Below are 142,165 nucleotides of genomic sequence, written 5' to 3'. Positions count from 1 at the left end.
ACACATACTAGGAATGTGTTTTGGTGAAGAAGGTGCAGACACATCTATTAAAAGTGAAAAAACAAAATATACTGTATAAATATATATACACAGTCTGTTTTTGTTTGTTATACCGGAAGCACAGATTATTATTCCAAAAGAGTCCAAACTAATGGAACGCATAGAGAGAGTATGTCAATGTTCATTTGGAACATTCCAGAAAACCCTGAAAAGTTGCAACACGTTTAAAAAGTTGACGTGTGTAATGTGATGTTGCAACAAGCTCATGCTCGCTGCATAGCCGTGTTACCCGTCAGCACTCTGCAGAGGCGTCTGCACATAAGTACAAACGGGTCTGGACCCGCCTGAGTTGTTGTCGACCTTTCATTGCTGCTTGACGTCAGGGCAGAGTGTTGCAAAGAAGAAGTGAAAGAGCAACTTAAAGTGTTGAGAAATTCATCTCATTTATCAGCAGCGCATCACTTCCTTTCTGACGCTCACGCTTTACGGGAAGAAGCAACCATCCTCTTGCAATATTAATTTTCTCCTCACAGGGTGACAGTGAGTCAGTAAGGTGTTAAACCCAACTGAAAGTAACACTAGCACATTTAAGTGTAATTCAACACAGTACAAATACAACACAGAGTACAATAGAAATAAAAGATCATTTTGTGTTTAGATGAGCTGTTTAAGTCTCAGTGAACCTCTGAGCAATCGCCATGGTAATCTGATTACATAGCTGTTTACAGTAAAGGGCACGGACAGAAGGGGTCATACGGTCAGTGGGTGGGGGTATGGGTTGTTCAATTGCTGTCTCTTGGGGACATCGAGCAGCTATCTGGAAAAGGCACTCTTGTGTCTCTAATGAGCACATGTCACGTCTGGTGTTAACTTCAAGCATGTGAGCGCGAGCGGGTCAGAACATGTTGGTGTGACCAGTGACCAGGTGAACAAACGCAGAGAACGATGAATCTTTCTAAACCTGGAAATGTGCAATCGTGTGGCTTTTACCTCGTAGATTTTTCATAGGTGTTTTTATTCTATCATTATTATTCTACCTAATCCATCCTCTGTGTTCTGTCCTGCTATATGTATTGTTGTCTTGTATGCTGCATATCGTGTTGCTTCTACTGGAACTTTAATTACCCTGGGGGCACACAACCAAGGGATAAATAAATCTAATCTAATCTCATCAACTCTTTAGTGGCATTTTGTCTTGATTAAATGACAACAGAAAATAAGTAAGAAAGTATAAATGGTAGAGAAGAAAGTAAGTAAGAATGAAAAGTAGGAAGGTATGTAAGAAAGGAAGTAAATAAGAGAGTATGGGAGAAGGTAGGTTGAAGTTAAAAAGGCAAGTAAGAAAGTACTTAAGAAAGTAAGTAAATAAAAAAGTGACAATAATGTGTATAAGACAGGAAAAAATAAGTAATAAAGTAAATAAGTCAGTAGAAAAGTAAATCAATAAGAAAATATGGACAGAGGTAACTAAGAAAGTAAAAAGTAAGTAAGTAGGAAAGTAGTAAAGTAGGTAAATACAAATCAAGCAATAATGTAGGTGTGACAGTAAAAATAAAGTAAGGAGAGTAAGTAAGTAACTAGAAAAGTAAGTAATTAATAAGGTAGGTAAGACAGCAAAAACTAATCACGTAAGAAAGTAAATAATTAAGTAGAAAAGTAAGGAAAAAAGTAAGTTAGTCAGAAGGTTTGTCAGAAAGCCAGTAAGTAAGAAAGTAAGTAAGTAGGAAAGTACGTAAAATGAAGGCAAGAAGTAAGAAATGCAGTAAGTATGAAAGTAAGAAGTAAAATAAGCAAAGTAAGTAAAATAAGTAAGTAAAGTATGTAAATAAAAAACTAAGCAAGAAGGTAAATAAGAAAGTGAAAATGTACCTAAGAAAGTAAGTAAATACAAACGTAAGCAAGATGGTAGGTAAGACAGTAATAACTAAGCAAGTAAGAAAGTAAATAAGTAAGTGGAAAAGTAAGTAAAAAAGTAAGTTAGTAAGAATGTTGGTAAGAAGGTCAGTAAGTAAGAAAATAAACAAGTAGGAATGTAAGTAGAAAAAAAGAAAGAAAGTAAGTAAAATGAAGGCAAGAAAGTAAGTAAGAAATACAGTAAGTATGAAAGCAAGAAGTAAAATAAGTAAAAAAAATAAAATAAGTAAAGTATGAAAGTTAGAAGTAAAATAAGTAAAATAAAACGCAAGCAAGCAAGCAAGCAAGCAAGCAAGTAAGGTAGTAAGGTAGTAGTAGTAGTAGTAATTAGGAAAGCAAGTATATTTTAAATAGGATTCTTTGGGGCGGCAGAGAATGTTTGTCATAATTTGCTGAGCACGAAGAAAAACACTTCTGCCAGCATACTGCAAATAGCAGCCACACTGTTCCAAGTGTCTCCATGGTAACCAAGAAGACTGTAGTGAAGCCTCCAGGCAGAGATTTCTCCTTTCAGTTGTACTAGTTGTACTAGAGTTGTCAACTGTGGTGGCAGCAGGGGATGGGGGGGGTGGGGGTGGGGGGTAGTTTGGTGTTTGTTTGATGGCTTAGGGGTAACAAACACAGCAGGAGTTCCTCTTTTTATCACCGCTATACGCTCACTAAATGTAACCGCCATCCCCCATTAGCACAACAAAAGCTGTTGTTTTTCTCCGGCTTTCCATTAACTCGCCTTTTGTTTGCTTTACATCAGCGACATTTGAAGTGTTGAAGTTGTTCCATGAACAGGAAGTCATTCCAGGTTATCTTCGCTGATGAAAGCCAACATTGCTGCCGAGACAAAGGTGGACGTCTGTCTGAGGACTCATCATTTTTAATGAATGAATGAAGCAGTGAATGGTTGTTTTTTTTGCTATGCTTGGATGTTTTACATTTTCTAAGAATTGACTTTACAGAAAAATTCTATGGTGGTTAAGACATTCTTGAAAATGTACAGGGTCAGAAAAGAGTGTAATGTGCCAGGCCACTATTACAACTCATATGTGATGAATGGAAGTCATGTGACCATGTCATAATAAAAGTACAAATACTACAACACTGTCATGCACCATTGTTTGTTTTGACTGTAAACTGAAAGTGAAACTTTCAGAAATAAAATTTAGGCCTCTTTGGACAGAAAGTAGAAAGGAAAATCTGTATTTTTTTTAAGTCTAATCTCCATCTGTGAACCACCTTTACTCCATCAAATGTGAAATGAAATGTGTTTACATTACTTTTCTTCTATTGTTGTTAATAGTCCCAATCTGTCCCAAATGCAATACTTCCATTAGTATTAGTATTAGTATTAGTGTTAGTATTAGTATTAGTATACTTTCCTTAAGTATGTTGTGTACACTGTGTCATTATTTCCCAAGTGCACTAACCAGAATTGATGATCGGAATATTGGCCTTCTCTCCTTTTTGCAACCACTCGATGGAGACTTGTTGCCAACATTTGTATCACCCAGAAAATATTTGCCAACTTTATTACCCACATTTCAATTGTACAATAATTAAAAAGGAATTTGATATGGGCGGCATGGCGGTCAAGTGGTTAGCGCGCAGACCTCACAGCTAGGATAGCTGGGATAGGCTCCAGCACCCCCGCGACCCTCGTGAGGAAAAAGCGGTAGAAAATGAATGAATGAATGAATGAATTTGATATGACACTTTCTCGTTTGTGTGTAACCCCTGTTTCAGAAGATTATGTTGTTTGTGTTGTTTGGTAGTCCCTCCCCTTCCGCTATGTAGCCAAGATGGCGACCCCTGAAGGTGATCCATCAGTGTGCACTCACCATTTTGACCATTTTTATTACTTATGTATGTTTATATCATCATTTTTATCATTCCTTTATTTCATTATTAAAAAATATTATGGGCGGCACGGCGGTCAAGTGGTTAGCACGCAGACCTCACAGCTAGGAGACCAGGGTTCAATTCCACCCTCGGCCATCTCTGTGTGGAGTTTGCATGTTCTCCCCGTGCATGCGAGGGTTTTCTCCGGGTACTCCGGTTTCCTCCCACATTCCAAAAACATGCTAGATTAATTGGCGATTCCAAATTGTCCATAGGTATGAATGTGAGTGTGAATGGTTGTTTGTCTATATGTGCCCTGTGATTGGCTGGCGACCAGTCCAGGGTGTACCCCGCCTCACGCCCGAAGATTGCTGGGATAGGCTCCAGCACCCCCGCGACCCTCGTGAGGAACAGCGGTAGAAAATGAATGAATGAATGAAAAAATATTATGAATTTTGACCGTTGTCCAACGTACAGATACTGAGTGCATTTTTCCATTCATCTGAGTCTGAATACACTTGTGTGTGTCTTCTCCACAAATGACTTTTTTTAGGCTTCTGATTGGCTAAGACGCTCTTACAGTTAGGTGCTACACCGGTACCTGCTTCTCCAGCATGCACTTCAAAGCCTGTCAGTTTGATTTGATATGATTCTGAATAGATAGAGAATAAAACATGACCATAAAACGTTCTTGCACATGCAGACATGAAGATGAAGCTGTGAGACGTAGTCACAGCGACATGTTGATACACTGCTAATCCTCTAGTGTTCTTCATGACAAGCTGTCCTCTGATCTGCAGCCAAAGTGGACTGAGGATTCCCTGTCTCTTCTCGCTCTCCCTCTGCGTCGAGCTCGCTCGCTCGCTCACGTGCAGACGGCGTTGCCAGGCAACCATGTCTGGTCCCTCAACATTGCACTAATCCTGCACAAGATGCACATTTGTGCACGTTGAGGGGGAGCAGACATGAGCATTAATCTCTTAGCAGTGTGTTTATGTGCTGGTCTCTTTTTGTGTCCTGGCAGAATTCCCAGTGCAGTCTATTTGAAGGAGTGGGAATGTTGAATGGAGATATTTACACCTCTAAAAAGACAGCTGAGCCTCAAGCAATGTGGGTTTCTCTTCCTATTGTAACTCTAAGAGTCCAATATCTTGTCAGTGCTTGTTCTGCTTTTATAGGAATATACATCACATGTACCTTTTCGACACTTATTCTTTGCATTTTGAGTGCAAAAGTGTATTCACACTGTGGCTTATGGCAAAATACGGTGCACTAGAACCTGGCTGTTGAGTATGCAGCGATGAACACTTTAGTTTTGGCTATGTTTTGGCTATGTAGCAGAGGGGAAGGACTATATGAAATAATGGTGCCTGCAGTGCAATCCATAGGTGTGGAAAGTAGTGAACAGGAGAAGAAGAAACAGGTAAATATTGCGATTGTCATTTCCGGTAAATACTGGTAAAAAGGGCAGTCATAGATTTGGGACAGCACTAAGTACGCAGTGCACACAGTATACTTACTGAAGTGCACTTATGGAATTATTCCATTTGAGACACAGTTGCTTTGAGTGATCCATCAGTGTGGACTGGACCTTGAGGGACACCTAGAACCTGTAGGATGGGTTGAGACTCGTGGCAAGTGACAAGAACCAGTTCACAGTGGAGCAAAGTCAATTAAACAGTTAGTAGTCTCAAGAATCAGGAGGACTGTACCGCTGGTTGGACCACACCACTTTTGCAGATCTGTTTAGTCTAAACCAGGGGTCTCAAACTCAATTTACCTGGGGGCCACTGGAGCTAGGGTCTGGGCGAGGCTGGGCCGCATCAGGTTTTCCAAAAAAAACAAACAAAAAAACGCATTTATTAAAAACAGAAAAATGAATAAACTTTGCTTTAGTTCCGATTTTCTACAATAAAAGCTCTGATAAAACATTCCACTGTTCTCAAATATCTTAATTTTTATTTTTCTACACAAAATAAGATCAAGAATAAAGAAAATCAATCAATCAGTAATAAATAAATATAATAATAATAAAATGGCAAATAATAAAAAATAAAAAAAGAAACCACATATAGTTGGTGGGTAGACAAATTATTTTTTTCAGATGAACAAAGCATTATTAGAGCCCTGTAGACATGACAAAACATGACTATAGTCACATTTACACTTTTTTTATTTACAACATATTGTGCAACTGCAGGGTCTTGAGACACATGCTAACTCGCAAACTAGAGAGCTAGCGACCTAGCAAAAACTTACCACTTCCACACGGATAGGGAGGATAACTATTAACAGTTATTTAACCTTTAACATGAACATTAATCAAACGTAATAATTTTTTCTGGGTACATGATACCATACAGCATCCATATCAAACTTGCGGGGACCGCACTAACATTCATATCAAGGCGGGGGCCTCAAACTAGTGTCCGCGTGTTTGAGACCCCTGGTCTAAACAAAGGTCTGGATCATCTGGTCCAAAGATTGACAGGATGTCTCACAAACTATTTGTTTAGTGACGTGATTATGTTACATGTACATGTACATGGCAAGCATCTGGAGAGGCCAAAGTGATATTCACCATGCTGGGACGTTTCCTGTAACCAGAGAGTCCACAGGGACTCACTAATCGATAATGATGAGTGAAAGTGGAAGTGATGTCACTTTTGCTCATGTTGCATTACTTCCACAATGTCCTGCTAGCACACTTTAAACATGTACACACATTTTGATTTAAACATGACACACATGTTCTTGCAACAACATAATTAGTTCAAAGAAATGTTCCATTGTTATTATTATCTTATCTTCACTAGTGCTAATTATAACTTGCAAAGCCAATGTTGTCTTTTTTTATTGGTCCTGTGCATATTCTTACAAAAAAAAATTAATAAATAATGCTATAACATCTGGAGAAACACATTACACATCTCCTTTTTAGAATAACTCCAAGCTGATTGGTCATGGTGATAACCTGACATCTCCTCTTGGTTCCACACATGGCGTGACCTTGTAGCGTCCAACAATCATGCAGAGTTACTACTTTTTAAGGTCAGCCATCACACACTCACCCCTGAGGCTTTTTGACTTTGGACTGTATGCACTGCATGTTTTCGTTTTGGTCCACTGGGCATGACTGACTAGTGCAGCTAAGTGGTCCACATCTACATCAAGGTCTGCTTCTCTGAGATCAACACACATGTTCCAATAGAAACCAGAACGCAAATAGATATTCACAGATATTAATCAGCGAGGAACGTGCCGTAGAACTAAGATTTAATCTTGGGATACTTAGTGTGATACAAGATGGCTACGTAAAACAAACCAAACACAAATACAAATACAACAGTTTGTTACGCGCTCCATATTGCATACTAACCAGATGGGCGGATGCAAATCAAGGTGAAATTTCAGCATACATTTTGGATGTTAACCAAAATATGTGCAAACCGGGGCGGACGTTCCACTGGATGTCCTTTCCATTTTACTGTTAAACAAATGGTCAGAATGTTGTAGAAGTTAATGGTGTTGCTCCACATATAGCAGATAAAACACCAATAATCCATCCATTTTCTTTGCTCCTCACTAGGGTCGCGGGTATGCTGGAGCCTATCCCAGCTGTCTTCGGTACACCCTGGACTGGTCGCCAGCCGATCACAGGGCACATATAGACAAACAACCATTCACACTCACATTCATACCTATGGACAATTTGGAATCGCCAATTAACCTAGCATGTTTTTGGAATGTGGGAGGAAACCGGAATACCCGGAGAAAACCCACGCATGCACAGGGAGAACATGCAAACTCCACACATCCACATGACTATTATTTGTGATGTATAAGTTAAAAATGTCATTTCTAGCTCGCTCTTATAGACGTCTCTAATAGATGTCGTTTGGATAATTTATTCCTGGATTGTTAGAAGGATGTCCATGTGTTAAAGACCAGTGGGATTAGATGGATCTTGATGTGGTTCTTCTTTTGCTGGATGCTGAAGTTCAGAAGCAGATGTTGCTGTGATGAAACGACGCACAAACGTTGACTGCTTTTGACACATCAGAGAACACAAACATCAGAGCAGGAAACCTCTAGTCCTTCTCCTGCGGCTGGTGCAGCAGACGGGGTTAACGGGAGGTTAAACATGGCGTGCTGATCAGCACTAAGCCGGGTTGACATGAAGACAATCTGCTTCGTTTTTCTGCTTTGATTGCTTTCATCAGCCGTCCATGCAGTCAATGAGATGGAGCCCAAGATCTGATGCAGGTCACAAATGCTGTCATCATAACAGAAAAATACATACGTACATTCAATCATTTCTTTCCTACCGCTTCTCCTCACAAGGGTCACATGGGAAGAACATGCAAACTCCACACAGAGATGGCTGAGGGTGGAATTGAACTCAGATCTCCTAGCTGCGAGGCCTGCGTGCTAACCACTCTTTTACCGTGCAGCCCTTCTTCTTTTCAAATTTTATAAAAAACAATGTCCTTAAAATAGGAGAATGATGGAACAAACAAAATTAATTCATTCATTCATTCATTTTCTACTGCTTATCCTCACAAGGGTCGCGGGGGTTCTGTCTTTGGGCGAGAGGCGGGGTACACCCTGGACTGGTCGCCAGCCAATCACAGGGCACATATAGACAAACAACCATTCACACTCACATTCATACCTATGGACAATTTGGAGTCACCAATTAACCTAGCATGTTTTTGGAATGTGGGAGGAAACCGGAGTACCCAGAGAAAACCCTCGCATGCACGGGGAGAACATGCAAACTCCACACAGAGATGGCCGAGGGTGGATTTGAACCCTGGTCTCCTAGCTGTGAGGTCTGTGCGCGAACCACTCGATCGCCGTGCTGCCCACATACGTACATAAAATTCATAAAATGTACATACTCTGTATTTGGACCGGTCAATAGGACTTGGTCCATGTTTTTGGACATGATCCACATTCAACTAATTGTGGGGGGGGGGGGGGGGGTTCTTTAAAGACAAAGTGTGAACATTCAAAATGTCAGAGGCGACTGAGAAGAAATTTGTGCAAACGTGATTGTGGATGATGGACTTGTTGACCACTTGATTACCAGGCTTGTTTGTGGACGTCAACCAACTGAGAATGTGAAGACATTTGAATGGTAAGGAATCCATCCACAAAAGCAGGGACCTTTTAGTAATAAGAAGAACATGGTGGTGGAGCCCAGACTTCCCTTGTATACCGTCTACTTTGTCCTGCTCCTACTGGCGGATACCAAGGCGTTCCCAGACCAGTTGAGAGACATGGTCTCTCCAACGTATCCCGGGTCTTCCCCGCGATCTCCTACTGGTTGGACATGCCCAAAACACCTCCCCAGGGAAGCATCTGAGAAGCATCCTGACCAGATGTCCAAGCCACCTCATCTGGTTCCACTCAATGTAGAAAGTGTATTGTTATTGTACTGGTATTCTTACATATTCTGCAAATAATAAAGAAACAACTTTTTTTCACACATTGTATACAGTTGGGGGTGGCACGGCGGCCCAGTGGTTAGTGCACAGACCTCACAGCTAGGAGGACCAGGGTTCAATTCCACCCTCGGCCATCTCTGTGTGGAGTTTGCATGTTCTCCCCGTGCATGCGAGGGTTTTCTCCGGGTATTCCGGTTTCCTCCCACACTCCTCCAAAATCATGCTAGGTTTGGTGACTCCAAATTGTCCATAGGTATGAATGTGAGTGTGAATGGTTGTTTGTCTATATGTGCCCTGTGATTGGCTGGCCACCAGTCCAGGGTGTACCCCGCCTCTTGCCCGAAGACAGATGGGATAGGCTCCAGCACCCCCGCGACCTTCGTGAGGATAAGCGGTAGAAAATGAATGAATGAATGTATACAGTTGTTTTTTGTTGTTGTGATTTGTTGGTGTTTTTTGTAGAAAAGTCATGGATAACAATAATTAACAAAATATATTTTAGCATTACAAAGATAAAAGAGCTTCTACATCCTGGTGTAAACTAGGGATGGTATGATGATGAAATGTAAATGCTGACATTAACATGCCATAGTGAGAGACGCAACAACAGCAACGCAGCTAGCTAAAGACTGGATTATGCTCTCATCTTTGTGAACGCCTTCTCCTTTGATTTTGGATATATTTGCAATAAAAGTGACTGTTGTAACACGTTGGTTCATTCCAGCTCTAATAACAGTCTCCGTTTCATTTAAATTACCATTGTTCACTTACAACAAAGGAAGCTAGCAAGCTAATAAATAGCTAATACCTAGAACACGTTGGAGGGATTATGTCTCACAGCTGGCCTGGGAACGCCTTGGTGTCCTCCTGGTGGAGTTGGAGGAGGTGGCCGGGGACCAGGAAGTCTGGGCTTCCCGACTGAGACTGCTGCCCCCGTGACCCGGACCCAGATAAGCGGAGGAAAATGGATGGATGGATGGTGTCATGGTTGCTCACTCTCTGGCAAACATTTGCCCCTAGCGTTTCACCTGCTCAACCCAGATGAAGAATTATCAAAGCATCAAGACGGTGTTGAGGGTAGTACGGTACTACTAGGGCAGTGTTTTTTTTACATTGGAAAACATCACTAAGTCTATAGGAGGAACGAGCTAGGTGTTGCCACACGGACCAATATTACATTGCTCTGCCAGTCTTTACACCACAGACACTCGACAGTAGCCACATTTTTACATGACGAGTTTTTCTCTTTCGGAATGACTTTTCCGGAAACAATGGTATCCATGGAAAGGAATATTCCAATCTCTTGTCTACATGCGCCGCTATAATCAACCAGAATAGTCAATGGGGCATGCCCAGTAAAACGTAAACACCAACATCACGTGATACCGGCTTCCCCAAGTCGTTCTTTCACTTGTTGGAATAACTCCGTATTGTCAGTTTTTCGTTTGTCCAGTCTTGAAATTTAGTTTGGTCCAAAAACAAACTTTCCGTATCAGTCCAGTGCCGATTGCTGGCGTCCATTTTTAAAACTGAAGAACGTCTGGAGCTGCGTGTTACGTCATATCTGAGCATGCGATATGATAAATTTAACCAGGAAAGGATCAAATTCAAGCTTGCTAATATTTTATAATTCAATACATAGATATATATTTTCTTTTAACTTATGGACTTGTGAACAAAGTATAGAAGTGTTTAGATTCTGTTCCACAGATGGCGCTAATGCACATGACAGCTGCTTGCCAACCGCCAATAAACAACAGAAGAAGAAAAACGCACCCAACTTTCCGTTTGAGCGGCTACCCCTGTTAATCCGATTATATATTCATTCGGATTGGCACTATTCTTTTGGAATGAGGCGTATACTAAGGTTACATTCTTTCCGTTTGAGCAAATAAACCAAATGCAATTGGAATATTTGAGTCCACATATAAGTGGATATTGACATAATATTTGCAAATGATGATTAATAAATGTTAATTATAAAAAGTCATATTGGATAATTCCTCACGGCACACCTGACAGTTTCTCAAGGTACACTAGTGTGCCGCGGCACAGTGGTTGAAAATCACTGTACTAGGGTACTACGCAGAAACATAATCCAGACTCAAACATTGCTCAAGTGGTTACAAAACACAGCAGCTTGCCAGAACACGAGCCAGCTAGCCTAGCGCCGTTGTCATGTCAATTGCATGAAGCTACTTTCTGTGAAAAGACGACAAAGCATAACAGCCAAGTGCAATTTGTGCGATCCAAGTGCCACAAATGGAATCAAACATTTGCAATAATCACATTAGTAAGCATAACGACTTGTGCTAAGAAGAAAATTGAGTTCTTTGTGTTGAGTCTACTTGCGTTCAGACAATCCACTGACTGGTAACTTCTACTAAAGTAAGATATTTCCACAGTAAACTACTGCAACATAAAAAGGGTGAAGGCCTTAAATGCAGAGTTCTAATGAGGTCTAAGATCCTGGTTCAGAGAGGTCACTGAGGGATAACCCAGCAGGGAAAATGTCCTAATTGGACCGTGACGGATTTTCATGTCCTGGCTGCTGTTTTTTCACTTTGAAGACTTAACGCTCTGAGTAGTCACATGACTGACTCCCACGTTCAAGCCTTTATTGTCTTCATGTGTTCTCATGAAACTCTTCCAGCCTTCTTTTTGCGTCGCCCTTCCACATAAAACACCACACCAACAAAGAGACGTTCACGTGTCCGTTCCAACGAATACTTTTGATCTTTACATCAACATGTTCCAGTTAAGGAGCCCAAACCCTAAAGGAGTGGTCCTAATGATAAACATCCGATGTGATGTGGCTGCTGCCTGAAGGCGTGGCTTGATTTGCTACGTGGAAACTTTGTGGTCAAGAGATAAAAAGTGTTGCACTTCCTGAAGAAGCTCGTTAAAAATCTACTGTTTGTAAAAAAGAATGTGCTGCAGCAGCTCCAGACATGTCGCACACGTTGACAACTCTTAGTAAAGCGTTGTTGGTTTGATGACGGCTTGGAAACAGCTTGTACACAAGTAAATCCTAGCTTTTATTTAAAGAAAGAACATGTATGGGATGTTTCTTTGTCTTCATTTTGTTCATCAGTGAGATCACACACACTTTCCTTTTGTGTTTAATGGAGGTCAGTGTTTTTGTGGTGGAATTTTCAGAACTCCAATGTGTCTTTCAGTTCAAAGATTGTGGGCTTGAACCTAAGACGCAGTGTTCTTCCGGCTTGTTCAGACTAGAAGCTGTTGCTGTGCAAAGAGAGGATGCCATGAAGCAGCAGACAAGACAGGACAAGAAATGGCCAATGTGGTTTGTAGTGTGTACAGAGGGCGCCCTCTAGTGGCAGACACAATTAATAATAATATAGGAAAACAAAAAACATAAAAGTCTTTAGTTCCCTCTGCTGGAAAAAGAGTGAAATGACCAAAATGAGAATTGAAAGCAAAATATACCAGTGGGCTGCTCGGTGTTCGAGTGGTTAGCGCGCAGGCCTCACAGCTAGGAGACCTGAGTTCAATTCCACCCTCGCCATCTCTGTGTGGAGTTTGCATGTTCTCCCCGTGCATCCGTGGGTTTTTTCCGGGTACTCGGGTTTCCTCCCACATTCCAAAAACATGCTAGGTTAATTGGTGACTCCAAATTGTCCATAGGTATGAATGTGAGTGTGAATGGTTGTTTGTCTATATGTGCCCTGTGATTGGCTGGCGACCAGTCCAGGGTGAACCTGGCCTCTCGCCCGAAGTCAGCCGGGATAGGCTCCAGCACCTCCCTGCCACCCCCCATGAATGAATGAATGAATATACCAGTGCACATATCAATGAAAAAAAATCCCAATATTTTCAGGAAGCAATTATGAAATATGAATTGAATATAGTTACAAAGTGGAGAGATTTGATTTGCTTTATTTCAGGGGTGTCAAAACTGCGACCCATTTGCGGCCTGTGGCACATTATAGAAATAAAACTCAAGAAAACCCCCCAGCAAAAATGCTCAGATCAGGGCTTTATGCTGGTGATGCCAAAAGAGATAATCCAAATCACATCACCCTGCTATATATATTATACATTTTTCATGTTATTTATGATGAGTGCTATTGGTCAGGGCTGCCATATAAAGGGGAAAGTCAGTCATTTGACTGCCAGGGGACACAGAAAATAGGTACTTACAAATAAAAGTAATTAATAAAGAGGGGGGTGGGGCAATATCCATCCATTTTCTATACCGCTTATCCTCACCAGGGTCGCGGGGGTATGCTGGTATCTTGGGCGAGTGGTACACCCTGGACTGTTCGCCATCTTAAGTTGGACAAAAATATATTTGACTTACTTTTTGAAGAGACCATATATCACTTTTGATACTCATCTACTGAAACTTATAGAGGATTTTGGATGTAAAAGTACATTGGTGGTAATACTTTCAGTTAAATGAAAGAACCCTAGTCCTCCACCTCTGAGAAAGGCTGATCATCATGTCTGATGAATTCAGTTTTTTTTTTATTTGCTTTGCCTTATGACTGTCACATACGGCGAGTGTTATATAGTCCACATAGCTGTGGTATAGCTGCCGTTTGATGATTACACTGATAACTCACCAAACATCGTTAAGTGTTTGTACTTCAAATGCCGTATTAAATTAAAGCTTTTAACTTGTTTCCCTTGTAAGTTCTCTCTGCATGTCAAGTTCCACATAGCCGCTATTGAACAACAGCGCATTTTCATATATATGTATGCAGTATGACATTTCTACTCACCTTTGTGACATCGTGTAAAGAAGAACAAATAGGAAGTTTTACAGTTTGGCGGTGATGACAAAGACAGGCAGACAGAAACAGGTTCAGGCAAGACTTGAAAGAATGTTCTTGTAATAAAGTATGTGGTGGCAAGAGCCCAAATAGCAAGCATGAAGAATAACAACCTGTATGACAGCGGAGCATAATTAACACATTGGAGGATAATAACACAGGAGGACATCACTGTGACGTCAAAGCAGAAGAACCAAACCAGGACTGAACACCGCAGTCACGCTAACCACAATGTTAATTCATATCCATATTAATATCAACTATTAATAATTAAATAATTATGATTATAAAAGTATAATTAAGCAATTCTTGCTTGGTCACATTCCATAAAGTTGCTTTGAACCTCAGTCACATTCTTCTTTGACATCTTTCAGCCTCCAGTTTTTTCCTCTTCATAAGGCACGGCTCTGCTCTCATACAATTTCAACTCTTTGCAATGACTACTATACCACCAATACTAATACTGTACACTACTATTGTAACCAAAGGACACATCCAAAGATGGAATAATGCAAGAATACACCAAAATGGTTGTGTATAATGCTGTCACACAGATTGTGCTGAACAGAATCAATATTTAATGGTGTTGGTCAGGAGTGTCCCAAGTATATAATATTACAGTAGTAATAATAATGTCTGTCTCACACCAACTACCCTCATGTCCTCCTTCACTACATCCATAAACCTCCAAACCATCTAAGTATGGCCTTTCTGACTTTATTTCCAAGGCCTCTAGCATGCAATGTCCCTATAATATACACGTTCCTGATCCTATCCATCCTGGTCACTCTCAATGAGAACCTCAGCATCCACATCTCTGATACCTCCAGTTCTGTTTCCTGTCTGGCGCTGACCAAACAACATGACTGATTTTTGTGTGCTTAATAGATTCAAAGATGAGGAATATCCAAGTGGCTAGAATATAGAAATACTGTATATTATCACATACTATAGTATTAATTGGCCCTGTACCCTAGAAACCGCCCATGAATGATACGGGAAAAGGCCCAAATGATACTGGGTCAAAGCCCAGAGCAGTGATACTGAGTTTAACCATGTCCAGTATCAGCCCCCGTAGCTGTCCACTCAGAGCGCACTCCTCTGGTATCGTGCCTGTGAAACAACCAATCAGAGAACAGCGCACGAGTGCTTAGTGCCTAGTGCTTCTCCAGTCACCAAAAAACCCAAACTTGATTAATGGAATTTTAATTGTCAGACATTGATAAAATAAGACTGTTGATAAAATATTATTGTTGAAATATTTTTGCAATTATTGTGTTTACACTGTTTAGATATAATACATGTAATAAACTGAACATTTTCTGGAAACAAAATGGTCTTTTGATGAAATAGTCCGTGATAATAAGCTAAGCTAAGCTATTAAATAGTATGTGATAATAAGATCATCACATGGTCTGATACCAGACAAACCATGTGATAACCTATAATTGTATACTGTATATGAATATGGAATAAGTTCAGACACCACTGCTAGAGGCCAAGAATGAAACACACGTCATCATATCCACCCACCCAAAATAGTTTTATTGTCATGGCTTGCTTCTGAAGTGCATCTCCCAACAATTAAGAATTAAATAAGCATGTGGTGTAAAAGCTGATGCCCAGTGTCGTCATGCTCTCTGTGAATTCTTACTGACCCAAAAGAAGATGCCGGACATCTCAGTTATGTCAGGAATTCTCTAGTTTGTCCCACCATCTAGCTAACATGACGTTCTACTGTCATTTTTTGGAGCATGTTGAAATAATTACCTTCTGATGACGTTGTCAGTCAAATGTCAGCGGAATGTTTTGGGGTGAAACTAGTTTGGGAAGTTCAAGTACACCAAACGTGCGTCAGAAGATCTTATAGGCAGCTTGTCAGGAGAGACTTCATTGTTACTGAGGAGCCACCAGAAGGTCAGTCAGCATCTCTGCACCGCTTCTGCTGGTGAGTTCACTTCCACTTCTTAACTTTTATCACTTTGTATGAATTAATGCAACATTTGGATGATTGTAACCTCCACAGATGATGTTATGTTGTCATCAGTGTCCATTTTTTATTTTAAGTGTCAGTTCACTCATTAATAAACTTCTGGGGTCTGGTGTAGGATTTTCAACTTTTGCTTCCTTATTTCATTTTGACATAATTCCTAAAATCTTTTAAATGTAAAAATGTATATCAAACCATCCTTATGACTTGGAATGCAAAAATAGAATGTATAATTTAAAATATATAAATGTCAATATGTTCAAACAACAAAGTTAATGACGTCAGAGAAATCCCAATTGGTTAAAAAGGGCGACAAATTAAAGCAACTGTATTATCGTCACTAATTATTTATCCAAATTATACAATTTATCAACACTGACATTGATACTTTCAAGATTATCAAATAATTTCGCGATTTTTGCCTTTCATTTGTTGATTATGATTATAATGAGAATTAAACAGGGGACAAATAATTTTTCAACAATTGAAAAGTAAATAAATACAACAATATAAGGCAATGTAACAATATGAAAAAAAAACAATACAATGATTTCCGTTTATTATATCCAGTTATTTGACCAAATTAAAGCAGATGCAAATAAAAGTAAACAACTTGGCTCTCATTAAAATTGTTTTGCCTTTTTGTCCCCAAAGCCCTTCCATCTCCAAGAATGTATTCCTCATGAGAACAGAAAAATAATCACAAAACTGATGCTCCCATCGGTATTGATACGATCATTATTTGGATCAATCTGCCCTCCCCAATAGAGAACCTTGGGCCTGTTCTGGATTTCTGTCCAAAAAACATACTGTACTGTCCCATGGCTCAGTAAAAATATCTTTAGAAGACGTAAGAACTTGTCCTTCAGGACCATCAAGACATCTTCCCAGTGTCTCTGCTCTGTATTTCAAGTTCAGTGGCATTCCACAAAGCAGATTTGAAAATGATGACATTCTCTTTTGAAGTATGTCAGCCTCAAGGGTTTTCTTCTTTGTAATCACTGCTGCCTTTCTTCTTTATTGGAATTCAAGTTGACTTTAAAGACAATTCAAACGTAACGCCAGGAGAGTGGATTGAAAAGACGACTCCTGGTGGTCCAGAAAGTGTCTTTGTCTGAGGTCTTAATTTGTGCTCACCTTGAAAAGGAATCAACCTGAGGTTTTATGAGTGGTCCTTCTTCATGCTGCTGAGATGTCAGACATGATAGATGCCAGCTGTCACATGGTGGCTGACTGCTCCTTGCCCGACAAATATTTAGGATTCTTTTTAATGCTGTTAAATGTCAAACACGCCTGGAATATTGGCTGGTTAAACCCGTTCAATGCGGTCCCACATCATGAGTTTGCAACAATGTGAGCCGCATTAGAAAGGGTTTTTAGTATTAAAAAAAAAAAAAAAATAATAATAATAATTAAATCAGTTCTGGTGCTGCGAGGTCGGCCAGTCGATTTTGGTTTCAATGCAGATCCAGTAGCTCTGAAGTTGGTAACCCATAACAAGATGGTGTTTCCAGCTGGTACGGGATCATGTCTACCAAGACTGAAGTACAAATGGAGCGCTCGTTGTGTTGCAGTTACAGATTCGTTTGAACGGAAGATTTGATTCAGAAACTGAAAAAGAAACGAAAAACGATGGCATTATAAAGAAACAAAGCAAAATTGCATTATATGAAAAAATGGCATTATATTTACTTCGAAAATAAAAATACTTTTTTGTTTAAAAAGAAAAAAAAAGAAAAAAAAAAGGGTATTTAGGTGGCCAATTGCAAGTTGCATCTTCTCTGAAGAGTAGAAATATGGTAACTCAAAACAACTGTCAAATGACCTGAAAGTAAAGATTGTTCAACATCATGCTCTAGGGGAAGGACACACAAAAATAGCTCAGAGATTTCAGCTGTCAGGTTCCACTCTGAGGAACATAGTGAGGAAATGGAAGACCACAGGCACAGTTCTAGTTAAGACCAGGAGTATCAGGCCAAGAAAAATCTCAGATAAGCAGGGGTGAAGGACGGGGACCAAAGTCCAAAGACCTACAACATGATCTTGGGGCAGATTATGTCACTGTGCATCGTTCAGCTATTCAAGGGGATGCTGTACGGGAAAGTCATGCGGAAGAAGCCTTTTCTGTACACATGCAACAAACAGAATAGTTTTAGATATGCTAAAGCACATTTGGACAAGCCGGCTCCAGTTTGGAATAAGGTGCTGTGGACTAATGAAACTAAAATGGAGTTATTTTGACTTAATAAGGGGGGGTATGCATGGGGGATGACAAAAACAAACACTTGCTACCCACAGTAACATTTGGTGGTGGTTCCATAATGCTATGGGGCTGTGTGGCCAGTGCAGGTACTGGATAGGTACTGGACATCATTACAGAGCTCATCAAGGAGGATTGTGAGAAACTTCCAACCCTATACTGAACCAAAAGTTGTGAACTCAAACATGTCCCATCTTTCCTCCAGTTCTCTGTCTGCTGATTGGTCACCTCCAGCATGATCCGCCTCCTGGCCATCATAGCTGCGCTCAGCCAGCTGCCAGGTATGATGATCTGTCACTTCCTGGATGTTGCTACTGATGGTGGCTATTGATGGCTTAACTGTGTGTCTGCTCATACTGTACAGGTTCAGCAGCTGTGATGCACAACATCAGCCTTTGCCCCTTCAAATTCTTTGGCGAGAGTCAGAACACATTATATGTGAGTTGGGCCATTCTTATTAAAAATGCTGAAATCAAATCAGAGTAGCTCAATATATGCTCAGCTTCATGTTGCAGGTGACAAAGTAGATTAATGTCATAGCTCAAAACATTCATTCATTCATTCATTTTCTAGCGCTTTTTCCTCACGAGGGTCGCGGTACTGGGTACTGGAGCCTATCCCAGCTGTCTATGGGCGAGAGGCAGGGTACACCCTGGACTGGTCACCAGCCAATCACAGGGCACATATAGACAAACAACCATTCACACTCACATTCATACCTATGGACAATTTGGAGTCTATCTCAAAACACGTCATTAATTTAAAAAAAAAGTAATTAATAATGAATTTATTTTAGTTTATGCTGAGCGTCAATAAAAATTGAGCTGCAGGCCGCACTTTGGACAACCCTGTGCTTGGGGCTTGTACGGAAAGTTTATTCTTTCATTCATTTTCTACTGCTTTTTCCTCACGAGGGTCGCGGGGGTGCTGGAGCCTATCCCAACTGTCTTCAGGCGAGAGGCGGGGTACACCCTGGACTGGTGGCCAGCCAATCACAGGGCACATATAGACAAACAACCATTCACACTCACATTCATACCTATGGACAATTTGGAGTCACCAATTAACCTAGCATGTTTTTGGAATGTGGGAGGAAACCGAAGTACCCGGAGAAAACCCACGCATGCACGGGGAGGACATGCAAACTCCACACAGAGATGGCCGAGGGTGGAATCGAACACTGGTCCTTCTAGCTGTGAGGTCTGCGCGCTAACCACTCGATCACCGTGCCGCCCTGTACGGAAAGTTAAAGACTAAAAATAATGATTAGAGACAGGGGCACCCTTTAGCCCAGTACTATAAGAGTCTAAAAGTCTATTTTGGAGTTGTTGTTTTTTTTCCCCTCCCCTCTCCTAGTGTTGCCCCCCCCCATGCAAATTTCCCCACTGAGGGACGAATAAAGGCATATCATTCATACATATTTCCCCACTGTCCCTCTTTTATATATGATATACATGTCTTTTCATTGACAGACGGACATCAGCAACGGTGTGATCCACCTTTGTTTTGATGGCAGTATGGGAGATAAATGCATCAGCATTGTCAACGACACATCATCAACGGTGAGCGTGGAGGTCAGTCAAGAGCTGGCCGACACAAACTCACCGTTCCACCAAGCCATACTGGTCCTCACGGACACGTCCCCTTGCAAAATAATGATTTTCCTGAATGACACAAATGACCTGTCAACTGTGAGTGCCCGTCGTCATCACTCAAAACATGTCAGAAAGCTCGCTCCAGGTTTAAAAAAAATGTTCTGTCCTCAGATGAACGTCACTCTCCGTACGTTTGGTCGACAAGCGGTTGTTCGGTTTGAAACCAATGGACGAATGCTTGTGAGTGACAATGCTCCCACTGTGTGTGTGTATATATGTGTATGTGTGTGATGCAATCTTTATTCCTCGGCAGAAATCCAGCGCTCACATTGATGGTAGGGTGCTGAAGGAATGGATGTCCAGTGAGCCTGACATTTTTGAAGATGTGAGCGGCTGCACACATGAAGGTAAGCGAGACCAAAGAGACCCTCTTGTGGTCTGTTGGGTCTGCTCACAAAGTTTTAGCCTTCACTAGGTTTGCTACTGGACTGCTTGTTGTGTGTTTTTCAGGCACTCCCTATCTACCTGACACAACAGCCTGTGTCGGCACAGCCACCTTAATCACCTGTAGCGCAGCCTCCTTCCTCACCGTCTCTCCTAACAATGACCAGTAGCAAAGTTTTTTATTTGACAATCGCACTAATTCATGTTGTCATCACTTCAATTAAGCTCTGTGGTCACTTAAACATTAGTTTAAGTGATGCTAGTGATGCTAAATGTTCACACCCCTGTGCTCCTTTTTTTGACAGCTGCATAAAAGACGCAATATGCACTGTGACCGCCTCCACCATCATTGACCACCATGGCAACACCACTTCAGTGAAGGACCGCTGTGCCTACACTTTGTTTTCAGACACAGGTTTCCAGGTGTCGGGTGTTTTTAGGGAACGCCGTCGAAAAGATGTAATGTTTTTGAACGGTGTCATCATCCATCTAAATGATGACGATGTTGATATCTACCTGGGACAAAGTGGCAAGGTTAAGGTAAGCTCCACTATTTAGCCCTTGGCTAAGATACATTTTGTTCTGTGAACTTGTGCACATTTCTCTAATATATGGTTTTCTGCGTGTGTGTTTTTGGTATTTGCAGCATTTTTCTTTTGCGTGAGCATAAATGGAAAACATTGAGTAAAAAATAGTACAATGTAAGGGAAAAAAGTTAGTTTAAATATATACCTATATACGTAAAACAAACTTGTTTACAAAAACTAAATAAATTAAGTGGAAATGTATATAATAATAATAATAATAGGAGCTTACGGACAAGAACCACCAGGTTCAGGAACAGCTTTTTCCCAACAGCTGTCTCCTTGTTGAACTCTGCCCCCCATTGCCCACCCCTTCCACTACTTACGTACATCCCCCCGCTGATCTATGCCCCCCTCAATCACTTTATTGCACTACTTCATTGCACTATTGTACATATTACTGTTATATCTTGTTGCATTCATAGATCATACTGTTTATAATTTATATAATCTGCAATAGCCATACTCTAGTCACTTCATTGCAATACTGTACATATTACTGTTATTATATATTGTCACATCCATACTGTGCATACTGTTTATAATCTGTATAATCTGCAATAGCCATATTATAGTCATTTATATCCCTGTACATATCCTCACTGTATTATAGTCATAGCCTGTTATAGTTTGTACATAGATCTGTCCATTTTTTCTACATTTACTTACTACTAAGGTACTTATAAAATTGCACTTCTGGTTGGATGCTAACTGCATTTTGTTGCCCTGTACCAGTGACATGAGCAATAACAATAAAGTTGAATCTAATGTAATCTAATGTAATCTAATGTAATCTAATCTAATCTAATCTAATCTAATCTAATCTAATCTAATATAATATAATATAATATGAAATATGTGAAATTCAGGCCAGAAGTGCTTATTTTTCACAAACTAGACATTTTTGTCTCCATTGGCAATTTTATGCAAAAAGCAAATTGCTTATCTTAAGGCATTTCTATAATGAATTTTAAGTAATATATCTCATTTTACAGTATGCAAACAGATGTGCAAAATAAGCACTTACAGTCTGCAGTACAACACCAACTGGTGTTAAAATCAACAGTTATTTCATGTGTGACCACTGCTGTGATGCAGGCCAACCACACTATGCTCAACCTCACCACTACACCTGAGGACCATTATGGAGTGATGTTGTCAGAGGATGAAACTGGTGTGATGGCCAACGTGTCTCTGTCCGCCAACTACACCGTGGTCTTCTTTGATGGATACACGGTTCAGATCCACACGCCGAGGGGCATAACGGCCACAGGTTGTTTTCCCCTCCTAGAGCTTCATTTTGGTGCCATCAGATGTCTTCCTGTTTGTCTCACTGACTTTTTTATGATCTCTAACCATCCAGGAGTTCACACGATGGAAAACCTGGATGGGTTGTGTGTCAACGCCACTGTGCCTTTAACAGACAAGAAGGACAGTGTTCATAGCTCACTCGGGTAGGACCTCCTCACCATACAAACCACATGAGCTTTGTGTGTCCTAGAAATGACCTTGAGTTCTTTGTCACCTCTCTTAGCTGTGAGAAACAGTACATGGAGCCGGACGACAAGTCCATCAACTGCACCATGGTGACTCAACAGTGAGCAGCTCCTCTTCATCACACAGGACGTGCCATCACGCCTTTCCCATGTTCTCATTGGAGGACATTGTTGTCACTTTTCTGTGTTTACAATATTGGAAACCCTCACAATTGTTTAACATTGTCATGAAACAACATATATGTATATATTGACCACCTGGTTTAGGGTTAAAATTAGAGACAACCTCTGAAACTAGAGAAGGTAATTTGTGGAGAAGATGTGTGTGAATGATTTTTTAAGATGAACATGCTTACACATTCATTCATTCATTCATTCATTCATTTTCTACCGCTTTTTCCTCACGGGGGTTGCGGAGGGTGCTGGAGCCTATCCCAGCTGTCTTCGGGCGAGAGGCGGGGTACACCCTGGACTGGTCGCCAGCCAATCACAGGGCACATATAGACAAACAACCATTCACACTCACATTCATACCGATGGACAATTATAAGTCGCCAATTAGCCGAGCATGTTTTTGGAATGTGGGAGGAAACCGGAGTACCCGGAGAAAACCCACGCATGCACGGGAAGAACATGCAAACTCCACACAGGGTGGAATTAAACCCTGGTCTCCTAGCTGTGAGGTCTGTGCGCTAACCACTAGACCGCAGTGCCGCCCATGCTTACACATGATGTGTGTAATGAACATGATGCCGCACCAGCATGCCCCCTAGCGGCTGTAAACAGTATAGCAATGACAAAGCGAATAGCATTAGGTGTATCTGTCACACTCCTTTGTCCTTCCCACTGCAGATGTGAGATGTTGCACAGCGCCAGCTTCAATGCCTGTCACGAGTACATCAACCCCGAGCCATACATCACTGCCTGCACCAACACGTTGTGCCAGTACCCCAACACAGACGGACTCCGGTGCCAGTTTCTAGGGGCCTATGACAAAGCCTGCCACATGCTGATGGACTACACGTGGGGACTCAAGAGCGACTGGAGGGAGGAAGCATACTGCCGTGAGTGGCGTGTCACTATCACTCGCTGTCTTGTCCTGTTAATACAACAACTGAGCGTTTATCACCCACTACTTATAGGTTGATACATGCAAACCAACAGTTAAGGCCAAACAACTTCTCCCCCAAATGAGTCAGAGCTTTTCTTCCTGTCACTCACACACACTAGTGACACATAGTGTCTTGAAGGTTGTTAGCATTCATTCATTTATTTTCTACCGCTTTTTCCTCACGAGGGTCGCGGGGGTGCTGGAGCCTATCCCAGCTGTCTTCGGGTGAGAGGCGAGGTACACCCCGGACTGGTCGCCAGCCAATCACAGGGCACATATAGACAAACAACCATTCACACTCACATTCATACCTATGGACAATTTGGAGTCGCCAATTAACCTAGCATGTTTTGGGAATGTGGGAGGAAACCGGAGTACCCGGAGAAAACCCACGCATGCACAGGGAGAACATGCAAACTCCACACAGAGATGGCCGAGGGTGGAGGTTGTTAGCAATTGATGCTAATTGTTTTACTTATTTACTGTGTTTGTGTTGCAGCTCACAATCATACCTTCTGCAATCACACATACTGTGTTGATCATGAGTTCTGCGCCAGCGGCATAAATGGTGAAATCAACTGCTTCTGTCGGGCCAAGTTTGCTGCTGAATACAAAGAAAACAGCACTTTAGTAGGTAAGGAGAGTTCTTGGTGGGGTGCTGACCACTCCTGGAAACTCACTCATCAGCTTCATCAAACATGAAGCTGGCCATGTAAGGCTGCTGTAGTAAAGTGAGAAGTCAGTATCACAAGAGTTCGTCTTGGGTGCGTGATCAAAGATGGCTGTGTAAACAAACCAAGCACAAGTATAACAGTATGTTATGCGAGGTGGACGTTAACAGAGGTACCACTCTTGAGACATCAGCAACATCAGCATTGACATGCGTCCTGATATTCAGGTGATTCGACAATGTGTGAGGACAACACTGCAACACTCGTTCTGCCCAATTGTCTCCTGGAGGAGAAAGGCCACGACTACCACGACCTACACCTCAACGACGACACATGCGGAGGTCATAAGGACATGGAACACATGGTGACCTTCTCATTCAACAGTAGCAGAAACGCCTGTGGAGCTGTGATGACGGTAGGCGTCTCCTTTGACTGCTGCTGTAACATCCATGTTGTGTGAGAAGTCACACAGTAACACCGTTTGCATGTCCACAACACCCGCAGGCCAATGAAAGCATCGTTCTATACAAGAACACCATCAGAGGAAAGAACATCACTAACATTGTCTCTCATTTTGATGAGTTCCACGTGGACTTTTCCTGCTTCCAGTACCAGCCGGAACACCAGAAAGTGAGCTTCAAAATCAAAGACAAGTGAGTTGAGTGTGCAAGTCGGAATGTAGCCGGAGTCTTCGGTACTAAAGTTTGTGTGTACTCTGCAGCTCTGTCATGGAGCGTGTTATTTCCGATTCTTGGAATTACACGCTGATCATGAAGGCCTATATGGATGCTGACCAGGAGCGCCTTGTGCAGGATCAGACTGAAATCCAGCTGAACCAGACTGTCTACATAGCATTACTAACAGAAGATCTGGATGACAACGCCGTTTCCTTGGTGACTGACCATTGCTGGGCCAGCAACAGTTCATCGGAAAACGGGCCTCTGAGACACAACCTGATTACTGACGGGTAAGAAACGCATCATGTCACTGTTGTGACATGAAGATTTGCAATGGTTTCCCTGTTACAGCTGTGCCAGCCCTGATGATGACACCATCAAGGTCCAGGTCAACGGAATAGGAGTGTCCAACTTCTTCTCCTTCAACATGTTCCACTTCGCCGGTGACAACCGTGAGCTCTACCTGCACTGTGATGTCCACCTGTGTGTGAAGCAGAACCAGATCTGTTCCCCGGTACACTTTCTTCCCAAACACATCCTCCACAGTGAAGAACACGTTCATGACAAATGTGACCTTGTCTTGAATGTTGCCGTAGATCTGCGGTGCTCCTGCCAAGAGAAGAAGACGCAGATATGTTGCTGAAAGCCCCGCCGTCATCAGCATGTCCTGGACCAATTAGGCAAGCCTTACACTGTTGCCGACAGTTTGATCACCTGATAATTATTCTGCTTGTCTTCTCAGGTTGTTTCAAGGTGACTTGGACTGATGATGTGGACCTTCTAAATGTTTCCAGATTTTGTCTTGATGAAGAACCTTCATGTTTGAATGTGTTTGTGAAGATGAGCTCAGGTTTGTAATTAAGTCATGCTAGCAAGTACAAGAGTGAAAAGCAGATACCTGGAACCTTTTGGACCAGCAAACAGTTGATACAAAAATTAGTTCAAAAGTATGAGTTGGATTGTCTTGTCAAACCATGTTTAGGATTGCAGCTGATCAGCATCTTAAACATTTGACATTTTCACAGCTAAGGTGCTCCTCCAATGTGTGAGGGCACCTCCTTTGCAACCACCCCTCCTATCACACCTTATAACATGACATCTCGATGTGCTTGTATAACCACAACCTGGATATTGTTTTAGTCAGTTGGCTATTTGTCAGTTTGTGCACTTCCAAACCTACACTTAGTTTTAGTACAGCAAAAAGCAGTACCCACACATTGCACTCAAAATGGTCAAAATAGGTATAAAATAGGTGTTCAGTAATGGACATTTACCATCTTTAATAATACAAGTGTGTGATGGCAGGAATGGATTTGTGACGACACGTCCAAATATCTGACAATGTAATGAAGAAGAAATTGGATGTGACTGATTATGAAGTACTGTAGCCGTCGTCTTCTCCAGTACAAATATAATATGATCATGTGCACGATCATGTGGACTGTTGTGTTTTTTAACAACACATCGATCATTGACAAACACATTGATACACTTTTGCATCGTTGAATGTTTTGTATTTTAGTGAATAAATGCAGACATCTGGGGACATCCTGAAGGGTCTAACGCTATCAGCGCAATTTATCTTTATGTATGTATATATACACGTATATACACAGTATACAGTATACATGGGGAATATGGCTATTATTTCTAAATCTAATTGTTCACACAAGGCTGATTATGATTACTTTGAGGTTAAATAAACATGCAGAGACATCTTAACATCTTGTAAATGTGTGTTTCATCTTCTTCTGTTCGATTGTTCAAATCCATCCAGCCATCCATTTTGTATGTGTAATGACGTTCTGTAAAGTATTGGAATGCAGCTCTGAGGCAGCAAAGCCACTTTTAGTCTCTGTAGTGAAATTAATTTTAGTAATCATTTACATGCAGCAATCTTGAATCTGAAAACACAGTCTCAAATGAATAATCTAAATAAAACAATCTCCATTTACAACCTAAAACACATTTGAAAATGAAATGTGAGTACCCGGAGTACACGGAGAAAACCCACGCATGCACGAGGAGAACATGCAAACTCCACACAGAGATGGCCGAGGGTGGAATTGAACCCTGGTCTCCTAGCTGTGTGGTCTGCGTGCTAACCACTTGTTCGCCGTGCAGCCACCATAACAAAACATCACATTATAAATCATAAACATTACACGTTCCACGCTGGAATATGATTTGATGACATGTTTATTAAAAGGGAAAATGCACATGACATTGAATGTGACATCTACATACTCAAACTATACATTTTAACCTGACCTGTCCAGCCAGTAATGCAAGTATTATTGGTGATCTGGATGCTCTTCCATACTAACAGATTTGCTCTGCCAGGAGAAAATGCAAGATCCATAGTTATATTTAACTTTTAAAGTTTAAATTCTTAAGTTTTATTATGATGCATGTATAAAGTGGCTGGACCAGAGGTGGAGTGGAAGGAGATAAAATGAGACATGGGATGGGACGACAAGACAGAGAGAGACAACAACACAGCAGGACTATATCAGAAAATAAACATAGCATCCACAAATAGTTAAAAAGTTTAATTTGATTGATCACAGTTTTTAACTAATTAATCATGATTATTCATCATTAGTAACTATGTCTGAAATATGCCCATTGTTACTGAATTTAATGAGGAGATAGATAATTGGCAGGACAGGATGATACTGTATATATATTTGTATGTATGAACAGCTCCGGATGAACTGAATATTCACTTTTGACATTAGTATTTCAAAAGATTGTCTGATGAAGGTCAAACGGACCGAAACGTTACCTGAATAAACTGATGAATGAGAGCGACACAATGTGCGGGAACCTTCTTTTGAACAAAAAGTTGAAGCTTGAAAATGTATAGAGATAAAGGCATACTATATATGAGACAAAAAATCATGAGTATGACCCAAAGTTTGTGATGGGAGTAAATTCACGTGTCTAATTTGCATATTATGACATCACCAGAGTCAGACATGGTCAGATCCCTGTCTCCCTGATACCCAACAAGCTCATCAAAATATCTGATCCACTTATCATACCCTTCCTCACCTCTAATGCAAACACAGCCATCATCAGCCGGTGTTGGAATTGTACCGCTGTGTGTGTTCAGGCCAGAATGAAGACTCGGACCTGTGTGGGGCTTGCCTAATGCTGAGAGGTAGGAGGAAGGTCGTAACAAGGTCAAGAATCCCTCCTTCAAAGTCCATACCAACAACACACTCTCCATGACATGATGTATACTTGCCAGGATGAGCTAGCTGATCCTTCAAAATGATGCTACACAGGAAGAGAGCCAAGATCCAACAGAGACAAACACAAAGTTGAACTCTTTTCACAGTAACTTTGGTTTTATAATGCAGGGGATCACAAATAGCAACATAACGGTCAGCTGATATCAGCACCATATTAACAACTGAGACAAATGTGACTAAAAAGGACATGTACTTATAAAAGAAGCACAGGAAATCACCAATAGTCCAGCAAGATGCTCTCGAGTAGATCTCACCAGGCCACACCAGGAGGCCCACCAGAAAGTCAGTTACAGCGAGCGAGAGGAGGAGGAGGTTGGTGGGAGTGTGGAGCTGCCTGGAAACAAAGAAGAGGTCAAGAAGACAACAAATGTTCTTGGTGGACGAAAGAGTTTAAACTGAAAAGACACTGAAAAAGACACATTGACAAATATGTTGGACAATTCCAGAATAGAAATATGTGCCTGAAGTGGAAGATTGAGATGATGACCAGCAGGTTGAGAACCACAGTGAAGATGCAGATGACGGACAGCAGAACAGTCAAAAGAACACCTTCAGACGATGAAATGTGGGCTTCCTGCAGGAGATGTTGATGAGTTGTGGAAAGCAGAACACTGATTGGTCCTCTGTTGCCATCATCAGGAAGAAGACCAGATGAGAAGCTGGAGCTCTGAAAGCTTTTTGTTTCATCCTCTCTCTTATACATCTGATTCCTGTCACGTGGATGTTTGTTCCTTTCCTAAGTGAGCCAACGTCATTACGATCTCATTGGAGGACAAAACTGTCACTTCTCAAACTCCAGAAAATGAATTGTAATACATGACACACAATGTGACAGAACTTAGACACCTTACTCTCCTCCAACATCCGAGGATGCCCCACAGAAGTATGGTTGAAGTCAATCACCTTTACTTTCAGCTGAAAAAGCATCGTAACGCCGCTCCGAATTTCCACATAGCACACATTAAAAGAAAAATAGATAAAGTATTTTTTTCATTTTGCAAACTGTGTAATCCTCAACCCAGTGTGTCTGTGCCTTGCAAACCGTTGATGTCCAAAGTGTGGCCTGTGGGCCATTTATTGACTGCATTTTTATGGGCCCGTGAACACGACATTGTAGAAAAAGTTAACAAAGAAATAACTGAAAATTATAGAAGAGTTGATACTCAAAATAAATAAGTCTGACAGATCCCTTCCACATACGGTATACAAAGTACACATATAGCTGAATAATAACAATAAATACAGCAACTTATTCCATGTTTATTTCAGATTTTATATAGTGTACCATTTACAGTTAACCACACCTACTTCCAGTTCTTCTGACTGTGTGGCCTATGTGCTAACCACTCTTCCACCGTGCTGACTATTAAAATAATGGTGGCAATGGTAATGGTCATTGGCCTACTTTTTTGTGAATAAAAGCAGACACGTGGACATTCTAAAGCAGTGGTGGACAAACTCTGACCTGGGGGCCACTGTGTTTGCAAGTGTTTGCATACTGGCCTGCCAGTATTTAATATTAACATGAACAACAAGTTGGCAAGATGACTTGATAGTAGTCAGAATCAACCTCAGACAAAGTTTTGATGGTTTAAGTAGCTTTTTACAAGCAGCAATCCAGTTATTTGATGTGCGGTATGATGTTTTACATGCATCTGAAAAAACCAACACAAGCACATATAGCACAGATTGCATCATTATATTTGTTCATACAAATATACATGTATTGTACCAGGCATTAATGTGAACAAATAAACTGAAAAAACAAGGGTGGTCTAATATATTTATTCATTCATTCATTTTCTACCACTTTCGAGGCTTGCAGGGGTGCTGGAGCCTATCCCAGCTGTCTTTGGGCAAGAGGCGGGGTACACCCTGGACTGGTCGCCAGCCAATGACAGGGCACATATAGACAAACAACCACTCACACCACGTGGTCTAATATATACGTATGATTTAAAAATGTTTTTAAGACAACTAGACTGCCTCTAATTTAACTTTTCATATGGGTAGATGTACATGCTTTTCACTGGGCAGCTCATTTAGCCAATGTACAATAACAAATAACAAAGAGAAACATGTCTGTTGGGAGACACGCTGATTATCTCCCATGTTGTTGTCTTCACACCTCTGATTGCAGATTGGTGTCACTATCGTACCCCATCACATGCAGGTGTGACGCAGTGCTCAAAGACAGCATCGGTGTGCTGTCATTATGCTACAAAACATGACTGACACACTGGGGGAAATGTCCTTGAGGGCGCAGCACACATGAACTCATGCACACATAAACAATATACTGTATATTTTATGGAAAGGCAGCTATTTGTTACAAATCTATCAACTGAATGGACAATAATATTGGACGACATTGGATATAAGACGACAAAGAACTGCGTCCCATGCAGTACATGAGTCCACGTGTCATAGCATTTTAATGAATAAAAATGTTTATCAAGCTTTTAGAAACACAAGCCTAAGCAGTGCTTAGTAAATGTGAATGAATACAAAGTACAGTATTATGATGGCTTAGCCTGTTGCTAATCAACATCAACTGCTGAAGTGTGATAATTCATTCATTCATTTTCTACCGATTATCCTCACGAGGGTCGCGGGGGTGCTGGAGCCTATCCCAGCTGTCTTACACCCTGGACTGGTCGCCAGCCAATCACAGGGCACATATAGACAAACAACCATTCACACTCACATTCATACCTATGGACAATTTGGAGTCACCAATTAACCTAGCATGTTTTTGGAATGTGGGAGGAAACCGGAGTACCTGGAGAAAGCCCACGCATGCACGGGGAGAACATGTAAACTCCACACAGAGATGGCTGAGGGGGGAATTAAACTACGGTCTCCTAGCTGTGAGGCCTGCGTGCTAACCACTCGGCAGCCGTACAGCCTCCCTTACATGATGTTCATTAATTCCCATCAGACTATTATCTTTATTCCGTAGCGTGTTTCTTGGCTCCAGTAGTGCATGTGTTTGATTTTTTTTTTCTTTTTTTTTGGCCAACCATTTTCCATATCAATGTAATCTGCCCAAGGCCTTCAAAATCTGGAATGTGGGGTCTGTCACATACACACTATTAGCAATGTGGCTGTTCTGATTGGTTGGTCAGAGCAAAGAAGAAAAGTTAGGCCCAGACGTGGTCGCAGATTTCTTTAATCAGTTGACGGACACAAAAAATGATTGATGCGGTGTCTGTAGTCATGCAGTTGCTGTACTGGATGTGTTTGAAGAAAGAGTTGTCTTTTTTTTTGATAGGGTCATCAACACACCACACCAACAACAGCAATTTAATATTCATAAATGTTGATAGGCTACAATGTTAATGACATCATTTTTAAACTTTGAAAATCTTTGACCCAATAAGGTTTAGGGGAGGAACGAGGGGATGGATGAAGACTCTTCAAGACATATACATAAGATGTATGAGAGAGAAGTTTAGATGGGAAGCTGTCACAGCTCCATCTTCTCATCTCGTCTTCTTCTTGAGGATGGAGACGGAGGACCAATCAGAGTTCTGCTTTCCCCAACTCATCAACATCTCCTGCAAGAAGCCCATAACTCATTGGTCTGAAGATGTTCTTTGGACTGTTCTGCTGTCCATTATCTGCATCTTCACTGTGATTCTCAACCTGCTGGTCATCATCTCAATCTCCCACTTCAGGCATATATCTTTTTTGTGACATTGTCCTTCGTAGTCGTCAGTGTCTTTTCACCAAACTGAGGGCACAAGTTGTCTCTTTCTTCTTTGTCTCCAGGCAGCTCCACACTCCCACAAACCTCCTTCTCTTATCTCTTGCTGTCTCTGATTTTCTGGTGGGCCTCCTGGTGTGGCCTGGTGAGATCTACTTGAGAACATCCTGCTGGGCGCTTGGTGATGTGCTGTGCTTCTTACTTAACTATGTGTCTTTTTTAATCACATTTGTCTCATTAGAAAACATGGCGCTGATATCAGCTGACCGTTATGTTGCTATTTGTGATCCTCTGCATTATAACACCAAAATTACTGTGAAGAAAGTTCAACTTTGGGTTTGTCTTTGTTGGATCTTGGCTTCATTCTACAGCAGCGTAATAATGAAAGATGACCTGGCCCGTCCTGGAGGATATATTTCCTGCTATGGAGAATGTGTCATTGGTACTGACTATTACACAAGAGTTGTTGACCTCGTTGTGACCTTCCTCCTTCCTCTCAGTATCATCATTACTCTGTACATGAGAGTGTTTGTGGTTGCTGTGTCTCAGGGGCGAGCCATGCGTTCTCATGTTACGTCAATCAAACTACAACATTCAGTCGCTGGAAGAGCAAAGAAATCAGAGTTGAAGGCAGCCAGGACTCTTGGTGTTCTTATTCTGGTTTTCTTTGTGTGTTTCTGTCCATTTTATATAATCAATCTCACAGGTGACAGCAAAATTATCTCTTCAACTGCAAGATATGTTCTTTATTTATTTGGTTTAAACTCCTGTTTGAACCCGTTAATATATGCCTTGTTTTATCCCTGGTTTAGAAGAGCTATAAGACACATTGTCACTCTGAGCATACTGCAGCCTGGCTCCTGTCTGACCAACATTATTTAGAGTAGAGGAATTAAAACAAGCTTTCTCTTCTGTGTGGATCTTGAAACTGACATTTCTATTCACATGAGTGTGGAGGTTACGCATCTTTGTCAACTGTTACCCACACTGGACATCTATGTTAGTAAAATCTGACAATAAAGTGTGCCAAGATGTGGAATGAAGCTATGATTGTGATTTTAAAGGGGAACTGCACTTTTGCCCATCATTAACAATCCTTATATGAAACATGAACACATATTTCTGCTATTGGACTTCTGTGCATCAGAGATTGTCCATAACGAACACCATGTGGGTCCAATGATGGGGAAACTGCCAGACCCAAGCGTGTTGTTAGGGTGTGCTGAGTCCCCCGTCAGAGGTGTTAGTCTGATGGAACCTTGGCTGCCTACGGTCTCTCCGACGCACGGAGTGAAGTGTCTTGGATGCCAGGATCGAACCGCCAACCTTCCAGTTTCTGGACGACTTGCTCTCCTCCTGAATAATAATAATAATAATAATAATAATAATAATAATAATAATAATAATAATAATAATAATAATAATAATAATAATAATAATAATAATAATAATAATAATGATAACAATAATAATAATAATAATAATAATAATAATAATAATAATAATAATAATAATAATAATAATAATAATAATAATAATAATAATAATAATAATAATAATAATAATGATAACAATAATAATAATAATAATAATAATAATACCTCCTGAATAACTGCTGCCACAACTGGTTAGCAGCTCTGGCAGTTGCTAAGGCAAAAACACAGATGTGATGAATGGGATGCTTCTGTGGCATGGCGAGGGAGCTGCGGGGAATAATGTAGCTAATGATGCTAACATCGCCACCTAGGATGGACACAAGGCAGACACAAGTTCTTTTAATAACATTTATATATATGGGGCAGAGGCAAAAGTTACAATATAAAAATGTACAATTTATTGTTTTCTAAAAAACATTCATTCATTTTCTACCGCTTATCCTCACAAGGGTCACATGGGAAGAACATGCAAACTCCTGGACTGGTCGCCAGCCAATCACAGGGCCCATATAGACAAACAACCATTCACACTCACATTCATACCTATGGACAATTTGGAGTCACCAATTAACCTAGCATGTTTTTGCAATGTGGGAGGAAACCGGAGTACCCGGATAAAACCCACGCATGCACGGGGAGAACATGCAAACTCCACACAGAGATGGCCGAGGGTAGAATTGAACTCTGGTCTCTTAGCTGCGCGCTAACCACTCGGCAGCTGTGCAGCCAAACAAAATTAAAAAACAATTAAATTTACAGTTAAGGGCTGCACGGTGAACAAGTGGTTAGAGCGCCAACCTTACAGCTAGGAGACCTGGGTTCAATTCCACCCTCGGCCATCCCTGTGTGGAATTTGCATGTTCTCCCTGTGCATGTGTGGGTTTTCCTCCCACATTCCAAAAACATGCTGGGTTAAATGGCGACTCCAAATTGTGAATGGTTGTTTGTCTATATGTGCCCTGTGATTGGCTGGTGACCAGTCCGGGGTCCAGTCCAGTCCGCCCGAAGACAGCTGGGATAGGCTCCAGCATCCCTGCGACCCTGGTGAGGATAAGTAGTAGAAAATGAATGAATGAATGAATGAATGAATTCATGAATTTACAGTAAAAGGCATCCAAGCCAGCAGTTGTGGGAGGAGTACGCCAACCATCTGGAATTGAGATGCCCAGGCAATGCTGGAATAGATGCAGCTTGGTCCTTGGTGGAATTATACCTCAGTTAAGAGATCAATATAATTACAATTTAGTCATGAGAGAGGCAATAACGGCGAATTACCAGAAAGGAGACGCACCAGCCTCAAGACTCCAAGACCCTATAACAGAGGTAGGGAACCTATGGCTCGGGAGCCAGGTAGGGCTCTTTTGATGACTGTATCTGGCTCTCAAGCATTTCTTACCACAATAAAAATGTATTTTTGCTAACATTTTAAAGTAAACATCACAGAAATGACTGTTAAAAATAATATTAAAAATCAACAACTTTTTTATGCATTTTAATTCGTCCATCTATTTTCTACTGCAATACGGCCAACCATATCTATCTTTCCTGATGATATTTTCCAGGTCAAACACCAAAACTTGATTATTACTGGGTAATGCTGTAGTCTACCTCGGTCATTGAGATGTCAAAAAAACATGTAAATGTAAACTTTCCTCCTTTAGTCAAATAGCTAAAGCTGCAGAACCAAGCCTTCTGACAAAGATGGCCAAAAGAATGAAATACGTCTACGGAGTACGGTGCAAAACTATGCAGCAGCAGAAGTTGCATTAATGGCAACAAGTATTTGATTTATTATTAGACACTGCGCTGCTCACGAAAGTGTGCTGGCCACACCCCATTGGCGTGGGGTAGTGTGCCTGGTCTACGTAATTAGAGCCCATTATCTAAAACTGTTGGTCTTACATAAAAATGCACACATTTTATTGCATTCAATGTTTAAAAAAATGTATATGGCTCTCACAGATACACATTTTAAAATATCTGGCCTGATCCCCTTCTGGGTATATAATCCTCCATTTTGCAGTCAAATTCATTAATTCAATCAGCAAAGTATAAAAATTTGGATGCATCCCAAAAGCTAGGGGGTGTGTGTTAGCCGTACATGCACAGAGAAAACAACAGTGTTTTTTTGTTTGTTTGTTTGTTTTTACTTTCATGACATGCACAAACAGCAGTAGTGGTTGGTGCTAGATTCATTATTCATAATTCATAACCTAACCACCTAAAAGGCCACCACAAAATGTGCAGTTTAACTGTATTGGAGGACGTTTGAAAACATCAACACACCACACCACTAATAGCGATGTTTAATATTCATAAAAACTGTTGATAGGCTACAATGTTCATCATGACATCATAGCTTTTTCATCTTTGAGAAACTTTGGGAGGCGGTACAAGGCTCTTGAGGACATATATAAGATGTATAAGAGAAAAGTTTACACCGAAAGTTGTCAGAGCTCCAGCTTCTCATCTCTCCTTCATGAGGATGGAGACAGATGACCAATCGGAGCTCTGCTTTCCACAACTCATCAACATCTCCTGCAGAAAGCCCACGCCTCATCTGCCTGAAAATGTTTTTTGGACTGTTCTGCTGTCCATCCTCTGCATCTTCACGGTGGTTCTCAACCTACTGGTCATCATCTCAATCTCCCATTTCAGGCACACATTTCTAATCTGACGTTGTCCACCACATTTGTCAATGTGTCCTTACTTAATTACTTAAGTAGTTCATAGTGTTTGTCAACTGTTGTGTTGTTGTTCACATTTTTAATCCACCAAGGACATTTGTTGTCTTCTTTATTTCTTTATTTCCAGGCAGCTCCACACTCCCACCAACCTGCTCCTCTTCTCTCTGGCTGTCACTGACTTTCTGGTGGGTCTCCTGGTGTGGCCTGGTGAGATGTACATGAAAACATCCTGTTGGACTCTTGGTGATGTGATGTGCTTCTTACATAACTTTGTGTCCTTTTTAATTACATTTGTCTCAGTAGGAAACATGGTGCTGATATCAGCTGACCGTTATGTTGCTATTTGTGATCCTCTGCATTATAAAACCAAAGTTACTGTGAAAAAAGTTCAACTTTGGGTTTGTCTTTGTTGGTTCTTGGCTCCCTTGCTGTGTAGCATCATTTTGAAGGATCAACTGATTCATCCGGAAAAGTATAGTTTCTGCTACGGAGAGTGTGTCGTTGGTGTGGACTTTGAAGGAGGGATTGTTGACCTTGTTGTGGTTTTCATCCTTCCTTTTATCATCATCATTACTCTGTACATGAGAGTGTTTGTGGTTGCTGTGTCTCAGGCCCGAGCCATGCGTTCTCATGTTACGTCAATCAAACTACAACATCCAGTCGCTGGAAGAGTAAAGAAATCAGAGTTGAAGGCAGCCAGGACTCTTGGTGTTCTTGTTCTTGTCTTCCTTATGTGTTTCTGTCCATATTACATTGTCATTCTGACAGGTGATCACAATATAATCTCTTCATTTGCTAAATATTTTCTTTATTTATTTGGTTTAAACTCCTGTTTAAACCCTTTGCTCTATGCCTTGTTTTATCCGTGGTTTAGAAAAGCTATTAGACAGGTTGTCACTCTGAACATACTACAGCCTGGCTCCAGTAAGACCAACATTATTTAGAATAAATAAACTTACTTTTCCATATGAAACTTACAAATGAAAGTCAAAGGATGTTGATATGTAACAGCAGGTTTTACTGACCATTATTTTTAATTACTGACATTTCTATTGCAGGTTATTATTGTGCATGTTATGCCATGAAATCGTGATATTTGAGTTTGTCTAGCCATACATTCTCATGTTACATCACTCAAACTGCAACATTCAGTCACTGGAAGAGAAAAGAAATCAGAGAACACCAGGACTCTTAGTGTTCTTGTACTTGTTTTCCTCATGTATTTTTGTCCATATTACATTGTCAGACTTGCTGACAACAAAATGATCGCTTCAATTTTCTTTTTTATTTATTTGGTTTGAACTCCTTTTTAAACCTGTTGTTTTATGCTTTGTTTTATCCTTAGTTTTAGACATATTGTCACTCATACTGCAGCGTGGCTCATACGAGACAAACGTTTAGAGTAGAAGCATTAAAACAAGCTTTTTTTTCTGTGTGAAACTTCTAAATGAAAGAAACTGGATGTAGATATGTAACATCTGGTTGTACTGACTGTTATGTCAAGTGATAACATATGTTTTTTTTTTCAAACCTGACAATAAAATGTGTAAACATATGAAATCAAGATCTGAGTTTGTCTTTTATAACTTAATCCTGATAATATACACTACTTTTCAAATGAACAATATGATTGAAGACTTTATTTACACCATAAATGTCATTATATGGTTTTACATCACCTTATACTTCTAAATGTGTTAAAAACAAAAACATATCAGGAAGGCTGGAAGTGAACTAATATAACAGTTACAGACTGTAAAAGTAATAGCTGGAGGGGTAGGATTCAATAAGCTTTGCTTCTTCCTACTCTGTTTGGACATGTGGAACTCATTCAATCATTCATTTTCTACCGCTTGTCCTCACGAATGTTGCGGGGTTGCTGGAGCCTATCCCAGCTATCTTCGGGCGAGAGGCGGGTAACACGCTGACTGGTCGCTAGCCAATCACAGGGCACATATAGACAAACAACCATTCACACTCACATTCATACCTATGGACAATTTGGAGTCGCCAATTAACCTAGCATGTTTTTGGAATGTGGGAGGAAACCGGAGAAAACCCACACATGCTCGGGGAGGACATGCAAACTCCACACAGAGATGGATGAGGGTGGAATTGAACTCGGGTCCCAACCCTAGCGAGGATAAGCGGTAGAAAATGAATGAATGAAGGTTATTGTTAGCTTTATGCATTATTTTAGCTGTTTGAAAATTGACCAAATCAGTGATTTGCCAATTGCATATACACAGACAATCATTCACACTCACAATTAAGCCTCAGCTTCATAAATTTAATTGCAAGCACCTGAAGACACATTTTATAATTTGTCACTTGCTGGCCCTGGCGGCACACCACATGTGTGAACAATATCCAACTCTACTATAGAGCAAAATCCAATCCAGTTAATGTTTGATACAACCAAAATATTGTTAAAGAAGACATGTTGTGGCAACTCATTGTGTCAACAACAATTCATCATTGCTGCTCTCTCAATCTCACGCTTGTTAGATTGTGTATGCATACATATAAACAGACCTTGATGTCCCCTGCATGTCTGCATCAAGTGATGCGATGGTCTTTTCTGTTTAAGGAGATGAATGACTCCCTACTGTCATATGATCAGGGGCTTTCTTGGCAGTCAAATTAGTATCTATGTAATTTTGTGTCACACAGTATTAACCATTGTGTTTTATGTTGTTTTTTTGTGGAATAATATGAATATATTGCACTCGGTGAAAATGGTGGCTATTTCAACAATGATGAATGCTGGTTTTATTTTCTTCAAAATTACCATGGCACAGTATATCGATATTTTTTTCCACTAAAGGACCTAATTTGACTGATATGGCAGAAAACTTACATTATGTATAAGGGTTGAGTTAAAAAAGACAGATCACAGTAAAATATCTTCAGTCCACATTTATTTATGTATTGTCAATTTTTATTAACATGTGTACAATATGTACAGAAGAGGACAGATGCACAACCTCAATGCTCCTAAAGTTCATGTAGATGTAATCATTGTTAAAACATCCTGCACAGTTTGCTGGAGCAGTTTGCTTTTTAGTTTACAGTATATTTTCCCCACTGGAGCCAGGCTGTAGTATGTGCAGAGTGACAACATGTCTAATAGCTTTTCTAAACCAGGGATAAAACAGGGCATAGAGCAAAGGGTTTACACAGGAGTTGAAGTCAAACAAGTATTGAAAGTACTTTGCAGATGAAGTAAAAGTTGAACTTGCAAGAGAAACAATATAAAACGGACAGAAACACATGAGAAAAACAAGAATAAGAACACCAAGAGTCCTGGCTGCCTTCAACTCTGATTTCTTTGCTCTTCCAGCGACTGAATGTTGTAGTTTGATTGACGCAACATGAGAGCGCATGGCTCGGGCCTGAGACACAGCAACCACAAACACTCTCATATAGAGAGTAATGATGATAGTAAGAGGAAGGATGAAAACCACAATAAGGTCAACAATCCCTCCTTCAAAGTCCACATTAATGACACACTCTCCGTAGCAGGAACTACACTTTTCTGGATGAGCCAGTTGATCCTTCAAAATGATGCTACACAGGAGAAGAGAAAAAACCCAACAGAGACAAACCCAAAGTTGAACTCTTTTCAAAGTAACTTTGGTGTTATAATGCAGGGGATCACAAATAGCAACATAACGGTCAGCTGATATCAGCACCATGTTAATAACTGAGACAAATGTCACGATGAAGGACACGTAGCTATACGACAAGCACAGAACGTCACCAAGAGTCCAGCAGGATGTTCTCAAGTAGATCTCACCAGGCCACACCAGGAGGCCCACCAGAAAATCAGACACAGCGAGGGAGAGGAGGAGGAGGTTGGTGGGAGTGTGGAGCTGCCTGGAGACAAAGAGGAAATAAAGAAGACAACATAGTATGTAGAGGTGTCCAAAAACAATCAATGTAGACATTAGGGTGAGGAACATTGATAAACATGTTGCACAAATCCAGAATATAAATATTGTGCAACTTGCTACATCAGGAAAATGTCGCTATGAACCTTGAAAAACAATATATGCCTGAAGTGGGAGATTGAGATGATGACCAGCAGGTTGAGAACCACAGTGAAAATGCAGATGAAGGACAGCAGAACAGTCAAAAGAACATCTTCAGGCTGATGAGATGTAGGCTTCCTGCAGGAGATGTTGATGAGTTGTGGAAAGCAGAACACTGATTGGTCCTCCGTCTCCATTATGTGGTAGAACACAAGATGAGAAGCCGAAGCTCTGACAGCTTTCCATCCATACTTCTCTCTTGCACATCTCATTTATGTCTTCAAGAGCCTTCATCCATCCCCATGTACCTCCCCCAAGCAAACCTTATTGGGTCAAACTTTTTCAACATTGATGAGGATGTGATGTCATGATGAACACCGTAGCCTAGCAATAGTTTTGCTATTCATCGTATGGGGCGTAATCGCCATCCAGAAAAAAATAATCAAACTCCTATTTCAAATTCTCGTTCGTTCATTCATTTTCTACCGCTTTTTCCTCACGAGGGTCGGGGGGGTGCTGGAGCCTATCCCAGCTGTCTTGGGGCGAGAGGCGGGGTACACCCTGGACCGGTCGCCAGCCAATCACAGGGCACATATACACGTACGTATATTTCAAATTCTTTTAATTGTAATTTTTTTCTCCTTCCGAACAGTTAGACCACAAATCGAAATCTCACTTTATCTATTTGTCACACATAAGTCTGAACAAATTTTACAAATGGAGTAATAAATGAACACAAAAACAGTGGTCAACATGTTTTGTGACCTTGAAGTACTACAAACCAAAACTTTAAATCACACCTCCAACATCACAATTAATAAGATATTGAGAACAAAATAAACATTCTCGTTCAGATTAGCATTGGCTATACATATTAGAACAAGATGTTGTTGCATGGGCTGGGAAAAAAACAACAGTAGCTGAATAGGTGCAGTATAACAGTGAATGGTGCAAAAAATATATACCTTTATTATACATCAGTGGTGTGCAGCAAGGGCCAACAAGGCCTTATCTGCTGGCCTTTTCTACCACATTCCAAAAACATGCTAGGTTAATTGGCGTCTCCAAATTGTCCATAGGTATGAATGTGAGTGTCAATGGTTGTTATATGTCATATGTGCCCTGTGATTGGCTGGCGACCAGTCCAGGGTGTACCAGGGTGAAGACAGCTGGGATAGACTCCAGGATAAGCGGTGTAGAAATAATTGAATGTTTTACCCATTTCCCCACAATTCAGAGACATGGTGGCAGGAAGATTCACTAAAGTCTTTTATTAACAATAGATCAGCTCACACATAGTGAAAAAGTAAGAAAGTAGTCTAAGAGGCACAACTCGGGCTTGTATAAACTCACCACGGGAGGTAAAAATAGGAATGTGGCCGAGCAGGAGAATAACCAGGGAACATAGAAAACAGCCTTACAATGATGCAATGAATGCATGTAACACGGTCAAAAAGCAAAACAAAAGTCCGGGGCAAAAGGCCTCTTGACATCCATCTTTGCCTCTTGGGATCAACACCCCATCTCAACGTGACAGAATGCTCCAAGCGCATGATGACCTTTCCGAGTACAGTTACTGGTGACATTATAAAAGGTTACATGAGTCCAGTCGAGATGCTTTCATACTTCATTTATATATTTTAGTAACACATCCACTCTGGTTGATTATTGAAGATAACAGAAAAAAACATTCCTTTTATGCTACAGTATGCTCTCCCCACAGGAGCCAGGCTGCAGTATGTTCAGAGTGACAATGTGTCTAATAGCTCTTCTAAACCAGGGATAAAACAAGGCATATATTAACGGGTTTAAACAGGAGTTTAACTCATATAAATAAGGCACATATTTTGAAAATGAAGACATTATTTTGTTGTCATGTGCAAGAGAAACAATATAAAATGGACAGAGACACATGAAGAAAACAAGGACAAGAATACCGAGATTCCTGGCTGCCTTCAACTCTGATTTCTTTGCTCTTCCAACGACTGAATGTTGTAGTTTGATTGACGTAACATGAGAACGCATGGCTCGGGCCTGAGACACAGCAACCACAAACACTCTCATGTACAGCGTGATGATGATGGTAAGAGGAAGGATGAAAACCATAACAAGGTCAACAATCCCTCCTTCAAAGTTAAGCTTAATGACACACTCTCCGTAGCAGAAACTATACTTTTCAGGATTAGCCAGTTGATCCTTCAAAATGATGCTACACAGGAGGAGAGAAAAAACCCAACAAAGACAAACCCAAAGTTGAACTTTTTTCACAGTAACTTTGGTGTTATAATGCAGGGGATCACAAATAGCAACATAGCGGTCAGCTGATATCAGCACCATGTTTCCTACGGAGACAGACGTCAGTGTGATAGTCACGCAGACCCACAGACAACAAATAACATCACCAAGAGTCCAGCAGGATATTCTCATGTAGATCTCAACCGGTATCACCAGGAGGCCCACCAGAAAGTCAGAGACAGCGAGACAGAGGAGGAGGTGGTTGGTGGGAGTGTGGAGCTGCCTGGAGACAAAGAAGAAATAAAGAAGACAATGTATGCCCCCAGTAGACTCAAGAGGTGTAGAACACGTGTAAAAAAAAATGTTAACACATTGACACGTATAAAATATAAACATCATGCAGCATATGAATATCAGGAAAATGTCACAGTGAGCCCTGAAAAACAATATGTGCCTGAAATGGGAGATTGAGATGATGACCAGCAGGTTGAGAACCACAGTGAAGATGCAGATGACGGACAGCAGAACAGTCAAAAAAACATCTTCAGACCAATGAGATGTGGGCTTCCTGCAGGAGATGTTAATGAGTTGTGGAAAGCAGAACTCTGATTGGTCTTCCGTCTCCATTATCGGGATATGAAGCTGGTGCTCCGACAGCTTTCCATCTAAACCTCTCTCTTATACATCTGATTTATCTTCAAGAGCCTTCATCCAACCTCTTGTACCTCCCCCAAGCAAACCTTATTGGTTGAAAGTTTCTCAAAGATGAAGGGTGACGTGATAACTACTGTAGTTTTGACCCTAGGACCTCATTAATAAAACATTGCATAGAAATCATCATAAAAGTGTGCATACAGTGCAATGGGGCGCATCATGGTAGAACCTAAAAAATAGTGGTTGGGTGTCAAGGCACACATTTCCATTTTTTTCCGAGCATGTTTGTACATTTTTAGACAAATATTAATAATTTTATGAGGAAGTAATGTATGTGATTTCAAAGCACAACAAATAGTGTCTCAAGTATTGGCAGTAGGGCTGGTAAGGGTACTTGACCATTCGGGATACATGACTCACAATAATGAGGTACATATATGATACGGTATACTGTATAATATATATGGTATGACAAAAATATATGGTGAAACAAACAAACACAAAAATTAATACTTTGTATTTTTCTGCATTTAGCTGGGATAGACTCCAGCTTACCCATAACCCTACTGAGGACAAGTGGTATAGAAAATGTATGTAATTTTTGCAGTGTACTTTAACCAGAATACAAGTAGCAATGTTGCGAAAAGACTGAGACTGTTTTAGCACAACATAAATGACAACAGGATTTCAGTTTAGATCTCTGTCAAACATCCATCCATTGTCTGTACCGCTTTTCCTCACAAAGGTCGTGGCCATGCTGGGGCCTATCCCAGCTGTCTTTAGGCGAGAGACGGGGTACACTCTGGACTGGTCGCCGTCTGAAAAGCAGTAAAGCTATTTTCTCATTCAGAAAAAGTAACATCTCATGTCTCTCAAGTTGAACAGATCTATAAAGTAAAGCATAACAATAATTATTTAGAGTAGTACGGTAATAGGGATTTTTCACAGGAAAAAGAGTGATAAGATTGAACATCACAACGATGTGTACACTAAACACTAAACACTAATGTATATAAACGCACGTCTCTTCATTGAACAACACAGCATTTAGCATTTGAATAGAAACATTAGCATTTCTCTTATTGGTTTTCTGCTAGAGCGTTGTGACGAATAAGGTGGCTGTGCATATCTGTCATGCCATCCTTCTTCAATACTGCAATAGCTTTGTCTCATCCACGCTATAATGTCCACACTTTTGATTTTAATAATGCTAGCAGATCTTTCCATTTAACTTAACCAAGTAACCTAGCTCATATTAACTATTCATTTTTTAGAATGCAAAGAAAATTGAAAAAAATATGTGTTCATGTTTCACATAAGGATTGTGAATGATGGGCATAATTCCCCAAAAAAGTGCATTTCCCCTTTAAAGAGGCAGTAAAGTACAGTGCAGCCAAGTGTGATCATTTTAGTGACAGCAAAGCATGCTGGAAAGTGCTTAATCTGCCCATTCCACAGCTGAAAAATATTCTGGGTTACACTTCTCACGAATTGTGATATTTTTGTGTTGACATAAAGTACTCTAGCTTTTTCCTGGTCAATCAACAGTCAATTCATCAAAATAAACAACCACACCAAAACCACAATAGTCGTACAGTATATCAGACTTTCAAAAAATAGAAATTTCAAGCAGGAAAGAATGGATACAAAAAATACACATATCTCCCACTCAGATGTAAAAAAAATGTCCACGTGGGTCATGTCCAGTTCAGCCCACAACCTAAAGCCCCCTGTGACATTGAGTTTGACGCCTCTGCCATAAACCAATTTAAAGGTTACATGGCACAGCGTGTACAATTACGTCCGAAAACAATACTATGATTAATTATTTGATTTATTCATGTGTGGACTATATGAATCACCAAACATCACACTGCACTATTCATCGCTGTTTGCATTCTAAGTGCAACATTATGTGACTATTTGCTGTTTGGTTGCTTTAAATGCTGTTTTTTCATTGTTCTGCAATAATGATGATAATGTCTATTCTGAGTCTAACACAATAGTGTAGTGATAAATGACACACCAGAGTTACAAATCCTCCATCTGAACGCTTCCAGACTTTATTGACATATAAAAGAAACACACGTCCAGTCTGATCTATTACTAACAAAAGGAGTAAATATAAACAACGCTGATGAGCTGAATGTTCATATAAATGTTAATACATTAAATAATAATCCAGCACAATAGCACAACTGGCTTTTATGCTCAGATGATAACAATATCAGATCAAGTTAAAACAAGAAAGGCAAATAGAACAACATTTAAGTCATCTACAGTATGTTGTTCCCAGAGGAGCCAGGCTGCAGTATATGCAGAGTGAGTATGTATCTAACAGCTCTTCTAAACCAGGGATAAAACAGGGCATATATCAACGGGTTCAAACAAGAATTAAGATAGTACACATTAAGCACATATGTTGCCAATAAGGCACTTAACACACTATCACCTGTCAGAATGACAATGTAATATGGACAGAAACACATAAGGAAGACAAGAACAAGAACACCAAGAGTCTTGGCTGCCTTCAACTCTGATTTCTTTACTCTTCCAGCGACTGAATGTTGTAGTTTGATTGACGCAACATGAGAGCGCATGGCTCTGGCCTGAGACACAGCAACCACAAACACTCTCAAGTACAGCGTGATGATGATGCTGAGAGGAAGGATGAAGCTCAAAACAAGGTCAACAACTCCTGCATAATAGTCAATAATAATGACACACTCTCCATGACATGATTTATACTTTCCAGGATGAGTCAAATCATCTTTCAAAATTGCACTGCTGTAGAGGATAGCAAAGAACCAACAGAGACAAACACAAAGTTGAACTTTTTTCACAGTGACTTTGGTTTTATAATGCAGAGGATCACAAATAGCAACATAACGGTCAGCTGATATCAGCACCATGTTTCCTACAGACACAGAGGTCACTATGAAGGATGAGAAATTATACAGAGAACAAAGACCATCACCAAGAGTCCAGCAGGATGTTCTCAAGTAGATCTCACCAGGCCACAACAAGAAGCCCACCAGAAAGTCAGAGACAGCAAGAGAGAGGAGGAGGAGGTTGGTGGGAGTGTGAAGCCTCCTAGAGATAAAGAATAGGTAAAGACAAGCTCGACAAGATCTCGATAAGACAGTTAAACCTAAAAGTCAATACAAAAGACATAAACATACTGTACAAATATTACATAATAACATAGTATATCCGCGGAGCATTAAAAATAATGAATATGTGCCTGAAATGGGAGACTGAAATGATGACCAGCAGGTTGAGAACCACGGTGAAGATGCAGATGATGTACAGCAGAACAGTCAAAAGAACACCTTCAGACCAATGAGACGTGGGCTTCCTGCAGGAGGTGTTGCTGAGTTGTGGAAAGCAGAGCTCTGATTGGTCCTCCGTCTCCATCATCAGGACGGAGAGATGAGAAGCTGGAGCTCTGACAGCTTTCTTCTTGAATGTCCTCTATTTATCTGCACTAGTGACTTCATCCCTCCTCTTTGTCAGTGTCTCACTTCCTCATCTCTTTTCTTTTTTTTCCTTATGTTTGAATCCCAGCTCTCTGGCAAGACTAAAACTTCCTCATAGCAGTGATGCCCAATGGCGACTTTGCTGCTAAAACTGGCATGATTACAAACCCTCTTGGCGACATATTTTCTCAAAAGTGACTAGTGACAATATCTTCTGGCGTACAGTTTTCTGGTATTTGGGGTATTATAAGTGAAAGTGAAACTTCCACAGTTTCTGTTCTCACTGAGCAGCAGCAAGTGCTGCTATGAGGTCAGCCCAGGGCCAAAGCAATCCATAAGCTATGAGTGTACTGCCAACCTCCGGTGCACTCTAGTGTAGCACTTAGCATCCATGAATCACACATGGGCAAGGTGCGATGCAACCGGAGTGGATCTCGCCTTGTTTTACAGAGAGGGATATAAAACGTACATATTTCTTAAGCGTCATTAAATTACCACTCATAGCACTCAAGCCTCATTCGGACTCTTATCACTGACTTATCTGTCAGTGTATCAGATTGTGTGACGGGAGAACAATGTGTGATCAATTAAACATGTAGTTCAATTATTATTTGTAGTTCTAAATTTCTAAACATCAACGCACAGGTTCAGATCGGGGAGGTTGTTCCTCCCAGTCATGCCCCTCCAGGTCACACTGTCATTGCCGACATGGGCGTTGAAGTCTCCTGGTAGAGTGACAAAGTCACCAGCTGTGATGGACTCCAAGAAGGCCAGGTACTCTGAACTGCCATTTGGTGCGTACGCACAAATGACAGGACCCTTTCCCCAACTCGAAGGCGTAGGCAAATAACCCTCCCGTTCACCGTGGATGGCACCAAGCCGGGGGGCTAGTAATAAGCCCACACAAGCCTGCTGCCTCTCCCCTGGAGCAACTCCAGAGTAGAACAAGGTCCAGCCCCTCTGGAGGAGTTTGATTCCAGAACCCAAACTGTGTGTCAACCTCTCGCACAAGTTCAGGCTCTTTCCCCACCAAAGAAGTGACATTCCATGTCCGAAGAACCAGATTTGGCTACCGAAGACCAGGCCACCCGTCCTCGACCACCCAAAACACAATGCACCGGATCTACAAGGGGGAGATCCTGTGTGACTCGTGTGGCCAGAGGTGAAGGCCTGTCCACCAGAAGCTCGCCTGTGAGCCCCTACCCTGGGGCTGGTTCCAGTGGATGGATAAGTATTGCCCGGAATTCCTCAAGGCTTTGCATGTTAAGGGACTATCTTGGTTGACACGTCTCTTCAACATTGCATGCTAGTCAGGAACAGTACCTTTGGATTGGCAGACCGGGGTGGTGGTCCCCCTCTTTTAGAAGAGTGACTGGAGTGTATGTTCCAATTATTGGGGGATCACCCTCCCTGGGAAAGTCTATTCCATGGTGCTTGGTACCAACGTCCATTGGTTGAACCTCTGCTACTAGAGGTTGCGGTCGCGAGACAGATGCTAGACCAGCTCTACAACCTTGCAAGTGTTCTGCAGGGTGCATGGGAGTTTGCCCAACCTGTCGTTATGTGCTTTGCGGACTTGAAAAAGGCATTTGACCGTGTCCCTCGCGGCACCCTTTTTCCAGGAGTATAGGATTGGTGGTGCGTTATGATGTGCCATTCACACAAATTGGGCACCGATTCTGTTCTCTGCTCTTTGCGGATGGTGTGGTCCCGATGGCTTCTTCGGGCTGTGACCTTCAGCGTTTACTGACACGGTTTGTATCAGAGGGTGAAGCTTCTGGGATGAGACTCAGCACCTCCAAATCAGAGGCCATAGTTCTCCCTCCAGGTTGGGAATTAGGTCCTGCCCCAGGTGGAGGATTTCAATTAGGCAACGTTCTGAATTTACTCACCGATCTATTTTCCCACCCTCACCTATGGTCATGAGCGCTGGGTCGTGACCGAAAGAACGAGATTGCGGATACAAGCAGCTGAAATGAGTTTCATCCGTAGGGTAGCTGGACTCAGCCTAAAAAAATAGGGTGAAGAGCTCGGTCATCCGGGAGGGTCTCAGAGTAGAGCCGCTTCTCCTTCACATCGAGAGGAGCCAGTTGAGGTGGCTCGGGCATCTAGTCTGGATGCCTCCTGGACACCTCCCTATAGCTATGATGTACTCCATATTGACAATGCATGAAATCTGTTCGTAGCTTTAAAAGGGACAGGTATGTTACCAGACTGTAAAGGTCAAGAGTCAAGGGTGCAAAAGAATAAAATGTTTAAGGACAAGACAATTATACCTCTAAAGTGTTGGCAGAGTGAGATGACAATGATATGTGGAGAACAGCTCTAAGGGTATACTTAAGTATTGGAGACTTTTTGCAGATGTAACAATATTTCCATCCATTCAGACACACAATACATTAAAGTTCATCAGTTAATCCATTCCTTTGTATAAAATGTACTTTTATGTTTATGTGTGTGTGAGTTAACTGTGCTGCATCCCCTCGAGGTTGTTCTGCGAGGTGTTTTCCAGAGCATGTCAGTCAGTGCAATGGCGCGTGCTGACTCTCTCTGTGGACTCTTGTTCACACCTGCCTGCATTAGTGTACAATGATGACATCAATCTGCAATCAGAGGTGTGAAGACAACAAATGAGGCAATCTCCCATCACACTTGTTAGCACAATGTTTGTCCAATGTCTAAATGCAGCAATTTATCTTTTTCATATAAATCAGATCCCAATTAATCTCAGTTAAGTTATGTTTTAACTGGGGGGACATCACTTTTTCACACAAGGCCACGAAGGATTGGATCTTTTTTTTAATAATAAAAAGTTTCATTTAAAAACTGCATTTTTTGTCATCATTGATTAATATTTAGATTTGTTTGATGGTTACACAGCAGCGCACTTCCGGTTGCCACCTCGGCGCTGCCGGATGATTGTGTCATTCTTCCTCTCTTGCTGCAGCAGCTGCTCATCACTGTGGTTGGCATGCTGAAACTGGCTTCCTACAGCTACCGGCTATCATGACCATGAGAACCAGAGTGTACAGCAGGAGAAGCCGCCCACCAGGGCTGGGCAAGGGGCCTTAATGTCTCATATGTTATGCCGTCCGCTGCAAGGCGAACAAGTGCTTAGCGCGCAGGAAACACAGCTAGGAGACCCGAGAACGTTTCTACCCTTGGCCATCTCTGTATGGAGTTTGCATGTTCTCCTCGTGCATGTGTGGGTTTTCTCCGGGTACTCCGGTTTCCTCCCACATTCCAAAAACATGCTAGGTTAATTGGTGACTCCAAATTGTCCATAGGTATGAATGTGAGTGTGAATGGTTGTTTGTCTATATGTGCCCTGTGATTGGCTGGTGATCAGCCCAGGGTGTACCCCGCCTCTTGTCCGAAGACAGCTGGGATAGGTTCCAGAATGCCCACGATCCTCGGGTAAGCGGTAGAAAATGAATGAATGAATGAATGAATGAATGTTATGCTGCCTTGCGTCCATGAAGGTGGGGAAAGCCATAGCATACAACTAGAAGTTGCCTGCTGTGAGAGGAGCCACTGCCGGGGCAGTCAATCACACAATATACTTTTAAACTTGAACACAATAAGATATATATATATAAATATTCAAAATAACTGGAAAAGTGAAATTTATACAAAGATCACAAGCATTGTTTCCATCTGTGTGTGATGTGCATGGTTTTTAACATGTATTTTAGAAGCTTTTCATGACATCTCAGAATAGAGAAATAAAGCAACACCTTGTTTGTTGCTGTTAATTGGATCAGATTCAACCACAAAGTAGGATTATTTTTTTTATAAATTGAATATTTTTTTACCTTTGATCTTAGAAATACGGTGTTCGTACGTACATTCTCCGGACATTAAATAACACCTATATAGTCATCTTTATACTCTCATTGCTCAATATAGCAGATAATATAGTAGATAATCAGAGAAAATAAGCCATTTAAGACATAAATATACTTGTGCTTAGGTGTGTTGGAATAAATGTGTTTTAGACATGTGGACATCTGGGTAAACACGTACTTTTTTAACTAATAGGCCGTATTCAACCACAAAACAGCACAACTTATTAATTACTATATTTTGGAAACTGTGAGAGAGTGGACTACCTCAACGCTCTGGATGTCACGTCTCTTCAACATTGCGTGGAAGTCAGGAATAGTACCTTTGGAATGGCAGAAAATGGCAGAAAAGGCATTCCACTGTGTCCCTGGTGGCGTCCTTTTGGGGATCCTCAGGGAGTACGGGATTGGTGGTGCACTACATGTCATTCGGTACTTGTACAAACGGAGCAGGAGCTTGGTTTACATTGCTAGCAGTAAGTCAAACCTGTTTCCGGTGAACGTTGGCCTCTGCCAAGGCTGCCCTTTGTCACCAATTGTGTTCATAATTTTACTGAACAGAATTTCTCGGCGCAACCAAGGTGTCAAGGGAGTCGAGTTCAGAGGCCGTAGGATCTCATCTCTATTTGCGGACGATGTGATCCCGATGACCTCCTTGGGCTGTGACCTTCTGCGTTTACTGGGACGGTTTGCATCTGAGTGTGAAGCTTCTGTGTTGAGACTGAGAACCTCCAAATCAGAGGCCATGGTTCTCAGTCGGAAAAGGGTGGAGTGCTCCCTCCTGGTTAGGAATGAGGTCCTGCCCCAGGTGAAGGAGTTCAAGTATGAAATGTTGACGGGGCCAGTTACGGTGGTTCAAGCATCTATTATGGATGCCTCCCAGACGCTTCCCCGAAGACACGCTTGAGGGACTATGTCTCACAGCTGGCCTGAGAACGCCTCGGTGTCTTTCCGGTGGAGCTGGAGGAGGAGAGTGAAGCCACAAAATTTGAGGGCCAACTGTCTAAAACAAATAAACACTAAACCCAAGCCGTAGGTGGCAACCGCTCAGAACGCGTTGGTGTCATATTCTTTCAGCATCAAGTGAGCAGCTGCAACAAGACAACTAATTGACTTGCATTGGTGATGTGCAGCATGGCAGCACTCACGCAGCATGCGTTGCCCTGCATCAGGCAGCAAGCTTTGTCGTGCGCCCCCATAAACCCGCCACTGAAGTCACCCGAAGATGAGAGAAGTGAGCCATAAAATTAGGTGTACCTGCACAGCCCAACAAAACCCATTCATTGAGTTTAAAAAGTTGGATGGGGAGAGCTCGTCGATATATTTGATAAACGCACACTCATTTAAGATTACAATTCCACCAGTCCACCTGGAATTATTTGTCTATAAATATATATAAATATATACTATACAATACAATATGCTATATGTTTTTCTGAATCAAATATTCATTCATTTTCTACCGCTTATCCTCACGAGGGTTGCGGGTGTGCTGGAGCCTATCCCAGCTGTCTTCGGGCTACAGGCGGGTTACATCCTGGACTGGTCGCCAGCCAATCACAGGGCACAAAAGGACAAACAACCATTCACACTCACATTCATACCTATGGACAATTTGGAGTTGCCAATTAACCTAGCATGTTTTTGGAATGTGGGAGGATGGAGGGTGGAATCGAACTTGGGTCTCCTAGCTGTGAGGTCTGCGTGCTAACCACTCAATCACCGTGCAGCCTGAATCAAATATATAAACGATACAACATTGACGAGTATGTGAACGTCCTACTACTTCGCAGACAGTACAGTGGTTAGGTTAAGTTGTGTGTCACATAGTTGTTGATTTCTGTTTGTTAGGCACCGCGGGTGAGATTGTGTGGATCGCTGCGTGTGAAAAGCTACTTACAATATCAAAAGTTTGTCTCGGCTTGACTGACTCTGACTATTTGCAAGTCATGTTGCCAGCTTGTAGAGTATGTTAAAAGTTTAAATTAAATACTTTGGAAGCAACTGGCGGGCTGGGTGTGGAAATTGTGCTGTGGTTAAGCCTGCTCAATAAAATATGATCACTACATTCATTCATTGTTTTTATACCGCTTTTTATACCGCTTGTCCCTATTTGAGTCACAGGTGAACTGGAACCTATCCTAGCCGTCAATCACCGGGCACACCCATGGACAATTTAGTCTCCATTTTTTTTTGGACAAAACCCACAGACAGAGGGAGAACACCATACAGAGATACACACACAGATTTGAATCCTCAATCTAATGATTGTGATGCCTACATGCTACTATACGGTGAGAATATGGCCGAAGCACTGTACTGATACTGGAGCCTATCCCAGCTGACTTAAAACAGGGTACACCATGAAATGGTCACCAGTGAAATCACATGGCACATACTGTATAGAAAACAAACATTCACACTTGTGGGCAAATTAGGGTCTCTTCTGGATCTGTTACAAAATGGGCTATGAGTTAGTTACACTGTATTGTCAATTGCAAGCACATAATCATCCTCATTTACAAATTGTGTTACATGATTGATCCAGAAGGTGGCAGCATTACTTAATGGGACCCCTAAGACGTCACTGTTGCAGAAAACCTCACATCACTTGTGCAATGCAACCCATTGCAATATTCATTGATTCATTTTTTACATTTTCATTTTTTCCTCAAGAGGGTCGTGGGACACAGACACTGCTCAAGGGGTTACGTATGTGTCAGACTGTTGTTGAAGACCTTAAACCAAAAGTTTAGTTTTACATTTTAAGTGTGGAGTTACCCTGTCTATGTCTCTAGTGTCTCCTGGGAGTGGTCCATCTCGCATAACAATAGGTCGTTCGTCTGTCTGGTGGCAAAACAGTTCTTTCGTGGCTACTCCTCATGCAAAATGAGACAATCTTTGGGGGTGATGGCACAAAGGAATTCTCCTGCTTGGGCCCAGAGAAACTGTGTCCTATATAGTGCCATAAGCTTTGCTTGGTCTCGCCAATATAGGGGTCATTGCACTTGTCACTACAAACCAGTCACATAAAAGACCACCACATTTTTCTTCGTGTTTCAGTCCTTAGGCTTGGGTGTAGTGGCCCTTTTCGGAGACTCAGTTAAGGTACTTAGAAAGAGCCTTCCTGATGCGTGTCTGTTCCTTCTGTCTTCTCTTGTACGTGGTAAGGATATTTTTTTCACCATACACACGTGTATATTGACCCTTCTCCAAGATCCCAAGTTGGAGAAGCAGATGTGGAACAGCAGTGGGGGGAGGGAGCAGTCTGAAGGCTGGACTATAGTCTGGCAGCATTGAAAGACAATATGCTGCCTGCACCTTTTTCTCGTTACACCGCTATGTGTGTGTTTGTGTGTGCACTTCAGATTCAATGCTGACATCATTCTTTAAGTGAAATCGTAACCTCCAACCCTCCTACAGTGTGAGACGGTGATGAGTGTCTTCATTGGACAGAAGAAAGACAGGCCTGTTAAAGTGATACAGCTGTGCATCGGGCATGAACTGTCAGGCCATTTGTTTGTGTGTGTGTTTAATCTGTGTGTGACTACCAAAAATCTCAACTAATCTCAACTAATTACAGTACAGAAAATAACAGAAATAGAAATAATCTTGTCCTTATAAAACCTTTATTACATGTACAAGCCATGATTTAAGTAGCTTTTTAGCTGTCATACAAGTAGGCATGTACACGTATGTATGAATCCAGTGCTATGTGTGGTGTGCGCACCAACCACTCGTCCACCCCGCAGCCGAAGTTCATTCATTCATTTTTTACCGCTTAGGGGTTGTGTTAAGGGTTGTGAGGGTGCTGGAGCCTATCCCAGCTGTCTTTGGGTGAGAGGCGGGGTACACCTAGATCTGGTGGCCAGCCAATCACAGGGCACATATAGACAAACAACCATTCACACTCACATTCATACCTATGGACAATTTGGAAATGCCAATTAACCTTTTTGGAATGTGGGAGGAAACCGGAGTACTCAGAGAAAACCCACACATGCACGGGGAGAACATCCAAACTCCACATTGAGATGGCCGCCGTGCAGCAGCCTAACTTCCATATATCATATTATATATTATACTTTTAACTTTAATCCACAATGGCAGAACAACTGACTACCCCCTGCACACAACGAGCACAGTGAAAGCATATTTTAAGTTTTCAAACTGTCATGGTTTTTGCTTTTGCATTATTGTCTCCCCATTCTTCTCATTGGCTCGGGAAATCGTTTCAGCAGCCCCAGTGACAAAACTTGTTTGTCTCTTTATCAGTTGCGATTCTAGCTATGGGCCACATGGGTTACTGCCCAGGGCGGCATTCTCCATGGGGTGCAATGGAGAGGGGAAAGGGAAAAATATATATATACTATGTTGTACTTGAAGGATTTATACACTGCAAAATCACATTTGTCCCTTCTATTGTTGTGTTTACTATTGCACTATTTGCACTTATGTTTTAAGTAAGCTTTTTTGGCAATGTATAACTTAATACATATATATTTAAATTAAAAAAATGTCAGAACTTGGGGTTTTCACTAATTAATTAATGCATAAATGATTGCTGTTTCAGTGTTGAAAACAGTCTATTATTAGTATAAAAATGCAAACTGTATTAATGACCTAAATTAAGCATTTTCATTCATAAAATTGGCTCGATGAATGAAAATACTTACATCAGGCATTCAACAGATGTGATATGAAGTGTAATAGATTTTCTACGACTTGTGTGCACCTTTAAGAAGCTGGGCATCAGAAATGACATGTGTAATGTCAAGTGAGTAGGCTTGACGGTTAGCTGAGTGCTAGCAGCAGGTTAGCAGGGAAGAGCGTGTCTGACAGCAGCTCCGGTGTATGTTCACTGCAGGAAGTGTATGTATGTTCTGTTCTTGGTTGAAGTTGCATTGAAATGCATCGTGTCACTTCTTAACCACAAATAGCGGCAGTCGAGTAGTATTCTACACTGGTCTACAGGGGTTATTTTCTATTATTATGTCTACTATATTGGGTAATATAAGTGTAACATAAGTGTAAATGTGACTATGGGGTGTAATTTCATGCCAAGAGGGCTCTTGTAATGTTAAAGGTCGTATTTATAAGGTCATAAACAGGTTTTCTATGTTCTAACTACATAAAATAGTCAATGTATTAATATTGAATCCTATTACACTTATTGCCGCCAGGTCTGGAACCAATTAACTCTGATAAACGAGGGACGACTGTAATTAGTCACAGCATCACACAATATAAATGGAAATCCTCCATATTAAACACTCTTAATGCTCAACGTAATCAACCAACTTGGAACGATGAACAAATATGTGTCTGCCTCCTTTCTTGCATTGTACTCCCTGTATTGTACAGGCACTGTCCACATGATGAGGCATTGAAGCCCACTGCGTAACTCTGAGTGTTACACTTTCAGGAAACAATGTAGTCACGTTATTTTTTTATTTTTATTCACAAACCTGCTCAACAGTTTGAGTACACTTGATGGTAAAGGTACACCACTGTGGGAGCCTAAAGGCTCTAGGATACATCATGTAGATAGCAGCGGATGTGGCTGTGTGAGTGGGTCATATTGGCACATGTGAACAGTATGAATGTCATGGTGCACTGATGTGGTTGTGGATGATTTCAGTTATCTCACAGATCTTTGAAGTCCCGGACTGAACTTGAAATAATGAGAGACGATTGAAATTCATCATATCAGACAGTATGGCTTTCAACCTTCATTATACCATGTCAAAAGTCTGATGTTTGGACTGTTTCTTAAACTGTTTCATATTGGTACATTATTTGCGTTATTTTCTCACTCTGTTCCATAATAGTTAACTGCTCCATTATGATAATTGACATAACAATTGATCATTTATTGTGCTATTGTATATATTATTATTGTATGTAATACCCCTTATTGCACGTATATTATATTGTGCCTCTGTTTAGTAAAAGCAGTTGTTCCTAATAATAAATTGGTGTCCGGCTGTCATTCTTGAACTCTCTCAGAATAATGTCCTGGATTAAAATGTCCTATATAAAACAAAAACAAAAAGTAAAGAAATAAATATTGAATATTCATAGAGAATATATAATTTTTATTTCCTTCCACATCCTTGGGTTCCACGCCAGACAGTGAGTCAGCCTCCCTTGTAAGGATTCTGCTTTTTTCAACATGATTACACACCCATGAAACAGCATCATAGCCAATCCACATTCATTAAAAATGATTCAGGTGTGTGTGTGTGTGTGTGTGTGCTATAACTGTAAGTGTAATTTAAATGTTTATGTGAAACAAGGTTTTTAAATTAATTTTTAGTTTAAAACTATGTTGTGCAAACAGTCCAAAAACCTTGCAAATATGTAGCGCATAAAAACGCATAACTTAAAAATGCTCAATAATAAATGTAATAAATATAATAAATGAAAATGTGTTATTCCATGTAGTGATGTTCCAATTAGGATCGATACCGATCCCGATAATCCATGAGTGAAATCGGCCAATACCGATACTGATCACATACATACATGCAGTGTAAATGTTTAAATGTACTACTGACTATGTTAGGGGTCACCAAGGTCTTTTCTTGTGAGAGCTACTGTTACTAAATGATAAAAATGGCCAAAAGTTATGGTGAGACATTTTCGAGGCTAGTTTTGCAGGGTGCAAAACTTATATCACTCTCACAAAATCAAGAAGTCCCACAGAAGACATGCTTGTTCTGAATGCTGGAGCGGGGACGGAGCTGATCGGTGAAGGGGATCAGCGTTTTAAAGCAATTATCAGCCGATGTCTATACCGTCCTTTTAAACTGATATCGGGAGTGGACAATGACAGAATCTCTAATAATTTTATAAAATTCAACACTTAAATATTTGCTGTTTATGTGCCAGAGGCTATGAAATGGCCCACTGACAGACACGCATGCATTTGGATGCATGACTGTTACAACCATCATACGCTAATTAATGTCTTACCTTCTGTATGTCTGTGTCTGACTGAATGAGTATGTCTCGGTAGGGGGTGTATTTTTGCCTTAGGGACATGGGGACATGTATCTGCCTGAATTTGAAGTGACTCACCAGCCAGAAATCCACTCTGGTTGGTCTATGCACACTTGCAAACACACAGGAACACATGCAGACATGACAAATAGTGGGTTTCCACAATTATGAGGTCATTGTTAAACAGCTGCCAGACCCTCAAAAGGTCAAATGAGGGGGATGATTTGTTTGTACAACTTCCTGTATGTATCCTGATGTGACTCTCGTTATCCATCTTCATGAGTCGAGCTCCCGTTGTCTGTTAAACTCTCGTTAGAGTGGTTTGGGAGTCATATATTGACCCTACAATTCACCAGACCAAGTTTGGGTAAAAGTCATTTGGTGCCACTTATTTGCATGGATAAATCTCTAGACCCAAAGTGTACCCCATATTTTTGAGACATTGATGCCTAGCACTCAAGACTCAACTCAAGGCATTTTTGTGATACAAATTATGCTTTTGAACCCAAACTCTTTCAATAACTGTCCCCAGCACCTAGATCAGGGGTCTCAAACTCAATTTACCTGGGGGCCACTGGAGCTAGGGTCTGGGCAAAGCTGGGCATCAGGTTTTCCAAAAAAAACCAAAACACATTTATTAAAAACAGAAAAATATATAAACTTTTTCAGTGCTTTGGTTCCGATTTTCTACAATAAAAGCTCTGATAAAACATTCCACTGCTCTCAAATATCTTAATTTTTATTTTTCTGCACAAAATAAGATGAAAAATAAATAAATAAATCCAGAATAAAGAAAATCAATCAATCAGTAATAAATAAATATAATAATAATAATAAAATGGCAAATAATAAAAACTTAAGAAACCACATATAGTTGGTGGGTAGACAAATTCTTTTTTTCAGATTAAAATTAACAAAGCATTATTAGAGCCCTGTAGACATGACAAAACACGACTATAGTCACATTCATACTTTTTTTTATTTACAACATATTGCGCAACTGCAGAGTCTTGAGACACATGCTAACTCGCAAACTAGAGAGCTAGCGACCTAAACGGTAGCCTTCAAGTTATTTCCTTTAAACTTAAATAGCCAAAAACTTACCACTTTCACATGGATAGGGAAGATAACTATTAACAGTTATTTAACCTTTAACATGAACATTAATCAAACGTAATAATTTCTTCTGGGTACATGATACCATACATTCCATATCAAACTTGCGCGGGCCACACTAACATTAAACTTTCATATCAAGGCGGAGGCCTCAAACTAGTGTCCTGCGGGCCACATTTGGCCCGCGGGCCAAGTGTTTGAGACCCCTGACCTAGATGAAACTACTTCCCTCAGCACCAAAATCCGACCAGAACTCAGAACACTTCACTACAACTTCATGTAAAAAAACATCCCTTTAATGGCAGCTTATCTGTCCACCACACCTTCTATGGGGTCTTGCAAGAGAAACAAGCGATGAGCGCTCTAAAAATAATCCCATAACAACAGTTAACTTGGGAATCTTTCCAAACAACAAATCCAAAGTTGCTTTCAATCGGAAAATCTAACTCAGGTCAACTGGAGAAAGCCAAACTTTTAACCTTGCTGCAGTGGAATATCTGTGTTGTGCATGGTTTTCACATATCTCAGCATCTGACTCTTCCTCTCCTGCATTAAACACAGGCTCGCTCAAAGAAGGCGCGGTATAGACAAATGACAGAGAGTGAGCCCAATGCTACTAATTTTGGTGCTTTGAGTTCTAATTCCCCCCATCCTTCCAATTTAGTATTTTTAGTATTCCCCTTTACAACCAGCAGTACTGTATGTATCATAACCATGGTTACAGGGTCAGTTTATTTTTCTTTTATTCATTAAAAACATAAATACTATCATATAATGTTATATTATATAAGAATATACTGTATATCATATACATATAAACTAAAAACAAGATATTTTCATCCAAAAGTACCTTTATATACAAAGTGGTAATTAAATGTGTCTAATGTGACTCTTTTTTTGCATTCTTGACTTCTTCCCTCTATGCTATGCTAACTCAAGTGTTAATCACACACTGGTATCGGAGTGTTTAAGGTAACACAGTAAGAGTCTTTGGTTTGTTATTGCTGGCCGTGTTTCATAAAACCTTTCACGTCACAAATGAACCATGACTGGCTCAAGCTCGATCCCACATTCTCACCAACTTTATGTTGGACTTGAACATTGAGTGAGGAGTTAAAGCTTGCATGTGTAACCAGTAATGACATTATTACACACATTAGCTTTATTGCATAGCTCAAAGAGTCCAGAACACTTCTGGCAGCTTGACGGTTAGAAATAGTAGTTAGTAGTGCCTTTACCTACAATGAAAAAACAATTCATTATATAATTCGACAGAAATGTTCTAAGAAGACAATGAAACACCTTGTCAGCTCAATTTGATCCTCAGCTCAAACTTAACTGATTCCACATCTTACCGTTTTGGAGGAAGAGGTGGATGTGGGGAAACACATAGGGGCAAGGAAAAGATGAAATTAGATACAAGATGTTGGAGGTGAGAGCAAAGAATGTGGAACAGGATGAGATGGATAAGGCAGAGGAGGCGGCAAGGGGTGTGTGTGTTTGTGTGATACAGATTGTGAATAGAAGTCTGGTCGACTTCCTGTTCTGACAAGATGAGAGAGACGCTTCTTATCTTTTTGTACTTTGGTCGATATACTATGGCTGGAAAAAAATTTATAATTTTTTTTTATGTAAACACAGAAAATCATAGTCTGAGAAATTGGAAAATGTGGTTTTCACAATGAAAACAACAACAGTGGTTTACAATGTGCCTCCAGTAAAACAGTACAGTACAGTGGAACTTTGGTTAGCATACAGAATGAAAATCAGAAATGTATGAAAATATTTTATCTCGGTTTGCGTACACTGTCTGGGTCAAATGGTGTACGTCTTGTGGAACAGTCCAACTGTGTTTGTAACATGTCCTTATTACAAAATGTGCCTGTTGGCAGCTTTGTACAATGATGTCAATGAGAAACCGGAACCAGAAGTCATTATCCCCAGCTCTGGCACCCATCTATGACAGTGGTTTTTCAGGTCAAGGAAAAAAAAAACTTTATTTTCCATTGTCATATGTACTTTCATCTTCTTTTCTGTGCTTGCTTGGCTGCTAATTGTCTCATTTCGCTCCCATTTTTCTTGCATCTGCCTCTATCTGAAGATGAAGTCCCATGAGGACTTTGGGGTCAACGCAATTACACTCATTAGCAGAAATTACACCACTTGCTGCATCGACTAACTCTACATATCTTCTGAGGAAGTACCTCAGAGGAATCTCAGAGGAAGTACAAGCCATCAGGATAGCGGGTATGGAGGCAACAAGGACTATGGGCTAAATGGAAGAATGGTCCAACATCTGGAAAGCAAACTTCCACATACGTACGTACATCAGTTTTTTTAGTACAGGCTGTTTACAAGGTCCTACCAAGTCCAGCAAACATCTACATTAAGGGCAAAACCAATAGTTCATCTTGTCACCGATGTCCAGGATGGAGGAGATCCCTGGAACGCTTCTTTAGCAGCGCCCGAAAGCCCATGGATAATGGCAGTATCGCTGGTGCCACAACCAAGTGCTTTGGACGGTTTCTGACAGCATAGCCACTGCAAATGACACCATCAAGGTCACATGCCAAAGACCATCATGTTAACATCGTGTCACCCAACCAATGCAAAGCTCTACCACTCACTGACTAATGGAATTGTATCGGGTCAAACAGCCCATTCATTTTTTATGCCGCTTAACCTCACTTGGGTCATAGGTATGCTGGAGCCTATCCCAGCTTTGGATGAGAGGTGGGGTACACCCTGGACTGGTAGCCAGCCAATCACAGGGCACATATAGACAAACAGCAATTCACACTCACATTCATACCTATGGACAATTTGGAGTCGCTAATTGACCTAACATGTTTTTGGAATGTGGGAGGAAACCAGAGAAACCCACGCATTTGCAGAGAGAACAAGCGAAAATTCAACAGCACATGTTCCCGATCTCCTGACTGTGTGGCCTACATGCTAACCACTTGGGCTCCCAATACAGCTTCAATCAGATACAAACATGAAGTCATTTCACCAAGCAGTTCTAGAAAGGAAGGAAGGTAACAGGAGCTGGTGGAAAAGTACCTGAGGCAAGGTTGGAGAACTTGATGTGAACCTCTGCGGGTGGGTTACCAAGGATTCCGCAGAGCAGTTACTATGACAAAGAGGCAAAGGCACACGGGCAGAGAAAGACAACCAGATCCGCAACTATAGGTGCAGAGAAAGCCCTAAAGAGGACTTATTATGCTCATTTTTGTCTTTTTGTATTGAGTTGTGGAATCGAATACAGCAGCAACAACCGATAACCCACACAGAAAGCTTTCTAGGTCTTCCACAATTTGCACCTACTGTATTCCAGCTGTGTTTCCTTGAATTTGTTGCTTCCCGCCTGTTTTAATTTATTCCACCCACTGCCTGCCTCCAGGCATGCTCAGTCTGCTGTGGTTGGTCACACTCCCAAGGTCTCTCAACAACGTCGGGACAGCTGTTGAACCCCACTTTTTAATTTTGTTGATGTAGGAGTTGATAATAAACCTTTGGAGAGTTTGATTTAAAGGGGAACTGCACTTTTTTGGAATTTCCCATCATTCACAATCCTTATGTGAAACATGAACACATATTTCCTACCCTTTTCTGTGCATTATAACACACAAAAAAGTTAATATGAGCTAGCTTACAATGCTGTCATTGGAACCCATTTTTCTCTAAAAAAGGTAAAAATGCTGACGACAAACAAACTGAGGCAAGCAGTCAGCAAGGTGTTAAGTTAGTTAGTTAGTAGTTAGTTTCATAGTTAGTTTTTAACAAGTCAGGCATCGGTAAGATTGTAATTCGCATGCATGCAGGTAACACTCATTCCGCTCCCTGTACGCACACTCTATGATGCTACACAGACAACTGCTTTTGTTCAATTACTTAAGCAAAATAAACACAGTTAGGACACTGATTAATTGTTAAGTTGCTGATTAATTGTTAACTTGTTCCTCTGATTCCTCTTGACCAAGCAACTCTAACCACTTTTGCCTGATGTTTGCCTCTAATGAAACATTTTCTGGGAACCATTGCTAACAGAGCTTGGGAAAGGGCAAGCCTACAGTGTATCTGGGCATGCCCATATAAGGAAGTCCGGATGACATTGACATTGCAAAGCTCTTTTGAGGCTCCAAACACCAGAATATAACATTCTAACAACATTTATAGATCAGAAAAGTGGAAAAAGCATGGTGGCTATGTATCAATAGGAAGATCTGTGGGTTTCTGCTGCTGAGGCACAGGATGGGATCTGATCAACCCTGGTTGGGTCACATGGGGCTGGGAGCGGGTTCTCATACTGACCCAAAACACCCAGTGAATGCTGGATACATCACTGATGATGACCTGCAAGACCAACTGAAATGTAAAACTCATCAATATCATCAGTGTCATCATCTTACAGTATTCAGTATATCCAGTACAGCATATAGCAAATGACATCATTTTATTATCTTCCAAGAACTTTGGTGATTTCATGTTGTGTTCTTATGAAAATGTGAAAATGATAATGTGTAAATAAATATACACGTAAAAACAAACATTTATTCAAATGTTTGTTAAATATAATTATTAAATGTGAATACATAGGTGCATTTAAAGTAAAGCTTTGTTATCCTGGTGCATGAAAATTCCATTCATTGGCCATCATGTCTGGGCTGAGGAAATGTATAATTTTGTTTGTTTATTTGAGTGATAGAGAGCGAGAGAGAGGGCAAAAGGAAGACTGGAGGATGGGCTCGATTAAAAGCCAGATAAAACATGACAAATTAGTGCTGTATCTACTTTTATTTGATTTGAGTAGCTCAACACGAAAGAGGAAAACAATCCTTGAAACCACAGCGGTAAGTTTATTAGCCAATTAAGTATTTATCTTTATTAGAGGATAGAATACAATAGAAAATGCTGCTTGTCACGTTGACCTAGGTCAACCAGCAAATGAGGAGGATGAGAATAATTACAAAGAGGAGGAGACAACGGATGAAAGAGCAAAGTTGGGGAAAAAATGGGTGGTAACCTAAAAAGAAACATTAAAGGGAAATGTGACTACTACTAAGTACTACACTCCACACAACTGGGGCTTTATGTGAAAGTACTTTGTCTGTATTTATTGACATGTAAATGTGCGGTGTTGTTCTTGGCTCACATGACAGTTTCCAACAAATTCAAGTGGTAGAAGGCAAAACAAACGTGGTTGAGTTGACACATTTCACAAGAGTTATGATGCCAGATGTGCATCTCAGCTGGCTCGAGATCAGCTGGATGTGATCACATTTTCTCAACCTTGTGAGGACACATCAGTGAGTTTCCTCCATGCAAGCAGGATAGTGAACTAAAGACATTTTGCTTTCGCTAGTTTGTGCATTTGTGGGAAAATACTGTAAAAAAAAAAATCTGAAAAAACAAGTGGCCACAATATAATCAATGTTATACAATATGCCTTTGTGTGAGTATGCGCCTCCTGCCTTGCATGCTTTACTCTTTGTTCCGGTTCTAGCATTGTACTATGGAGTCTCATACAGTAATGTCTTTGCCATATGTACTGCCTCTCATGGTTCCCGACCAAATCTTGTTAAGCGTGACCGAGTGTAGTCAATGCTGAATAATCTTTTCTTCGACACCAATGTTCCCAAAACCAACGTTCTTTCTCATATTACAATATCAGTATTTTGTGTTTGAGAGAAGCAGTTGGAATAATCTCGCGTCTATGTTCTGTTTGTGAGAAATATAATTTTAAAATGGCAACCACAGGGGTGTCAGGCTCCAATTGTTTTTGTTGGCCCACACTATATTTGAAGTTAAAGAGGACCTATTATGCTTTCTCCACTTTTCTGACCTATGAATGTTGTGAGAATGTTTTATTACTGTGTTAAAGGATGCCAAAGTTTCCCATAAAAAGGTTTGCACATTTGGACGTGAGCCCTGAAAGGAGTTTGGGATGCTCTGAAGGCTTGATTTACGAGTGTTTTTTCCAACACCGGCTCACTGTGACATCACAGAAGTCATCTTCTGACTGGTGACTTCCTGAGCTGGTGGCTCAGTTGGTAGAGTGGTCGTCTCCCAACCTGAAGGTTGTAGGTTCAGTCCAAGTGGAGGTGGAAATGCGCTATACGTACAAGTGAAATACCATTACCATTACAAATACCATATTTACAATATGGGCATGCCTGTGTACAAGCTGTTCGCTGTACAAGCTGAGTGGGATCACAGCAGAGTGGCCATGCCCGGAGGCAGGCCATGGGTGTAATAAAGAAGGAAAGGAAAGAATGAGCATATAAAAACATATAAATATATTAGCATTGTGGAAAAAGTAACAACTGTGTCCTTGCTTCAAATCCACTCTCCTTTCCGCTTCCTGTCGGAGATGCATCATGAACTCAACAAAACAAACGACTCACTCGCTCAGCTCGTGACTTTAACTTACAAGTACTCAACAAAAGCCTGAATTCAGTGACTCACAGGTTGACGAAGACTCGAGTGTCATTTACTCACAGGTGTTTCATGAAGACTTGTGTCTCACTGACACACAAAGACAACTTGTTGCATACCTGCAAGCTTCTGCACTTGCGTTTTGTGACAAGGGATTCGATGGAATCGAGTACCCAATTCACTGGTGTAGTGAAATGTTGCCTTTGTGCGAGTTTCTGCGCATGTGCCTTGTAACAGTGGATTGATAAGCCTTGTTTTGACAATATTGTCATCCAATTAAAATGGCAGGTTTTTACTTTGTTGCTGCAATGTATATATATATATATCAGGCTAACAAATTAGCCTGACTAGATGCCTACAATGACATTCATTTGACTTTGCTAGAATGTTTCAAAGTATTTTTCCACTACTATGTTGGAAAATAAATGCTACATGTGTATATCAAGAGCGTTTTGCAAGGCTGCTTGAATTGATATCTATTTAAAGCACATGCAAGTATTATTGAGGTGAAATAGTTTTGATTAGCCTTCTGGTTTCAATGGTTTATTCGTAGCATAAAGAACATATTTTTGTGTTTCTCCAACTCCCAATGTGAGGCCTCATAGTGAACTGTATCATTTAGATAAGCCATAGCTGGTAGGCTAAGTGAGAGGGGTTGTTTGGAATATGGGTCATTTTACAGTTGAGATGTGTTGCTTCACAAAACAACCCTCCGGATCCCAACCAGAATATCCATCTATGGTGGGAAAAGTGGAGCAGTGTTAGGGAATGGGTTACTCAGTGGTGAATCATTGTTTTATTCATTGGTCGATTAATCTGACACATAATTCCTTGGTTTTTGTGTCTTGTATTTTTCACCTACAATGATGAACACACACTTATAACGTTATTTACACATTTAAATTATATGTATAGTTAACAACAGTGTACTAAAATTACAGCTTAATACATTCCAGATCACGCAACACTGTTGCCTGGGCCTAATGTTAATGATGGTTAATTGACCATGACTCATTAAAATGTGGCATTTATTCACTCATGTTCATGTCCATATATTATATATATATGATAGTAGATTATTAAAGAGCTGTGGGAGAACAGGCTGGATGCTTTAAGTGGAACTGTTGGAATAGGTCAATGCACAACATCAAAAGGACTGACCTGATTTATCAGTCCTATGGGTCACTGGCCAGGTAGCTTCTAATCTTGTGGTACCCCTCCCCAAATATATGAAAGGCACTCAAACCCTCTTTTGACCTCTTTTTAGTGAACACACACACACACCCAAGTGTCATGACTGTCATGTTGGATATAAAAATCCACACCCTCAATAAATACTGTAGAAATTTAAACTACTTAGCAATGTTCAAGGACAATTAATTAATTCTTCTACTTTTCAATTCCTTACATCACTGATTTAGTCGGAAATTCAGATGCCCTTGAAACAATAGTTCAAATCGCATGCATTGCATTATGTGCAAATATTTTTTGTTTTAACTTGCTTTCTCTTTTTTTCAGATATTTTCTGAATGTTATTAGCACATGTTTTTATAAACCTTCAGTATAATCTGCAAAATACTATAATCTAGTAATTTGTGAAATGTCAACAATTTCCCTCCATCCATCCATTTTTTATTGGGCGAGAGGTGGGGTACACCCTGGACTGGTTGCCAGCCAATCGCAGGGCACATATAGATAAACAACCATAAACAATTTAAATGCATGTTTTTGGAATGTGGGAAGAAATTGTAGTACCCGGATAAAAAACTCATGTTCATGTTAGGAGGACATGCAAATTCCACTCAGAGATGCCCAAGGAAAGACCCGGTCTTCTTTATATCCTGACTGTGTGTGTATCCCTGTTTCCACTCAGAACAAACTGACTCATTCAGGTTATGATGTAACCCACAGAAGTTTTTATGCATTTATTTTGGATCTATGGAGTTATTGTGCTTGTTTTCTAATAAATGATAAAGGTACCAGCCAAAATCTAACCAACATTCTTTAAAAATTGTGTTGCAAAGCTGTCGGGTTACCTCAAAAGCAGCTATTACACACAGTCCACCTCATATATATTCAATAGGTTCAGTTTAAATATTCAACACAACAAGGAACAACATTATGTTCACATGTTCAAAAAATCTCTTTCCCATTTTGGCTGAAAAGTTAAAAGTGTGCTTTCCTGAGCTGCACCACAGTCTAGATTCATATCATTAACTTGTCTAAAAATTTTAAATGTGTTCTCTTGTCAATTCCTCCAAAAAAACAACAACACTTTGGCAACATTTTCCTCAGAGGAAAATCTTGTGCTCACTTTTTTTCATACCTCTATTAAAAAAATGTCAAAAGATGTTTAAATTCGTCTGTGCATGATGTGGAAATAAGCAAGTCACCCTGCAGTTTCCCTCCTCTGCCTCCTTTCTCTCTGCTGAATGTTCCTCTATTCTTTAAATCATGACTCTGGAGTTCCTTACATGTGTCACAAGGTAACCATGGAAACCTTGATCTGGCTCTAAACAAACCTCTGTGATTCCCATAACTTTTATAACTTTGTCGAGTCATGGGAAAATAGACATCACATTGACTAAAATAGATAAAATATAATACATTTGAATAAGAAACGTATATCTCAAAATCATATTCATTAACAACTGTTCCTTTTACCAATGTAAAAACTGACAACTGTGAAAGGGTGAAATTTTAGTTCACATTTCCAAGACAAAGATAAAACAACATAAGGTATTTGTTATTTACTTTTTTCTAGCAAAGGCTTTGTGCATGGATACAAGTGCAAATGAGGATGTTGGATGTTTCAGCCAGACAGTGGACAACAGGGTCATTGTCAGGCTCATACATCTCTTTGAAAGAAAAAGACCACTTTAACTATTGAAGCCTCATTCCTATTCACTGTTTTTCATTCATCTTCACAGGAAAACACACATTTAGATTTATATTAGATTTATGTGAAGCATCTAAATGCGGTTCGATTCCCCGCTCGGGCATCTCTGTATGGAGTTTGCATGTTCTCACCGCGTGTGCGTGGGTTTTCTCCGGGTACTCCGGTTTCCTCGTACATTCCCAAAACATGTTAGGTTAATTGGAAACTCCAAATTGTCCATAGGTATGAATGTGAGTGTGAATGGTTGTTTGTCTATATGTGCCCTGTGATTGGCTGGCCACCAGTCCAGTGTGTACCCCGCCTCTCACCCAAAGACAGCTTGGATAGGCTCCAGCATGCCTGCGACCCTTGTGAGGATAAGTGGTATAGAAAATGGATGGATGGAAACATCTAAATGTTATCGAACACCCAAATAGTGCACCAAACAAAACATCTACATGTTGATGATTCTCTGTAAGGAATGAATAGTGGTACTTTTAGAGTTGGGACACAGACAGATTCAGGCCAGGAAACCCTTTAATCATCTTTATTATGAGTATGTGAGTAGTTGTTACTATGACTGAAGAAAAATATGTTGCCCTGCCAATGCTGATTTTCTAATGTATTAACATGCAGGGGCATAAGACCACAGACCATGTATTTGTTTGAATCTGATATATATCTGATATATATGTACACAGACTTTTTACCTTTTAGCATTGTTGCCGGTACACAACAATAACAATTTGCAGCATCCCCTCCTTGTTGTGCTTAACAACCGAGTACATTATGGACTGTTACCAGGAGATAAACCAAATGTTGCAGTGATTACATCATTGTCTGATTATGATAGTGACGGAATGAGTAATTGGAAAAGACGGCTAATGAATGGAATGAACTGGAGGGTGAACTTCGGGGGGGAACTGGGATTGATTTGAATGACCAAACTGAACTCATTGTGTCAGTCAGAATATGACATAGTGACTGTTTGCTTTCAGAACGCCAGTGCTCAGTCTACACAAGCACTTTTTCAATTAAAAGCAGCTTAAATCTGTTTATTGTTCTTTGAAGCAACAGATGTACACAGACCTTGGTTTAGTTTGTTTTGTCAGCTAAATATCACATATGGTTTGCTTTTTTACATTCTGCCATTGGTGGTAAAAAGATAGTATAGTATTTTATGATATGTATTAAATATATAGGATATGAATCCCTATTCCTAACCGAGCCACCAGAAATGAAACATTGACAATATGTACTTTTGTATTACAATTTGCTTGGGAAAGGTGGATGTTAAATGGAGTGGTGCTGTTGTGTGAGGATCCATTCAAATGTATTACTGGGAAATGAGGGGCGTTGCATGTTTGCAGAGTCAATATGCAGCATCAATTTGAACAGCATCAACAACTGTGATGTTTTTTAAAATGTCTAGTTTATGTTTAATAATTGCACAGTATGTTCACATTAAGGCTGCACGGTGGATGAGTAGTTCCCAACTAGTAGACCCAACTTCAATTCCACCTTCGGCCATCTCTGTGTGGAGTTTGCATGTTCTCCCCATGGAGTACCCGGAGAAAACCCTGCGTGGGTTTACTCCAATATCCTCCCACATTCCAAAAACATGCTAATTGGCGACTCCAAATTGCCCATAGGTATGAATGTGAGTGTGAATGGTTGTTTGTCTATATGTGCCCTGTCATTGGCTGGCGACCAGTCCTGGGTAGGTTGGTAGGGATAGGATAGGCCCATGACCCTTGTGAGGATAAGCGGTAGAAAAAGAATGAATCTTCACATTAAGCTACCAGACGTGCGACAAATGGAAGGCGCATGTCACTGCATCCAAAGTATGAAAAGACATACAACCAGTCATAAAGCACTGTGACACCGCTTGAGATTGGAACATCAATAAAAATGAAATCTTGAAGATTTCACACTCATAATGCACAACATATTTGTTCATATGATGCACACAGACCAATGCACAACTTCATGCTCTGTCTCCTTCCTGCTGTCTGTGTGAGCAGGCCTTGTGAGGCATTCAGGCACACTCGTATTTGTGAGTGATAGACATTAATTCTTTTACTTTTTTAATGACGCACCCCCTAATGTTCAATGTTGTAGACCAATGGCTTTGATAATGAAAGAGATTTTTAAAGCTCTGGCTTCTCCTTCCGTTTCCACGTTTCTCAAAAGTATGGCCATAGCTTCAGTAATACTGATACACACACAAAGATTAGTTTATCAACCTTGAGTAAAACTATAAAAAATGTCCATATCATCGTTGCTACTGTAGCAATAAAGAATAACTGTTATTACTCCGTAGAACCGCAGTGATTTACTCTACATTATAAACCAGGTCTGAGTGCCTATAAACACTAGTGTCAGCCATGGGATACATTTGCAGATAGACAGAACTAATGCAGGCCAGAAAAGTGTACGGTCTGATCTTTTAATCCCTTCATCTTTCCTCAACTCATGACCTCATCTCCCTGGAGGGGCATGGGGTGCTCAGAAGAGGAAGGAGAGGGTACTCAAATCAGAAAGTAACTGGTTCACTGCTTGTTATTTTCATGTATGAGGAGGATTTTTAGTCATAGTATGTCATCCGTAAACCAGCAAATATAGTTGTAAAATAAATTATCCACCTTCTCCTCCTTTCCTCCTATTCAACTTCCTCCAAATGATGATAACGTAACTAAATATGCACAAATTTTGAACATGAGAAACTCAAACTTTTGTTAATTTTCATTGTTCCCAGTCAGAATGTGTAATGTTACAACATACATTACATCCCCTCTTCTTGCTTCTTGTCTATAACACAAGAATGCAAAGTTACATTGAGAAGTCATACAGCAGGCCAGTAAAGCCCTCCTGGGAAGCTGCAATATAATGTGAGGAATCATTGGTGAAAGACCAAGTATTTCATGATGCTGCATCTCACTGAGACGGAGGGGGCGAACCAGCGAACGAGGGTGAGAAGAAAGATTTGCAGTGCAGTTGGGAGAGAAAAAAAATGATTCAACTGAGAAAACTGAGATTTTGCAGCTGTGACCTCCTTTGTGCCCCCGTATCGTCTTTCACTGAGTGACCTTTCGGTAAGTGTTGTGTAATACACACATTTTATGATTTCACCACGTCAGCATGACACGTAACTGGCTCTGCCCAAATTTCTCAACTTATGTCTTCATATCTTCAGTTTTCACTGACTATTTTAGAAGTTTACAGCAGTGCTTCTCAATTAGTGGGCCGCAGTGAACTGTCGAGAAGGGGGCGTGAGAGGACTAAGTTAATGTTATTGCAGACCTGCCAACATATACCAATTTAGTCAGCATGCAGTTTGACTCTTGAATACGCTTGTATGCTTCACAATTGTCCATTTTGTTGCATTTTCCTGGTTTCAGTTTCGAGTTCAGTCTGTGCAGTACAAATAAATAAATAGATATTATCAGAATCAGAAATGGTTTATTGCCATGTATGATCAAACACATACTAGGAATTTGTTTTGGTATAGTAGGTGCATACACATCTATTAAAAAAGAATGAAAAATACAAAATATGAAATACAAAATATGAAAATACAAAATATACAGAATAACAGTATAAATATATGTACAGAGTCTGTTTTTGTTTGTTATTCCGGAAGTGCAGTCTGATTGTTTTTCCTAAGAGTCCAAACTGAGCGTTAATGTAACACATATAATGAAAGTGTCAAAGTGGCAGGATGAGGCAGAGGTGGGGTGTGAGGAGTGTCAGGTGGGGTTCCAGGCCTTGTTGATGAGGCTGACAGCAGACGGCAAGAAACTGTTCTTGTGGCGTGAGGTTTTGGTCCTGATGGACCGCAGCCTCCTGCCAGAGGGGAGTTTCTCAATAGTCAGGTTAAGTCAAGTTTACTTATATAGCTCTTAATCACAAAAGAGCCTTAACAGGCTTAACAAGCAGGCAACAATAGGGAACAATAGAGGGTTGATGATAGACCACGTCCCCTGATCTGAACTCCCATCCGAGCAAGGAAAAACTCAAAACCCATTAGGGAAAAAGAAACCTTGAGAAGGGACTGCAGATGGGGCGAATTCCAGGATGACCAGGCTGCAATGGATGTCAAGTGGGCAACATATGACACAATTAAGTACATACAAAGAAAGTTCAAATAGCCTACTAGCCCAGTTCTTCAGCCGTGGGTCTTAGGATGACCATCAGCCAAAGCGAGGCCCTCTGTTGCAGTGCCTCCAAGAGGTGGACCACCTCAGATGTTGTCCAATTCTGTCAGGGCAAGTTCCAAACAGCAGCAACTTCTACTGCCCCCCCTCCCCAGCAAGGGGGGGGGGCAGCAGTCAAACTAGCCAAGAATACTATTAACTAAAGTGTAAAAATAAGTCTTGTGTCAAGAATTGAACATTTCTACTGAGGAAGCAGCTCTAATATCAGGAGGTATAAGAGTATAGGGGTATAGGAGTTGATAATAAATGAATAAAGTCTTTGGAGAGCTAATTGAAAAGTGTATAGGAGCTATAGCAGCTCATGATCTACTGGCTGGAGACCTCTGACTTAGGACTCATAGTGGTAACGCCGCCTGCCTGAGGGATAGTGCTCATTGTCTGACACACTTTGTCAGAGGCGCCGTTGGTGCGGTGGAGCTCAGAAGCCGAACGTGACGGCACTGCGTGTCCGAAATTAATTCACCTTTCCCAGCGAGAACGCACTGCTTCTAGGTCTAGCAACTCTTTGGCCTACCATCCTCAGTGATGTAGCAACTGTTTCCAAATTTTGTATTTTTTTCTCTAGTCAACAAAAACATGAAACAAACAAGTTATGTTTTCCGCATATGCCATTGTTTGGACACTCAAATCCAAATTGCGTGGTTTTCTGAGGACAAAAGACATAAAAATAGGACCAAGCTCTTGACATTGTTTATACTCTCTTGTGGCAGACGGCAACATCTTGTGTTAGTCATTTTAGTGGGAAGTTGCTGATAGAACAGGCCTATTTCAAAATAAAAATGTCAAACCACAGCAGTCCAATAAACCACACAAATTGCTTTAAACTGGGATTTCCAGCATCATCATTACTCAGCACACTGCAGAGCTGAAGTGGTTTGATGGTTGTAACCATAGGCAATTGTTTGAAGATGACAAGAACCTATGAACAGCAAATTAAAAAAAATATTGATAACAAAGATGCAATGGCACATGTTAAGCTCATCTGAGCTTGACATGCATTGCTTTTATCAAATATTGGGTAGACTACAATTCAAAACCGGTATGTATTGTTCGCACTTGCACAAATATAGATGGCTGCTTTGTGAGTGCAAGTTTTTATTTTCCACTAAATATCATTGTACAGTTATCTTTTGACATGTTTTTTTTGTGATATGGTGATGATTTAATGCTGCAAAAAATAAGCACATTTTCTATTTTAAGCCCTTCATGTATTCTGTTTAATGTGAGCAACTAAGTGGTTAATTTACTGTAGGTATTATTTAGGTGTAAGATCTTGTTTACATCAATACTCGACTTTCATCATGAGTCTAGGAGCGGAACTTGAACGTAACCCGAGGCTCACCTGTACCTGGAGAAAATCCACACTGGGAGAACAGGCAAACCCTACAATTTGAGCCCTGGATCTCCTGACTGTAGTGTAGAAATGAAGAGATAATAAATCATCCATGCAATACCGTTATTGAACATTTTTCAGCGTTCTGACTGTAGGTTTGCTGTTCAAACAGTAGTGGGCGTGGCTGGCGCATGCCAGTTACTTCCTATTCTCACTGGAATTGGGGGGAAAAAAATCAACTCCGAGTTTGCTGATGGTTTCTGCCTAGCAACGAGAAGTGTCGTAACGTGAGACGTCGCGATTCTGTTGACGTTTGTTCATAGTTACATTCTATTTAAATATTTATTGTTTTGTGATAAATCACAAATGATTTGTGTTGTCTGTGCGACTTTGGAAGAGACAATTTGACTTAGTAAGAGATTTAGCTAAGTGGTGGATACCCCATTGATTGTTTAATTCTACATAGTAACGTTTTGTTAAGTTACTTTAAGCTTAGCCAGTAAAACAAGTAAGAAATACAATCCCACGCACTTAAACACGGGCTCTTCCGTGAACCTCCCTCCTCTTGCTGCAAGTCAGCCATGCCCAGTTAGATAAATCACTCCCACTCTGTTTGACTTGCACACTGGAGCAGCGGAGGAGCAGACCGAATTCTGTTGCACTGGAGCCGACTTCTCTTCGTCTCTGGTGACATTAAGTTGGCCCAAGTGCAACATTTAGACAAAATGCCCCACAGCACCATAACCGGGTTGCTGTTTGCGCTGTGCATTGGGAGCGTAGTGCACTGCATGCCCAAGGGGACCCATAAGAACCGAAGACAGGCGCAGCAGCATCACGTCCCCTCGGTGTCTCAGGGTAAGCTTGCAATTCTTCCAACCTGCTCACTAAAGTTGTTGGGAACGGCCCCAGTTAAGTAATTTAGTCATTTAAAGACAATGTCTTATTGAATTGAATTAATTTCCATCGAGCATAGTTGGCATATAAAGTAAAATATATAATTTTGCCAAGAAATACATCTTGTTAACATGACAGACCGCCTGACTCCATTATCAGAATGCCATGAAGTTTTTTTGGAGGGAGTATCCTTACTATTGTCTTGTGTTTTTCTAAATATGACGACTGCACATTAATATTTAGTTGTAACCAGGAAGATGAGAGACAAAGATGAGAGAATGGGGACTTCGTAGCAGACGTGAACAAAGAACCATTCCGTGTGTGAATGTGTGCGTGCGTGCGTGTGCACGCGCATGTCAGTTGGGGGGGGGGGGGGTAAAAGTGAATAATATTGTCTCCTTTGCAAATGATTTATTACTGTGCCTGGGGGTCCTTTGAAGTCAAGTTAACACATTTACGGTCAATTTCACAGACATGGGGAAAATTTGGTCCTGCAATAAAATTGTTGATCTAAATGAAAGTGTACATGGAGTTAGTTTTTGATCCAAATTCAGGATTCCTTTGGGGTGGAATGTTTTTTTCCATATGTAATGTAATATTACAGAATCATGGCACTGTTTTACCTGTGCTCTGCTTATTTCCTGCCAGATGGCTGTATAGAGAACGGTAATTTCTACAGCATTAATGACCAGTGGGAACGACCATACTTGGGAAGCACTCTCGTGTGTACTTGCAATGGTGTCGCCGGCATTAAGTGTAAAAGCAAACCAGAAGGTGAGTTCACATGTGTGTGATGACTGTTGTTTTATCAGTATGTCTCAGACAAAACACTTTTTTCTCTTGTCACTCTCCTCCCTGCAACAGAGGAAAGGTGCTATGATAAGATCAACCAGCAGTCCTACAGTGTGGGAGAAACATATGAGCGACCCAAGGAAGGCATGATTTGGGATTGTACCTGTATCGGATCTGGCAGGGGAAAGATCAGCTGTACTATTGCAAGTATGTTGGGACACTTCAGACAACGCCTTCAACAGCTCCTGTTTCTAAATATATCCTGATAGGGCAGACTGATGGTAGTGTGCATCTGTTTGCATTTAGCTGGGTGGTTAAATAATGGAAACACAAGTCTTTGTTTTTGTGGCAAGGTCCTTATCATCATTATTCTCCTCTTTATCTAGATCGCTGTCATGAAGATGGGGCCTCATATAAGATAGGAGACACCTGGAGGCGACCCCATGAGACAGGGGGCTACATGCTGGAGTGCGTCTGTCTGGGTAATGGCAAAGGAGAATGGACCTGCAAGCCTGTTGGTGAGTCATTTGCACAGCCAGTGACTAACTGTAATGCAACTTTGGGAATCATTAAGTATTGCTCAATTGATACAAGTTAGAGTGTGTAAATGTGAGTTTTTAACAGTAAACAAAATGTGTGTGTTTTGCAGCTGAGCGTTGCTATGACAACGCAGCTGGGACATCATACGTTGTTGGGGAGACATGGGAGAAACCCTACCAAGGATGGATGGTTGTGGATTGCACCTGTCTGGGAGAAGGAAGTGGGCGTATAACATGCACATCCAGAAGTAAGAGCTCTTTCACGTTTGTCTCGGAATTGTCTCACCCATAAATTAATTAATAATTCACTAATTAAGTTTTATTGGAAACGGCAGTTTTGTAATTGTTTATAAAAAAGCCCTTTTTATGACATCAACCATCATCAAACCTTTGTAGTTACACATTATAATACCAAGGAATTTCAACTGGTGGGTCTGACCCAAAAGTGTTAATCTTTTATTCTGAAGATATTTGTCGTCGTAATACTCCTATAGATGGCGACAACACTCTGTATTACTATTTGAAACTTGCCGATCCTGTCTGTTGTTGAGTCTTAGGATTTATGCTTACCATATATCAGCTGTGTAAGTGGAATGTTTAAATGTATTTCGTTTATGTTGAATGTCACAGAGAAATTACTTTGTATCGGATGTAATATTTTTGTATGTTCCGTTTTACAGTGCTTCAATTTAATAGAACTCAACTCGAGTCTTTATTGAGATGATATTTTTTTCAGTATTGCTCCTGAAACTTGTTTTGTGCTGCCACACTGTGTTTTAATTTCAAATCTTTTCATTAAATACAAGATATTTGTGAATTTTCTGGGGGTGAGTGTGGGTCCCACAGCTAAGGCAATTGCCAATCACTGCTATGCATATACCATATTTTGCCATGATTTTAAAAGTAATATCATTATTCTAACATTATCTCACATGACTCTTTATGATCATAATCAACAATTCCCATTTCTCCTTCTTTTAGATCGTTGTAACGACCAGGATACTCTGACCTCCTACCGTATTGGAGATACATGGACCAAGACAGATGCCAGAGGCAACCTGCTTCAGTGTCTGTGCACAGGGAATGGTCGAGGGGAGTGGAAGTGTGAGAGACATGCCTCACTTCACACTACTGGCCTGGGTGAGAACTGATGATATCCTTGTGTGTGTTTTGCACCCCTGTCCTGCTCCCCATGAAGAGAGAATAACGTATGCCAGAGACAAACGCGCTGAGGGGGGTGAAGTCTGAAGCGCCAAGTGTTGCCGTGAGAAAGACTTGTCTTGTAACTCATGATCATGACCTCATGAGGAACGCAGACAAGGAACAGAAGATGAATAAAAGAAAGGACAGGAGAGTGTTAGCAGGAAAAAATGTGCTTGAAGTGACTTTTGGGTATGAGTCAGAATATTCATAGTACCTCGGAGACAGTTAATAAAAAAGAAAGTGTTTATCCTTCTGGAAATGTGTTAAAATCCAGCACTGGCCTCTTGCTTGACATTATTTTTTGTGTGTCATCTACTGTTTGTTACTGTGTTATCTTAAGAAATTAATTTGTTAATTAGTTCATTAATTAAGTCAATAATTAGGATGTGTTTTTAACATTTTTTTTTTTCATTTCATTTCAGGCACCGGTTCTCGTGTGATCACTAACATCCAGCCAGCCATCTACCAGCCTCCCTCCGTGCCTGAGCTTCCCCAAGAAGGACCCTGTCAGACAGACTCTGGACCATCATACTTTGTTGGCCAGCGGTGGCTTAAAAGCCAGGGAACTAAACAGTTGATCTGTACCTGTTTGGGCAGCGGGGTCAGCTGTGAACAATGGGGTAAGATGGTACTATGTTTTGTAGCTCTTCAACTACTCTAAAAGAGAGCCTTCCATTAAGAACACATATGGTTGTGTTTTCCTCCAGATGGACCAGCTCCAGTATACGGGGGCAACTCTGGAGGTCAGCCTTGTGTGTTCCCCTTTGTTTACAAGGGGAAGACTTATCACTCTTGTACCTCGAATGGGCGTAGTGATGGACAGCTGTGGTGTTCCACCTCATCTGACTTTGAGACGGACCAGAAATATTCCTTCTGCACAGAAAAGAATGGTGAGCCAAACTGAGAGAGAAAACCTCCAATACAGATTTAATGGGCTGCTGGATACTGGAAACTTTGTTTCTTTTCTTTATAGCACTTGTGGCAACAAGGGGTGGTAATTCGAATGGTGCTTTGTGCCAATTCCCGTATCTGTATAATGGCCGAAACTACACTGACTGCACTGCTGATGGACGCAGAGATGGCATGAAGTGGTGCGGCACTACAACTGATTACGATGCAGAGCACCGTTTTGGATTCTGCCCAATGGCTGGTAAGTGGGAGTGTAAGCTGGAACAGAGATACTCCAGATGTTTGAGCTCGAATTGTTTCATAGTTGTGGCATGAAACAGAATGAAAAACATATTTGAATATGTCTAAGAGACAATAAACACCCATAATTTTGCAAATGTTTGCAATGTGTACAAGCCAGATAGGTTTGCTTAAAACCAGACAATGGGATGGCTGAGATCATAGACAAACCAAAGTGACAGCAAACTGGCCAAATGTGGATCTTTTAAAGAGTTGCATTTGAATGAATGCAATTAGCACCTCTAATTACAATCACACCACCAGACCTAATTCAAATGTTTCTCCTCCCTGTCTGCGGGGTAACTCAATTAGCATGTAAGCCCTTATCAGGTTGGAGTTAAAAGGCACTGAGTCTGAAGCTAAATCTCATTTATAGGTCTGACACCTTTATTTATAGCTTGGGCAAATTGAAGTCACCTGTCAGAGTGCGTAATTTTGTTGAATTGGTGCCAATTAGATCTCCATGGGCAACAAAAGGCGCTGAAGGCAGTGAAAACACTGGGGGATTGTTGACTGATGTCTGTGAAGGACTAATGAATTGGTAATGATGACGACAAATGGGTGTAAAATAAAAATTAGAAACCAGGTCAGTAGATTATTATTTGTTAATGTCGTTTACATAGACATTTGGAAAAATAGCTTACATAAACAAGTTATCACAAGAATTAAACTATATCCTCTGATAGCAAGGGCTGTAAGTCACAAACACAACTTTGTAGAACTATCCTACATCAAAAGGTTCTCACATTGAGGAACTGGACTACAGCATCTGTTTTAGTTTGCAATAACGTAATCTCTGTATCGGTGTGTATTAGTGACGCAACAAAGAGCCAATTTATGGATGCCCATGTCAACATGTAATAACTCTGTTGGCTGTTTTATGTTCCTTTGAGTCCCCTTTTTTATCGTCTTTATGCATCTTGGGGCCCACCTTAGCACAACACCCTGTTGTTAAGACAACTGCCTGTCAAGATTTAAAGAGGGGGTAACAAAGCACTCATACCTTTGTCAGAGTTGGTTGCCTGTACACACCAGGAAGCCTTTGATTTTACTTTAATGACTTTCCAAAGACTGTCAAAATAAACATCGTAGTTGAGATGTTAATGGTGATGCTCAAAGGCGTCTCGGCCCCCACCCCGCTTTGCTGTTGTAGTTGTTGAAAAGGTTAACATGGTGTCAGCCATGTGGTCTTTTAGCCATGAAAAACTGTTCAAACTTGCTACACACCATGACACCATGACAGTGGTCATGTCAGTGCTCTCCGAAAAGAAGCCAGGTGGTCTGTACGTTGTTCAGCTCTATTTCTTGACTGTACAGCAGATGTCCTATCTCATCTTTTTGACTTTGCAGGAATGCTGTTTGTTGAGACTGAACCAAACAATCTGTGTGATTTTTAGATACCATGCCAGCATCCTGTCCCAAAATAATGTGTATTGTGCCATTCTCCCACTTTTCTTAATGGTCGCCTTAGCATTGTGATGAGAAGATAAGCATTTTCTCATTACTTGAAGGAAAATAACTTTTTAAAATATCAATAGCCCTGTAACTACAAATGCTCAATATTTTTTATTGTTATCTGAAGCTGCGCACCCATGCTTATGTCCCTCCCACTGGCGCAAGTGGCAAGAAGAGAAGACATGAGAGGGTTTAACAGCCGAGTGTAATTTTAACCAATCAAATGAACACCTCTCATTGCCTTTAAATGCACAGGACTGGACTGTGCATCAGCGGCACACCACAATGCGCGTCATGCTCCACGTACACCACCTCGTGGGACACGTCATCTGTTCCTAACAGTTACATTAAACACAACATCAGGCTAATCCAGGCATCTTGCTTGTTTTCCACCAGTATCTACATTGCCAAATAGGAGAACCTTTGATGGTACATTCCCGGTATCTCATCCTCCTTGAGATAAAATGAACAGTACAAACATATATCCTACAACCAGATTTTAACAACCAACTTTATATTAATGGTTGTCTAACTTTCTCTGTTTCCACAAAGTATGCACTGCGTGTTAGCTAATTTGCATACTAACTGTAATTGGATGGTTACTGAGGGGAGGGTCGGGAGGGGTGATCTGGGTTATGAAAAAGCATCCAGCACAGGCACGGAGATGAGCGATGAGTGGGTCTGTCTTATGCTTTTCCTGTCCGAGTTTTCAATTCTAAAATATTCATTTGGAGGAGGGGGGGGGCAAGCCATTTATTTTGGGGGTACATCACACACGTCACTTTCCTGGCCCCAATTGTAAAGGTGCAATGCAAGTCACAGATACTGTATTACACTTCATATCACGTATTCTGAAGTAGTATTTTTGTTTATTTTTATGCTTGAAAATTCTCAGTTTAAACCAAGAAGACTTACAATTTGCTAAAATATGCATTAATCAGTGAAACAGTGATAACTTTTTTTTTTAAACATGATAAGTAAGGGTGCAATGTTTGAACCACGTTGTAGCACTGGTCGACTGTATTTAAACATTTTGTCCAACAAAAGTCAGTCTGACAGGATATAATGCGCATCGTTGCATATTGTAAAACCCAGGAGTTTGCTGTTTTGTATTTTTGATGGCTGTGTGGTGTGACAGTGAGACGAAGTCATGTGCCAAAGCTGGGTGCCTCCCGAGCTGCTTTCCACACCGATATTTACTTGTAATGCCGACATCGGCCAAGATCCCTACCTTTAACGCTACCTGCAATTACTTTGAAACCATTGCAAAATATTTTCATGGCAATAGATAAAATCTTGGACAGTGCATGTCTGCTCCATGGCCACCATGTTAGCGCCGTACAGTGCAGAATGACTCGCAATTGTTTTGGAGCACCACAGTAGGGGTTTGTGCATACATATGGAGCTTGCACAGGAAAATTATCCAGTCATGAAGATAATACAGGGTTTGACTTCACGTTTGATTTCCTGCTAAATTCACGGCACTCAATGTTGTACTCTTTAACTTTCTTTTTAATGGAGAACACATGTTGAACACACACAGTCATTACAAAAAGGAGCACAGGACATCTGTTTCAGGCTTGTGATCATCACATTTTTTTGCCATTAGAACACAGATGTTCATTGATGTTTAAATCTAAGATAATAATGGATAATTAACAGTTGTGTGTTCATCCGGGGAGTGAGTTAGGAGTGAGTATTTACACACATTTAGCAAAAGGGAAATCTGCACTTTTGTAACATGATAAACCAATAACGTGACCAATAAAGCATCTCTTTACGACCTTTTCCAGCCCACGAAGAAGTGTGCACGACCAGTGAAGGGGTTATGTACCGTGTGGGGGACCAGTGGGACAAACGGCATGATGTTTTGGGTCACATGATGCGGTGTACCTGTGTTGGCAATGGTCGAGGAGAATGGAGCTGTGTTGCCTACTCCCAGCTTAAAGGTATGCAATGTGTGTGTGTGTGTGTGCGTGTGTACTGTAGGTGATTATGTGCCAGGGGAGCAATATTGATATAATCTGAGTGACAAGTTGAAAGGTCATGGGTGATATAGAATGACCTAATTGTCAAAAGGTTAAAGGTGAGTATGCGCACCTGTGGATTACAGGTTTCCAGTTGCACCTGCACCACACATGCAAACACATACACACATGCATTTGTGAAAACACACTGGTCGTATTCAGCAGAGCAGATGTTCACAAGCCATGTAAGAGTCTCATTTGGCCTTTGCTCATGTCTTTACTTTATGCCTTTCAGATCAGTGTATTGTAGATAGTCTGACCTACGATGTGAACCAGACCTTCACCAAACAACACGAGGAAGGATATATGATGAACTGCACCTGCTTTGGACAGGGACGTGGACGTTGGAAGTGTGACGCTATTGGTAGGATGAAATAGAAATAGTCAATGAACAAGACAAACAAACATCTCGGGTTAACTTATTTTTAAACACACACATATGCACGCACATTAGTTTTTTTAATTATAATTAATTATTATTATAGTGATTTGGGAAAGTTTAGCTTGTAGTGTTAGCTATCATTGAATGTATAGCCAATAACCACACAATGACTCCAAATTGTGTGACAGACATGTAAAGTTTAACTTGGAATTCTGACTAAAAGCTATTTATGTGTGTTCTGTTTTTATGAACCATTCTTTGTAACATATGCTACCATTATTATTAATATTGAGGTTTCCTTGAAGATGTTTATTTAAAAAAAAATTAAATATAGAATTCTATGTATTTTATACATACTGTATGTGAACTGTATGTATTTTTCTAAAGTACACCCTCACAATTTTGTTGTGTAAAATGGTACAATGGCAAGAAATACCTATTCTATTTTTTTTTTTTGGTTGGAAAAAGGGTAGTTTGGTACAGCACCTTTAAATAAAAAACGAATTAGACAAATTATTATAGTATTTACAGTAAGTTGCGACTTGGGAGCCGATGTTACAACCCTTTTTTGACTACTCTGCCCTTAGACCAGTGCCAGGAACCAGAGACACGAGCCTTCTACCAGATTGGAGAGTCCTGGGATAAAGTTATCCATGGATTCATGTACAAGTGCTATTGCTATGGTAACGGCATCGGAGAGCTCAGCTGTGAGCCCCAGCAGTCTTATCCTGGTAAGACACATTATGAGTGGTTGATATCCATAATCAATGTACTAGAGTTTTGATGGATAATTTCAACTAGCTTATAGAACTGCACTGCATCATACTGAGATGCCACAACCACACATGCTAATACATCACTGCTAATAATAAGCACATTGTTAAACCAATGCCTCTGAGTGTGCCAGTCAAAACCGAGCATTGTTATCTTTGTAAAGGTTTACATATGCATAACTGAATACTAATAGTTGAAGGGAAACAGTTTGCTTCATAAATGACCTCTAAAATGAGGCCCTTGACTTTGATGTGTGACAGAATGACTTGGGTGGGGTGTGATTTCCTCCCCTGCAAATACACCCCCCATTTGTAGCCTTTGTTCCCCCACAGCTGTACGAGAGGATATAACCCTGTTCACACACATACCAGTCAAATCTTTAACGCTTCTAAAAGGAAAGCTTTCATTTTTATAGATTTTCTTGATGACTTCACATTTAACAAAAATGTGTTAAGTTTTAGAGCTAGTCCTGCAGTGCTTCTCAAAAAAACAATACCTGCATGGATTGGGTGGAAATCAGCTTTTTATAATACATGTAAACATTTTAACAACTTTCACAAGTATGTCTCCCTGGAGCACCAATGGTGCAGCAGTTAGCATTAAATTCACAAGAGAAGAAGATAAACCCACCAACCAGGAAACAAATGGATGAAATAAAAACCTACCTGTTTTAACAAGAGGCAGAACATTGTTGTATACAGTATGTGTTTTAATACATGACATCTGAACACATCCCCATTGGGTAGAAACACATCAAACAGCTCACACAGCTAAGCTTAAATGACCAAAATTGCCATTTACCTTTTTTGTGAAATTGTGAAAACACAGTGTACTAAAGCAGAAATTCAACTGACCTTGCATCATGTGTCCATGATGGTAAACTATTAACATACTGATGTTAACATTACCCAAAGTCAGGCAATTAACCTTTGCTTTAATTGTGTTGCTTACTATGTTAAGCAGGTTGATGAGCAATGCAAATGTAGGGCACCTTCTAGCTAGAGCTGGCCATAATCACAACCAGCTGTGAACTGTGTGTGTGTGTGTGTGTTGTCATACAGCATGCATTTTAAAAGTGAGAGTGAAGTCCAGGCTCCAAGTAAGGGAACTTTCAGGGTACAGCCATAAAAGGTAGAAATGGAAAACCCAAGGGAAAGCTTACAAGGAAGCCCTTTATTGTTCAGACCCTCTTAAAAGGGTTTAATTGTGCTTTAACGGCAACAGGACTTGCTCTTTTAGAGACATACAATGTATTTTGCATAAATGTGTTTACCTTTAATGTACAGTAATACATTACAGTAAAATTATTAATAGCTGTTATAGTAAGAAAGCGTGTGTCGGTAAAGATTAGATGTAACACACTCAATGCAAGTGGACATCCTTTTTTTTATATTTATCTGATGTGTGTCCCACATGTGATTCTGTGGTATCTGCCCTCCCTTCGTCAGTGGCCTGTGGCTCTGTAATGGTCTGTAATTGGTCGCAGATTGTTTTGGAGGTTTATGTATATGCTAGGACCTCTGGTTAACCAAGCCACTTTAACTACAGATCTGCTATTTGGAAAAGTGGCTAGAAACCTCAAGTTCTTTATAGAAGCTACCAGATTCTATCAACACAGCTTATGGTCAGGAGTCTGCTATCCACATGACTTATGTCGGGTTTGAAGATGACTTGATACCTTCTTTTCCTTTAGTTTTTCAAACGGGAAACACATTAGGCTTCTTCTGTTTGTATGATTATTTATTAATGTACTTTAGTTGCTATTTCTCCCACTTTCAATCACAGATGTGCACTGATACGTCCATTATAATATCCATCCATCCTGTCTTTTTTCTGTGCCGCTTATCCTCACTAGGGACGGGGGTATGTCTTCATTTTTGCAAGTTTACCCTCTAACCCTCTTATTCATGTCTTCTATTTTGCAAGTTTACCCCCTTATGAAGACATGTCCAGTTTAGAATTTGCTGAGGCTGAATATTAACTGACTGAATATCAACACAAGATCTAGTAAAACATGAAATATAGGTTAGAAATGGATTTGTATGAAAATTGCACCTTCTGTGAAATAAATATTTGACCAACTGGAAAGAGGTGACAGCCTTGATATACTAAGCATAAGACACATTGTGTCATGTTAGCATGAAAGCCAAAAAGATGGAGTGGGCCAAAATCTCTCCAGTGCCCTTTGTGACCAACTTCAAAAAACATCTGACCTGTGTGCTTAGTGCTTATCAGCAAGGGTTTCCCCACTATGTTTTCACTGAAATCCAAATGAATTCATAACTTTTACTCAAGTTTGATACCCTGTCACCCTCCAAAACAACCAAAATTGACTGTCGCTGTATAGGAGTGCACTTAAAATATCGGCAAGGGATCAAATATATATACAAAATATATACTGTATATTTTGTATTTTCACCAAAATAAATTCCTGGTATGTGTTTGATCATACCTGCCAATAAAACAATTGTGAACAGTAGAGACAAGTAAAAGGCATAGCAAGTAATAGAGGAAAAGTCTTCTCCCAGCTGGCTGCCGTAGTCCAGGCTGGAATCTGACAGTGATATGCTAGTTTTTCCTGGAAGAAAATACTACTGCATACCTTTTTCAGGGGATTTGTGTGTTCCTGTGTAGACACTTGTTTACACACTGCTTTATTGTATAATATTGAAAGTGAATGATTGTGAAATGCATGTTGTGTTGTTAAATTTTGTTTGTTTTTGTCCAAAACTGAAAGTTCTGACCTGTCTAATTGCATTATGTCTCTGTCATGTCTCCCAGGTGGTCACCGTCCTGTTCAAGTGATCATAACAGAATCTGGAAACCAACCCAACTCCCACCCTATTCAATGGAATGCTCCGCCCTCTGCTCACATCACCCAATATATCCTCAAATGGAGAGTGGTAAGTTTGAACATTGACACTGAAACATAGGATCTCTGTTCTCTTATGCAAATATTTATAACCTTTTCTGTTTATTCTTTTGGCAGAAAAATACCCATACAGGATGGAGGGAGGTAGTGATCCCTGGGCATCTCAACTCCTACACTATCTCTGGGCTGAAGCCAGGCATTACCTATGAGGGTCAGCTGATCAGTGTGTTGCGATTTGGGCGGCAAGAGGTCACACACTTTGACTTCACAACTCATTATGGATCATGTGAGTTGAGAAAGTCGAAGTCTCCTGCAGTTTCTGCTTAAATGCCATTATATTGTTTGGTTAATAGTGGACCTCTCCCGACCATATATGGACTATGACATTTTTTATTAGCACATATACATGGTGCGGCAGGGCTGAAGACTGATACTATATGGGTATGACCACAAGTGAAGTAATACATAATTAACTGAGATTATACTATTAAACTACAGTATTCATTCATTCATTTTATACCGCTTATCCTCACAAGGGGCGCAGGCGTGCTGGAGCCTATCCCAGCTATCTTCAGGCGAGAGGCAGGGTACACCCTGGACTGGTCGCCAGCCAATGACAGGGCACATAAAGACAAACAACCATTCACACCACACTCACGTTAAACTACAGTATGTCATATATCGTCATAAATATGTGATAAAACATATATGTATATAACATAAAGTTCTCTTTTTACAATTTAAAAAAAATCTTTTTAAAATGTAATAATAGTTAAATATTCTGTTTATGGAAACATTGCAGCTGCCTATGATTATGATAATTCCAATTGTGTGTCTTGGCCATTGTACGCAGGTCTGATCTGATGACCCCATATTTTCTTTCACTTTTTTGTCTCTCATTTAGTGGCTACATCACAAGGCGAGACTACACAGCCTCCCCCGGTGGTGGACACCTCAGAGTCTGTGACAGAAATTACATCCAGCAGCTTTGTCATCTCTTGGGTCTCCGCCTCTGACACGGTCTCTGGGTTTAGAGTTGAGTATGAACTCACTGAGCAGGGTCAAAGCACTGGACAGCCCGTGGTTTTAGGTAAGTGCAGCTGCACAAATCATTAAACATGCATGACACTTTCCTTGTCAGTTTATCTGCATTCTCGTACAATAGTATGTCTTGAGTCATTTTTTATTTGTAACTTTGAATGTATTTGTGTGTTTTCGGGCCAGACCTGCCCCGTACAGCTACATCAGTGAATATTAATGAGCTGCTACCTGGGAGGAAGTACACAATTAATGTCTATGAGGTGACAGATGAGGGAGAAGACAACCTCATTCTTACTACTTCACAAACCACTGGTGAGTCCATAGTCACTTGTTCCTGGTATCTTCTTTTGTCATCGTGATCATTTAAGGTGGTAATTCATTTCCCTACAAGAAAAGTAGAGAACACTTGCTCATACTACCATTTTTCCATGGCTCAGCACCTGATGCTCCCGCTGACCATGAAGTGGAGGATATCGGAGAAACTTCTATTGTAATTAGCTGGGAAAAACCAGTGGCTCCAATAACTGGTATGTCACTCCAAGAGTAATTGGCATGATGGCCACTCAGTCAACTACACACAGCCTGCTTTTTTCCCTTTGCACAGGCTATCGTGTCGTGTATACCCCATCCATAGAAGGCGAAAGCACTGAGCTGACTCTCCCCGATACAGCAACATCTGTGACTCTGAGTGACCTCCGACCTGGGAAATTGTACAACATTAGTATATATGCAGTGGAGGACAGCTTGGAGAGCGAGCCTGTCTTTGTTCAAGTCAACACTGCAGGGGATCCACTACCAGGTAATTAGATGCATGTGTGCAACAAGTGTGCCCATTTAACACCACACTCGAGAATATGGGTCCATCGCTGTGCTTCAACCTGATCATGATTACAAATGTAATTTATTGTGGTGTGTGGAAATGTGCTGCACACTCCTCTGAGCTACAGCATCATTTAGGCTCTTGTGTTAACATCATGCAACATGCGTCAAGGCTAGTCCACCACTAAAGGCAATTCGGGTTTGACTAGTACCCTAGCATGATATTCTGCCTTTTTAATTCAAGCCAGGGTATCCATCAAAACTATTTTGAATATGACTCCATTGAATATTATTTCTTATTTCTCAAAGGCTACACAATAATTTATGTTGAATTAACCTATACCTAAAACTATAATATACCTAAAACTATAACCTACGTAAAAGACCTTTCCAATCGAAAACTATTTGACTGAGTTTACAGCTGGTGTGCAGAACTCGGTTAAAGTTTTTACTCTGCCAAGTCTAACATGTGGTTGGCGCATTTGAGCAGACACTTAAAATGTGTATACTTCAATGTGTTTGTAAAACCTTTTGATGGACTAAAGATGTGAGACATAGTTGAGAGTGCATCCACGTATTCAGTTAATTCACTTGATCTTACAAATTGTGCCATGACTTGTTCCTGTATTTTTGATTTTTTAAGACAGAAATTACATAATCTCATCTTACTTTTTCTTCCCTTTGGTCATCTCTGGTGGAGTTTTGCATGTTCTCCCTGGGCATGGGTGGGTTGACTTATATGAGTGGTATGTAGCAGTCAATTATGTACCCCACGTCTCACCCGAAGTCAGCTCGGATAGGCTCCAGGTCAACTAATGAGACAAACAGTTTGGAAAATTAATGGATTTAGATTAGCATGACCCACTCTACAACAAATACATCAGATTCCTCTTGAATTTGGAACACATCTTTTGAATTACTTCAAGTAAATATTGTTCAGATGAACTAAATAAATAAACTAATACCAGGTGCTTTTTCCCTGTTTCCCAGAGGAAATAACCTCCCCGACAAATCTGCAGTTTTATGAGGTGTCTGATAAGAAAATAGTTCTGACTTGGTCCGGGCCAGCCAGTGATGTCTCCGGGTACCGGGTGACTGTGGTACCAGTGGATGAATCTGGTTCTCCTCAGAGAGAGATGACTCTACCCGTCAGCCAAAACTCATATGTGGAGGTGACTCACCTCCAGCCTGGAACACTGTACCGCTTCAATGTCTATACCATTCACGATGGAGAGGAAAGTCTTCCGCTTATCGGGGAGCAAACCACGAGTGAGTATGACAAATTCAGTACCAAAATTGTACACATTTAAAGTTTGCTGGGCTGAGAGAATGCCTCAGTATTAGGCGAGTTGATCATTACAGTGAAAAACACACCCACCCCCAGGCTGCATGTTGGACACCCCTGACTTAATGGAACTGAAAATGGGAGAAACCCATAAAGTTTGAAACATAGAATTGCCAAAAATGTCCCAGTACGATCATAATAAGGTCCACTATGAATTAATGCATCTCCAAGCCCTAATTGATTGACAGATGTACATATACATATGTGTGTTCAGAGACATTTGTCACACTCAAATTTGTGATGCTGCATTCATTAACAATCATATCCTTAATAGTTTTATGAAACAGCATTGATAATTTTTGTTTATATAACGATGTCTTTGACAATTTTCCTTGTAGAGCCTGATGCGCCAACAGATATCCACTTCACCAATGTGACGGAGGACAGTGCTGTGATTTTGTGGTTCGCCCCACGAGCAAAAATCACCGGCTACCGGCTCTTCCTCACCTTCGAAGGCTCAAACCCAAAGCAGCTGCGCCTGCCGGCCCGGCTCTCCCAGTATACCCTTCTAAACCTGAAGCCAGATACCATGTACACTGCTACACTACACTCCGAGCAAGACAACACACTGAGTGAAGGAGAGACATCAGTGTTTACCACTAGTGAGTACTATGGTCACTTGAAAGTTACCAATAAGATAAAAATCATCCAAACCTTTTCTTCCTTTGTAGACCCGCCAATGGGTAATGCACCCCATTTCAGCACTGATGTTACTGACTCCTCCATTATAATCTCCTGGACTCCTGTGCCACGTGTCGGATACAAGGTACCATTAGGACGTATACTTGTATGTGTGACAAGAAACAAAAAAACAGAACATTAGTTGATATATGACACATATTTATTTAGCAATCCACAGATGACAAGCCAATATTCCCCTTAGGGGCTATAAGTAGTACAAGGGCTCGATTAGGAGAAATTTATTTGACTTACTGATTTTTTGTTTTGTTTTTACCATGATCTGCCCTAGTGGTATAATGGTAGACGCTGCTGCCTTTCGCGCAACCAGCTCAGCTCTTGAGATGTCCAATGCCTGGATAAATGGGAGGGTTAAAGAAACTAAGCCAAACAAATCATGTGGTTGACTCACTGCAGCGACCCCTGACTGGAAAAGCCAAGACAACCACCTTTGTCGATGAGCTCTATTTCAGAACAGTCTTTTAAATTGCTAATGTAAAACCTCATCCCTCTTGAATGAGCAGCATATTTTGGTCTTTGATTAAGTTTGAGTTCACTTGTGAAATTGCAGACTGTTAAAAAGACCAGTGCTCCCTTGGTAACATGGGAATGATCTAATTGGTGAAAATATGTCACAGGAGTGATGAGAATGCTCTGCACTATGTCCATGTTCTTGGGAAAACACTGACTTCTGACCTTTGGCTCCTATATACTAATGCATGTCTTTGGCTCTTCTGTGCCTCACTGACCATATCTTCATTCATCTTAGTTGACAGTACGCCCCAGTCAGGGCGGAGAAGCCCCACGAGATGTGACCTCTGACTCAGGAAGTATTTACATTTCCGGCCTGACTCCAGGAGTGGAATATACCTACAGTGTGCAACCAGTCATTAACGGCCAAGAGCAAGGAGCACCAATCACGCGACGTGTCGTCACGCGTAAGTTGAAGGCACTAGATCACGTTTTCTCCCTTTTACATCTCTTATTTTGTATCATTCATTTTTGATCTTCCCTTATTTTTGACAGCTCTGTCTCCTCCCACTGATCTCAACCTGGACTCTAACTCGGACACTGGAGGAATTACTGTGCAGTGGAATGGAGCCAGTGTACCAGGTACACACCAACCTGCAGAATGTAGACCAATAACAAATAACAATGACTTACAAATGATTAATTTACACTGATAAATCTCAAGAATCTCTATACTCAACTATACTCAACTATCTCTACCCGAAGACATCACTGGCTATAGAGTAGCATGCACTCCCACCAATGGGCAGCAAGGAAACAGCGTGGAGGAATTTGTGCAGTCTGGGCAGAACTCCTGCACCCTTGAGAACCTCAGTCCAGGAGTGGAGTACAACATTAGTGTTTTTACAGTTAAGGATGACATAGAGAGTGTTCCAATATCAACGACCATCACTCCAGGTGGGTGTTAGTATTACGTAGTTCTTGCTGTATTAGTAATATTAGAAATATCTTATTGTTTTTAATATGAGTCAAGTGAAGCATAACTTTCGTACAACCATTTGAACTGTTAATTGCAATGAGTTTGGAGTTGTGTCTGCAATTTTTTTCTTTTTTGGTGAAATTGAATATGATGATTAAGTGCAATTAAACTGAACTAAACTAATCTTAGAGCAGTAGCTATAATAACAGTAGCAAACAGTATCAAAACTGTTTTGTTACACTACAGTCAAAATGAGGACACACCATTGGGCAGGAGTCTCAAATTCAACTTAACTCAAACCTAAATCAAACTCAAAGAAACATCCCGTATATATACATATAACCACTACACTGCAACTTGACATGAAACAGGTAAATAACACAAAGGGTAACTGCTATTAGTAATGGATGATAATAAATAACAACTATGTTAACTCTTAATCCATAAGTTTAGCAACATTTTACAAATAAATGGCACAAAGTATGCTGGGAAGCAGGAAGCACTCCCAGTTTTGGAAGAGTGATGCTATGACTTTGAGATGCCTCCCATGGGCATATAAATGGAACACTGTGTCCTTATTTTTTTTCTTTTTGACTGCAATGCTTCAGTTTCTAGATATATATTGTAGAGCTGGGGTGTCCAAACATTTTCCACCGAGAGCCACACAAACAAAATAAAGGATACGGAGGGTATGCCACATCTATTCAACGCAGGTCAAAATTTTGAAAGACATGACAGCCAACATATCTGCTTTGCGTTACACGTGTCAAAGCAAATGGTTCTGATTTGAGGCAGGGTCCAAATAGGCCCTGCGTCGGACTTTGGACATGCCTGTTGTACAGTATATTAAGAGATATATTAGATTTAATATATATCTCTTCCATCGGTGTGATATGTTGAATATATACGTATCACACTGTATTGGAAGTTGACTGTTTTTGGCCCTCACCTTAACCATTGCTTCTTTTTGTCTGTCTCTGTCTATTTACTTCTTTCTGTCCCTCATTATCAACCACTTCCTTTTTGCTTGACTCTCTGTTGTTTGCTTGGTGTTTTTGCTGTGGTGTCTTTGTCTGGCCCCCGCTTCTCCCAAACCGTCCCACTACAGAGGTACCACAGTTGACTGACCTCAGCTTCGAGGATGTTAGCGACACCACTATCAGTCTACGTTGGTCACCGATCAACAGCACAGCCATCACTGGTTACAGGATCACAGTAATGGCATCTGGGGAGAGCATGCCCATCTTTGAAGACACGGTTATGCCAACAACTGGACATTACACAGTATATGGGCTAGAACCCGGTATCGACTACGACATTAGTGTGATCACCGTGACGGAGAATGGAGAGAGTGAACCCACTACATTCACACAACAGACTTGTAAGTAAAAGCACATTATTTACGAGGAAAAATAATTGTCTTTTATGAAAAATCATGGGCCACTTTTACCTTTTTTAAACCAAACCATTTAGATAAATATAAGAAATAACCTAGATAAGATAAGAAAAACCTGTATCTCTGCTTTGTGACAAAGTGTATTATTATTTTACATTGTATTTACATAATATTACATATAATATTTCAGACTTTTTCTCATACTTTTTATCCTGTAATATCATGTCTTTAGTCTTGTAATAATTCTAATTCTCCTAAAATTGCAACTTGGTCTTTTTTTGTTTTGCATAAAATATTAAGCAAAATTACATATTTATTCTTTAATATTTCAACTTTATGGTATTTTTTTATTTTAAAATTATGACTTTATTGTCCTAATATTTTGGCCTTATTGTCATGGAAATTAGACCTTTTTTCGTTTTTAAATATTTTTGTTCAATTTCACCATATTTTAGAATATGCTGAAGACCAATAAAAAACAGTCACGGGCTGTAAATGAACCCCATGCTGCACTTTGGACACCCATGATCAAGTTGTTCATTTGATTACTTTTGTAGGATTTTTTAAATCTACACCAAGAATGTATATTGATCAATGATTCTGTTTTTCACAGCTGTGCCAGCACCCACAGATCTGGCCTTTGGCCAGGTAGGGCCAGACCATATGGAAGTCAGTTGGCTCCCACCACATGTTCCCAACATGGCTGACATCAACAGTTTTCTCATTAGGTTTGTACATAAAATGCTCTCAAAGCTCAACATCGCTTGTTTCACCAAAGTGTGACACATATCCTGAATCATTGTTTTTGTTGTTATTAAATAACTAATACATGTATTTGATGGTTTTTCAGGTACCGACCAATTGATGATGATGACTACACAGAAACCGTTCTAGATGGCACAATGAACAATGTTGTGCTGAGAAGTAAGATTGAACAAAAGCAGTAATTCTATACCAACGTACAACTACACAATGGGATATATTTTATGAACACTTTTTCACTCTGGACAGATTTGCTGCCAAACACAGAGTATCTGGTGAGTGTGGTGTGTGTTTATGACCAGAGAGAGAGCTCACCTCTTGTTGGCACCCAGAAAACAGGTGATTCTTACCTGATTATGCAAGCATAATTTAATTTGGCATTGATTAACATAATTTATATTGCTATTTGTTGTTGTTTGAAGATTTTAATGTGAAGTTTTGTGTTTCCTCAGCCCTGGATTCACCTGTTGGTCTGCGTTTCTCTGAGATCTTCACCACCTCCTTCACCATCCACTGGCTGGCCCCTCAAAGTAAAATCACTGGTTATCGTATCCGTTACCAGATGGCCAGCGGTGGAAGAACCAAGGATGAAAGGTTACCCCCTTCAAGGAACCACTTCACCCTGACTGGACTCACTCCAGACACTGATTACCTAGTAAATATCTATGCAGTTAGTGCGGCACAAGAAAGCCTGCCACTCCACGGGAATCAAAAGACAAGTATGTTCTCATCATGTTCATGTATCACACCAAGACTATATTGGTTAATGACCTGTTTTTGTTCTTCTGCTGTAGTTTCTGATGCACCTACAGATTTGGAAGTGCTAGACTCTTCCCCCACCAGCATCACCATCCGCTGGGATGCCCCTCCAGTCACTGTGCGCTACTACAGGATCACTCACGGCGAGACTGGTAGCTCACATTTTTGTGCATCATATGTGATTGTCCATTGTATGAGACATTGATTCACTTTATCAATATCACGTTATTCAGGAGGCCACAGTAATCCTAAGGAGTTCACTGTGCCTGGTTCTCAATCCACCGCAACAATCACTAACCTGCAGCCTGGTACCGAATATACAATCACTGTCTATGCTGTAACCGGCAGAGGAGATAGCCCTGCATCAAGCACTCCCATCTACGTCACACACAAGACAGGTACACTAGTAAACATGTGTAAATACTGTAAGAACCAACATAACCTTATTGTTTTTATCACCCTGCAGATCTCTTTGATTTCACATTGTCCGCCCTTAACTCCATCGTACTTTTGTTTCAGGCATAGACGCTCCTTCTGACATGGAGGTGATGGATGTTAATGACAACAGTGTCACCGTGAGGTGGAGCCCAGCTCAGGGACCAATCAAGGGATACAGAGTGACCGGGGTCCCCAGAAATGGACAGGGTTCATCTTTCACTGAGGTGGTGGCTCCAGGTAACTTGTTTTGGAGAGCTTGACTAGAGCTAAACAATTACTCTTCTTTCTTGACCTCAGTTGACGAACATTTGTTATGAATTAATTTTTCTGTTTTTGTTTTCCCAGACCAAACAGAAATGACTTTCTCAGGCCTGATGCCCACAGTTGAATACACTTTTAGTGTTTATGCTGTGGGACAAGATGGAGAGAGTTCTCCGCTTGTGTTGAATGCTGTAACAAGTAAGACTTGTTAAACACAAACTGATATATTTCCATTTTTCCATCATGTTACAGTGCAATGATTTAGCTGTAGGGTATATCTCATATAATTTTCCCTATTTTTAGATGTAGACCGTCCCAAGGATCTGACCTTCTCGGACATCGACTCCACCTCACTACGGATCGCCTGGGACAGTCCTGATGGAATTGTTACTTCTTACCGGGTCTTGTATTCCAGCTCTGAAGAGGGTGAAAGAGAACTACGCCCTGCTCCTCGAGGAGATGCCGAATCCGCCGTTATCTATGGCCTGCAGCCAGGCACCGAATACACTGTAAAAGTCATTGCCCTGCATGACGACACACTCAGCACACCACTGGTTGGCACACAAGCTACAGGTTTGAGTCTTTTATTATTTGTATTGCGACAGTCAGAAACCACAGAGTGTCTCTTTTCAGATTAAATGTATAGATCTACTGCATGTTAAGCTTAGTTTTCTGTTAAAAGGCCCAGCCCTGCCCTTCTTTGGGTTCTTTTTTTTATTATACTGATTATAATCCATCATGGAGAAATGCAGTTCACACACTGCTATATATATACTGTAGTTTTATATATATATATATATATATTTTTTTTTTTATTCCATGCCACACAGAATCAGACCACACACATATGGCATGTAAGGACAGATGTCAGAGTGAGACGGCATGTAAACATTGTCGCTGCATTTGAGCCCTTCACTTGCTCATGTATATCTTGACAGTAGCCAGAAACAACACCGGCAACTCTCCAAAAACCAGTTGAAATTACAGTTGAACCTTCTTTAGCATCCGTCCCTATTAGTGTGTTCTCTGGTTGAACACACTATGTTTCCCAAAAATGTGCCTCAGTTTGTTTCCATTTTCCAATTAGCGTACAATATGGTGTGCATCTTGTATTGTATTGTTAATACACTGCTGCAGTCCAACTGTGTTCTTATGTTAACATTTTATTAGCTTGCTAAGCAAAATGGGAACCCGAAGTCAGCTACGTTATGTCATCCGTCTATTATGTCATCAGCGATTGAGTCACAAGAATGATAACATGACAAAATTTTTTGTAGTTTTACAGTTAGTTTTACATGTAAAAATAACCCTGAATTCATACAAATGACCAATGAAAGGGTAAAATAAACATTAAAGGTTACTTTTGGCTTCATTGAAAGTGTGAGTTTTCCCAAAGACATGATATGGCAACGATATCAAACACCACAACAAGAATCTCGTCTTCACTGGCACTAAAACTTTAAAAATTCATTCATCCCTTTCATTCATAACTTGTATGTATTTAGAATTGTGTCATGCATGTAGAACTGTACTGTATGTGTACCGTGGTGTGTTATAGCTAGTGGTAGAAGCTGGTCAGTGCTTTGCAAGTCTCAAATAAGTCTGACATCTTTCATCACAAGTCTCCAATCAAGTATCAAGTAAAGACATGCGTGAAATTCTAAGTCACTTCCAAGTCAAGACAAGACAGGTTAAGTCCAAAGTCATAGTCACCTGTAGTTGTTACAGGTCCTAAGAACTGTTTAATGTCTACCAAACAAAATGGCGTTTTATCAATGTAACAATCGTAAAATCTAAATTAAATTTAAGAAATACAGTTAACACATTTTGAATTGTTTTTTTGGTTTTGCTGGGGTTTTTTGGAAAAAAGGAAACAAAGTTATACTTTGATGAAGGTTGAGAGTTCCATTAGTCTCGTTGGTTTTGCTCATTAGTTCAGTTCAAGATTTTGCAGCCATAGAAGACACAATCAGCCAATTATTTAAAAAAACAAAAAAACAGCTGAGATCGCCCTCTTCGTGACACTTTTCCAACTCTTTCAACACAGGAATCTCACCCCCCACCAACCTACAGTTCTCCCAGGTGGGCCCCACCTCCTTCACCATGCACTGGGCCGTGCAGGGGCAAGAAAACCGACTACCTGGTCAAACAGGCCTCACGGGCTACCGTGTCGTGGTGAACCCTAAAAGCAAGAGTGGACCCACCAAAGAGATGAATCTGACACCGGATGCAACACAAGCGCACATCTCTGGCCTCATGGTGAGTGATTGGATAATAATTGCAGCATAAATATGTCCTTTGTACAGATAATACACACAATTAGTGTTTTTATCCTAATTTAATTTTACATACTGAAATTGTTGTTAGGTTATGTTATGTGGAAGTGCACTGACCATTCATGACAGTGTCAACCTTGAGCTTATTATGACGTCTTTTTACCTAGGTTGCAACGACTTATGACGTACATGTTTATGCACTGAAGAACTCTCTGACCAGCAGGCCCGTCCAAGGAGAGGTTACCACACTGGAGAGTGAGTTTTTCCCAAAATAGTTTAATGCAGACGAATTTTGATACAGACTTTTGATGACATCTATGTCGACGCCGTCATACCTTTTTATATACAGTAAATTATTTTTGAAATTATGTTTCTCCATGCCTGAAAAGTTTATGACCTCTTTTGTTGTATTCAAGATATCAGCCCCCCTCGTAGAGTCCGCATCTCCGATGTCAACGATTCCTCCATTACTCTGACATGGCGCTCCAAAACAGGGGAGATTATCTCAGGATTCCTGGTTGAAGCCACACCCACTTCCTCCACAAGCTACACACCCATTCAAAGGACAATTGCCTCTGACTTGCGTGCATATACTCTCTCAGGTATGCAAATGTTAGAATGCCGGCACTACTATATAGCACAATTAATACCTATGTCATGATGTTAATGAAAATTTTGCATTATTATCCTTGCAAAGGTAGATTTTTATTTATTTTTTTATTTACTCTCACTGCATGTCATTAGTGTAACAAGTGTAACTAACGGTATGTCCTTTGAATGTAGTGTAATCATCACCTCACATGCATTTGTCTATATACTTCAGGGCTAGAACCTGGCACCACTTATAAGATCAACATCTATACACTAAAGGGAAATGGCCGGAGTGCACCAATTGCACTCACAGCCTCCACAGGTAAGTGTAGGTCATTATTTTAAAACCTGAGTCAAGAAGAATGTTTTATGTGAACCAGATGATGACAGATGGAAGACATATACAACGTTAGTCTGCTTTCTTGAGTTTTTGGTGTACTGTCTGTTTCAGCAAAACCAGTGGTCAGCCCTCCCGCCAATATCCAGTTCACTTCATTGAACCCCACCAGCATTTCTTTTACATGGGAGCGTTCCCGCAGTCCGGGGGTAACTGGCTATTACGTGACGTATGAGTTGGCAGGGGGTGTGCCTCAAGAAGTCATCCCTCGGCCCCATGCAGGCCAGAGCTACGCCATGATCAACGGTAAGTGGCGAGTAACATAATCATAGATGGAAGAATCATTAAATGGATAACTAACATTACATTTTATGTTTGCTCACAGGTCTGAAACCTGGAACAGAATATGTCATTAAAATTGTTGCCCTGCAAAATGCTTTGAGAAGCATACCTCTCATGGGCAAAGCCAGAACCCGTAAGTACTGCTAACGTCCTCTGTGTTTACATTGTTCCTTTATGTTTTATACTGAAATATGTTATCAGAAATTAAATAATTGTTAACAACATTTTATAGACAAAATAAGGGAGAAGCCTTGGGAAGAGGATGCTTTTGCAGTACCTTTTCTTTCCCATGCTGGTCATGTCTTGAGCAGCTTTCTTTTTACTTTGAAATGAAGCACAATGTCTCATGTCTATCATTTTCTATAGTAAAAATTTGTTGGAGTTATTGTGCTCTGCTCTGTATGATTCTAACAACTGACTTTTCCAATCAGAGCCAGCTACTCATTCTCTATTGGTCCCTGAGTTGCCTCAGCTTCCTGTTCCCCATCGACCCACCACTGACATTTTGGATGTTCCAGAGTCCTTCAATGACAAGATGTAAGAATCTGATTAACCAAATAATGTATATGAGACATGTAAATGTAAATCCTCCAAGTATTTAAAAATAAAAATAAGACATTTTTGGATATCATCCCCTCCATGATCTCTACTCTCCATTTAGCTTTGACTCCAACCAGGTCCATTTGGCTGGTACCAGTGGCCAGAACCGATTGGGGCAGCAGGGGCAGCACATCTACACAGAATATCAGAGCCTAGGTCCTAATAACGGACTTCACAGCCCCCATGGTGGACCCAAAGAAGGACAGAGACCAATACTCAGGGAACCTTTGGTTTATATTCCTGTGCCTGGTCCTGATGGAAACAGGGTGCCTTTGGTCAAGGTGGGTGTCATTTTTCACAAAAAAATTAAATTTCCATTCTTTTAGCTATTTAGCTATTATTGACTTAATTTGCTAGAACCCCAAAAGTTTTGTTCAATGTGTCTTTCATTGTGTAGGTGAGTGAAACACCCCTGCCGGGTCTTGCATTTGGTTTCCCTGACAACGAGACAGAGTTGCCCCAAGAAGCACAAACAATCACAACCATCTCTTGGCAACCCATCCCCCACACCTCAGAGTATGAGGTGTCCTGTAATCCTCTCACACACCTGGAGGAAAGAGGTTTCCAGGTATGCAGACACTGTCACACAAAGTATTACCTAATGGGATAGTCAAACCAATCATCGGTCATCATTGCTTCTTCTGGACAGATGCGTCTTCCTGGCACCTCTAACAGTGCCACTCTGATTGGACTGACATCCGGAGCCTCCTACAATGTGGTAGTGGAGGCCATGAGGGGCGGGGCTAAAGAGAAGGTTCTGGAAGAAGTTGTAACCGTTGGCAATGCTGGTACTATAAAAAAAATCCCTACACAGCTTATGTATTTGAGTAGTCCTATAGAAGTTATATTTAATTTATTAAGTACTGTACATACATGAAATCATATTGCAAATAAAATCCTTTGTTTATTTTTCTCAGTTCCAGGCGACATCCCCATTTCGCCCAACCGGGATGTGTGTTATGACACATTCACGCACACATACCATGAGGTGGGCTCAGAGTGGGAGCGCATGTCTGAGACGGGATTCAAGCTGTGGTGCCGCTGCCTGGGTCTAGGCAGCGGCCATTTTAGGTGTGATTCATCCAGTGAGTGGCTTACTCACCCCATTCCAACATGCTTTGCTAACAGGCATCACACTCCATGGAATTAAAAATAAAAATAATTCTATGTGATCTAACCAGGAAGGAATTTATAACAGTAAATCGGGAGATGATAAAATATTTTGTTTGCTAGATTCTGATGCTTTTGATACTTAAGATTCACTGGTCATCTTAAAATACAAATGTGTTGAGAAAACAGGGAGACATTGTTCCTCACCTGGATTATAAATTCCTAGAATGCTATGTTGAAATTAAACCATAAAAATGTAAAATTTTGAGATCTCAGCAAGGGCAGCCTTGACAATGAATCCATAAATATTGTCACATTTCACTACAATGTCATGATACATTGGATACATTTGTAAATTTTAACATTTTCCTCACCGTTCTCTCTGTCTGCCCATGTTGATGCCTCTGCATTATGTGTCATCACATTTTTATGAAGGAGCATAAGGCAAAGCTAGGCTAACCCATCCTCACTTCAGTTTTTTGTAATGCTAACCAGACAATATCAAAAAACTGAAATCATCACTCATCTGCAAATTAGTCAAAACAATACAAAAGTGTTGTTATACTCTATGTCTCACAATATAAATGAATCTCTTCATATCACCCCATCTTTCTGATAACCTCTCTCTTCCAGAGTGGTGCCATGACAACGGTAACAACTACCGCATTGGCGAGAAGTGGGATCGCCATGCTGAGAATGGTCACATGATGAGCTGCACCTGCCTGGGCAATGGCAAAGGAGAATTTAAATGTGAACCCCGTGAGTGGTGACACAAAATACACAATACAGGCCACACAGCTAGGAGACCCGAGTTCAATTCCACCCTCGGCCATCTCTGTGTGGAGTTTGCATGTTCTCCCCGAGTTTTCTCCGGGTACTCCAGTTTCCTCCCACATTCCAAAAACATGCTAGGTTAATTGGTGACTCCAAATTGTCCATAGGTATGAATGTGAGTGTGAATGGTTGTTTGTCTATATGTGCCCTGTGATTGGCTGGCTGGCGACCAGTCCAGGGTGTACCCCGTCTCTCACCCGAAGACAGCTGGGATAGGCTCCAGCATGCTTGCGACCCTTGTGAGGATAAGCGTTACAAAATGAATCAATGAATGAATGTAGAATAACTATGCAATAAACATGCAAACGATGCAATAAACAGCACGATAACAAAGTAAAACCCAGTGTTTTAAATTCTTTTTTTTTACAGATGAGTCAACATGTTATGATGATGGGAAAATGTACCAAGTTGGAAACCAGTGGCAGAAAGAATACCTGGGAGCGATTTGCACCTGCACTTGCTATGGCGGACAACAAGTGGGTTTTCAGTGCTTATTGATCTTAAATTGATATAAGGATCAGGCTGATTCCTTTCAGTATTGGTATAGTGTTTTGATATCAGCTTAATTCATGTATTGGAAATTGCTGATACAACATGCAGAGATTTCCAATCCATGACAGCTATGTTTGCTGATATTCTTCTAACTACAGTGAAGAAAATAAGTATTTGAACACCCTGCTATTTTGCTATTTCTCCCACTTAGAAATCATGGAGGGGTCTGAAATTTTCATCGTAGGTGCATGTCCACTGTGAGAGAGATAAACTAAAAAGAAAAATCCAGAAATCACAATGCATGATTTTTTAACAATTTATTTGTGTGATACAGCTGCTAATAAGTATTTGAACACCTGAGAAAATGAATGTTAATATTTGGTACAGTAGCCTTTGTTTGCTATTACAGAGGTCAAACGTTTCCTGTAGTTTTTCACCAGGTTTGCACACACTGCAGGAGGGATCTTGGCCCACTCCTCCACACAGATCTTCTCTAGATCAGTCAGGTTTCTGGGCTGTCGCTGAGAAACACGGAGTTTGAGCTCCCTCCAAAGATTTTCGATTGGGTTCAGGTCTGGAGACTGGCTGGGCCATGCTAGAACCTTGATATGCTTCTTACGGAGCCACTCCTTGGTTTTCCTGGCTGTGTGCTTCGGGTCGTTGTCGTGTTGGAAGACCCAGCCACGACCCATCTTCAATGCTCTGACAGAGGGAAGGAGGTTGTTCCCCAAAATCTCACAATACACGGCCCCAGTCATCCTCTCTTTAATGCAGTGCACTCGTCCTGTCCCATGTGCAGAAAAACACCCCCAAAGCATGATGCTACCACCCCCATGCTTCACAGTAGGGATGGTGTTCTTCGGATTGTACTCTTCATTCTTCTTCCTCCAAACACGCTTATTGGAATTATGACCAAAAAGTTCTATTTTGGTCTCATCTGACCATAAAACTTTCTCCCATGACTCCTCTGTATCATCCAAATGGTCATATGCAAACTTAAGACGGGCCTTGACATGTGCTGGTTTAAGCAGGGGAACCTTTCGTGCCATGCATGATTTCACATCATGACGTCTTAGTGTATTACCTACAGTAACCTTGGAAACGGTGGTCCCAGCTCTTTTCAGGTCATTGACCAAGTCCTGTCGTGTAGTTCTGGGCTGATTCCTCACCTTTCTTAGAATCATTGAGACCCCACGAGGTGATATCTTGCATGGGGCTCCACTCCGATTGAGATTGACCGTCATGTTTAGCTTCTTCCATTTTCTAATGATAGCTCCAACAGTGGACCTTTTTTCACCAAGCTGCTTGGTAATTGCTCCGTAGCCCTTTCCAGCCTTGTGGAGGTGTACAATTTTGTCTCTGGTGTCTTTGGACAGCTCTTTGGTCTTCGCCATGTTACAAGTTAAAGTCTTACTGATTGTATGGGGTGGACAGGTGTCTTTATGCAGCTAACGACCTCAAACAGGTGCATCTGATTCAGGATGATACATGGAGTGCAGGTGGACTTCTAATGGGCAGACTAACAGGTCTTTCAGGGTCAGAATTCTAGATGATACACAGGTGTTCAAATACTTATTTGCAGCTGTATCACACAAATAAATTGTTAAAAAATCATGCATTGTGATTTCTGGATTTTTCTTTTTAGTTTATCTCTCTCACAGTGGACATGCACCTACGATGAAAATTTCAGACCCCTCCATGATTTCTAAGTGGGAGAAATAGCAAAATAGCAGGGTGTTCAAATACTTATTTTCTTCACTGTATATTTGTTGTTGTTATTTTGGCATAGTTGCATATTAAAGCAAATAGAGCTAGGTAGAATTGTATCTGTCACAGATATCCAAAGGTATCAGGATTGAACCGGAAGTGAAAAAATGTGAATCGATGCCTCCCTAAATGTGTATATGCTGGTAGAAACATGCAGACATGCAGCTAGTGCTGCATTAGCTTAGTGTTCCAACTGATAACGTTATATGTCTTCACCTCAGGGCTGGCGTTGTGAAAACTGTAGAAGGCCAGGCGGGCCCAGTGACGTGGAAGCTGACGTGCTGCACCCTGTTCACTCTGATGTCTTCGACCGGTACAGAGAAAATGCTCTACGCAAACTGGTCAGTGTTATACATAATATTAGCCTAACAATGTAATCAGCCATTATTTGGCGGCACACAGTGTAATCTTGGTTATCTGTCATTAATTTGTTCCAGAAGGTTAGATTCTGACTAACCGGATTTTTTCCATAACAAATACTGCAAATCCAGACAGCCAAAATGTTAATACAAAAAACATTTTTATAGTTTTACAATTCTAGCTATACATGCAGAAAATAATTATAAATACATATATAAATATATAAATACATATCATTGAGGAATGAAAGGGATAAATAAACATTTAAAGTTACTTTTACCTCCATTGAAGACATGATTGTTCCCAAAGACACAATGTGGCAGCGAGACACCATACGGACACTACCTTCTTGGGTTATTTCTTGAATTCAAGAGTGTTTCACATCTCAATAACCCAATATGGAGTTAAAGAAAGTTGCAAGTGCCAGCATTTGGAAAGAAAAGAAGAAGGCGAGAAACTGAATTTAAGAAATAACTCATGACAAAACAGGAAGATGGTGTCTGTGTGGTGTCTCGCTGTCACTTTGTGTTTTTGGGAACACTGATGTTTTCAATGAAGGTAAAGATAAGTTACCATCAATGCTTGTTTATCCCTTTCATTTGACATTTATATGCATTTAGAATAGTTTAATGTACAACTATAAAAACAGTGTACATTAAGAACAAGACACCTACCGTAATGAACGCTAGTCAGAAAATGTACACAAACTAAGGCAAACTTTTGGTGTACATTTTCAACATTAACCAAGGCAAACGTTAACCAATCTTTCACTGTAAAATTGAGATAACAGATGATAGCGACATTTTTTTCTGCACAGGGAAACAATACTGTACCAGTACTGTATGCCCGCAATCTAGAATTGTTTTCCAGATTTGTCTTTGTATTGCAATTTGCAATGAATTCAAAGTGTAATGTTTTGCTTTTTGCACATAATGAGGCTCCACCTAAATTGTACCTAAACTGATTACTAAAGAGAAAAAGGTACTGCTGCATGCGTTTTACAGTGGCCGCAAAGCAGCTGCACATCGCACCAAATAAGACACCGAAAACCATAATAAGAGCACAAAACAGAAAGCAATGTAAAAACCAAAACTAAGGTCCAACCTGTCATGCGAAACATATATATAAAGTGTTATGAAAGTTATGCATCATTCTTCAATACTACTAATAATACTACATCTACAACAGATAATAATAATTCAATACTAATACCAATCTAATATCACACCTCAGGAAGAATCACTGTAGTCTCAGCATTTTGGCACTCTTTCTCTAACGTGTATTTCATATTGTCTTTTTTTGCATCCACAAAGTTCATTTGTGAATTACATCCAGTGAACATTATAGTAAAAGTACTGTATAATGTATTCATAACACAATATTAATTTGATGGATGAGCCTCTGCTGATATATCAGTTCATATCGGTATCAGTAATGAAGAATATCGAGCAGCTCCAGTAATTATCTGTAAAACCATAGATTGTGCCAGAAAATTCTGCATAACTGAAACTTTTCCTTAATTCCTCCAGTAATTATTTTACTTCTGCCAGTTTAGTCACTGTGTATTTAAAAGAAACCAAAATGATGTTCAGCAATTTGAAGACCATTGCAAGAGTGGGATGACTGACACAACCTGAGCAGATGCTCAAGGCCACCAAGGAGCCCCCAAACAGTTACATCATCAGTCGTTAACTAGCCGAATCCTGCTTACATCCCCCAGATGTCCCCAACTGCTACTGGCTGACTATATAAAAATGTTGGAGTTCCATGTTGGCAGACCACTGACTGATTCTGGTTTTCTGGTCCGATTTTGTTAGCGAACAGGCTTTCTTGTTCATGGCGATAGACCTTAAGAATAGAAGAATGTGATTTCAGCATTTGTATTAAGGGACAGTGAGGAACAAATCATTTTGATTCAGACAGAAAAGAGAAAATACATTTCACTAGCTGCATTTATATGAATATTTAATTGGCTCTCCGTCCACTGTTTGAAAGGTATCTTGAAAAGGGGTTGTGTAGATTTAACAAAGGCTGTGTTGAGATACAACTTAGGTGGAGCTACATACAGTAGTTACATAAAGGTATGTTTGGAAAATCAATTATCTTGCATAACAACCAAATAAACCGTTTTCGCTTTTCTTCTCGTCCTTCCCTGTGCTACAGAACATCCAGTGTCCAATTGAATGTCTGAGTCCTGAGTTGCTTGCAGATGCTCAAAGCCCCTCAAAGTAGAAGTGAAAGGAGGATGGGGATGTGAGACACCTCACAGCATCACTGCCACTTCAAGAAGGATGCCTCCTCTTGCAGTCAAAAAAAGAGGACATTTCTATCACGCACGTGCCTTAAAGGTTACCACGTTAGTGCCTTGAGCCAATTTAACACCAAACTCCTCTCAAAGATCCAGACAATTCATGACTTTCTGCCATGAAAACATGAATACTTTTTGACATAAAACAGCCTGAGCATCCAAAGAGAGACACACACATTTGATAGAGTACTATTGCAGCAAGTATGTTATACATATACTAGTATATATCCTGTTAAACTCACACAATTCTCCATGACTTTCCAAAAGGTTATGATAAGGTTATGAAGCACCGTTCCCATTGTATTTACTTTGTCGCTATATAATGAAAGGCTTTCAAATATTGCAATTCAGTGCATTCATCATTGATAGGAATCATAAAAGATAGTGTCCTGTGTGTCTTACTGTGGTAAATATTCAAGAACTGGTAATAGCAAATGCTGGTAATAAAAATGGCCTTTAAAAGATAAGCACTGTTACTTTTGAGATGCTATTAAACCCCACTACCTTGCTGCCATTATGCAGCACAGGCTCCCCTTCTCATGCCAAATGTATTCTTTCAACTGCGTAAAAAAGCCAAAGTTGACTGACCAAAAGATAAATGTTAACCTGTTGTTTGAAAATGTATTTGAGAGGTCACCCTTATTTTGAGGTGAGATGTATTTTAATTGCTGAAATGTTGCCATTTTGTTTTATTTATCCAATTTTGATCAATGCTATTTCAGGGTTGTATACTTTTTTTATTGGTTGGTGCCAAACTGAACTACTGTGGATCTTTTTAATAAACAGATAAATCCAAGTCTCAATCTCTTTTTATTATTTGTGACAGCAAATGTGATGCAGTCTGTGTTTATTGCTACGCCCTATGAAACATTCAGACATAGTTTTGCACATAGTTGTAGTTATTTTATACAACTTATAAATGGTTATTTTATTTACTTCAATATAAGCTTACTTGTACTGTGGCATATACGTATACAGAATTATTGTGTGCAAACTGTTTAAATTGTCTGATGTTGATTGTTGTAATTACAGGGCCGCATGGTGGACGAGTGGTTAGCATGTTAGCCACAGATCCTGAAGACCTAGGTTCAAATCTCCGCTTGGGCATCTCTGTGTGGAGTTTGCATGTTCTACCCGTGTGTGGGTTTCCTCCCACATTCCAAAAAAATAATTGGCGACTCCAAATTGTCCATAGGTATGAAATGTTAGTGTGAATGGTTGTTTGTCTATATGTGATTGGCTGGCGACAGCTGGGATAGGCTCCAGCATACCCGCGACCCTACTGAGGATAAATGGCATAGAAAAAGGATGGATGGATATTTCTATTTATAGGCTTGTTCACATGATTTTTATTTTGTGGGTATTAATATTGTTGTGCAGTGTAGTGTCGTTTTTTGTTTGTTTGTTTTTTGCTTGAACATTGTCATTGCAGGCTGCTGTTCAAACCGGCAAAATGCTAACAAAGGCTCGTATTTCTTATTATATTTATTTACCACCTCTGAGTTCAGTGCATCATCATTTAACACATAATAAATGTCAAAACACCTCGTATTACTGTTACTTTGACCTAATTTTCAGTTGGATTTCCCGAGTTTTATTTTGTAAATGTACTGTAACGTACTGTACCTGTGAGTATTTTGAAGGAGCAGCAGCGGAAGTAGACGGTTCCTTGACCCCGCTTTGAGGAAGTATACTACTAGAGTGCTGTAGTTTTAGCGGTAGCTCTTTGGTCAGCTCAGGAATAAACATGGACAACCTCTGCATTGACAGTTTTATTCTAAAGCTTCATGATGTGAACGCGGTGAAGTTCGGAGAATATAAACTGAAGAGCGGCATGATGACGCCCATTTACATCGACTTGAGAGTACTCGTGTCCCATCCACGCCTTATGAATCAGGTACACACGTGCCACGAGAAGTCTTGACGTTTTGTGTTTGTATATATTTACACTTTGTGTTTTTTCGCGTTAACATTTTCATTCGAAACCAGAGCAAATGGGACACTCACTTAAGCTTATTATCTCTGCCGTGCTTGTGTCCACGTAAACAACAAACAAGTTACCTCACTTTTTCCAATGCATTGCGAACCTAGCTCTGTTAGCCTGTCAGGTTTTCAGGCAAAAGATTAACATCGTTGTTACTTACTCTTGTGGTGTGTATTCCATCAATGAAATAGCATCATAGGCACCGATAAGGCTATTTTTGTTTGGACACTGTAAATCTGTGCTATTGAATTACCTTCACCTTTATCATGATTGTTTCAAGATCCAACCATTAAGAACTATGTAAGTCCTTGAGTATAATGTTACAGCCATGTTACATTATTTATTATATTTGCAGGTGGCAAAACTCATGTACCAAAGAGCTCAAGATGAAAGACTTGAGTTTGACACAGTGTGTGGTGTTCCATACACAGCCTTGCCAATGGCCACTATTATCTGCTCCACACATGAACTGCCCATGCTAATCCGGCGCAAAGAGGCCAAGGACTATGGTAGGAGACTAGAAGGATAGACACGCTTGACATATAATATGATTGTTCAATTATATAGCTCATGTATTGTATTTTGTGTGCAAGTGTGCTTAATGTTGTGGTCGACTGGTATTATACCGTATGTGGACTAACAAATAAAGTACATTGACTAAGATATTCTAACATTACCACCAAGTCTCCTTTCTAATTGTATTAGGAACCAAGCGTCTCGTGGAGGGCTCATTTAAAGCAGGAGATACATGTCTTATCATTGAAGACACGGTGACCAGTGGCAGCAGCATCCTAGAAACGGCTGAAGTGCTGTACAAAGAAGGACTGAAGGTGCAGTAGGACAACATCACTACCATAATTTATACCAAAAGTAAATTGATGTCTGACCCCGTTGTGTTAAGCAGCAGTTTCTGTAGTTAGGAATTAGTTAACTCCTGGTGTAAGACAAAATATTATAGTTAAAACACAGCACAAGTCGTGATGAAGACGGACACATGCTGCTTGTATTTAAGTGAGCAAGGTACTTTGTAGTTCCTGAAAAAAGATGCAAGGTGAATAGATGGAATGGGGCTCTACAATTTTTATTTGTATTTGCTTTTCATACTTTCCCCTTTCATACTTTCTTGTGCTGGCGCTAATTGTGGGGTGCCATCTTGCCGTATGTACAGTGCCTGTTAGATAGATGCTGGCTTTATTGTTAAGTATCCCTCAAGATAATGTAACATAATAAGATGTTCCTGTGCGAAAGGTGACAGATGCCATTGTGCTGATGGACAGAGAGCAAGGTGCTGTGGACATGTTGGCGTCAAAGGGGATCAGGCTCCATCCTATCATCTCCATGTTCAAGCTGCTCAATGTGCTGCAGGCCTCCCAACGTATTGACACAGAAACAGCCCAGAACGTGCGCAAGTTCATCTTGGACAATAACACTTTTAGGTGTTGTATAAAACTGCAATAACTTTTTCTCCATTTGCAAATGCTGTTATCAGTCGCGTTAAAATGTTTTGACATTTTTTCAGATCTGAGGAGCAGAATGGAATTGATGTCCCTGGTTCAAAGAAACAACATGTGGAACAAAACCTGCACCTGAGCTATGAAGCCAGAGCCAAACTTCCAAGTATGACATACAGTATGCCTACAGCATCGTGCAAAATTCTTCGGCCACCATTAGTTTTCTTGTGTCTGCATGCATTTGACATGCTGCAGATGTATCTGGCAGAACATTGGTACATGGAGTGAATTGAGGGGGGCTGAAAGTCGATCCTTGTGGCACACCCATCAGGTTATTAATTATGGAAGAAGTAGTATTATTGACACTGCTTTCTGTCTTTCAAATATGATTTTAACAACATAATTGCAGTTGGTGAGAAATTATATGTAATTATACATAACTTTTTAAATACTTTGGCCACTGCCAGAATAATACTAATGGATATGTAATTGGACATATCAGCTTCAAACATTGGTGTTGTTCCAGTACAGTTGTCACATTTGTCATCCGCATCAGTGAAATGTTTTTGTTTTGTCTGTAGATGTTCAGCGTTTAGGGTCAAAGCTATTGACAATCATGGTAGACAAGAAGTCCAACCTTTGCCTGTCTGCTGATGTTTCAAGCAGCGAGGAGCTGCTCCACCTGGCAGATACTCTGGGTCCAAAGATTTGCCTACTGAAGACCCATGTAGACATTCTAAAGGTAGTAGCCAAACTTGTCCACCATTCCTGGAGGATTTTGTTTAAAAAAAATAAATAAATCAACCAATTATGAACTTCTGCTTCTTGCTATCAGGACTTCACTGTGGCCTTCAGCCAGAAACTCCAGGCTGTTGCTGAGAAGCAGAACTTCCTCATTTTTGAAGATCGCAAGTTTGCTGATATCGGCAATACAGTCAAGCATCAATATGAAGGTGAGAAGTTGAAACTTGATGGTCAAATAAAAGGCTTTGGTTTATGTTGCATGAATAACAACACAAATTACCTTTATGATTGTTTTATATTTAAAAGTTATGGACACTCTGGCGATACGGGGGAGAAAAAAAAAGAACACTGCACACCCTGATTTTACCTCTAACAGTTATCACAGCTGTGTAGACTTTTGATGTCCTCTTTCTGTTCGTTCTCGAGGTGGTGTGTACCAGATCTCCTCATGGTCTCACATAGTGAATGCCCATGCAGTGCCAGGACCTGGTGTGGTGAGCGGCCTGGCTTCTGTAGGCAGGCCTCTCGGCCGAGGCTGTCTGCTGATTGCACAGATGAGCTCGCAGGGCTCACTCGTGAATGAAGAGTACACAAAGGCTGTGGTAAGCATTTCAACTTAGTTCATAGTTAGCAGTAGCCACCAACTACAAAGGGACGGCGTCTTTCCATGACAGTGGACAGAGGAGGAAATCTAAACACTTTGCCTGTTCTGTGCCAACCATTGACCACATTACTCCAGTCCTACTTCACTGAATCTCTAATTTAATGTATGTCTTGACAGGTAAAAATGGCTGAGGAGAATTCAGACTTTGTCATTGGCTTTATCTGTGGTTCGAAGATCACAAAGAGGCCTGAGTTCATCCACATGACCCCTGGGGTGCAAATGAAAGCTGGAGGTGACTGAATTTACTTTGTTTGCCCAAATATGTACTGTCAATATTGTTTGTCAATATGTACTGTTACACACTACAGGCATTCCTTGTTTTACCAAATTTTGTGGTTACAACACATTACCATAAAATTAGGAAGGTCCAGTCCAACGAGTTAAGTAAAAAAAAAAATAAACGTGGTTCTCGTATTTTCTTCCACTCAGAACTTCCAGGTTGTCACCAGGCACTGAAAAACATTCCTTACATTAAAGCGGTGAAATACAACGTAGTGAAAATATACTAATCGAGCCGCGCATACACACAATCGTGCAAGCTAACCCCTGCTAGAAGCAGAATCTTTGGATTTGTCTAAGAAAAGGAAAGTAAAATTCAACATCGTAAATGCTGACAGTAGATCAATGGCGATCATGATTGGCCGAATTCTTGGTCTAAGCCGTGACCTGAATGAATGTGAATACTTGCAGACGTATCGGGGTTATTTGATGCTTTGCTTTGTTGACAAATAGTGCAGTCATGTAGTGTTTACATTTACAGCATCAAATAGTATCTTTTAACATGTGGAAGCATCTGCTTCTATGAAATGAACAGTGATAACTAAGCAGCCTGGTGGTGTCATTATTGAGACTTCCTCCTGACAATATGCCTGTCTCTCCCTCCCTTGCAACGCCCCTTAAAAGGAATACTATCTTTTTTATTTCATTACTGGTTTAATTTTTGTATTTAATCTTTTTATTACTGTATTTTATGTCCTTCACGTGTGGAGTGTGAGTCATTTTGCTGTTTAATTTAGATATATGCGCCAACTTAATCTGAACAGAACTTGTACGTAGACCAAATCAACATTCTTCTACATGCAGTTGAGACAGTAAATGTTCCATTCTTACTTTACTTACTGACAGAGCCAATTATTTATTTTAGTTTTTAAAACTTCATCAGAGTTTACTGTAACGACTGAAAATGAGTAAAGGAATAAGTCACATAGAACTGATCTGCAAAAGAATGTTTGTCATCAGGTTGGATGTTGTGATTCCGGTTAAACACAAGAGGGTGCTGTAGTCTAAAACAAAATGGCTGATCCTGATCTCATCTCCTCCCCCTTTTTCTCCCACAGGAGATGCTCTTGGACAGCAGTACAACACTCCAGAGGAAGTTATCTACAACAAGGCCTCTGATGTCATCATTGTTGGCAGAGGTATCCTTGAGGCCCCTGATAGGCTAGAAGCTGCTGAGGCCTACAGGAAGTTGGGCTGGGAGGCCTACACAAGGAGGATGGATCAGAGTTCTCAATAAGAGTGCAGCAATAGCCTTCATAACACAAATAATAATTAGGTTTGGGGGAAGACTGACCATATTGTCCACTTCTGATGGGCAGCAGTTCAACATAGCTGGTGGTTGCACACTGGACTGTTCGCTGCTCGCTCCAATTCTCTTCTTCTCTCGGACTTGTGGCATATTTCACTGCCTTTGCAGTATTTCTTTGTACTTTACATTTTTTCCACTCCCTTTCACGTCACCATTTATCTTTATAGAATTGTGAGAAGCAGACTTGCCATGCAAAACAAGATCTTTGGATCTTTGATGCAGTCATTTTTCGAGTCAATAGAGAAGTATTTATAGATGAAGTAATAACTACACTACTTACTAACTCATTAGTTATTAGTATGTATTGTATTAGTTTTTTTTAATTGTATTGTATTAGTTTGTGTGCTACACGGTGATTGAAAAGTAACTCGATTTTTACATTTATTCATATGTTGTAATATTCTCATTTTTTGTGTATGTTCCACGATCTTTGGGAATTACAAGTTCTTGTATTCTTCAGATCGATTATTTTGTTTGAGATTTGAAAGCCCTACAAAAATGATCCACAATGGTCATACTGATACTGCATCAGCCACAGATCCTGTAGCAATGAGTTTTGCATGACAATTCTTGAGCGTCTTAGTGTCAACTTGAGCATGTCGTCCTTTAGTAGTCTTCCACCATCTTTGTACTTGAACAACGGACCTCCAAAGTTATTTTAAAATCACCTTGTAGTCATTAGTGATAACCTCAGTCATATTTTCAGTTGATTTGAGTAGTTTTCATTGATGAAGTAATTAGTAGTTATTAGTAATATATATGAGTATTAGTATATGGTTACTAGTAGTAACCATAGTTATTACTTCATCTTAAAGTAGTAAGTCAAACACAAAGCATCCTCCAGCACAGCCCAATGTCTGCTTTGCAGGTCCCAGTTCCAAACAGTATATGCACCGACTTGACTGCCTTATGAGGGAACACTTTTTGTATACGCACACTTTCATGTCTTTTTACAACTTTAAATAATGTCAGCTGCATATATTCAGTGCTGTATGTTTGGAGCCAATTATCATCATGATTACTGTGAATTATAAAAGAGGAAATGCAGATACTGTCTCATCTGCTCGACTCTTTGCATTGCCACAATAAAATAAAAATAACGGAACTGATTAAAACATGTTCTTGTCTTATTCATGCTTCTCATTTTTTTAAGGGAAAACACAATTGATGCATAGTGGGTTATGGGAATACTTCTGACTGACAACCTGAGCTGTGTTAAAATACTTTGTAGATAAATGTTTCTAATATAGACATGATTGTCTAATTAAAAAATATGTGGACAGTACTTGAAACAAGGAATAGAAATATAATTTGTCATAAGTCTAAACGAAAAAAAAACTGCTTTACTGACTTTTTAAAAGTTAAAAAAGTGTTTTTTGAAAAGCATTTGTGGCATGAGTGATTCGATATTAGTCTCAGTTAACTGTTTCAATCCAATGGGAGTTAACGAGCAAGACAGACTAGCAGGCACATGGGAAAGTGAGAGCGCTTGTGATGGAGGACAACTTGTGTGTGTGTCTTCACCTTCCCCCTTTTATGTCAATATTGGATCAGAGCAACGCACCGTACGACAGGTGTCTGTGTGCGCCCCGAGGAGCTTCTCTGCTTTTCATCCATGAGGGGAGGAGAAAAGGAGAGGGAGGGAGAGAGAGAGCGACAGCATGTAGAAGTATAAAAGCCTATACCTGTCATCAACAAGTGTTGAGTGCGCGCAAAAAGTCTGCCAAAAGCCAAAGAAACAAGGCCGGGCTCATCGACCATCATGGGCCTGACTTCTTCTTAAAGGTACGCTCAGTAACTCTTTGCAGGTGTTTTGTATTTATCAACGTTTTCTCATCTAACGTGCCTAAATTTGCTCCCAAAAGGTCCGCCCTGTGAGTTAGGGGACGCCAGCTGTGAAGGAGCACAATACATTGGCACGGTTGGACTCCCACGCGTGACTTTTTTTGTTCCGTATTTGCTTCACGTTGAGCCTCACGTACAATACCTGAAGATGACGTTTTGTTCGTTCGGCTCGCGTTACGCAGGTACGGATTGACAACTGGAGATCAGTCTTTTCAGTGTGTGCGGAGGAGTCTAATGACGTTAAATTATTATTTTTTTTCAATAAAAAAACCCCCGAATAAACATTTTTTTTCATCTAGGGGGTGTGGAATGAGGATGAGAACAAGTCAAACTCAAATGCATCCTGTCAGAATTGGAATATGTTTTAAATGTCTTGCATGAGAGGTGCCTTGTTTGCATACAGCTGGAAAGACCTGACTTGTAAATCGATATAATCAAAATAAAGAATGACAAAACTAGACATGTATTTTATTGAATTTTTTAACAAAAAAAGTGTGGGGGAACGCTTGTGTGGCTTTCAAAAATGTGGCACAAATATTATATTTGATAGAAATGTATGACTTTCATGAAGACATTTACATTTTAAACCCACCATATGGTTTCCCTTTATAGTTAGTTACTGATAGCAACTGTTAAATAAGTTACTTCCCTATTTTATCCCTAGTAGCCTTGCTATATATACCTTTATTTATACTTGTCAAAAGTTGACATTTACAACAGCAGGGATGCTAATCTCTGTAACCCCTTTTATGCTTTTTGGATAATCATTTTCCAAGCCAGTCACAGTGGCAGCCTGCATTTTCCACTGGTGGCCTTTTCATCGCCATCCGCTTGTTACGTCATCACCTCAGGCTGCAGGCAAGCAGAAAGATGGACTTAATGGCAGGTTATGTTAATCGTTAACTAAACATTAACCACTCACACACACACCTGCCAGGGCCATCTGTCATTTTGAGAGATGCAGTATGCAGCCATTATTAGCATGGAAACATGTACTTTTGCTGTTTTCTATTTAGTTTTTCTGCACAGTATGGTATGAATGCATCTATAGATGCATTCATACCTTTAACCCCACTTATATACTTTCATGCAGCTGTCTCGGCACACAGTACAGTGAATGCATCACATTTAAAAGGCATTCATCTGAAACTCAAAGGTCGTTATCACACAAACTGAGAAGCATTTTACTTTAAAGCATAACTTTTGAATATAAAAATGATGTATACAGAAATGTGTGTAAAGGACAACCTCCCACATTTTAAATAGTACCTATAGTTAATTTTAGATAAACATTGTATAGTATTTTATAAAAAGTTTAACGCATGCTTCTGGTAAGAGACAATTTGAGTGTTGCTGGTGTTGTATTTGTATGTTTCTCATACATCACAAAAACCGCCTGCAACGATGCGTTGATTGTACATCACTTTCCTCTCCAAAACATTTTGTGAAAATAATTTCATCAACAAAAAGACAACCTCTGTAGGTATAGTCACCTAAAATGAGGCATCATTAGAAAGCCCGTCTCCCATGTCATTATTTGCCTCTGCAAGTCAATATTTGTTTAAACTGCGAGGAAGGAAAAGCTCACACTTCTCAGTATCCTGGATACCTCGTCGGGTTACCTTGGATATTTTCAACCGACAGTCCTAACTGGTCCTGCTGCTGCTACACCCTTTCCAGTCTTGGCCACTCCCTTCTCCCTGTCAACTGAAGGGATAAGCAGTGATCAGTGATCCTCACATTCTGTACAGGTAGGGCATATAGCAACTACACAATCATCATTATAAAAGTAAGTCAAATGGGTGTTTTAACCGAGATATTCATCATTAGACACCAAATATCGTCAAATACATTTGTTTTATGCATTGAGGATTTTGCCTCGAAACATCACAACACAGGATTTGAAATAAAAATGTCAAGGTGAAGGTTTTTCGAGAATGTAGCAATTGGAGATATTTGATATTACACTTGACTTATGAGTTCTTATGGGCCTCAGCAATAGCAGATAAAAAAGTGACAGTCAGAACTTACGTACATATATTAGTTATTAGCATGCTAACTGTTACCATGGAGCACTTACATTTTGTTGTCAGGTTCTGCTTTGGACTGGATTTGACTGGACATGGTACCTATTTTGCAAGGTACTAGCGTTAACATTTTCACATTTTGGATATCAAATTGCCCTGCGATTGGCTGGTGACCAGTCCGGGTGTACTTTGCCTCTCACCCAAAGACAGCTGGGATAGACTCCAGCCTATCCACGACCCTCGTGAGAATAAGCAGCATAGAAAATGGATGGCATATCACATTGAGATTTTGCACTTTAGTAAGTATCTACTAAGTTCTGCCGGGAATCCTGATGAATTTGTGGTGGGTTTGGCCACCTCCCCGCACCAGAAAAGTGTTGTTTTGGCACCCCAAAAAAGGAGAATTTGTGATAACTGAAGTCCTGAAAAATCGGCTAAAAACAAAGCATCAGAAAAGTGGGATTTCTTGCCTTTTTTAGGTCCCGTCGGGACCCCTGATGAATGTGTGGTGGGTTTTGTCTACCTCCCAGAAAAGAAAAGTGTTGTTTTGGCGCCTCAAAAACGAAAATTTGTGACAGCCCACGGACTGGAATAACGTGCAAAAAAACCCATCAGAGATCAGCATAAGTTTTGTGCATAGTTTGTGTTTTCGTGCTGGTATGCTGGTCTGGGGACAAGTGCACACTCAAAGTCATCAAAACTTATTTTCATGCATTCCCACATGGTATCAGCACTTGGGAGCAAATATGAGGTGAAAATACATTCAAATACACCCATACATCCTTCTGTGCATCGGAGAATGGTGCATCGGTGTGTTCAATGGCCGTAAAAAGAGTAGAACAAATCGCAACTCACATTAAACATTCAAAAACTGTGAGATTTCGAAGTAATAGTTACAGTATTGTAATAAAATCATATTTACTTTAATATAATTATTCATTTCTATGTATTTTAATGTGTGTTAAAAGAGAAATGAAATTACATTGAGTTTGCAATTTTTATTAAATGTTTTATGACTACTATTGCCCTGTGTTTTAAGTAATTTAATTTGTGCATTTCATGACGGAAAAGTGCACTGTTGGAAATCCTTAATAATAATCCATTCTGAATGTTCCTAAATAGGCTTTTTACTTACAAACATTTAGAATGTAAAACCATTATCATAAATAAACAGATTAAAATTTTTGAGCTGACAGAAATAAACAAAAACATGTGTATGTGTCAGTGCCTCACTCGCTCACATATTGCATATGCTGAACATTTGTGGGCAAATTTAAGAGCTAATATGCGAATAGTAAAGAAAAATAGTAATACAATAATATGCTTGCTGACTGTATTGTTTCAAAAAATGCCCCATGGATCCCAAATTGATATCCTTTTACATAAAATTTTATGTAATTATCTTAATAGTTGCACATCGAATTGTTTACCACAAAGAGATGTCCCCCACTTATTATAGATAAAAACTTATTTCGGTCTGCAAAATGTGATTAACTGCAAGTTAACTATGAACAAAGTGCAATAAATCCAAGGATGGACAGCTTGCTTTAAATCCCACCACACATTTTCAATAAAATTCCAATCTGGGGAATAAGATGGCCATTCCAGAATGTTGTCGTTTGTAATTTTAGCAGTGTTTTCGGATCATTGTGTTATTGGAAGAATTGTTGGCAGGAATCTGCTGATATTGACTGGAATCCATGTGATCCAAACTTAACAAGAGTTCCAGTACCTGCACTGACCACACAGCCCCACAGCATGCTGGAACCACCACCAAATGTTACTGTGGGTAGCAAGTGTTTGTTTTGGAATGCTATGTTCTTCATCCGCCATGCATAACATGATGCTGGCTTGTCCGAATTTGCTTGGGGACACTTAAGCGACTCTTTTTGTGGCATGTGTGCAATAAAGGCTGCTTTCACATGACTTTTCCGTACAGCATCCCCTTGTGCAAAGTGCATTGCATAGCTGAACGATGCACAGTGACATAATCTGCACCAAGATCATGTTGTAGGTCTTTGGAGTTGGTCTGTGGGTTGAGTTTGACTGTTGGTCTGTCACTCTGGGCCTTAACTAGAACTGTGCCTGTGGTCTTCTTTTTCCTCACTATGTTCCTCATAATAGAAAGTGACAGCTGAAATCTCTGAGCTAGATTTTTGTATCCTTCCCCTTGACCATGATGTTGAACAATCTTTGCTTTCAGGTCATTTGACATGTTGCTACTGTTCAGAGAAGATGCAAAGAGGAGAACAACTTACAATTGACACCTCAAATACCCTTTCTCATGATTGGCTTCACTTGTGTATGTAGGTCAAGGGTCAATGAGCTTACCAAACTAATTTTGTGCTCCAATAATTAGTGTTAAAGGTATTCAAATCAATAAAACAACAAGGGTGCCCAAATTTATGCACCTGCCTACTTTTATTTAAATCATTATTGCACACTTTTTGTAAACTTAATGTGACTTCTCGCATATCAGTGTGTTTGTCTGCTACTATATGATATATTTAACTGAAATTGCTGATCCAAACAACCAGTGATTTATAAAAGGAAAATCCTGAAAATGACCAGAGGTGCTCCAAATTTTTCATACCACTGTATATATTTAGAACCATAATAAGAGGTCTGTTGCTGGTTGGGTAGGGCACTTGATGATACCTCAATTCTCACGATGACATCCTGCAGACTGAGACACAAAGGTTGTGCGCATCTAAGGACACTCACGCATATGCACATATGCTGCACACACTCCCTTCCCCATCCCATGACTTCACCGCTTCATCGCCCCAGTGCAGACAGGCGGGTTCCATGGCACAAATGAAAATATGGCTGCAATTGCTGTGCCCGCGCTAGAACACCTCAACCTCCCTTTTTCCCTCCCCTGATGCAAGTCTTTGAGTTATTATGTTGTAAAGTGTGTTTATTTGTGCCTATGTTACCAAAGATTTTTTCCAAATCTATACTCCCCCTTAGCAGCATAGTTTTTTCTCCTCCCCTCTTCTCTTGTTCTTCCCATGCTCTCCCCTTTTTATCATCATCCTGTGCTGTCTACTCTTCTGTCAAATTGTGTGGTATGTTGTGGTATGTTGTGTACGGAAGGGTCATATATCTGTATAAGTGATGCGTAAAGGCCATTATGAATATACTTTGATGAATAATAGGCCGTATACAACCACAAAGCAGGACACAATTTAGTAATTAATATAGTTAAGAAAAACTGTGACAAAAAAGCCGCAAAATTTGAAGAGCAAAGTGGTGAAGAATTACTGTATTCCAACCTCTTCATGATTTCATCCATTTTGTGCAACCAAAGACCCCCAGTGCACCTTGACTCCTCCAAATATTCTTATTGTCATACTGGCCAAAATGCTCAATCTTTGTCTTGTCCAGCCGCTAAACTTTTGTCCATGTGGAAAGTTGCAAATTTTATTTCAACTTGAAGGTATTAACTTTGGAACAGGGACTTCTTGCTTGACAGTCTCAAGAGTCTCTTGGAGTCTCTATATTGTCAATATTCATAACAAAATTTGAACTTATGTGTAGTTTCCCAAAAATAGAGCATTTTGAAATTGCCCTAAATTTGTTCAGCCTCAATGGTATTCAATTTTAGATGTTCTACAGCATTGAGGCTTTGCTAAAACACTTCTTTCTATTCACTTTCTATTCAATGCATGGCAGTGATATAAAACCCTATGCCCTTATCTGAGGTCCATCCAAATGTAGAGTAATTATTCATACATTAAATCAACCCAATTGCCTTGACCTGCATTCAGAGGAGCCCGCACATTTTTTTTCTGTAGGGCCGTGCTTGAGTTCTCTTTGTCTCTACACCATTAAGACGACTGTCTGTATACGTACACCAGGAACATGATTGCATTTGCGGGGCCTGTCAAACTGCCGTGTTCTACTATCTCTAAATGGTTGGCTGAGTAGGTCCCAGAGGCAATATACTGTGTGCGTGTTGTTTCCTCTGACAGTTACTGATAATCAAGAGTCATGCAAATGCCCGAGGCTTGTTCCCTCTCAGGGTTGGCTAGCTTGGACCTATTTGTTTCATAAGAAGCAGCTGTCGTGAGGAGTGCAGCTTTAATTTAACTGAACTGTGGGATATTTAGATAATATACTTTAAACTGATGCCTCTTGACTAGAACCATTGAAATACAGTAGTCCCTTGCTACATCGCAGTTCGACTTTCACGGCTTCACTCTACCATAGTTTTTGAAAAATATATTAATAGATCAAGCTCAAGGTTGAATCATTAGTGCAAAAAAATGTACTTTTAAGCAAATTATAGATATATTTTGCTCAAATTAAAGATTTCAAGCATTAAAACGGCTAAATGAACCAAAATACAACTATAAGTCATTCAGAAAACACAATCAGATGTGATTATAACTAGTATTTTACACTGGTCATCAAACATTACAGTAACATAATGTTAATGTAATTTGTTTGGTTGGACACAGTGCCAGATTGCCGGAACAATAGGCCTTTATTTCAGTTTTGAATTATTTCACAATGGGCACAATAATCTTCAGTAAAAATCCTTCAGAAAACTAATCCCCAATAAATTACTGTTGTATCTGTAACACAGGCCAAGCAAAAACTCAAAACTGAACCCCACAAATCACTTCCTGTCCATCCCGGCACTAAGTTCTCCTAGGGAACACATTTATAGCAACACACACAAGCACAAGTCTTTTATGTCTTCAGAGTTCAGAGTTGTGTCACTGCTCATGAAACTGTTCATGCTTGTGTGGCATGTTGGCCACACAGGAGATCGGGAAGACCTGGGTTCGATTCTCTGCTTGGGCATCTATGTATGGCATCTATGTATGGCGTTTGCATGTTCTCCCCATGCGTGGGTTTTCTCAGCATAATTGGTTATGTTGATTGACAACTAAAAATTGTCCATAGGTATGAATGTGAGTGTGAATGGTTGTTTGTCTATATGTGCCCTGTCTATATGTGTACCCGGCCTCTCGCCCAAAGACAGCTGGGATAGACTTCAGTATACCCGCGACTCGAGTGAGGATAAGCGGCATAGAAAATGGATGGATCGATGTATTTATGTAGAATATCTGTTTTTCATTGTCATCATTGTTTCATTTTACAAATTCCCACTGATTTACTATGAAATATACCATGCTAAACATATCAAATATGATTATTTGTTGTTGTTGTGCACGGTGGAAGAGTGGTTCAATTCCACCCTCGGCCTTCTCCGTGTAGAGTTTGCATGTTCTCCCCGTGCATGTTTGTCTATATGTGCCCTATGATTGGCTGGTGACCAATCCAGGGTGTACCCTGCCTCTTGCCCGAAGACAGCTGGGATAGGCTCCAGCACCCCCTCGTTCCTCGTGAGGAAAAGCAGTTGAAAAATAATGAACGAATGAATGTTCCATGAAGGGTTGAAAACAGAATGTTCAGGATGCTTTTGACATTTAGTAACCAATGTGAATGCCACCATGTCATTGTGTGTGTGTGTTCTGTGTGTGCAGATAGCGTCATGTGCAACCTATGTGTGTATACCTGTCAACACTATTCAGTGCAATTATTAGTCTAACATCAGGTCAGAAATATTTCACACACCGCCCCATCCACATTTTCATAAAGCAAAAGGGCCAGACAATTAAGTTATCTATATATAGAGAGTAAAATCTTAATTCAGAGTCTTGTATAAAAAGATATAAACCTTAAAGGGATGGTTTTAGCATCAAAAGTAGTGAGTAGTAGTACCAAAATCCGTCCAGAACTCGGCTCAGGACACGATGTGGGGAGTGAGTTGCTGTTGACAGACTTCACTGCTTATGAGAGTGTCATATAACTTCATGTAAAAAAATCTTCAAGTCATATAATGAAATCTCAAATTGTAAAGCACATTTATTTATTGTTAAACTGGCTAACTTTTCTTACGGGATGTCAGCCTCTGCACACATTGCTACTAAATTGTCAACAAACTGTAATGCCTGTGCTTGTCATTGGAAGATGTAGTCACCCATGCAATTCCAACTGCATATGTTTAATGACATTTGATATGTTTGATGACACCCTTATTTACAAAGTTAGACGGCAAAGAGTGCTTTTATTTTGAAGGCTGCTCGGTTGTCCTGAATGAATGAACTTCACAACCATTCTTAAACAGGGGGCCAGATTCAAAACAAATGTTAAATTATTACATCCTGTCTCTACAAAATAACACCTTAAAAAGGCACAAGACATTGAAAATGTCATGATCTGTGTTGTTGCCTTGCTGCCGCCTTCTGTCCTTTCCTTGCAGTACATCTTTGACTGGCAGTACGTGGGCTACCTGCGCACACCTGCTGACAATTAGCGTCAGGGCTTTATTAGCGTGGCAGTCAGACTTTGTCTTCGCCAGATTGCCCCTCAAGCTACCCCATGCTGCACACTCGGCCACGTGTATGTCTTTTCCACATCCCTGTTTTCCAAAACAACCATAATTCTATAGCCACAGATGGCAAAAATTGGAAAGTAGAAAATTAGGAGTGAATGAAGTAGGAATGAATGGACACAAAAAAATTACATTTCCCCCACTTTGATTCAAAAAATGTCCATGTGAATGGGGATAAAGTCTAGTTCGGCCCACAACCTCAAGTAGGCTTTGAGTTTTGACCCCCTGTGCAATCGAGTTTGACACCCATGCTCTATTCCAGGGGTGGGCAAACTACGGCCCGGGGGCCACATCCGGCCCGCCAAGTGTTTGAATACGGCCCGCCCAATCTTTTCAAAGTATTTCATTTAAACTCAACATACAACCTGGCATCATGGCCTGAGCCAACCTTTTGATGGTTTTATCAATTTCGTTTTTTGACATGGTCTGTTGTTTACAAAGTGCTCCTGAAAAAAGGGACACAAGCACATAATAATAATAATAATTATTATTATAATTATTATTATTAGATTATTAGATTATTATTAGATTATTATAATTATTATTACAACTATTATGATTATTATAATTATTATATTAATGCTAATTATTATATTAATTATATATAATATTGTTGTTATATTTGCATATTTTACATAATAATAATATAATAATTATTATTTTAATTTTATTGTAATTATTATAATATTTTATTATTTTTTAAATATTTAAATATAAATATATATAGTCTGCCCCCCCGTAAATTTTGTCATATCAATGCGGCCCGCAAGTCAAAAAGTTTGCCCACCCCTGCTCTATTCTATAATGCTACAGAGAAAAGCGCATTTTCTCCATAACTTACACAAAATAAACACAGTTCGGACACTGATAAATTGTTACTTATTACTTGCCCTTCTGACTCCTCCACACAACCAAGTAAGGTTGGAAATGCGCAGGGCTTCAGCAAGTTTGTCGGCTAGTCCAGCTGCATAGTGGAATTGTAAACAAATTGTATACAAATGTGTATTTCCCTTTTGAGGCATTGCTGGCAAGTAAACAGTGGAGCAATGCTTGGAGGAGGGCAGGGGAAGCAGAGCTTGAGGGAGGACAGAGAGTTTATATATGAGGAAATCCGCCCCTCTGTGATGTCAGAAAGGAACAGTTTTACCACGCTATTTCAAACCGAGCGTTTTGAGCCATCCCAAACTTCTGTTAGGGCTCACTTCCTAATGCACAAACCTCTTTATCTGAAACTTTGGCATCGTTCAACATGACAATAGTATATTCTAGCTACATTTATAGGTCAGAAATTTATAGGTCCCCTTTAAAGCGGTGAAGATGCTCATCCAGCCCGAGTCGTGCGTGCAACAACACTGGCATGCTAAACTAAGTTAACCCTGCTAGCTTCCATTCATGCACACATTCATGTATTACAGTAAATATTATTTTATTACGATACTGTAACTATTTCTTAGAAATCCCCCAGTTTTTGAATGTTTAACGTGAGCTGCAATTTGTCGTACTTTTTGACGGCCATTGAACGCACCAATGCACCGTTCCCGGATGCACAGAGGGCTGTATGCGGATGTATTTTTCCCACTTTTTCTTTCACCTCATATTTGCTCCCAAATGCTGAGACTATGTAGGGATGCATAAAGGTAAGATCTGATGACTTTGAGTGCTAATGTGCATAATTGTGGTAATTTGATGCTAAATCGCTAATGCTAGCATAACACTGGACTTCAGCAACGGTCATCACATTGACAGCCTGTCAATAGCAACTGCAACTCTAATTTTAGCTGGCAGTTCAATGCAAAAATCAGCAGAGAGATGTACAAATGTGAAAAACACTGGTTATTTGGGGTACTCTTATGCCAAGGTACCACCGTATATGATAATAAAAAACAATACCTGCACTGCTCCAGTCTCTGGCAGGCGATGTAATCCGTGATAACTCAAACAGTCAAACAGCGACAGTAGATACAAGTAACTTTGGTCTTGCTACAAGACCCACTTGCCAGGGCTTTGAAGCTAACTTTACCAATCTAAATACTCTTTTTTTCTCAATTTCTGCTCCAGCTTGTGGCTACAGAGTTACCGTGCTTCAATCAAACTACGATGTAGGCCAAGGGTCAAAAAGGCGAAGCGCACGTTAATCGTGTAAAGTTAAGGGAAATTTTGACAGCCCTAATTAAAACTAGATTTTACATAATTTTTGTCACTTCCGATATAATATCAACATTGCAGCCTTGAATGTCGTCTGATATCAATATCAATATATATTTTTTACTGATATCAGCCTGATATTAATGTTGGATGTGGGCACCCCTACTATAAAGTCCTAAAATGGAAAAGCTCACATTGACACAAATGTAAAGCATCCATTCATTTTCTATACCACTTATCCTCATGAGGGTCGCAGGCATGCTGGAGCCTATCCCAGCTGTCTTCGGGGTGCACTCTGGCCTGGTGCACCAGTCAATCAAACAACCATTCACACAGGTTTTTAGAATGTGGGAGGAAACCGGAGTACCCGGAGAAAACCCATGCATGCTCGGGAAGATGGAGGTGGGCAGCACATAAAATCTCACTTTGGGCGCCGCTTTGGGTAGAGCTAGCGACAAAGACTTTTTTGGAGAAGTTTCTTTTGTGATCAAAATTGCTAAAACCGTGATTGTCCTTTAGCATGAACATACTAAACATAACATAATTTTCCAAGCTTCATTGAAAGAAATTGTCTATATTGTAAGAGAAGTGTTTCTGCTGCTGATTTAAGGACTGCTGCAAATGCTGTGATCTTTTCCCAAATATTTATGTAAATTAGTTTGTAAGTATAAACCGAATAGATTTGCAGACCGTGTGATGTCATCTGTAGTAGTAGTTGGCCTGTTGAATAGGGCTGCCCTATAACAGCATGTTAACGTTTCTCTCATTTCTTTTTGTTTCCAACTGCTTTGCTGGGACTCCATGCTTTGGTATCAGAGGAAATAATGGAGGCAGTAGGAGCAGATGTCCTACTCACATCATCCTTACCTGGATTAGTATCCATGGCGATGTCCCACCTGAAGAAGGGCTTTCAATGCAGTGCAGACGCAAAGTCACGTGTGTGTGAGTGTGTGTGTGTGTGTTTATGCAAACACTGCCGTATATGTGTGCAGGTGTATTCACTGACTATTCAAATAGCTCTGTTCATAGTGATTTGGTAACAAGAGCCCACTCTGCAGCATTAGTACGTAGGCAACACAATTACAAAAACTCTTTTTGCCTGAATATCAAGTAATATACATTCTTTAATTCCATCGTTCTGTTTTTAACTAACATTTTATGTTGCTAGTGTGTGACTTGAATTATCAGTGGGGTCAGTGAACACAGCAAACTCCCCGACTGCCTTAAATGTGTTTAATTCAACTCAATCTGACAAGCTGTGCATCTGTAGATGGCGGAAAGTACACATGTTTATTATTATTTAAAGAACAAAACATTTGACTTCATCATCAAAATCCTCACTTTAAGTCACAATTCATTATTCAGATAAAAGCAAACATAATATACAGTATGTCATCAGACTATTAAAAGGAGTGTTAAAGAGAAAGATGTGTTTCATAGCATGCAGTGCAGAATGGGACTATGACAGCTTTTTACATGCAAATACATACCACAAGACATTTTACAGGAAAATGAGTGTGTGCATTTACAGGATAGGATAGATCTGTCCCCTCTAACATTGAATCACGATTGATAAAATGCACGTATATATAGTGTCAACAAATCAGACATTAAACCGGAAGCTGACCTTCGAAGTATCTAATTATTGCAGTTTTGATTGACTCATGATTCTTTCTTTTGTATTAAAAACATTTAACTTATTCTTGTGGTGTATATGCATATTGGGAGAACTGTTAAAATATACATTTTATAACTATACAAAATTAGAATAGATAAATAAATAAAAAATACACACCAACTAGTCATCACAGCACGTGTAAGAAATGCAGGTCTTATTTAGCACACAATATAAATGATCTTGAAAAATCAAGATGAAACACTTTCAATGCATTCAATTCACTGTTCATCTATCGCAGACAGAACAATGGACAACTTTGTGCCGTCACCTTTCTTCTGCACTGTACTATTTACCTGTTCACATTTTTAATTTTTATTCCTTTACCCACTATGGCAATCTATGGCAATACCTTTAGGGATACACGTACCCCCTTTGGGAACCTATGGGCTTTAGAACACCAGCATGTGACATCTGTGTCTACATAAGCATCACCTGCCCCTCACCTGCTTTGTGGGCAGCAGGAACACACACATGCAGGCACACACTAAGAAGAATGAATGGCTTAGGAAGCTGTCTCTCCCTCCCTCCCTCCCTCCCTCTCTCTATCTCTCTCTCTCTCTGTCTCACACACATACACACACATGCACACGCAGTTTGCAATTTAATGATCCGACTGTAATAATAAGATTAACGTTGACTTTTACTTCCTCTGTCCTTCCGAGGCCCTTCGTCCAGTATGGATGCAATACCTAATCTTTCCACTAGATGCCACACTGGTGAAGGGAGAAAAGCTGCATGGCTTCTTCCATGACCCACTGAACAACAGGATGTTGAACTTGCAAAACCTGACATTTTATAATATATTATTAAAGCGTTTTAAAAATCAACCACAGAGATGTGTGTGTGTGTATTTTAATTCCTTTTTATGAGAGCACAAAATAATATAGGTCTACTATCATTTGGTTGGTCCTACATAATTGGTTATTGTAATAGCATAATTTTAAAGTAATTATGTCAAATAAAGTTGTATAAAAGTTTTCTGTCAATACAATCCCCAATCTTTCAATAATAGGGTTGGCAAGTATATAATACAACATTCAAATAATGTATTTTTCTTTTTTTCAAATAATCATCTGTGGGTGAAGGTGAGGTGTCAGCAGTCATACACCACTGCAATGTGGAAACATCATAGTAATATATATTACAAATTAGTACCACTGTATGATTATTAACACATCATTTCTTGTATATAAGCCTTCAATTTAATGTACCCGATCCTACCATGTACCTAACATTCATGCTGATGTGTAATTGAAGAAATAAATATATAAATAGTGTAGTTTTTGAGGGGGTCACATCACAGGGGAATGTGAATAAAAATTAAAAACACTGTGACTACATTGGTGTCTGAAACCCTAACAATCAGTGTTATGCCGTGTGAACAGCAAATTGTGAATTTTGACAATTTTACGCACTACAGATAGATGAATGATGAATCAACAGATACTATAGGTACCCGGCCTGGCATGTATTCTGGTATGTGCGTACATTCAAGAAGGAACCATTAAGGAGAACACACTCTTCTGTAAGAAGTTTCTTTTCTGGAATACAATTTCAAAAAAAAGTTTGGGAACCACTGGTGTAGGCTGCATACACTTTGTGTCTGCAAATGTGTGTGTGTGTGTGTGTGTGTGGCAGAGAGACAGAAGGGATCAGCTCCCAGAATGTGTCTATTATCTTTTCACACCAATCAAACTGTTGTGTCAGTGCGTTAGTGTTGTATAGTCCTGGGTCAGGTTGATACTGGCCATGGCTGCCATAGTGATGACTAAGTCCGTTTGCAGCTCCAAGGACAATGATGCCCCGAAGCCTCCACAAAGCACCAGGCTAATGCTGCCCTTTCAGTTGGCCCGCTTAGCTGCTGAGTGTGCAAGGCTGATGGGTAAATGAAGTGGCCCGGGTCCAGGGGGCCCAGCCTTATAAAAACACAAGCGACGGTCTCTACTCCGTCATTGATTTTACTGGATCTGTCCCACATCAGTACCGTCTGTGAGTATATCAACATATCAGACTAAGCTAAGTTACAGGATCATGAGATGTGAGATGTGAGGGCGTGCTTGACATGCTGTAAAAATCTTTGTATATTTTCTAGACAAAAAGCAAATCATTTGTTTGGATAACTTCTGTGATCTTATGCACTTTTTTGACACTGCGTGCAAAGAAGATGTTGACTCACTGTTGCCCAACTATGCTAAGAATCAGCAAGATGGTAGTTAGTCAGTTCATTATAATAGAAAATGGGTAAATAGTTGTTAAATTTGGTAATACAGAATTCTAATGCAAAACTAGTCTTTTTTGCAGCTGGATTTGCATCATCATTAGCAAGCGGATACAAATGCTATTTGCCCACAAGTGACAAATATGAATACAAAATATTTACAAAATCTATTTTTCACAGAATTACCACTAAAATGTTCCTCTTTCCAAAATGTTTTAATTCCGTTTGACAAGATGTTTCTTAGTAACTGAGCTAATCCAGCCATTAAATACTCTGTGACCCTTTCATCAGAGAGTAACCTTGAAGGGCAGCAGCAGCCATGAACACTCAACAGATGGATCAGATGGGTCAGTTCAAGATCACTGTATGGGAGGAGGAGAACTTCCAGGGAAAACGCTGTGAGTTTATGCTGGAGTGTCAGAACATCATGGAGAGGGGCTTCAACAAGATTCGCTCCATTAAGGTTGAGAATGGACCGTAAGTACACTCCATCGCCGATTCTAATAATCTTCTCTTTGATTTAGATAAGGTTTACCTTCGTCTTTTTGATTCTTTTTTCATATGCACCTCATGTTTCGCCTTCTCAGTGTTATTTGCCTGAATATTACAATGATTTCATCACAATCTTATTTACAAGTCATGCACTGAGGCCCCACAAGGACATCCTCAGCTGATGTAGGCAGAATCCAAATGCAACATCACATGCAATACAAGTACACTGGAACCTCAGTTTTCCTCATTCTTTCGTTCCAAAAACTTAGCAGAAAATGGAAAACATCCAAAAACCAAGGCAATATTTCTCATCGGAAATCATGCAAATCCAATTACTCTGCACCAGACAGACACAAATACTAAAAAAAAAACATTCTATATAGAATAATAATCACGAATGATGAATGGATGGAACTTATTGTTGATGCTGACTTCCTGGTGAGATTAAAATTCAATAGTCTTTCTCACTGTCAAGTTGTTAGCACTAGCAACATTTTTTGGCCTCATGGCAGGTTATTTAGCAGTCGCACTCAATAAAAAGTACATGGACAGTGAATCAGCAGAGAATAGGGCTTTGTTTGGGCACTTCAATTTGCAGAGCAATACAGTACAGGCTGTACAGACTAGTTTGTACAAAAACAGTGTAAAAAAAAACTGCAACTTTTTTTATGAAAACCCAGGTTTGACTGTTTGGAACCAAATACATTACTTTCAAAACTTGACTAAAATTAAAAAGATTTCCCGTCACAACTACATCATTATTGTCATTTAGCACATAATGTGTGTGTTTTATTGCATGTTGTTGTGCAGCGCAGTGTATTTCTACATTAATGCCAAACAAATCAGTTTTGATACTTTTTATATGGACCAAATGAACCTTAACCTCATTAGTATGTTTTTTATCTGTGGCCTGTTCAGGGATTATGGCTGTAAATTAGCCGTCAGCCATTCATCCATCTTATTTCTATGCCGCTTATCCTCATTAGGTGTGCTGGAGCCTAATTAGCAGTCGTTTTGAAAGTAATTTCATATTCACAGTTGTGGTGCTGCTCAATATTTATTATTTTTATGAAGCAGATTAAAAAATGTCCTAAATAATAAAATTAGATTAAATATTTATATACATATATAATAAAAAAATTAACACCAATTTTTACATACATTATTACAGCCAAACATATTATTATGCACTCGTCCCAGTGTGACCTTATTGTGATATGAGCTGGCAGGGTGCATCTGATGGCTCCGAGCCATAATGGCTGACTGACTGGTGATCAGATAACAAGCCCTACTAGGTTCAGCTGCAGCAGCAGCCGCACTATTCAATGTTTGCTTTGTGCTTCCTTTCACAAAAGCAGCTGCATGTTCATTAGAACGTATTCTGTGAGCATATGTCTGTGTTGTATTGTTGACGTAAATGCAAAGATTTGTTACTCTTACACAATATAAGTGATATACATCTTTTGTTATTCTAGCTGGGTGGGTTATGAGTACCCAGAATTCCAGGGGCAGCAGTTTATTCTGGAGAAGGGAGACTACCCACGCTATGAGGCCTGGAGTGGAAACAGCAGCTACAGGACCGAGCACATTCTGTCCTTCAGACCCATCAAGTGTGCTGTAAGTTTATGTGGACTTCGACAAGTAAATAAAATAGGTATTATGTCATACAGTATGTTACCTCTTTGTCTCTGCCCCACAGAACCACAGTGACAGCAAGGTGACTCTGTATGAGTGTGAGGACTTCCAGGGCCGTAAGTTTGAGATGTGTGATGACTACCCCTCCCTACAGGCCATGGGCTGGTGCACCAAGGAGGTGCCTTCTATTAAAGTCAACTCCGGAGCGTAAGTTGTCCTATATATTCTGTCTTCATGACTGCGACGTCTCTTTCTCCTTTGTTCTTCTTTACTGATTTAAATTTGGTTGCCATTTTGACTTAGCGTACCTTAATACAAATCATGGTTTCCTCGTGGGAGCTCTTCCTATTTCATGCAAATCATCCACAGGCAGGCATAGGAAACTACCTTGTGTCATTTATAACTAAAACATAAACTTTCACCAAATACTAAATTCTACTTTAAAACACACATTGGCCGCAGTATGAATAATTTTGGGTTTACATGTAATTGACCGCCAGTAACACTTCAATGGTGATGTGCAGTTAAGGGAGGCAAGTGTGGCAAAGCCTCATTGAAATGTATTATAAATGTGTTTTTTGTATGATGCCGCCATTTTCTTAAGTAAAAAATGCAAAATTTATACAGGGCAGAAACTTAGGACAAGCCTGCCACGAGCGTCACGTGTCAACCTAGTGTGCAAGCCCAGCCTAATGCGCTGAGTTGGATCATGGGGTGTGCCAGTTTCTGTCAGCATGTCACCAATAAAATAATATTTCGTAAGCATTTATTATTCATCATGACTTGTATTTAATTTAAGTGTGACATAATTGGACATTAAAATACGGAGAAATGTCCGATGCAGAGGCACTGCAGTCATTATCCTGAGCGAGGGCAAGCAAAAACAAACAAACAAAAAAAAACCTTTAAGAGTCAGTGAAAGTCAGCCATGAGCCGCACTTCACTGCATTTTAATATAAAAACAATGGTGTGGCATCAACTGCTTAGGTAGGCTTGCACAGTCTAGCTGTTTTTACTTCTGGGTTGTCTTGCAACAGTAATCTACAGATTTGGATTATTTGTAATGTAACGTTTATAATAATATACGTTTTTTTAATGGGACTTTTCTCTGGTTCCCTATCCAACACAGTTGGGTTGCCTACCAGTTCCCCGGTTACAGAGGCTATCAGTACATCCTTGAGAGAGACAGACACCAAGGCGAGTACAGAAACTACAACGAGTACAGCACCCAGGCTCACACCAACCAGGTGCAGTCCATTCGTAGGATCCAGCACTAAGCCTGACTCAACCTGAAAAACTGACTCCTTTCCTCATCTCCAACCTGGACTGACCATTGACACAAAACAGTAGATGGACTCAGTCTTGCTATCGCACTGTGGCTCTACACGTATGGATATCTGAGTATACTTCTTTTACCATGCTCAAGCCTGTTTATGGAAATAGGAAATAAAGGCTTTTCTTCAAAACTATAGCAGACTGCATTTTCTTTTTACATTTCAAGTTTAAACAAGTTGATATCACTCAGTTTGAATATTGTGAATGACTTATATGTACTACTTGATCTACTCTACGTAGTTTCAGCAAGGGAGAGGTGACTAGCTGCTGTGGTCTTACTAATAGCCCCCTGGCTTGGTGTGTACATGTTGAACTTATATGAATTCAGGCTGGGGAAAGACCCCTGACTGTCATTTGTGCATATGCACCAAATGGCAGCCCAGAATAATAAGAACTTTTGCATGGCAAGGCCATCATGACTGTGTTTGACAAAGCTGCTACATTGAAAGCTGAAGTAATGTATGCTTGTTTGATGCTGCATGTCGTAACTACTGTCATGGAAGCAATTCAACGAGGACAATTAGCCAGACAAACAGAATTATTTCAGCAACCCGATGAAAACGGTTCCGATGTACATTTGAGTTGAACTGAAAAATGAACTTCACAGCATGATTGTGATAATCAACATTGCTACATTTTAATAAAGTACATATGTTGCATTTTCAGAGCTTTGTATTCAATACATTTTGCAGACAATGTGAAATAAACTACTGAAGTGAAGTTTACACTAGAGATAGATGCATTGTTGAAACTATCCATGTTCGTGTGGACACAGCCTTCGATACGGTCCTCTAGAAAACAAATGTTGGTGCTAGGGGTGTCATTAAACGCCCTACTCACAAGACCAGACAATTAACGAGATTGGGTCCACGAGAACGACAGGAGATGAGAAAAAGTACAATCAAGAATATCACAGATCAAGCAAAGTTTTTTTTATTTAACCATGTCACAAAACAATGCAGGGTCGTTTTGAAATGTCCCACAAATTGACAAACTGCTTTCACAATAAATATACCGCTGTTAATATAATATATAATAACAAGAATAATAAATAATGAGTACAATTCCACCCTTGGGCATCTCTGTGTGGAGTTTGCATGTTCTCCCCGTGCATGCGTGGGTTTTCTCCGGGTACTCCGGTTTCCTCCCACATTCCAAAAACATGCTAGGTTAATTGGTGATTCCAAATTGTCCATAGGTATGAATGTGAGTGTGAATGGTTGTTTGTCTATATATCTATATGTGATTGGCTGGCGACTAGTCCAGGGTGTACCCCGCCTCTCACCCATAGACAGCCGGGATAGGCTCCAGCATGCCCACGACCCTTGTGAGGATAAGCGGTAGAAAATGAATGAATGAATAAATAATGGTTCATCATAATTATGCAGCATTTCCTTTAGTATGTCATCTTTCACTCAGTAAGGTTGCAGAATTGTCGTTTGTGACATATATGTTCTCACAGGCAATTTGTACTGTCTGTCAAATGTTGGCTTTTCAGTGGGGGTGTCAGCATTAATTAACTTGCAGTTGAACAATGCCAGCTCCTTGTTCTTCATCTACTATATTTGTCTATTTGTCTAGCTGTCCTTTGATTCTAAGCTCTGCTTTCTTGGTTCTTTTGCTATGGAGCTTTCAGACCCACATTGCACCTGTGCAGCAGTTACTCTATCTTTTTAGACTACTTGTATTTAATTACCAAATAGATGCATGGCACAAAAAAATCACTTCCTGCCTTTCAATTATAATGCAGACCCCTATTCATTAAATGTAAATTATCAACATATCTCTCCTACATATGAGGTGTGTTGTGAAGTTAGTGCTTTGCCAAAGCCATGCATAAAATGAACCACTCAGTGATTAAGAGTACAGACAGTGTGCAAACATCTTCATGTTTCGATCTAACAAATCTTAAGTAACTTTGATCGACTGCAGAATTACCACAGCTTTTACCACAGTTTCAATAATGCCTTGCACACTGCCATGTCTATATTAGTGTAATACCTTTAATTTGAATTACAATGCTATAATTCAAGCAATACATTTTGTCAAAGCAAGCATGCAAAAAAAATAAGAAACCACTGTAGGCGCGTGAGAGATTTAGCTTCTTTCATGTAAGTAAAAAAAAAAAAACAACAACACTGAATGTTCGGTACAGTTCTATACCACAGCAAACTACTAAAATAAATAACTTGTTTCTTCTCCAATATCAGCCAAAATTCATCCATGGATCTTTTGCTGTGGCCTGTGTTGCTTCATGTAATTCTTCAACCCCTCATTTCAGCACCACCTTACTTAATATTAGAAAGTGGAACTGTTCAACATGTGTTTGGTTATGCTAATCTGACACAATCATATTTATTTTACAGTCATACGCTTGGATCCTGGAGTGTGTTTGCCTCCACATGCACACAAACAGACACAGACACACACACACCTCCTGCTGTCCAGGACATGGGAGTCCGTGTTACACACCCACAGGCCTGCACCAACTCACAGTCCCACACCCAAAAAAACAGGATATTTTAATAAATGTGTAACTGTGTGCACACACCTTTCTCAAATATACATTCCTCTACAGTCGGTGTAAAGCAGATCCACTGTGGCTCAGTGAAGAGGGACGCTGGTGAGTTGCAGTCAGGTGCAAATTGGACCCACAAGTGTAGAGAGTGAAAGGTAAGTTTGCAATTTGGAAGGGATGTAACACTAATATGAATAGCATTGCAAGAACTAACATGCCTCCATCTAGTGGACTGCAATTGTGTATTGTGTGTGCCCTCTAAGCAACAGTGGATTACTTTCTTCATGTTGACTCGTATGGGACCTCATCACAAGTGGATACAGTCCAGCTTTCGAGGCTTGTTTTAAGTTGCCTGCGACTTGTATTTGTACACAGGCAGCTAAAGCAAGTCTGGGACGCTAGACACCCTTCAACCTCCATGAATGCCCCATCCCAAATTCATTATACACGCTGCAGGCCAATCAGGCAATAATATTACATGAAAACTAGAAAAACCAAAACGCATGTTAATATAGTATTCATGCAAGATGGATGTGTTTGCTCAGTCACTATATTACCAGAACATTCACTAGCTATTTAAACTACATACGCAAAAAACAAGAAAAACCACAAGCATGAATATGTTGGCTCAAGTCAGTACAACCAAAACATTCAATAGGCTGAACATTTACTTTATGCTCTCTTTTTCTTCTTAAAATGGTGTTTGTCATATCATGATTTCCAGTTTCTGTAATTGTTTTGTACTTCAAACGTTGTTTAGCTTCAGGTATAAAGCCTGAGTCCTCGATTATTAATTTGTCCCAGAATTACGGATTTTTTCTCAGCAGACACTGTGAAGAATTAATGAAAAAACACTTTACTGGCTTGCTGCAGTGTATGTAATACATAAAAAATATAACAATAAGGACATCATTAATTCATTTTTTACCGCTTATCCTCATGAGGGTGCTGGAGCCAATCCCAGCTGTCTTTGGGCGAGAGGCGGGGTACACCCTGGACGGGTCGCCAGCCAATCACAGGGCACATATAGACAAACAACTATTCACACTCACATTCATACCTATGGACAATTTGGAGTCACCAAGGGGAGGGAGGAAATCGGAGTACCCGGAGAAAACCCACAGGGGAGAACATGCAAACTCCGAGATGGCCGAGGGTGGAATCGAACTCGGGTCTCTTAGCTGTGTGGCCTGCGCGCTAACCACTCGGCCGGCGTGAAGCCCCCAAAAAGGATATCAGATGTTTTTTTAAAAATATATACTATTGTACAAATACTATACCGGTGTACTACTAAACTGCTAACCATCCCACCCGTCAATCAGGGGGATGGGCGGATGGACTGCTTCAAAGTTGTGATTGAAAGTGTCTCTGCAGGTTATATTTCTTTAAAAACAGCATTTACTCTGCAACAAAGCAAATACATGCGCTTCCCCGTTGAGTTTTGCATAAAATATATATTGAATTTTATTTTGTGTAAATGCAAGCCACTTTCTTCTCCTGCTGCTTCATCTAATGCATGCCTCACTGTTGCCCCCTGCAGAGTAGGAACAGGAAGTACTGCATAAACAAGCGTTTCTCACAATCCGTATGTGGCCCGCGGGTCACCTATTGAAGACCATGGTCTACACTATAGTTGTTCCTTTTTTTTGTATTTTTAATGACATTAACAGTAGGCTACAGCAAAACATTTGATAATTTCAATATTGCAAATATTTCTTTGGAAACAGTCTTCTATGTTTTGCTCCAAAATATCCAGTCAACCATGATGTTCTGTGCTTCACTGATATATCTTCAGGATTCACATTTACCTTGTGAGTAGGCCTGCATCATTTTTATACATTAATATTATTGTCAACATATTTTTATTGAATTCTAACGCATTTACTGCTCTGTCTGATGTACCCCAACTCAAGATAATCATTAAAAACATGAATTTAATAATTGTTGTCAGATGTCTTATTTGGCCTGGAGTCTCTTTTTTAATGCTGATGTGTTGCATCGTTGACTGTGGACATTTTAAACTCACATTTGACTTATAAAAGCCACATAGCAGAAGGTGAAGGGCTGTAATGTTCTTGTTTTCTCGGCTCCACTGAAGCGTGTTTTTGAAGGTAAATGCTCTTTGCCAACCTGCACTGTGTGTGAGGTGTTTGCAGAGAGCTAAAGAGGCGGAAAAGCGAGGAAGATGTGAACTGGTTTCCATGTCAAACACTTCAATTCACCATAGAAACTCAGATCTTAACGCGGCAACTTTATTAAACTGTGATGGTGGATTGATAAGGGCCCAATTTCTATCGGCCGCTTTTTATTGTGGGCAGCAGGCGGGCTGACAGAGGTAAATTGCTCTTTTAATTAAAGCAATGCAGCAGAGGAAATTGCTGTCTGAATATTGTCTCAGAGATGGGGGCCAGTGACAGTTGCCTGGAAACTTCAATCTGTCCACTCGCATTTATTCCAGATCCCAGTTATGAGATAAAGTTTAATAAAAATCTTTTCCTCCTCCACCAACCAAATGAAATCCAAGCCTTTTGTGAAGAAGTGAACACAATGAGAAGGGACTGCGGTGGGAAGCTGATGTTCAACATGTATCTCTCAGGTTGGTCTTTTTGGCCTAGAAAAAATATATTACAAACGCGTTGGGCTCTTTAAAAACAACAACAACAACAACACATTCTGTTGTGAGGCTGGTGTTCCGTTTCCAGGTCGGTGGTGGTTCTGTTCTTTTCAGTCTGGAAGCCCGTCTGCTCTTTGTCGGAAATCGGAAATCCTTTTTCCTGGACGCGTTTCCTGGATCCCCGTAGCCGGACCCGCCCGGACCAGACGCCTGAACGCTCCTGCAGCCGATCAACAACATTTGGACTTTAATCCCATTTGTTATTGACATTATAAAACCGACATTTCTTTTTAACATACATCAAATTTGATACTAAGGCAACTTTCCATTTGTATTTTTATTTATTTCACCGCTTCCCTTTTCTAAAATTAACATATGGCTCAATTTGATCGTACGACTTATTCATATGACTGATGATTGTTTTCATGGAATTAGCATCTTTTTTTTTTAAACATTCCAGATCCAACAGAAAATCTGTTGAAAGACAACAAAGGGACATCTTGGGGTCCATTAAACACCGGGGCGCAGAAAGGTAAGAAAATAATGTACAATATGTATAATAATACATACGTATTTGTAAATACGTCATATTTTATATTTATACCACACGTCTGATTGTTTAAACAGTATGAAATAACGCTTGTTTGTTGCGTTTTAATTCTGTGCTTTAATGCGGAGTGTTATTTACCTCCCAAAAACGCACCACAATAAATGTTTTAAACCGGTTTTGTCCTATGGCAAATGTCAGATTTACCTATTCTACAGCGAAATAAATTAATAAGGAACATTTTAAATTACAATAATTATATATTTTGGGTAAATTAAGCAATTGAATACTAATAATACTAATAATAACAATAGAAAAGATTATTGTCTGTACAGTCATCTATTATTATACAGTATTATCATTTCAAATAAAATACAGGTTTTCAGGTGTATTCATGGTAGTATGGTTTATTTGTTTTGGACATGCTAAACATGTCATACCGAGGAACCGAAAAAGAGTTGGAAGAAGCAGAGCTTAATTAAATCCTATGCCCTTTTTGCATGTCTTTACAGCATACGTATGTATTGAACTTGTTGGCAGTAATGAATGTTTACAATAATTCCTGTGTTTATATTTTGTCGTTGAAGCTTGTGTTGACCTGCTGTCACGGGTAAACAAAAGAATATAGATTGTGTAGCAATATATTATTTAAAAAAATGAAAGAAAGAAGGGGAAAGGGGAAGTGTAAATAATTAAAAGACAAGTCAAGCCGACTTAAAGTGTCTTTGCGTAGTGATGAAGGAAAATAAAGTTATTAAAAAGTGTGAATAACACAAGAACAGTTTGAATCAAAAATGACAAAAACAATGAAAGGTGTGTCTTATATGATCATATGGCGAGTTTATGCTCAGAACATTTTCAAAAGGGTTATAAAAACAGGTTTAGGTTATGTTTTGCTTTTGGAAAAAATACACGTGACAACAATAATAATATTAGTAATAGGCCTAATGAGAATAATATATAGTATATTAATAATGAGTGAAAAGCTATTTATTATTACATGTACTGTAAAATGGTGTATTTAAACAGATCTTAAGTAAATAATTAAAATTGGATCAGGAGCAAGACCAAATCCAGCAATTGTTTCCCATTATTCTGCCATATTAATCGTGTGTGTGTGTGTGTGTGTGTGTGTGTGTTGTAGGCAGCGGCCAGATCCAGTTGTGGCAGTTCCTGCTGGAGCTGCTGTCGGACAGCAGCAACATGTCGTGCATCGCCTGGGAGGGAACCAACGGGGAATTCAAGCTCATCGACCCGGACGAGGTAGCCCGGCGGTGGGGGGAACGCAAGAGCAAACCCAACATGAACTACGACAAACTGAGCCGAGCTTTGCGTTACTATTACGACAAGAACATCATGACGAAGGTCCACGGGAAACGATACGCCTACAAGTTCGATTTCCACGGCTTGGCTCAAGTGTGCCAGCCGTCCAGCACAGAGCAGACCATCTACAAGTTCCAGGGGAACTTCTCCCCTCTTCCTTTCTCCGGGATTTCCAAACTGAACCTGGTCGCTCCCGGGGTCGGGCCATCGGGGTTCTCCTACTGGCCCGGGTCGCCGTCGGCAGCTCTGTACCACAGCCACAACCTCCAGGCTGCCGGGCCTTTCGGCACCGTGTCTCCGAGCCACATTAGCTGCGTCAACAACATCAACACTTTGAGCAACATCAATAATCATTACAACTGACTCTCATCCATAAGCACCATACACCGTCAAGGTGGGAGATGTTAAAGTATCGCAGGTAAAAAATAAGCATTTTATTTTTAAAAGTGGCATCACACTAGTCCAAAGCATATGCATAATTAGAAACAGTCATTAGGTATTTATGATAAACGCCCTATTTTAATTTGAGTCGTTTCTTTAAAGATATACCATAAAATCTAAAAGGGCAATAACATTTGTATTTCATACCGGCATCTGTTAGGTTTTCATATTTGTTTTTTAGTGGAGTGATGGCGCCCTCCTGTGGTCATTCTGCCTTAATAAAGGCCTTACATTGGCCACGGCATTAGGCACACTTATAAATTCTAATGAAAGCCAGTCCATGAGTTACATAATTAAAGTGACACTGTCATACAATGCATTTCATTAAATGTAACATGAATGGAAAACTGAAGTCAAAGCGGAATTTCTCCAATTGGATCGTATTCGATTGTGCCGGTACAGTGGCGGAACCAGACATTTTTAATTGGGGTGACCAATGTGAGCGCATTACCCACATAGGGTTGGAAATATGATATCTGAAATGTCTGGTATCAGCAGGTGCGGGTGTACCTAATGTTGTGACTAGTGAACATATATGATTTAATATTGTACCCGGTAGGTGGTTATGCTAAATTTGAGAGAAGCTCAGGTTTTTTTTTTTTCGTGATTTAGATTTATTGAATGGATTAAAAGAACAACACAATTAAAAGAAAACTGTCGAAAAATGTCTGGAAATGACCGCTCACGGTGACATTAATTTAATAGAGGTGCAATGACTACTTTAAACCACTTAAGGGCGCTGTAACCACGCACGAGGAGGAACGCCTCTTACGTAACAAGGACAAGTTAACAGGACACATGCAGTGTAGACTTATTTGTAAATAACAGATTAGACCTCAGACCTCAAAGCTTGTCCACAGAGATTTAAGGTGAACCCACGAGTCATTCACATTCACTTTTATTCTGTTTCATTTTACTTTTTAAACTTGATTTACAACCAGGATGCTATTTTGTTGTTTAGTGTGTGCTTTTTATGATCATCATCTTATTCTTCTTCTATACTAGAATTAACAAAAAATATTAATGCAACATTTGTTTTGGTGCCATTTTTCATGAGCTGCACTGAAAGATTTTCCTATGAAAAACGATGATTACAAGGATGCTTGGTTGGCCACAATAAAAGGCCACTCTGAAATGTGCACTTTCATTGTATTATCCATCATTAACATACACCCACCCATGCCTGTTGTGATCAAGCCTGGTGATGGTGTCTCCCACCAAACATTACAGAAACATGACTGACACCTCATGACTACTGTAGAACACTACATCGGGGTATTTCAATTTCTTATGTTGCTTAATTTTGCCATTGACGTGACGCCGCAAAATATGAACCACAAAGTGGTGAGGTTGATTGTATTGATATTAAACTAAAGTAAAGCTGATTGCTTAAGTAGAAAATGCTCACAAGGTTTAGTTAAAAGCTCATTCTTATTATAATTCGCACACCTACACACATACATTTCTTAACAATGTGGATGGGGTCACTTCCACAACACTGCAATCGGCCATTCTGCTCTGCCACTAATCTACTGCACCTTTTGTTGCTGCTAAGCAACTCTCCCCATCAGCACTCTTCGTCTTGCATAACACTTGGTGGGTGTTATCGTTGCAAGTCACAGGAAGAACTGTGCGAGTTTGCAAGACAGAGAAGACACCTTAAGGAGGAGGAGGTGGAACAAACAAAACACGTTCCTGTGGAATAACACATCACTCTGATTTCCGAGGAAAAAACACTGAATCATCATAACCGAGAATAGCATCTATTTATATCAATAAACGGATGTGCAGTAGAGTTCTCACTCTACTGCACTGAAGAGGCGTATTCATTACTGATACTGGTGAAAACTGATAGACAAGTACAGTAACTAAACACACTTGGACTTACTCTAGTTGTCATGTAATATTGCATATAACACCAACCTGTGTTGTGCTGAGCCAGATTACTTGAAATAAAAATAGCATGCTACATCTCGGCATGATGTTAAACCACATTAAAGACATTGCAATTGTACCAATTTTAATTAACATTGGTTAATTAAAATGTTTTCTGAGTCAATTTATACACTGTACAATGATTAACAGTATAATAGTACCTTCAAAATATATACTATAATCTCAAATAGTTAGGGATATTTTTCTGTCAGGATTTTCTGTCATGGATCAGGTAGTGGATTGGTCGCAAGTTTGATCCTCCATCCTCTTATGATCATGTTAAAGTGTCCTCGGGCAAAATACTGAACCCCGAGTTGCTCCTGATGCTCCTCATCTGTAGGTAAATGTGCAGACAATGTCTTGGAGGTGGAAAAGCGCTATATAAGTGAAACATATGAAATGGACTATAATCCTCTCAGGTGAACTTAATTTTAATTGTTTTAAAAAACATTTCAGTACTACTTCTTGTTCTTCGGCAAGTAGCTGAACAACAAAATTCAAGACAGGCAGGGAATTTAAAAAAAAACCCTGAAAGCTATACAATACACCTTTCTGGAACTCTTCCAGTCTCTATTTGTCTCTGACCCAATTTAGTGATGACACTCCAAGCTCAGTGTTCATTGCAGTCATGAGTCGTTCAAAACTCACAAGTTGTTTTATTGAACCGGGACTCACAGGCACTCTCTTTCTGTTAACTCGTTCACTACTCGTTCACTACCTATGTCACTAGTTGTGCAACTGTTACTCAAACTGCATCTATAATACCGCATCAATGCTCCAAATCTATTAATGTTATGTCCCACATTTGCCCCTGCTGTTTTGCACTGTTCTGCTCCTTTGTTGGCTTTGTTTTACTTTGTGTGACTCTCATAAGAGACTATTTCAGCCTCACGATTCTGCATCTTGGGTGGAGACCTACACAGCACATAATAGTTAGCCCACTGATCCATAGGTCCATAAATGAAGAAATAATCTTTTTGTGGTCTGGATAGCAAAAGATAACAAAAGATTTCCTCCTCCAAGTCTTCCTATCCTGTTGTCTTCCCTATTGTTTTGTGAATGTCAGTGAATGGAGATACATGGTTTCCTAATTCAGTACTTCTTGTTGAGCAGGCACTTGCAATGTGACAGTGATTTCAAATGTTGCTCAATGTAACCCATCCAAAGTGCATTGTTATTTGTTTGTAGGTTCTATCGTCCATTTTCCTTGTTGTCAATTGCAGCAACTTTGGACGCATTTGAAACTTCTTCAAAGACCCTCTGGGTTATAGAACAAAAAAGTTGGTAGACCTAAAAAAATGTGACCGGCCCCAGATGGAGGATC

At 40.2% G+C, this 142,165-nt stretch overlaps 11 protein-coding genes, 1 long non-coding RNA gene and 1 pseudogene across 13 annotated transcripts; 8 read left to right on the top strand and 5 right to left on the bottom strand.

Annotated features, from left to right (window-relative positions):
* Nucleotides 1-23,130: 23,130 nt before the first annotated feature.
* On the top strand, nt 23,131-24,651 carry LOC144901561 (otogelin-like). The gene is made up of 4 exons (XM_078795401.1): nt 23,131-23,153; nt 23,221-23,432; nt 23,979-24,113; nt 24,378-24,651. The coding sequence occupies exons 1-4, from the start codon at nt 23,131-23,133 to the stop codon at nt 24,608-24,610; spliced, it is 603 nt and encodes a 200-aa protein (XP_078651527.1). The 3' UTR covers nt 24,611-24,651.
* A 53-nt stretch (nt 24,652-24,704) lies between these two features.
* Nucleotides 24,705-25,507, top strand: LOC131135964 (pancreatic secretory granule membrane major glycoprotein GP2-like). The gene is made up of 4 exons (XM_058082400.2): nt 24,705-24,803; nt 24,872-25,117; nt 25,179-25,341; nt 25,424-25,507. The coding sequence occupies exons 2-4, from the start codon at nt 24,879-24,881 to the stop codon at nt 25,505-25,507; spliced, it is 486 nt and encodes a 161-aa protein (XP_057938383.2). The 5' UTR covers nt 24,705-24,803; nt 24,872-24,878.
* A 2,400-nt stretch (nt 25,508-27,907) lies between these two features.
* On the bottom strand, nt 27,908-28,720 carry LOC131135631 (trace amine-associated receptor 1-like; annotated as a pseudogene).
* A 2,874-nt stretch (nt 28,721-31,594) lies between these two features.
* LOC131135630 (trace amine-associated receptor 13c-like) lies at nt 31,595-32,678 on the top strand. The gene is made up of 2 exons (XM_058081752.2): nt 31,595-31,767; nt 31,862-32,678. The coding sequence occupies exons 1-2, from the start codon at nt 31,595-31,597 to the stop codon at nt 32,676-32,678; spliced, it is 990 nt and encodes a 329-aa protein (XP_057937735.2).
* A 3,013-nt stretch (nt 32,679-35,691) lies between these two features.
* On the top strand, nt 35,692-36,863 carry LOC131135998 (trace amine-associated receptor 13c-like). Its single transcript, XM_058082443.2, has 2 exons — nt 35,692-35,890; nt 36,047-36,863. The coding sequence occupies exons 1-2, from the start codon at nt 35,712-35,714 to the stop codon at nt 36,861-36,863; spliced, it is 996 nt and encodes a 331-aa protein (XP_057938426.2). The 5' UTR covers nt 35,692-35,711.
* Nucleotides 36,864-38,987: 2,124 nt separating this feature from the next.
* LOC131135937 (trace amine-associated receptor 13c-like) lies at nt 38,988-40,150 on the bottom strand. Its single transcript, XM_058082360.2, has 2 exons — nt 39,978-40,150; nt 38,988-39,798 (listed from the first exon to the last, which is right to left on the bottom strand). The coding sequence occupies exons 1-2, from the start codon at nt 40,148-40,150 to the stop codon at nt 38,988-38,990; spliced, it is 984 nt and encodes a 327-aa protein (XP_057938343.2).
* Nucleotides 40,151-41,654: 1,504 nt separating this feature from the next.
* Nucleotides 41,655-42,815, bottom strand: LOC131135992 (trace amine-associated receptor 13c-like). The gene is made up of 2 exons (XM_058082434.2): nt 42,643-42,815; nt 41,655-42,471 (listed from the first exon to the last, which is right to left on the bottom strand). Exons 1-2 carry the CDS (start codon nt 42,813-42,815, stop codon nt 41,655-41,657), a joined length of 990 nt encoding a protein of 329 aa, XP_057938417.2.
* Nucleotides 42,816-45,118: 2,303 nt separating this feature from the next.
* LOC131135963 (trace amine-associated receptor 13c-like) lies at nt 45,119-46,262 on the bottom strand. Its single transcript, XM_058082399.2, has 2 exons — nt 46,087-46,262; nt 45,119-45,935 (listed from the first exon to the last, which is right to left on the bottom strand). Exons 1-2 carry the CDS (start codon nt 46,260-46,262, stop codon nt 45,119-45,121), a joined length of 993 nt encoding a protein of 330 aa, XP_057938382.2.
* Nucleotides 46,263-73,458: 27,196 nt separating this feature from the next.
* fn1a (fibronectin 1a) lies at nt 73,459-106,041 on the top strand. Its single transcript, XM_058082587.2, has 49 exons — nt 73,459-74,008; nt 74,696-74,821; nt 74,912-75,046; nt 75,226-75,357; nt 75,489-75,626; nt 76,360-76,518; nt 77,004-77,201; nt 77,289-77,471; nt 77,555-77,731; nt 81,018-81,173; nt 81,487-81,615; nt 82,221-82,364; nt 85,189-85,310; nt 85,397-85,565; nt 86,184-86,369; nt 86,504-86,632; nt 86,758-86,847; nt 86,925-87,119; nt 88,130-88,408; nt 88,823-89,086; nt 89,156-89,250; nt 89,932-90,100; nt 90,189-90,275; nt 90,399-90,590; nt 91,721-91,993; nt 92,622-92,736; nt 92,859-92,932; nt 93,020-93,109; nt 93,223-93,489; nt 93,565-93,681; nt 93,763-93,927; nt 94,049-94,204; nt 94,313-94,426; nt 94,532-94,801; nt 96,276-96,487; nt 96,672-96,759; nt 96,921-97,106; nt 97,328-97,417; nt 97,547-97,738; nt 97,818-97,907; nt 98,206-98,311; nt 98,436-98,655; nt 98,772-98,942; nt 99,024-99,162; nt 99,292-99,459; nt 100,118-100,243; nt 100,688-100,794; nt 102,799-102,918; nt 105,101-106,041. Exons 1-49 carry the CDS (start codon nt 73,879-73,881, stop codon nt 105,167-105,169), a joined length of 7,509 nt encoding a protein of 2,502 aa, XP_057938570.2. The 5' UTR covers nt 73,459-73,878; the 3' UTR covers nt 105,170-106,041.
* Nucleotides 106,042-106,946: 905 nt separating this feature from the next.
* On the top strand, nt 106,947-112,776 carry umps (uridine monophosphate synthetase). Its single transcript, XM_058082133.2, has 10 exons — nt 106,947-107,142; nt 107,585-107,738; nt 107,935-108,059; nt 108,478-108,665; nt 108,749-108,846; nt 109,262-109,422; nt 109,516-109,633; nt 109,851-110,026; nt 110,206-110,320; nt 111,426-112,776. The coding sequence occupies exons 1-10, from the start codon at nt 106,993-106,995 to the stop codon at nt 111,602-111,604; spliced, it is 1,464 nt and encodes a 487-aa protein (XP_057938116.2). The 5' UTR covers nt 106,947-106,992; the 3' UTR covers nt 111,605-112,776.
* Nucleotides 112,777-114,071: 1,295 nt separating this feature from the next.
* Nucleotides 114,072-123,886, bottom strand: LOC131135987 (uncharacterized). Its single transcript, XR_009131679.2, has 3 exons — nt 123,851-123,886; nt 115,144-115,228; nt 114,072-114,373 (listed from the first exon to the last, which is right to left on the bottom strand). It is a non-coding gene; the product is annotated as an uncharacterized LOC131135987 (long non-coding RNA).
* A 3,748-nt stretch (nt 123,887-127,634) lies between these two features.
* LOC131136068 (beta-crystallin A2) lies at nt 127,635-131,597 on the top strand. The gene is made up of 5 exons (XM_058082558.2): nt 127,635-127,772; nt 128,293-128,478; nt 129,969-130,110; nt 130,193-130,335; nt 131,258-131,597. The coding sequence occupies exons 2-5, from the start codon at nt 128,321-128,323 to the stop codon at nt 131,403-131,405; spliced, it is 591 nt and encodes a 196-aa protein (XP_057938541.1). The 5' UTR covers nt 127,635-127,772; nt 128,293-128,320; the 3' UTR covers nt 131,406-131,597.
* A 4,664-nt stretch (nt 131,598-136,261) lies between these two features.
* Nucleotides 136,262-139,843, top strand: fev (FEV transcription factor, ETS family member). 2 transcript variants are annotated; one of them, XM_058082556.2, is made up of 4 exons: nt 136,302-136,316; nt 136,506-136,577; nt 137,056-137,127; nt 138,287-139,843. In XM_058082556.2, the coding sequence occupies exons 2-4, from the start codon at nt 136,529-136,531 to the stop codon at nt 138,826-138,828; spliced, it is 663 nt and encodes a 220-aa protein (XP_057938539.1). In that variant the 5' UTR covers nt 136,302-136,316; nt 136,506-136,528; the 3' UTR covers nt 138,829-139,843. The 2 variants fall into 2 exon arrangements, with proteins under 2 accessions (XP_057938538.1, XP_057938539.1); XM_058082555.2 differs by having other exon boundaries at nt 136,262-136,577.
* The last annotated feature ends 2,322 nt before the right edge of the window (nt 139,844-142,165 follow it).

Source organism: Doryrhamphus excisus, linkage group LG12, assembly GCF_037039965.1.
Source record: "Doryrhamphus excisus strain RoL-2023G ecotype Guam linkage group LG12, RoL_Dexc_Guam_v1.1, whole genome shotgun sequence".
Lineage (NCBI taxonomy): Eukaryota > Metazoa > Chordata > Actinopteri > Syngnathiformes > Syngnathidae > Doryrhamphus > Doryrhamphus excisus.
This window is presented reverse-complemented; position numbering and strand designations above follow the sequence as displayed.

Excerpts from the sequence above, each read along its gene's own strand:
- LOC144901561 (XM_078795401.1), top strand. The coding sequence starts at position 23,131 with ATGCCCCCTAGCGGCTGTAAACA. Across the intron at positions 23,154-23,220 it reads CCCCCTAGCGGCTGTAAACA|ATGTGAGATGTTGCACAGCG; the intron begins GTATAGCAATGA and ends TTCCCACTGCAG. Across the intron at positions 23,433-23,978 it reads GAGGGAGGAAGCATACTGCC|CTCACAATCATACCTTCTGC; the intron begins GTGAGTGGCGTG and ends TTTGTGTTGCAG.
- LOC131135964 (XM_058082400.2), top strand. The coding sequence starts at position 24,879 with ATGGAGCGTGTTATTTCCGATTCTTGGAATTACACGCTGATCATGAAG. Across the intron at positions 25,118-25,178 it reads CACAACCTGATTACTGACGG|CTGTGCCAGCCCTGATGATG; the intron begins GTAAGAAACGCA and ends TCCCTGTTACAG. Across the intron at positions 25,342-25,423 it reads AGAACCAGATCTGTTCCCCG|ATCTGCGGTGCTCCTGCCAA; the intron begins GTACACTTTCTT and ends ATGTTGCCGTAG.
- LOC131135630 (XM_058081752.2), top strand. The coding sequence starts at position 31,595 with ATGGAGACGGAGGACCAATCAGAGTTCTGCTTTCCCCAACTCATCAAC. Across the intron at positions 31,768-31,861 it reads ATCTCAATCTCCCACTTCAG|GCAGCTCCACACTCCCACAA; the intron begins GCATATATCTTT and ends CTTTGTCTCCAG.
- LOC131135998 (XM_058082443.2), top strand. The coding sequence starts at position 35,712 with ATGAGGATGGAGACAGATGACCAATCGGAGCTCTGCTTTCCACAACTC. Across the intron at positions 35,891-36,046 it reads ATCTCAATCTCCCATTTCAG|GCAGCTCCACACTCCCACCA; the intron begins GCACACATTTCT and ends CTTTATTTCCAG.
- LOC131135937 (XM_058082360.2), bottom strand. The coding sequence starts at position 40,150 with ATGGAGACGGAGGACCAATCAGTGTTCTGCTTTCCACAACTCATCAAC. Across the intron at positions 39,799-39,977 it reads ATCTCAATCTCCCACTTCAG|GCAGCTCCACACTCCCACCA; the intron begins GCATATATTGTT and ends CTTTGTCTCCAG.
- LOC131135992 (XM_058082434.2), bottom strand. The coding sequence starts at position 42,815 with ATGGAGACGGAAGACCAATCAGAGTTCTGCTTTCCACAACTCATTAAC. Across the intron at positions 42,472-42,642 it reads ATCTCAATCTCCCATTTCAG|GCAGCTCCACACTCCCACCA; the intron begins GCACATATTGTT and ends CTTTGTCTCCAG.
- LOC131135963 (XM_058082399.2), bottom strand. The coding sequence starts at position 46,262 with ATGATGGAGACGGAGGACCAATCAGAGCTCTGCTTTCCACAACTCAGC. Across the intron at positions 45,936-46,086 it reads ATTTCAGTCTCCCATTTCAG|GAGGCTTCACACTCCCACCA; the intron begins GCACATATTCAT and ends CTTTATCTCTAG.
- fn1a (XM_058082587.2), top strand. The coding sequence starts at position 73,879 with ATGCCCCACAGCACCATAACCGGGTTGCTGTTTGCGCTGTGCATTGGG. Across the intron at positions 77,472-77,554 it reads CTTCTGCACAGAAAAGAATG|CACTTGTGGCAACAAGGGGT; the intron begins GTGAGCCAAACT and ends TTTTCTTTATAG. Across the intron at positions 97,908-98,205 it reads CATGGGCAAAGCCAGAACCC|AGCCAGCTACTCATTCTCTA; the intron begins GTAAGTACTGCT and ends TTTTCCAATCAG.
- umps (XM_058082133.2), top strand. The coding sequence starts at position 106,993 with ATGGACAACCTCTGCATTGACAGTTTTATTCTAAAGCTTCATGATGTG. Across the intron at positions 108,060-108,477 it reads TGTACAAAGAAGGACTGAAG|GTGACAGATGCCATTGTGCT; the intron begins GTGCAGTAGGAC and ends CCTGTGCGAAAG. Across the intron at positions 108,666-108,748 it reads TTGGACAATAACACTTTTAG|ATCTGAGGAGCAGAATGGAA; the intron begins GTGTTGTATAAA and ends ACATTTTTTCAG.
- LOC131136068 (XM_058082558.2), top strand. The coding sequence starts at position 128,321 with ATGAACACTCAACAGATGGATCAGATGGGTCAGTTCAAGATCACTGTA. Across the intron at positions 130,111-130,192 it reads TCAGACCCATCAAGTGTGCT|AACCACAGTGACAGCAAGGT; the intron begins GTAAGTTTATGT and ends TCTGCCCCACAG. Across the intron at positions 130,336-131,257 it reads ATTAAAGTCAACTCCGGAGC|TTGGGTTGCCTACCAGTTCC; the intron begins GTAAGTTGTCCT and ends TATCCAACACAG.
- fev (XM_058082555.2), top strand. The coding sequence starts at position 136,382 with ATGGGGGCCAGTGACAGTTGCCTGGAAACTTCAATCTGTCCACTCGCA. Across the intron at positions 136,578-137,055 it reads GTTCAACATGTATCTCTCAG|ATCCAACAGAAAATCTGTTG; the intron begins GTTGGTCTTTTT and ends TAAACATTCCAG. Across the intron at positions 137,128-138,286 it reads AAACACCGGGGCGCAGAAAG|GCAGCGGCCAGATCCAGTTG; the intron begins GTAAGAAAATAA and ends TGTGTGTTGTAG.